Below are 142,646 nucleotides of genomic sequence, written 5' to 3' on the forward strand. Positions count from 1 at the left end.
TCAGCAGCTGTAAGGACAAAGATAGAGTTTCCTCACTGACTGTGTGACTATTATGACATCATTTCTCTGTTCTTACTAACGTTTATGATTGACTGCAGTTTCATTTGTTGGGCTTCCATTGACTTTATGAGGTGTTAATATATATTGCTAGTTACTCCATGGATGTTACGCCATATGCTAAATAGATAAACGTTGACTTTACTATGAAATGGAAAATTTGGACACTTTTATGAGCCTACTGAGCTGCACCTGAGGGCAAGTTCCTGAATCATGGATGGAAGCTTAAAGAGACATCGTAAGGAGAAATTTCCTGACAGGGAGAGCAATTAATCAGTGGAACATCTTGCCTTTATAATTTGTGGGTGGAGGCTTTTAAGAAGAGACTGGACAACTATTTCTCTGAAATTACATATTAGAGGACCTCCAAGGTCCCTTCCAACTCTGTTATTCTATTATCCTGGATTCTGAAGCTGATTTCACATCCTGCACTGAGCTATGGTACATTTCAGTAATGGTTTGTAGACTAAACCTCAGCGGCCTGGTTCCAGAGGTGGTATTCAGCCGGTTCTGACCAGTTCTGGAGAACTGGTAACGGAAATTTTGAGTAGTTCGGAGAACCGGTAAATACCACCAGTGAGTGGTCCTGCTCCCATCTATTTTCTGCCTCCCGAGTCCCAGCTGATCGGGAGGAAATGGGGATTTTGCAGTATCCTTCCCCAGAAGTGGGGTGGGAATAAGATTTCACAGTATCCTTTTCCTCGCCACACCCACCAAGCCACGCCCACAGAACCAGTGGTAAAAAAAAATGAATCCTACCACTGCCTGGTTGATACAATAGGCTAAACCATAAACCCAAGTTGGAAGATTTCAGTAGCTGGGTTCACACCGCACATTATCCCAAAGGTAAACTACATTATGGATTAATTTTCAAGGGTGAGACTCGAGGAGATTGTCCAGGGATCATGCTACATCAGATCTGTCTTAACTACTAAGAATTACTGACTCACCTACAAGTGGTTGATGAGAAATTACAAGTTTAGGTTGCCATAATATGTAAAGACCAAGACAAAGAAACCCCAAGGTCACTTAGGGAATTGTGTGAATATGTGTTTGCATTTGTGTTGACATATTGTCCATTTTTTGCATGGTTGAAAAAATGGGAAGACCTTCCCTTTGATTAGTCACTATATTTCTTCTTTTCTTCCTCCATTCTAACCACCCTTCTTTTTCCTACTCGCAGTCATTTTACTTTATTACTTAATGTCAAAGACTGGCTGATAATTTTTTGCTCTAATTGATGGTTTCTTGTTTAGTTACATGTTTTTTAGCTTCCAAGCATGATGAACCTTTGACATGCATTCCTCATTCTTCAATGTCTTCATACCCTTGGTATCATGTCCAAGAATTTTATAAGGTACATAAACAAATTGCAGCTTCCTACAATAACACCAGCAGAACTGCAAAAAACTGCACTGCTCGAAACATCGTATATTTTAAGAAGGTACTTGGTTGATACCAAGGACATTGGCAGCAACCCGTATCAACCATTAGCACCAATCAATGGTATTTGTGATGCATTTTTGAATGTTCAGTTGACTGAGTTTCATGTTTAATGAATAAGGAATAATAATAACAGCTTACATCTCTGCAATCATAATTTTAACACCATCAATAACAACATCTGCCATTGGAAGTAAGGAGAGAAATCTTGACAGAAGGACCTGTGGTAACCAAAGACAAGTTGATGGAAGAGCAGATGGAGGGTTTCGAGTTCTCCTAAGATACGAAATGAGCAACAAGTTGTGAAGAGAAACCCATACAAGACTTACCAAGAAAGTAATCAGAATACTAATGCTACAAATGGCAAGGGACATAAGACTGCATTATTACTGGAAAGATACAGGTTGATGTAATGAAAGCTTATAATAAAAATTAAGTTAAACTTAGTTAAACTTGGAGTATTATGTATAAAATGAAGTGATAATAGTTATAGTCAAATAAATGATTAATAGTGATAATGCATATACATATATTAGTTTGATAATATGAAATTTTATATAAACTGCAAATGGAGACTATGAGAGGAGGTTTAAAAGCTTTGTTATTAAATACAACCAATTCTTATTTAGAACATGTTATAAAGATGCAATGTCATTGGGTGATTTTAGGAGGACCTAATGGAATGCCATTATATATAGTTTTATTTTAAATTTAGAATATTTCATATAAAAGGATGTGAAAACAATTATAGTCAAATGAAGGTTGAGATAATAGTAATGTATATAAATATATTTGATTTAAAAATATGTGATTTGATATGAATTGTAAGTGATGACTATGGAAGGGATGCACAGAAATCTTGTAACCAACTGACACACTTTCTATAATTTGTAATGGAAGATGGTTTTATGTTTGTGTTTGTTTAAAAATTAAAAAAATTAAAAAAATAACAGCAACTGCCAGAATCTACCCCTTCTAGTTATCAAATCCATAAATCACCATTTATTTTCCTTTATTCAGTCAAAAGTTTCAAAAACGTGAAACCAGGACTGCATTTCTGAAAACCATTCTGGATTACTTATTAGAGTTGTGCAAAAAAAAAAAAAGTAATCTAGGTTTTCTTCTTCCCCCCCCCCCCCCTGTTCTATGCCACCCTTCTAGGTACCCCGTGGCTGGCAGCTGTGCGGGATTCCCTGTTTTTGGGGCCTAAAATACCCAGGATCACATTTTCTCACTGCGACCCATCATGTCAAGTCAGCAAAAAGCACTGCTTCAATATCTATTGAACTTTTTTTTTTTTTACTTTGCCCAAGTTCTGGATCTGGTCTCGGTTTCTAGGCATCGTGGTCTTGACCCATGTGACTCTTGAGTCTTGACACTTCACCCCGTCCCAATTCTGACTCACCATAAAAAATTATCCACCCCATTTTAGAGCTGTAGTTTGGTTCATTGTTTTGCTGCAGCCACTTCAGCTGACTGCTAAGCTGCAGTTTGGCGGTTCAAATCTTACCGGCTCAAGGTTGACTCAGCCTTCCATCCTTCCGAGGTGGGTAAAATGAGGGCCCAGACTGTGGGGGCGATATGCTGGCTCTGTAAACCGCTTAGAGAGGGCTGAAAGCCCTATGAAGCGGTATATAAGTCTAACTGCTATTGCTATTGCTATTTTAATGTTCTCTGGCAGATGATGACATCTATTCCACAGTAATTGCCAGCAAGATAGGGCTTTCCACACAATCCATGGAATTCCCTCCGTAAGGAGGCTCATGCAAATATTACTGTTTTAGAAGCTAGGCAAATGGCTTGGTTTTTTTTTTCTGGATTTTTAACAAGTTTGCTTTTCTTTTTTTTTATTTTAAGTTTTATATCTTACTTGTTTGGAATGAGAAGTATCTCTGTAGGTTCTGCTATCTTCTGTAGCTTTAGTCCTGCAGCAATATTATAACTACAGCCACCTGTGTTACCCTCCCTGAGAGTGTAAAGCAAAGCTGCTTTGGTAGCAACAGGCTGCCTTCTCCCTGCTCTTCAATCATGATAACTTTCTACAAACCTTCCCTCCAGGTCTGGTTAGTTGCAAAGATAAGTTCTGGAGGCTCAGCCATCTCCACCAGTTGTTGGGTCATCAGTTACAGCCCCCGATTTGAATCGGTCACTAACATGCTACGAGTTAACGGAGCCATCCTTTCACTGAATTCTTACTTTTCTGTACTGCCTGGAAATTGTTTGGCAGTTTAATAACTATAGTGCTAGGACTCAGGAAAGAGGTGTGTCTCCTGACACAATCTCTTCATTTGCCTGGGGCTATGGCATGCAAATCGTGGATAAAGAGAGTTTGATGACCTTTTGTGCCATGTTGGTTAAGTGAATCATTGTGGTTGTTAAGTGAATCATATGGTCATTAAGGGAATTAAGCTTCCCTCATTGATTCTGCTTGTCAGAAGACAGTTGAAAAGGTGACCCTGTAACTGTAGGGGGTTGCGACCATCGTCAATACCTGCCAGTTGTACAAAAGTCCAAATTTTGATCATGTGATTGTGCTGTGACAGTCATTAAGTATGTGTGAGGACCATTGTAAGTCACTTTTCCCAGTGCCCTTGTAACTTTGAATTGTCGCTAAACAGGTGGTTGTAAGTTGAGGACTACCTGAGGCAAAGGAGAACAAATGACTGTAATTCATACAATTCTATACTACACTATATGTTATTATTTATAGACTTCATTCTTATGGCTTTCAAAGTTTTTTTATTTTTTATTCTCTTACAAACCATTGTAAGTATACATTCACAGAATTGTCATTCTTCTTTATATTTGTCATTCTTATACATTTGTTATTCCATTTAATAGGTTATAATAGCTTTATTTACCATCCCTTCTGCCTGTTGTAACACCACCTTATTTTCCCTTTCTTTTCTCCCTCCCTCCTTTCTCTACTTTCTTCCTTCTTCCTCTCCTTACCCTTCCTTCTTCCCTTACCTCTTCCCTATACCTACTCTTCCTCTTCCCCTTCCTACCCTCTCTCCTTCTCTTTCTCTCCATTCCATCCTCCTATCTCTTTCTTCCTTCCCTCCTCTTCCTCTCATTCTCTCCTCCTCTCTCCCTTTCTTTTTCTGTTGTTATAGGTGTGTCTCTTTCAAATCTCAGTTTATGTTTTCTTGGGATGGTATTTCCGCAAACCCAAATATAATTTAGCATCATTTTTATTCCCTTACCTTTGCTAATCTATCCTAACTATGTTTTTGCCCCCTTTATGTCTCGCTCTTGAATATATACTTGTATATTTGGTACTTTCTTTTCTATACTACACTATGTGTGATTATTTATAGAACTTCATTCTTATGGATGTGTATGCCTTTTTACTCCATGTTAGAAAGCTAGAGCAAGCCATAACTAGGATTAAGCTAAATGTAGGACATATACATATCCTTATAGGAAAACGGCTGCAGGATTTGGGCATAGCTAGTCTAGAGAAAAGGACTCGGGGTTAGGGTTAGGGTTAGGGTTAGGGTTAGGGTTAAGCACCAGAAGGCAAGAAGCACTGGATGGGAACTAATCAAGGAGAGAAGCCAACTGGCATTAAGGAGAAACATCCTAACAGTGAAAACAATCAACCAGTGGAAGAGCTTGCCTTCAGAAGTTGTGCCTTCTCCATCAGTGGAAGGTTTTTAAGATGAGACTGGACTGCCACTTGTCTGAAGAAGTATAGGGTCTCCTACCTGAGCAGGGGGTTGGTCTAGTTAGCAGATCTCCAACGTCCCTTCCAGCTCTACTCTCAATTATTTGTATAGACAATATTTTTTTATCACTTCTCGTGGCTTAGACTATGTAGTGAAAGCAGATTAGAAAATCCCTGCAGTGTCACAAACTTTAAGATTGGCTTTGCTATTCTTTATCTAATCAGACTTATCTTCCAGGTATCTTACCTGAAGCCAATGGAAGAGTCCCAAAGAGATTGTCCTGGACAATTTAAGATAAGGAAGAGCAAGACTTCTTCTTTTTGTTGTAATCTATGAACCCTCACAGGAGATTTGGAAGCATCACATCGCTCTTCCCATCTCCTCCTTTCTCTGGCACCATCTCTGTTCTCTACTACTTCATCTAAAATTACACCTTTCCTACCCAAGGAAAAACCATCTTAGCAGCTGTAAGGACAACGATATATATTTCCCCACTGACTGTGTGACTATTGTGACCTCATGTCTCTTTTCCTACAGTTATGACTGACTGCAGTTTCATTCACTGAGCCTCTGTTGACTTTATGAAATGTTAATATACAGTATATTGCTAGTCCGTGGATTATGTGCCATACACTCAGTGGTGGGTTTCAAAAAAAATTTGAACCTATTCTGTGGGTGTGGCCTCCTTTGTGGGAGTGGCTTGCTGGCCATGTGACCTGGTGGGAGTGGCTTGCCAGCCATGTGTTCTCTCTCTCTCTCTCTCTCTCTCTCTCTCTCTCTCTCTCTCTCTCTCTTTCCCTCTTTCCTTTAGTCTCTCTGTCCCTTTTTCCTTTTTTTCTTTCATCTCTCTCTCACTTTTTCTTTCTTTTTTCTTTTTTTCTTTATTTCTTTCTTCCTTTCTCTTTCTCTGTGTGTGTGTGTGTGTGTGTGTGTCAGTGGTGGGTTTCAAAAAAATTTGGAACCTCTTCTGCAGTTGTGGCCTGCTTTCTGGTGGAACCTCTTCTAACTAGTTCAGTAGATTTGACGAACCGGTTCTACCGAACTGGTGCGAACTGGTAGGAACCCACCTCTGTATGATACACTAAACAAATAGCAATAGCACTTAGACTTATCGTGTTTCCCCCCAAATAAGACAGGGTCTTATTTTCTTTTGACCCCCCCCCCCGAAATAAGCACTTGGCCTTATTTTCGGGGAGGTCTTATTACTTTTGAGGTGCAGGAGGCAGCGAGCGGGGTCACCTCATGGCTGCTGCTGTGTTGCAATATTTTCAGGGAGGGCTTATTTTTTGGGGAAGGCGCATGCGCTCAAAAGCCCGATTGGGCTTATTATCCGGGGAGGTCTTATTTTCAGGGAAACAGGGTATATACCGCTTCACGGTTCTTTACAGCCCTAAGCGGTTTATAGAGTCAGCCTCTTGCCCCCAACACTCTGGGTCCTCATTTGACCCACCTCGGAAGGATGGGAGGCTGAGTCAACCTTGAGCCTGGTGAGTTTGAACTGCCAAATTGCAGGCAGCCGGCAGTCAGCAGAATTAGCCTGTAGTACTGCACTCTAACCACTGGGCGGTGTTGACTTTTATTATCAAATGGAAAATTTGTACACCTTTATGATGTTTACTGAACTGCACCTGAGGGCAAAAGCAGAAATCATGGATGGAAGCTTCCTGAAGAGAGATCCTAAGGTGAAGTTTCCTGACAGTGAGAGGGAGCTGAGGTGGCGCAGTGGTTAAATGCAGCACTGCAGGCTACTTCAGCTGACTGCAGTTCTGCAGTTCGGCTATTCAAATCTCACCGGTTCAGGGTTGACTCACCTTCCATCCTTCCGAGGTGGGTAAAATGAGGACCCGGATTGTTGTTGGGGCCAATATGCTGACTCTGTAAACCGCTTAGAGAGGGCTGAAAGCCCTATGAAGCGGTATATAAGTCTAACTGCTATTGCTATTGCTAATTAATCAGTGGAATGTTGTGCCTTCAGAAATTGTGGGTGCTGCAACACTGGAGCTGGCTGGGGAATTCTGCATGTTGATGTCCATTCATCTTAAAGGGGTTAAGGTTGGGGGAAAAAACATCCTAGGGAAATACGGGAGTTACAATCAGGATTGTAGGGTGTGATTAAAAAAACCTCCATATAGGACCATATAAATTGAAGCTCCATCCATTTTTTTAAAATGAATTACACTTAAAAAAAGGTTGAGCTTTGATCCCACCCTATAAATCATTGTCTTGGCTTTTTTTAACCACACAATTGAGCATCCTTGCTTACATAATTCTGGCATAATTGTTAGCTGATTATCTGGGCTCCCACGTTCTGGATTTGGGATCCTTGATCTTTTTGTGTACAACATGCTACTTCACAACAGTTTTAGTTAAATATACATTCAATGTTTATGTGATCTTCAGTGCTGATTATTGTCATTCAGAATTTCTATTGTAGTTTTTATTTTACACAATGGGATGTTGTTTGCGCAATGCTTCAAGGGGCCTCAAAACAGACACACACACACAAAACACAAACTAATAAATCCACATTCACATTCCACGGAGCAGAATGTTCCAGGAAACATTTTATCTTATTTTTACTGACGTTGCAGAAAATGTTTTAAAACTCGCGCAGATAGATGCACGATTCCTTTTTTTGGTCATTTTTTTTTGAGAGATGGATTCTGCAAAATATTCAAAAGACTTATGTTCACATTAAAAAATTTTTTAAAAAATAGTGCATTTTAACGACGTGGTCCCTCCCCCAGCCTATATTATCCTACCCAACCAATCCCGCATTATTAACCACTCTCTGTAATTAGATCTTCCCATCCCCGCCTCCCGGGCCAGTCCCTTCTCTTAATGGCGGCCGCCATGCCGCCTTCATGCCCTTCCCCGGGAGGCCACGTGACCTCAGTTTCGCAGCCATTGCATCAGCCGGCCCAAATCCTCAATCTCAGCGTGCTGCAAATGCTGGCCTGTCGGCGTGACTCGGCCCCTTTGGAGTTGACGGACAAGACTTTGGACCAATCGTCACTCGCATTTTAAGCCTTTAGGCCAATAGGACGCGCGAGCTAAAGAAAGGCCCGCCCCCCCCGTCAGCTGCGTAGCGAAAGCGCCGTCGCAGCTGCGCGAAGCGACATCGCCGGTTGAAGGTAGGCTATTGGAGGGGGTCGTCTGAACGGAAAGAAATAAAATAAAGGCGTGTTTGTTCCACTCCGGCATCCTTTGTCTTGTTTTCCAGGCGCAAAAGGCGGCGGCGGCGGCGTCCTCCTCGGTGGTTTCCCCCCCCACCTTCCAGTCATTCAGGCACAACAAGGTAGGCTGGGCGGAGAAAAATGGGCTGAGTCCTTCAAGCGCACAATAAACGTGGTGGTGAGGCGGTTGTTTGCATGCATGTTGCACGATGAACCCTCTGTGCCTTTCTGTCCCTTTGCTCGAGCTCCCCACCTGTAAAAAGGAGCTGGGCTTAGGTTGCTGGTTTGGGGTGTCAGTGGCTTCAATGCCCCATGCTGGGTGTGTATATGTGTGTGTGTGTGTGTGTGTGTCTCAGTGGCTAAGACACTCAGCTTGTCGATCAGAAAGGTTAGCAGTTGGGTGGTTCGAATCCCTAGTACAGGTCTCCTGCATGAGCAGGGGGTTGATTTGATTGATTGATTGATTGATTACATTTATATGCCGCCCTTTCCCCCCCCCCCCAAGGGGACTCAGGGTGGCTCACAATTCAATCAGGGAAGGGGGTACAGACAGGGGGATAAAAAAGACAAGACATAACAATACAAAATTTAAAAACACACAACAACCTTACCATTCGAGAAGGGGGGCAAAAACTCTTTAGCCCCAGGCCTGTCGGAACAGCCAGGTTTTAAGGGCTTTGCGGAAGGCCTGGAGGGTGGTGAGGGTTCGAATCTCCACGGGGAGCTCGTTCCAGAGGGTCGGAGCAGCCACAGAGAAGGCTCTCCTCCGGGTGGTCGCCAGTCGGCATTGGCCGGTGGATGGAATTCGGAGGAGGCCTAATCTGTGGGATCTGATCGGTCTATTGGAGGTAATTGGCAGCAGGCGGTCTCTCAAGTACCCAGGTCCAATACCATGAAGGGCTTTATAAGTGACGACTAGCTGACCTCCAAGGTCCCTTCCAATTCTGTTACTGTTAGCGTTACCCTGTGTGTCTACAGAGCTTCTCAATCATCCAAGTCAGGGTTGTCCCAAAAGTGTGCTTTTTCCAAAAGAAAAATTGGACTTACTTGGGTTTTTTCCTTTTGAAAACGTTTCACTTCTCATCCAAGAAGCTTCTTCCGTTCTAACTGATGGAAATGGAAAGACTGCATGTCAACAAACAGACGACTGCAAAGAATATAAATCTTTCCATTAATTGGCGGTCAGTTAGAATGGAAGAAGGTGCAGCTTAATGAAAAGAAGGATAGCAACTGAGGGCAGGACAAGCAGCAACGGATGGAAACTAATCAAGGAGAGAAGCAACTTAAAACTAAGAAGAAATTTCCTAACAGTGAGAACAATTCATCAGTGGAACAAGTTCCCTCCATAAGTTGTGAATGATCCAACACTGGGTGTTTTTAAGAAGAGATTGGATAGCCATTTGTCTGAAATGGTCTAGAGTTTCTTGCCTGAGCAGGGGGTTGGACTAGAAGACCTCCAAGGTCCCTTCCAGCTCTGTTATTCTGCATTCCATTCTGTAAGCTCCTTGGATGGGAAGAGAAACGTCATCAAAGGAAAAACAAACAAACAAGAAAGACCAGTTTTTTGAGGGGGAAAAAACAAAAAAAGTACCTTGAGGCTCAGGGTGTCCAAGATAAATTTGATTTATGGCTAGCAGCACTGCAGCCATGGGTCAAAGTGACGTACTGTGTCTTAAAGCCCATTGTGCACCCCTTGTCCTAAAGTCGTAACATGGCTTCTTCTTAGCCTGTCCCTGGGACTTAGCCATTGTGGCTTGCCAATAGCAGTTTAAGGGGTGGCATCTCTTGTGAAGGGGTAGCATTTGGTATGTTACAGCAGTGGTCTCCAACCTTGGCAACTTTAAGACCTGTGGACTTCAACTCCCAGAGTTCCTCAGCCAACTGGCTGAGGAACTCTGGGAGTTGAAGTCCACAGGTCTTAAAGTTGCCAAGGTTGGAGACCACTGTGTTACAGGGAAACAAATCCACAGTTGTTGACTGACAGTTATTTGGCTTTTGTTCTAGGATTTATTAGATAAATTGAGTGTAATGTTTATTTAGAAATTGGTTTGGATGGTGAGTTAAATTGTGAATCTGGGTGGCCTTATACATCTCTTGCATAAATAAACACATAACGGTAAGTCTTCAAAGCTCGCTGGGTGATGGACCAATGGTGGAAGAGACGTTGATTGGTGAACCACTCGGAGGCACCTGGTTGGCATTGTACAAAACGAAAAGCCGGAATAAGGTGCACCTTTGCCTGGAGCAGAAGGACGGATTTGAAATCCAGAGGATTACAATATTCCTAAAGAACACTAGATTGCGGGAAATGTTGGCCACAAATCCACTTTGGCCAGTTGGACATTTCTCTTCTGCCAGTTATTTTGGGGAAACTGCATTTGTTTAAGCTGTTCGGCAAACCGGTCCTCTGCTGTGTAGGGAAGAGAATGTCTTATGTTTTTAACTTTTTCTCTGAAATTCAGAGGTTGCATTCATACAACGCCTTTAACTTGGGGACTGGAAGGATCCATTTCTGGTTTGAATCAAAGGCGAATCAAAACATTTCCCATCGCGCTGTATGTTAAATTAGCAATAGCAACAGCAGTTAGACTTATATACCGCTTCATAAGGCTTTCAGCCCTCTCTAAGCGGGTTACAGAGTCAGCATATTGCCCCCAACAACAATCCGGGTCCTCAATTTTACCCACCTCGGAAGGATGGAAGGCTGAGTCAACCCTGAGCCGGTGAGATTTGAACAGCCGAACTGCAGAACTGCAGTCAGCTGAAGTAGCCTGCAGTGCTGCATTTAACCCCTGCGCCACCTCCCCTCTCAAGCCCTCCGCACAATATCCTATAACTTCTTAGCCTCACCATTGGTAGGAGAGGGATTGGATCCCTTCTCCTCCTTGGTAGACACACTCACAATCGGGGTGACATTGTGCACAATGAACTTGAGTCGGCAACGGCCAAGTCTTTAATTCATCTATTAATAACTTTGTGCAACCCTAAGCAGTTGGTTGATAAAGATTTTGTTTTCTGCTCAACCTGTTCATATCAACTACCTTAGGAGTTTAACTTCTGATGTCAGTCAATGCCGGCGTAAATTTGATTACAAGGCCAGCAGCCATTGACAACTCAAAGTGGCCAATGCAGGTCGTCCTCGACTTACAACTTCATTTAGTGCCCGTTCAAAGTTAACCATGGCACTGAAAAATGGGACTTACGACCATTTTTCACAGTTATGACCTTTTCAGCATCCCCCATGGTCATATATGATCATAATTCCCAGGCTTGGCAACGACTCATATGTATGACTCTTGCGCTGTCCCGGGGTCACATGATCCCCTTTTACGACTTCCTGACAAGCAAAGACAGCGGGGAAGGCAGATTCACTTAGCAACCAGGCTACTAATTTTATCAACTGCAGCGATTCACAACTGCGGCAAGGAAGGTTGTAAAAAGGGGGCAAAATCCACTTAACGTACGTATGCCTCACTTAACAACATAAATTTGGGGGGGTCAGTTGTGATCGCAAGTCAAGGACTAGCTGTGTATCTAATGCTCCCTCCTCATCCTATTTTCTCCACCAAAACAGCCCTGGGAGGTAGGATGAGCTGAGAGAGAGTAGCCGACCCCAGATCACCAAGCCAGCTTTCATGCCTTAAGATGGGACTGACTTTTTATAACTTTTCCTTGCTTTCTTCAAATATGGTGTTTCTTTTTCCCACCTCTCTGTCTCTCTCTCTCCCCAGGGCTGAGCAGAGATCTCACAATGGAGACCCTGACGGCCAGTGAGATCCGTCAACGCTTCATCAATTTCTTTGTGGACCACCAACATACTTACGTACACTCGTCCGCTACCATCCCTCTGGATGACCCTACCCTGCTCTTCGCCAATGCTGGCATGAACCAGGTCAGTGATAATCAGGGGTGGGATTCTACCAGATCAGACCAGTATGTTCAATTTGTGCTTGGCTAGAGCCCTTTTACTTTTAATTTGCTCTTCCCCGGGCTTCTTTTGTAGTTGAGCTTCCACTTAAATCACACATGAAAGTCCTCCCCATCGAGTAGAAAATTCCCCGAGGAATTTATCTTTCCCACTTCGTAAACCAGAGAGGTGCTTCATTTAACACAGATACCTTGAATCACCCTTACTCCGTGTTGCAAAAGGATGGGGAATTGTGTGAAAGAAAAAATCTCTTTCTGACCTGTGGTTTTTTCCTTGGGAACAATGGAGTCTCCAGGCTTGAGATGTCCCAAATCTCCTCCTGTAGTGTATTGTAATCTTTCTCCTTATTTTTCTTAGCAGTATAGGCTATTCTCTCCTCTTCATTGTGTCCCATAGGTTTTGTAATGAGTTGTTTCTTACTGACCTGAAAGAATCGTTCTAATTCTTTATAGTATAGTATAGTCTTTATTGTCATTGTACAAAATAAATACAATGATTTTTTAAAATCCATTTAATATATTCCTTTTGTTTTAAAGCTTGAGGGTTCAATGTCCATCTTCCTCTCTTCTTTTTTTGCCCTTTCCATATTATTACAAGGGGATTATGATCTGCCCAGATATTTCGTATTCAGATCAATTTGGGTGAATCAGTAGCTCCGACGATCAATTGGGAACGAACTGGTCCGCTCCACCGATCAAGTAGACCAGCCCACTGCGCCCCCTTTGCGATTTACTTAACCTATATCTTCTCAGCTGAGTCGCGCCTCAGCTGTTTTCCTTTCCAGCACTAATGTGGAAGATAAATTTTCTCCACACTGCAAAGCACGTGATCACCTGACCGGTTGTTAAACTGGTAGGATCCCACCAGTGGTGATAATAGATGCCTATAAAGCAGAGGGAACCATACTCTCTTTTTCATAATTCAGGAATTTGGGGCCGACAAAAAAAATAGCAATATCACTTAGACTTATATACTGCTTTACAGTGCTTTTGCAGCCCTCTCTCTAAGTGGTTTACAGAGTAAGCCTCTTGCCCCCAACAATCTGGGTCCTCATTTTACCACCCTTGGAAAGATGGAAGGCTGAGTCAACCTTGAGTTGCTCAGAATCAAACTGCTGGCAGTGGGCAGAGTTAGCCTGCAATAGCACTTAGACTTATATACCGCTTCACAGTGCTTTTACAGCCCTCTCTAAGCAGTTTACAGAGTCAGCCTCTTTCCCCCAACAGTCTGGGTCCTCATTTTACTCACCTCAGAAGGATGGAAGGCTGAATCAACCTTGAGTCTGGTGAGGATTTGAACTGCCAAATTGCAGGCAGTCAGCAGAAGTAGCCTGCAGTACCGCACTCTAACCACTGCGCCACCGTGGCTCATGTTTAAAAAAAAATTTTTTTTTTTTAAGTTCTCAGCCTACTTTGCACGGAACTCCAGAGCTGAGTGTTAGGAATATAATTCTAACGGTTGGGTTGGCAATATATAAATCATGTAACAATGCTATACCTGTTTATTTAAAGCATACTGTAAAATGTGATTGGTTGCTGTTTTCCTCAATCGGCCAGAAGAGGGAGCCAGAATGTCTATTAGCTCTCTGTTTTGTTAGATGCTGGGCTGATCTGATCTGAGTGCCGTGAGCTATTGTAAGTTTTGCAACTGCTAGCAAACTTTGAATGCTGAACTGATTATATGATACTGGACTATGTTATTTGGATTATCCCTTCACTGAAAGACATTGATGACTGACTGTCTTATCGGTGTATGACTTGGACTGTTTGATGGACTCTGATACCTCTATTTCCACGAAAGTAAAAGCCTATTTAAACTGCAGTGTCTCTGTATGCTGGTTTGTGCGTTCTCCAACACAACTCTCACAACGCTTCTCTGAACATTCTCGTTCTCACAACGGGGAGCGTATATAACACTGAGAATTGTTTTCTTCTCCTTTGTTATCCCAGTTCAAGCCTATCTTCCTCAACACACTTGACCCTTCCCATCCCATGGCCAAGCTGACACGCGCCGTCAACACCCAGAAGTGCATTCGAGCTGGCGGCAAACACAACGACTTGGACGACGTGGGCAAGGATGTGTATCATCACACTTTCTTTGAGATGCTGGGCTCCTGGTCCTTTGGCGATTACTTCAAGGTACAGCGGGAGCCCAGCAGGAAGCTCTCGACCCGGGGATACGACGTAGGGTGGGTTGGGGCTTACCTTGGCTTGTTGCACAAAGAGTCCTTGTGCCTTTGGACCTCTTCAAATAAGGTTGGGAATTCTCTTGTGTAAATCTAGGAGAGCTCTTTGAAACTATAGTCACTTTTCAGTGCTGTTGTAACTTGGAGAGGTCTCTAAAAGAACTATGCTGTAAGTGAAAGACTACCTGTGTTTCATTGCTGTATATTAGTTTTCATTTGCTTTTAAAATACACGCTTTAAAATTGGAGTTTCTAGTTCGCATGAAGTTGGGATGAAAGGGAAGGACTGGATTTCTGCTTGTGTTTCCTAATCCCAATGATTATTATATGTATATTTTTATTAGACTAGAAATAGAATAGAATAGAGCATGGAGTGGAATAGAATAGAGCATGGAATGGAATAGAATAATGGAATGGAATAGAAATAGAATAGAATAGAGCATGGAATAGAATAGAATAATGGAATGGAATAGAAATAGAATAAAATAATAGAATGGAATGGAATAGAAATAGAATAAAATAGAGAATGGAATAGAATAGAGCATGGAATGGAATAGAATAGAATAATGGAATGGAATAGAAATAGAATAGAATAGAGAATGGAATAGAATAGAATAATGGAATGGAATAGAAATAGAATAAAATAATAGAATGGAATGGAATAGAAATAGAATAAAATAGAGAATGGAATGGAATAGAATAGAGCATGGAATGGAATAGAATAGAATAATGGAATGGAATGGAATAGAGAATGGAATGGAATAGAATAATGGAATGGAATAGAAATAGAATAAAATAGAGAATGGAATGGAATAGAATAGAGCATAGAATAGAATAATGGAATGGAATAGAGAATGAAATGGAATGGAATAGAGGAAATCTAGGAGAGCTCTTTGAAATTATAGTCACTTTTCAGTGCTGTTGTAACTTCGAGAGGTCTCTAAAAGAACTATGCTGTAAGTGAAAGACTACCTGTGTTTCATTGCTGTATATTAGTTTTCATTTGCTTTTAAAATACACGCTTTAAAATTGGAGTTTCTAGTTCGCATGAAGTTGGGATGAAAGGGAAGGACTGGATTTCTGCTCATGTTTCCTAATCCCAATGATTATTATATGTATATTTTTATTAGAATAGAAATAGAATAGAATAGAGCATGGAATGGAATAGAATAATAGAATAGAATAATGGAATGGAATAGAGAGCTCTTTGAAATTATAGTCAGCACTAGCAAAAATGGAACAGTGATCTGATATTGCATGCTTGGGATGTTGGTTACTCTACTGCTCAATCCTCCAAAAGAACAGAGGCAGCCTGATCATATTTCCAGACCCATCAAGTACAAGTAGTCGTTGACTTTGTGACCTGACAAATGCGCACATGACAAAAGCGTGCCGACAAACCACGGCGCTAAAATCGCGACGTCATCAACGCGCCGACAACAGCGCACTGACAGAAGCGGGATTTAAGGTTAGGGTTAGGTTTAGAGCACGCTTCTGTCGGCGCACTGTTGTCAGCGCACTTCAGCGCTCATTCGTCGGCGCGATTTGGAACTCGCGGTTTTGTCACCGCGGTTTCGTCGGGCGCGCTTTTGTCGGTGAACTGTTGACTTAACCACCACAATTAAACCCAAGTGTTTTGCTTAACAGCCATGGCTACAAAGGTCGTAAAATCGGGTGTGACTCACTTAACAGCTGCCTTGCTTAGCATTGGATATTCTGGCCCCGATTGTGGGCATAAGTGGAGGCTACCTGTCTCTACGATGGCTCGGTGTTGTTATTGCCGCATTTAGAAAAAAGGTGAAATGTGGAAAGAAAGGTGGCAGATAATCCTTCTGCCTGGCGAGACTTTCACAGTGTCAGCCTCTACATTGCTTGCTTGCTGTCGGCTGCTATAGTAACAGGGAGGGAGGGGGCTCATGGTATTTGGGGGGGGGGAATTAGTATTACTTAGGAGTTATCATGAAGGGAGTTTTGTTCTCACCATCTTCTGCGCATGCTGATGGCTCGAATTTGGGCTTAGTCAAGGTCATCCGTCTCTGCATACCAGCTGAATGCAGCCACTTGAAGATGCGCCCCACACAACACCTTTGGGAGTTGCAGATTCAGTGGTGGGATTCAGCCAGTTCGCATCTATTCGGGAGAACCGGTTGGTAACTTTCTAAGTAGTTCAGAGAACCGGTTGTTGGAAGAAATCTCCTTTTGTTTTTTCCCACTTTACAGGGCTAATCCTGTAAGGAAGGCAGGAAGGAAACATTCTGGTGTTGTTTCTAGCCTAATCTTTATTGCCCTGCTTACAGAAACTGCCTCTCCGATTAACCCTTATGACATTGGAACAGCTAAGGCGAAGCGTCCATCGACCTGAGTGACCTTGAGTTGGCCACGCCCACCCAGTCACATGACCACCAAGCCTCACCTACCCAGATAGTCATTAGGGCAGAGAACCGGTTGTTAGATTATTTGAATCCCACCACTGTGCAGATTGGACATTGGGTTGGGGTAACTGGGGGGTGGGAGGGTCTTGGGTAAACGTGTGATATGTCCACCCTCACGCTTTTTTTGCTTCAGATCCTGCTTCACTTTAGCTGTTGTCATTCCACGTCCAGTAAAAGTCCCTTTATCTCTATTCAAACGGGAGTTGGGGGTTTTCTTTCTTGGGTACTGAATGAGGCAACGCCTGACGCCCAGCCCTGTTTTTCACTACCCACTCAGGAACTGGCTTGCAAGCTTGCCCTGGACCTGCTCACCAAAGAATTTGGCATCCCCATCGAAAGGCTCTACGTGACTTATTTCGGTGGCAACGAGGCAGCCGGCTTGGAACCCGACTTAGATTGCAGACAAATTTGGCTAGATCTCGGGTGAGTTGGGGGTTTACCCAGGAAATTCTTCCTTCACTGTCAGAAAGCAGCCTAAAATCCCTCCCAACAGAAACAAAGGGGGTTAAAGGCCAGGCAAGGAGGTGTAAGAGAGATCACATCTCTAAGTCTTTCCAAACTCTAGTCCCGTGATGGCGAACCTATGGCACGCGTGCCAGAGGTGGCACACAGAGCCCTCTCCGCTGGCACGCGCACCGTTCCTCCAGGTCAGATCTGCCTGGCGTTTCTTTTGTGAGCTTCTGTTTCCCTGCAAACGACAAAACAGAAGCTCGCGGAAGAAAAAGATCTTGCCTCTTGCCACGCTGCCAGTGTTAGGATGCCCCGCCTCTCACCGGCCAGCTGGTACTTCAGGTGTCTGCTGTGCATGCATGCATGTCCGTGCAAGCGTGCATTTGCACATGCGCACACCTTTCACTTTGGGTGTGCGCGCCGTTTGGGCACTCGGTTTCTAAAAGGTTCACCATCCCTCCTCTAGTCTGTGCCTTAAGTTTCCCCTTTCTTTACATCATGCCAAAACTCTTGTGCTCTAAGAAAAATAAATAAACCGGGAATAAATTTAACAAGTTTCAGGTTTGTTGTTACTTTTGAATTAAGAGTTGTGATTTAGAAGCAAGTTTACTTTGGTGCAGCGCTTCTTAAGGTGTATTCCCAAGACCTCTGTGAAATCGAGATTATTTGCCGTGTTTAAAAATAATAGTGCCTTAAAATCCCATCACTCTTTTTAGAGTCATCCATGCTTTTTAAAAGTGGGAAGGGATCCTAAAGGGAAAAAAAATTAAGAAATGTGGCCTTCCAGCTTCAGCGTACCTTGGAGGAAGCTAACTATCTTGACCCCTTCCAGTCAGGCTTCAGGCCCGGTTACAGCACAGAAACCGCTTTGGTCGCATTGACCGATGATCTCTGGAGAGCCAGAGATGGAGGCCACGCATCCATCCTGGTTCTCCTTGACCTCTCAGCGGCTTTTGATACCATCGACCATGGTATCCTTCTGCGACGACTGCGGGAGGTGGGGGTGGGCGGCACTGTTCTGCAGTGGTTCTCCTCCTACCTCTCGGACAGGTCGCAGTCGGTGTCGGTGGGGGGGCAGAGATCGCCCCTGAGGCCCCTAACTTATGGGGTGCCACAGGGGTCGGTCTTATCCCCCCTGCTGTTTAACATATACATGAAACCGCTGGGCGAGATCATTCGGAGGCACGGGATAAAATACCATCAATACGCGGACGATACACAGTTGTATCTGTCCGCCCCGTGCCAACTCAATGAAGCGGTGGACGTGATGAACCGGGGTCTTGAGGCTGTTAAAGACTGGATGAGAGCTAACAAACTGGTACTCAACCCGGACAAGACCGAGTGGCTGTTGTGTTTTCCTCCCAACAATTTGGCTGACATTCCATCGCTCAGGCTGGGGGGTCAAAATTTATAGCCCTCAGACAGGGTCCGCAACTTGGGAGTCCTCCTGGACCCACAGCTGAGTTTTGACCACCACTTATCAGCTGTGACCAGGGGGGCATTTGCCCAGGTTCGCCTGGTGCGCCAGTTGCGGCCCTACCTGAACCGGGAGGCCCTCACAACAGTCACTCGAGCCCTTGTGATCTCTAGGCTGGAATACTGCAATGTGCTCTACATGGGGCTGCCCTTGAAGAGCATCCGGTGACTTCAGCTAGTCCAAAACGCAGCCGCGCGAGTGATTGTGGGCGCACCACGGTTCGCCCACATAACACCGATCCTCCGTGAGCTGCGCTGGCTACCTGTTGGTCTCCGGGTGCACTTCAAGGTCCTTCTTACCACCTATAAAGCGCTCCATGGTAGTGGATCTGGATATTTGAGAGACCGCCTTCTGCCAATTACCTCCCTGCGTCCCATCAGATCGCACAGGGTAGGCCTCCTCCGAATTCCATCCGCCAGTCAGTGCCGACTGGCGACTACGCGGAGGAGAGCCTTCTCAGTTGCAGCCCTGACGCTATGGAACAATCTCCCCGTGGAGATCCGTACCCTCACCACCGTCCAGGCCTTCCGCACAGCCCTCAAGATCTGGCTATCCCGTCAGGCCTGGGGATAAGACTTTACTCTCGCCCCTCCCGAATGTTGAATGAATGTTGGGTTTTTATTGCTAATTATTTTTATTCACATTTTCTTTTTGTGTTTTGTCCTGCACTCCCTTCCCCTATCATTGTAAGCCGCCCTGAGTCCCATCAGGGAAAAGGGCGGCCTATAAATGATAATAAAATGAAGAAAAAAAAATGAAAGAAACGTTGGTTTAGTGGAAAGCAAGCCATTCAGAAACCACAGCTTGATCATCTGGCTTGCTTCTCATATTGGATGTTTTAAACCACCATTTTTACCAAGAATCTCCCAAAATGGTTTATTATTCGGCTGCACAAAATAAAAAGAAGGGAGCGTTATCCCAGCTGATGGGGTGTTCCTTGTCAGTATTTATAGTTTTCAAATAGCCCTTAGTTTTGATGGTGTGATGACAATATTACTTTAAAAAAAAACTTGCTAAGTGAACTTCAAATACCAACTTTCCTAACCTCGTGCATCCCATCTGTGATGGGACTACAGTCCTTGGAATTTCGTGTTCCCAGGGTCACATCTGGAGGGGACAAAAGTGGAGGGGAATAGCACTAGCACTTAGACTGATATACCGCTTTACAGCCCTCTCTAAGCGGCTTACAGTGTCAGCCTCTTTCCCCCAACAATCTGGGTCCTCGTTTTACTGACCTCGTAAGGCTGAGTCCACCTTTTTAGCTGGTCAGAATCAAACTCCTGGCAGTGAGCAGTGAGTTAGCTTGCAATACTACCTTCTAACCATTGTGCCACCATGGCGCTGGCTATTCAAGATTTTCAAAGCTGTTTGAAAATGCTCTGGGCTCCTAATTAATCCAGAGCACCGAAGTTATGACTTGTGGGCTCTTTCTTCACTCTTGTTATTCATGGAGCTTTTTTTCTCTTTTAGTCTGGCAGAGAGTAAGATCCTTCCAGGCAGCATGAAGGACAACTTCTGGGAAATGGGTGACACCGGGCCCTGTGGCCCTTGCAGCGAGATGCATTACGACCGGATCGGGGACCGAGACGCTTCCCACCTTGTCAATCAAGATGATCCCAATGTGCTCGAGATCTGGAATTTGGTGTTCATACAGTTCAACAGGTGATGCTGGAATTGGATTTCCTTTTGCTTGAGATTTCCCAGCTGTGGGTTTTCCAGTCAGAGGAAGAGCGCTGAAGAATTCCACCCCCGCATTTATATTTATACATATACATGCGTGATATATTTGTTTTACCTACGAACAGGTAGTCCTCGACTTCCGACCACAGTTGAGCCCACAATTTATGTTGCTAAGTGAAACATTGGCCCCATTTTGCGACCTTTCTTGCCACAGTTGTTAAGGGGTGTTAACAATTGGTGTATTTTTTAAACTTTTTTTTTTGTTACATATTTTAACTTTTTTTATAAACACAGTATTGTCCGGTTTCCCCCCCCCCCGCCTTTACATTTTCTTTTATGCGCAGTTCGTTTTACATCATATTTTCATTTTACATTTCAGTCATCTTGTTTTCATCCCATATTCTCCCGCTTAGTTTTAGTTTCTTCTTAATAGATAAACAACATCATTACTTGCCTCTCTGAATTAATCAAATTTAACATATCATTTCCATCTGTTATTCTGTTTTACTCTTAATAACATATATCCTCAAATTTAATTTGGTACAGTGAACATTTCATTTTATTAATTATTCACAAGTAATTCTATTAATCTATTTCCCTCCCATCATATTGAATATATACCGTGGGCTGTATTTACCAAATTTCATTCTATTCTACTAGTAAATCCTTTTCTTTCTTTCCTCCTAACAACCATTTTGTCTTAGTCTCTCAGGAACTTCACTTCTCTCATATTCTCTTCTCTCCACCCATTTACCTAGTTTTTTCTTTTTCTTAAATCAGTTTTTTTATTTTTTATTTTTTTTAAAACATACAAGATACACACAAACAAAACTTAGACATAAACTACATTTACACAATACATTGGAACTTCACCTTCCTTCTTATAGCAGTTCCAAATCGGTACAATTCTCCTGATTTTATTTCCCCTTCTAATATATTTGAGTTTCACCATTTTTAACCCTCTTATTTTACTCATCTATCTAATATATTGGGTGATTACCTCTAATAGGTTTCAACACTCTTGAATGCATATATACATGGTAATCCTACTTAAACTTCTATTTTTGGGTTTTATTGTCTTCTTTCATTGACTCGTGTTTCTTTCCTCCATTCACCTATACCATTTTCTTTTCTTTTTCTTAATCTTAAATGTTTTTTCTTTCCAATCTTTTTTCTCCTTTTTAATTGTTGTTTTAGTATCTCTCCCAAATCCCCCCCCCCATCACCTTTCCCCATTCATCCCACCTTTGCTATTTAACTTTCCCTTTTGTGGGGGGGCGGGGATTAACAATTGTTATATTAGTAACACAATTATTAACATGGTATATTAAGACCTTATCTGGCTTCCCCATTGACCTTGCTTATCAAGAGTCACAAAAGGCGATCACATGACCCCCCAGGACACAGCGACCGTCATAAGTACATGCCAGTTGCCAAGTGTCTGAATTTTGATTACTTGAACCTAGGGATCTTGCAATAGTCGTAAGTGTGAAAAACGGTCCTAAGTCACTTTTCAGTGCTGTTGTAACTTCGAGAGGTCTCTAAAAGAACTATGCTGTAAGTGAAAGACTATCTGTGTTTCATTGCTGTATATTAGTTTTAATTTGCTTTTAAAATACACGCTTTAAAATTGGAGTTTCTAGTTCGCATGAAGTTGGGATGAAAGGGAAGGACTGGATTTCTGCTTGTGTTTCCTAATCCCAATGATTATTATATGTATATTTTTTATTAGAATAGAAATAGAATAGAATAGAGCATGGAATGGAATAGAATAATAGAATAGAATATTGGAATGGAATAGAAATAGAATAGAGAATGGAATAGAATAGAATAATGGAATGGAATAGGATAGAAATAGAATAGAATAGAGAATGGAATGGAATAGAATAGAGCATGGAATGGAATAGAATAGAATATTGGAATGGAATAGAAATAGAATAGAATAGAGCATGGAGTGGAATAGAATAGAATAGGATAATGGAATGGAATAGAAATAGAAATAAAATAGAATAGAGCATGGAATGGAATAGAATACTGGAATGGAATAGAAATAGAATAGAATAGAGCATGGAATAGAATAGAATAAAGGAATGGAATTGAAATAGAATAGAATAGAGAATGGAATAGAATAGAATAATGGAATAGAAATAGAATAGAATAGAGAATGGAATAGAATAGAATAATGGAATAGAATAGAATAGAGAATGGAATAGAATAGAATAATGGAATGGAATAGAATAGAAATAGAATAGAATGGAATAGAATAGAATAGAATAATGGAATAGAAACAGAATAGAATAGAGAATGGAATAGAATAGAGCATGGAATAGAATAGAATAATGGAATGGAATAGAAATAGAATAGAGAATGGAATGGAATAAAATTGAATTCAATTCAATTCTTTGTTGGCCAAGTGTGATTGGACACATAAGGAATTGCTCTCAGTGTACATAAAAAGACAAGATACATTCATCATGAATCCTAAGGTACAACACTTAATGATAGTCATAGGGTACAAATAAGCAATCAGGAAACAATCGATATCAATATAAATCATAAGGATACAAGCAACAAAGTTACAGTCATACAGTCATAAGTGGGAGGAGATGGATGATAGGAACGATGAGAAGACTAATGGTAATAGTAATGCAGCCTTAAGTGAATAGTTTGACAGTGCTGAGGGAATTATTTGTTTAGCAGAGTGATGGCGTTCGGGGGGGGGGGGAACTGTCCTTGTGTTTAGTTGTCTTGGTGTGCAACGCTCTACAGCCTCGTTTTGAGGGTGGGAGTTGAAACCATTTTTCTTCTTCTGGGGCCAGAGAGGCTGATGGGACCTTGAAGCCACTGCCGAAGAAGAGCATCGACACCGGGATGGGGTTGGAACGGCTGGTGTCCGTGTTGCAGAACAAAATGTCCAACTATGACACAGATCTTTTCGTGCCTTATTTTGAGGCTATTCAGAAGGTACATCCCAAGTTCGGGGCAGGTCGGTTTGTCTATACATGGTTCAGCCTGTGGCTAGCATAGCTCAGGCCTTTTGGAACAATGCAGTGTCACAGTGGAGTTGCCATGGTAACGGCTTCACAGTACTTCACAAGGGGGCTCCCTATGGTAAGGGGGGACATTAGAAATTATGTTTTAGCAATAGCAGTTAGACTTATATACTGCTTCATAGGGCTTTCAGCCCTCTCTAAGTGGTTTACAGAGTCAGCATATCGCCCCCACAGTCTGGGTCCTCATTTCACCCACCTCGGAAGGATGGAAGGCTGAGTCAACCTTGAGCTGGTGAGATTAGAACCGCCGAACTGCAGATAACAGTCAGGTGAAGTGGCTGCAGTACAGCACTCTAACCACTGTGCCACCTCAGCTCTAATGTTTTGTCGGGACATTTTTCCCCTATAAATAAATACCCGGGCAATGCCAGGTTATCGGCTAGTAGTACATACTGTATTTTTGGAGTATGAGACGCACCGGAGTATAAGACTCACCAAGATTTTGAAGAGGCAATGTTTTAAAAAAAGATTTTGCACTCTGCAGACCTCCCCAAAACGGCCCATTTTTCACAAAACCGGGCCTGATTTTTGTCAAAAAAAAAGAGGTCATGCATAGCCCTTAGAAGGCTTATAGAGTGCTCATGGCGGCCGGGTGGGGCATAATTTAGCAAAAAACTGTCCGCTTTTCGCTCGTTTTTGCCCTTTCCAATCCCCAGGAGCACTCTTGACAGCCTCCTAAAGGCTATGCATGGCCATTTTGGTGGAGGGGGCAGGATTTCGGGAGGCAAAAAATGCTGTATTCAGTGTATAAGACGCACCCAGATTTTCAGCCTCTTTTCTGAGAGAAAAAGGTATGTCTTATACTCCGAAAAATACGGTAATAAGTAAATACTGGCACTGGCTCACATTCATGGAAATTTCTGCTTCCACTCCTTTTTTTTTTCATAGGGCACTGGCTGCCGACCTTACTCCGGGCAGGTTGGCGAGGAAGATGTTGATGGCATAGATATGGCTTACCGAGTCCTGGCTGACCACGCCCGAACCATCACCATAGCCCTTTCAGATGGGGGGAGACCTGATAACACCGGCAGAGGGTGAGGCTGCCTATAATTCCCTGGGGCGAAGCCTGGATAAAACCAAAGGGGATTCCTTGAAATGGAACTGAGTTGCAGGGACCCCCTTGGAAGCTTTCCCCCCCAATGCAGTTGTCCCCAACCTTTCCGGCTTGGCAACCCAGCGGAGGAGGGGGGAGAAGGGATGCTTCCATGCGAGTGGCAGGTATGGGCACTAGAGGTGGTATTCAGCAGGTTCTGACCAGTTGTGGAGAACCGGTAGCGGAAATTTTGAGTACTTTGGAGAACCAGTAAATACCACCTCTGGCTGGCCCCACCCGATTTATTCTCTGTCTTCCAAATCCCAACTGATCAGGAGGGAATGGGGATTTTGCAGTGTCCTTCACCTGGAGTGGGGAGGGAATGGCGATTTTAAGGTATCCTTCCCCTGTCATGCCCAACAAATTATGCCATGCCCACCAAGCCATGCTCACAGAACTGGTAGTAAAAAAATTTGGATCCCGACAGAGGGTGGGGCTGACGTCACTTCGATACGACATGCAATCTTGGCGCTCCAGGATTGCTGTCGATATCTCTGTTGCTGGATGGTCCTTTTTAGATCTAAACTGTTCTGTAGGAACGGTGACAGAGAAGGGCACGTCCTGCTGATCTCAGGGGCATCACAAAGCCCCTGATCGATCCAGGAGAAGCTCTTTTTTCCAGCTACAAGAGAAGCAGCCATTGAGGCTGCAGAAGGTTGGGACAGACCCCTGAAACGGAAGCAAAACAGGAGAGAGTGTGTGTCGAAATGGTGAGAATTTTTTTTACTATTAAAGAACAGAAAACCCCAAAAGACTTAAAGTTAAAATAAAATTGAAGACAGAAGAAAGAAAATTAACCCTGGGTTAAAACTATTGTGTTATCTTTTCCCCTTTAATTTTGTTTGTTTTCTATGGATGGACTTTTTACAAATGCCTCTTACTTTTAAACTGGACTGGTCTTCTTTTTATACTTTCCCCATTTTTTGTATTCGTGGATTAAAAGTCTCTTTCATACATATTTAGAATACCTTGTGTAAAATTGAGAAACAATAGTGATAATCAAACAAATGAAGCATAATAATAATGTATACAAAGATATTTGATTGACAATATGTGATTTTTGATAAAGTTCAAGTGATGACTGTGGAAAGGACGCAGAAAGACCTTGTTACCAACCGACACACTGTACGTAGTTGGAGAGGTTTTTATGTTACATGTTTTGTTTGTTTGTGTTTTTTTGAAAATAAAAATTTTATTTTTTAAAAAAAAATTTGAATCTCACCACATGGGCACGGGTGCATGCGTGCTGCTCACCCAAACAGCTGCTCATGTAAGCACAAGCACCTGCTGCTTGGGCAAATGGGGCTACAAACACACACTTACTTTGCCTTTTGCGGCCCGGTTCCTGGCTGTGGCCCCGGGGATTGGGGACCTCTTTCCTAATGTACTCGTAGTCAGTTCTCTCTGTGTCTCAAGTGTTTTCAGAAATATGACTAGTCGGAATGTAAAACAGATTTTCCCCTCCTGTTCCTTAACTGCAGGTATGTTCTGAGGCGCATCCTCCGACGTGCTGTGCGCTATGCTCACGAGAAGCTCAATGCTCCCAAGGGATTTTTCGCCACACTGGTCGATGTGGTGGTTCAGTCCCTGGTAATCCTACTCTCGTATTTTGCTCTTGAGCAGTTGTCCTCCTGCCCTCTAGTTAGAAGAGAATAGAGCCACTGGAATTCTGGGAGTTGTAGCCTCCACACTACCTGGAAAGCATCAGTTGTGGCCAACCAGTGGCCAGCGGAGTGGGTAGCAGATTCAGACAGTGAGAAAGTTGGGGAGGAACATGAGCCAGTCCTGGAGTCTGGGGGAGGCTCTGATGAGGGCTCTGTGTCGGAGGCAGAGAGGGGGCCAGAGCTGTATGCCAGTTATCAGCTGCCTTCAGAGTCAAACATCAGTAAGGCAGACTAACAGCTGGAGCCTGTTCCCAGTATGCACCTGCACAGGGCTGCCAGTAGAAGGGGACAGCTAAAGAGCAGGGGTCGACTTGGGAGTAAGGCCACAGGTGGACAATGAATCGCCCCTCCCAGAGGAAATAAAAGAGGAGTGAAAGGGGAGTGGAATTTGCAGGAGACAATTAGTTCAATTAATTGGCTCGTGACTCTCCGAGACTCCTTGCCAAGTTTTGCAGATATTGGCCTGGCAGCTCTCCAAGCCAGATAAGGTCTGTGACTGTAAATCCTCCCTTGAAAGACTTTGCTGGATGTGAATGAGCAGAATTCACAGCAAATTAATAAAAGGGTTTTTTGTTGGGACAAGGAGTTTGCTTCATGCTCTCGGGAAGCCTGGGTCAGAACAGCATCAGGGAAGGCTGCTCCTCACCCTTCTCTAAGAGGCATGCATGGCTGAGCAGAGGAGATGACCTCCCTTCACTGAATCCTCTTCCTCTCAGGGTGGAGCCTTTCCCGAACTGACAAAAGATCCAGACATGGTGAAAGATATTATCAATGAAGAGGAGGTGCAGTTCTTGAAGACACTCAACCGAGGACGCCGCATTCTTGACAGGAAGATTCAGAGCTTGGGAGACAATAAAATAATCCCTGGTATGTAACATGTTACCCTTCCCATTAAGAGTCCCCATTAATTCTAAAGTCACACATCTCAGGGTAGTTTTTCGTCTCTTAAAAGGTCTCTTGTTATTATAACATACGGTAGGGCTGGATAGGAACCTGTCAGATCTGCCTCAATCTGATCCCTTAGGAAAGAAAAACCCTCGACTCCCGTTTGATTGAAATGAAAGGTACCATATTTTTCAGAGCATAAGACACACCTTTTTCCCTCAAAAAAGAGGGTGAAAATCTGGGTGCATCTTATACACTGAATACAGCATTTTTTGCCTCCCGAAACCCCGCCATCTTCACCAAAATGGCCATGCATAGCTTTTAGAAGGCTTTCAGAGAGCTCCTGGGGGCTGGGGAGGGCAGATTTTGCTCCCCAACCCCCAGGAACAGTATAAGCCTCCTAAAGGCTATCCATGCCCCTTTTTTGACAAAAAACCGGGCCCGTTTTTGCAAAAAGTGGGCTGTTTTTTGCTCGTCCCCCCTGAGCACTCTACAAGCCTCCTAAAGGCTATTCATGCCCTTTTTGCGGGTGGGGGGAGGGAGGGACCGGGCCGTTTTGGGAAGTTTGCAGAGTGCAAAAACTTTTAAATTTGTCTCTTCAAAACCTTGGTGCATCTTATACTCCGAAAAATAGGGTACTTTTACTAAAAGATGCTAGTTGCAGTGAAGTCAGGGGGAATCTAAGTTTCTCATACATCAATACAGAACTGTCCCCATCCATCCCTTCATGGCTAGTCCAAATCCAAGCAATGCAATGCCACCAAGCTGCTTTGGGAACGCTGAGGGTTTGGGGCTGGTAACTTTCCATACTCAGGGTAAACGGCCTTGAAGAATTTCCACACTCAGGGTAAATGCCCTTGAAGAGAAAGGGAAGCTCAGCTGTTAGACAGGATGACCCACAAAGAATATTCCTTTTACAGATGGAGATCTTTTCATGACAATTTCTTCCTTTCAGGTGACACAGCCTGGCTCCTATATGACACGTATGGTTTCCCAGTGGATCTCACCGGGCTAATTGCGGAAGAGAAGGGATTAAGAGTCGACATGGAGGCCTTCGAGGAGGAAAGGAAGACCGCTCAGGTAGGGCTTTGGCTGCTGCTGACCCTTATCTCAAACTTAACAGGGCATCTGTATAGGCGGCTCTTGACTTACAATTATTCATTCAGTGACCAAAGTTAGAGGTGACTTTGAGACAGATGACTTTTTATTAGTTTATAATATAAAATACAAAAGAAAATAGTAGGAAAATAAGGGAAGGGAGGGACGCGGTGGCTCAGTGGCTGAGACACTGAGCTTGTCGACCAGAAAGGTCAGCAGTTCAGCGGTTTGAATCCCTAGCGCCGCATAACGGAGTGAGCTTCCGTGACTTGTCTCAGCTTCTGCCAACCTAGCAGTTCGAAAATACGTAAAAAATGCAAGTAGAAAAATAGGAACCATTTTTGGTGGGAAGGTAACAGTATTCCGTGTGCCTTTGGCATTTAGTCATCCTGGCCACATAATCACAGAGACGTCTTTGGACAGTGCTGGCTCTTCGGCTTTGAAACGGAGATGAGCACCGCCCCCTAGAGCCAGGAACGACTAGCACATATATGCAAGGGGAACCTATACCTTTAAGGGAAGGGAATAGTGTAGGTCAAAGGGGAAAAAAGAAAGAAAAGGCATTGACTTCCAACTTCCTTTGGTGCAGTAGAATATGATAATAGTATCGAACCTCAACTTCATCCCTTAAGCCAACCTTCATGTTTGGGTTTGTTTCATTTCCAGCTGAAGTCCCAGGGCAAGGGTGGTGGTGATGAAGACCTCATCATGTTGGACATCTATGCTATTGAAGATCTCCGTGCCAGAGCTCTGGAACCCACCGACGACTCCCCAAAATACAACTATCGGTCGGATTCAGACGGTTTCTATGGTGAGCTCCAGGCCATTTTTTTTAGTGCAGCATCTTCTGCCCATCCAGAGCCAACATATTTTCATAGATATCTAAAACACCTTCAGATGAGTAGGGACTTGCAGACAATACATTCTGGGAATTGTACCCCAACACATCCAGTTGAAGGCTGGCCATTGAATGGTCTCTTCTGCCAATGTTGATGCCGTCCTTGCCCATCTTTCACATGGTCCTTGTGTCAGATTTCCTAAAGATGCCCTAATTGATTCATAAGCATCGAGTCAAGTTTTAAATACAAAACCGGTGATTTATTAGGAGCTCCATTAGGCAAGATCTGTTCGCAGTCAAGCCTGTGCTTTGCTTGATTTCCTTCTGAACTTTACCCCTGTTCCTTCCCTCCCCTCAGTCTGTGTCATAAATCACATTACCCTATAGATGCACCCCTCCCAAACCGGCTGCAGTAATCTGAGATCCGACTCCAGCCGAACAGTATGCATGGAATGCACTCCCCCCTCATTCTGTCCCCATGACAACACTGAAGAGTTGTTGGAACCTTGTTGGTTCCTGATGGGATACGAAGCTCACCTGACCTTTTTTTTCCCCCCACCTCTATTGGGGTGTTTCGTTTTGACCTACAGAATTTGGTACCCCGGGAGCCACAGTGAAAGCTATCCGACGGGACAAGACCTTTGTGGATGAAGTTCACACAGGCCAAGAATGTGGGATTGTACTGGACCAGACCTGTTTCTACGCTGAGCAGGGTGGACAGATCTATGACGAAGGCTACTTAGTTAAAGAAGACGGCGCAGAAGATGTAGGTCGGCCAATTAGATTTGGTGGGAGGGCTTGGTGGACAAATACGCCATCCTCCTCCCCCTTAATGCCTGCTGACTAGCAAGTTGGAGGATCATGTTGTGGCCCACCAATGGCCAGTGGAGGAAGTTGGGGAGGAACATGGACCAGTCCTGGAGTTTGGGGAAGGCTCTGATGAAGGCTCTGTGTCAGAGGCAGAGAGAGGGCCAGAGTCCTCCAACATTTATCAGCTGCCTTCGGAGTCAGAGATTAGTGGGGCAGACGAACAGCTGGAGCCTGTTCCCAGTGTGCGCATGTGCAGAGTTGCCAGAGGAAGGGAACAGCTAAAGAACAGGGCTCTCCTTGAGAGTAAGGATACAGATGGACGATGAATGGCCCCTTCCAGAGAAAATAAAAGAGGAGCGAAGGGGGAGTGGAGTTTGCAGGAGACAATTAGTTTGCCTAATTGGTTCATGACTCTGAGACTCCTTGCCAAGTTCTGCAGATATCAGCCTGGCAGCTCTCCAAGCTAGATAAGGTCTGTGACTGTAAATCCTCCCTTGAAAGACTTTGCTGACTGTGAATGAGCAGAATTCACAGGAAATTAATAAAAGGCTTTTTTGTTGGGACCAGAAGTTTGCTTCATGCTCTTGGGAAGCCTCGGTCACAACAGATCACAGTCGGATTTTCAATCTAGTAAGAGGTGACCGGAACAGGTTCTAGATCTAGCATGCTTTTGGCTCGTTGGGATCGGTCTTGTTATCAATTTCCTGGGTTGATTTGATGGACCACGTCCGCTGACTCTCTTCTTTGCTTTGCAGAGGACGGAATTTACGGTGAAAAACGTACAAGTCCGAGGAGGTTACGTGCTCCACGTGGGCACAGTCTACGGGAGCCTGAAGGTGGGAGATTTTGTCGGCTTGTTTATTGATGAGGTGAGTGACTCAAGAAGGGAAGAAGGTTAAAGAAATTTGGATTGGATTCTTCCATCTAATCCTTTTCTTATGGTCAAACCAGGATTAAAATTGGATGCACTAGCCCAGAGTACCCCAAGCTTTCCGGCTTTGTGGGGAAAGGAGAGGGTATGTGTTAGGAAAGCTCCCCATTGGGAGAGAGAGTGTGTTCAGAGAAGCGTTGTGAGAGTTGGGTTGGAGAACACACAAACCAGCATACAGAGACACTGCCGTTTAAATAGACTTTTATTTTCGTGGAAATAGAGGTATCAGTCCATCAAACAGTCCAAGTCATACACGGATAAGACAGTCAGTCATCAATGTCTTTCAGTGAAGGGATAATCCAAATAACATAGTCCAGTATCATATAATCAGTTCAGTACTCATAGCAGTTGCAAAAACTTACAATAGCTCACGGCACTTTCTAACAGCCAGCTTCCAAAACACTCAGATCAGGTCAGCCAGCATCTAATAAACAGAGAGCTAATAGTCATTCTGGCTCCCTCTTATGGCCGATTGAGGAAAACAGCAACCAATCCCATTTTACAGTATGATTTAAAGAAACAGGTACAGCATTGTTACATGATTTACATATTGCCAACCCAACCGTTAGATTATATTCCTAACAGTATGGTTCCATGTGAGCGACTGGCAAGCCTGCATGTGTAGTTCCATTTGCACGAGTAGCAGGCATACATGCCCATTGTGCAAATTTCTTCTGACCCAGCTCCCCAAACATGACAAGCCCTCTGAAGTGAACTCAAAGATTCCTTCATTAGGAGCGCCAGTAGCCCTGGCACAAAGTTTCTCTCTCATCACAGGCTAACAAGTCCATCCGGCTGGAAGATGAATAGTTGTCTGCCACATCTATTCATCTCCGCCCCCTGCCTTTTATCCCCAGAACTAGGGTGGGGCTTCGGTAGCACCGTTGGCTCTTCCATCCCAAGGATCGGCCCATAGATTTCCACTCCTCTCCTCTCCTCTGCCTTCTGCGTATCTGTGTGTCAGGCACTGGACGGAGATGTTCCTCCTTTTCCTTATCAGCCACCTCCAGACCTGGGGGCTGTTGACTCTCCATCTGAGAACTGACGGATGGCCCAGGCTCCGCCTCTTCCTCTATCTCTGACAGCTCCATTCCCTCTTCCCCCTCGGAGCTCCCGGGTTTCCCTGATGCTGACCCTGACTCCCATGCCGCCTCCTCTGATTCCCCTCCAGCAGCTGACAGGCCACAACAAAATCGAGTGTGCATGCACGCACTCGCCTGCTGCTCATATAAAGTGAGGGTGCTCGCCCACCACAGCCCAGTAGTGGGGTACAGCCCAGGGGTTGGAGACCCCTGTGTCGACACTCAGTGTTGTCATGGGGACAGAATGAGGGGCAGTGCATTCCACGCATACTGTCGGCTAGAGTCGGATCTCAGATTACTGCAGCCGGTTTGGGAGGGGTGCATCTATAGGGTAATGTGATTTATGACACAGATGAGTGGAGGGAAGGAACACGGGGAAAGTTCAGAAGTAAATCAAACAAAGCACAGGCTTGACTGCGAACAGATCTTGCCTAATGGCGCTCCTAATAAATTACTGGTTTTGTATTGAAAACTTGACTTGACAGTTATGAATCAATTAGGGCACCTTTAGGAAATCTGACACCCTGCACTCGCCTATTGCCCAGATCGCTTATGGTTCAAAAGTTTTATTTTCTTTTAAAACAAACATTTCATCATTCCTCAATCAGTAAAACATCGGAGTACAATTTTGTTTGTGTGTCAAAATACTTCTAATTTACCACCAAATTCTTGTCTAGCCTAATGTATACCCCTCCCTCCCTCCACCCTCCCCCCCAACCCCCTCCTCCTCCCCCCCAACTTCCCAGAACCCGTACACGGTATGGATTTTTAACAAACACAGTCTAAAATCTATTGAGAAAAAAGAAATAAAGAAGTTAATGACATCTCTACATTGATCTTAGCTTCTTCTTGCTGAGCTAACTTTAAACAATTTAAATCATTCCTGATCTTAAGCATAGGCTAACTGGAGTTTCTTGGTCCCGTATTTATTTTGTATATAGTCAATCCATTTTTTCCAGTCTCGTTTATATCTCTCATTTGAGTGATCTTTAAGATATGCCGATATTTTAGCCATCTCGGCTAAGTTTGTAACTTTCAATGTCCATTCTTGAATTGTAGGCAAATCTTCCTTCTTCCAGTATTGCGCCACCAACAGTCTTGCTGCCGTTATTAGGTGCAGAGTCAAGTTAGTCTCTACCACTGTAAAGTCAGTACATATACCTAGTAAGAATAACTGAGGAGTAAACTTTATCCTTCTTTTAAAGATATTTTGCATAATCCACCATATTTTTATCCAAAATGCCAGATCGCTTATGGACCCCAGCTGGCTGACTAGAATTGATCCTGACTTTTTGGGATCCTTGATGAGAAGGATCCTTCCTTCCCTTGCAGATCCTCTCATATCCGGTAACCTCTCTCTTTACCTTTCAGCCAAGGCGAAGGCCCATTATGAGCAACCATACTGCCACCCACATCCTCAACTTCGCTTTGCGTTCTGTGCTGGGGGAAGCCGATCAGCGAGGATCCTTGGTGGCTCCGGACCGATTGCGGTTTGACTTCACCGCCAAGGGAGCCATGTCGACCCAGGAAATCAAGAAGACAGAAGAGATTGTTAATGGGATGATTCAAGACGCCAAGGTACAGTGAGATGGAGTGCCAGTGTCCTTGTGTTGAATCCCTTTGGAATATAATTACTTCCCTGGGTTTCTGGATAACCAGTGGAAACTGGATTTCTCTATCCAGATGCGTATCAGGGTATACAAAGATAGGTCAGTCTCTACTTTCTCTACCAATTGCTTATAGCAATAGACTTGTATACTGATTCACAGTGCTTTTACAGCCCTCTCTAAGCGGCTTACAGAGTCAGCCTCTTGCCCCCAACAATTTGGGTCTTCATTTTACTCACCTCGGAAGGGATGGAATGCTGAGTCAACCTTGAACCGGTCAGGATCGAACTCCTGGCACTGAGCAGAGTTAGCCTGCAATGCTGCATTCTAACCACTACAGCCCCACAGCTCTTAACGCCCAGAATTTTATCCCATTCTTTTACGTATTAAAACCAACCAAGTCCATTTATTGCATGGACACGGCTGCTAGGTTTCTGGCCCGATTCTAACTTTTCTTGGGGTCATTCTATAGAGTTGAGATTAAGAAGCTGCTCACCTGCGTAAAGGAAATTAAACTGAGGCCCACTGTTGTGGCCCGCCAGCGGCCAGCAGAGCTAGCAGCAGATTCAGACAGTGAGGAGGTTGGGGAGGAACATGGGCCAGTCCTGGAGTCTGGGGAAGGCTCTGATGAGGGCTCTGTGTTGGAGGCAGAGAGGGGGCCAGAGCTGTATGCCAGTTATCATCTGCCTTCGGAGTCAGACATCAGTGAGGCAGACAAACAGCTGGAGCCTGTTCCCAGTGTGTGCATGTGCAGAGTTGCCAGACAAAGGGAACAGCTAAAGAACAAGGGTAGACTTGGGAGTAAGGGCACAGGTGGACAATGAATGACCCCTCCCAGAGAAAATAAAAGAGGGAAAGGGGAGTGGAGTTTCCTGGATACAATTAGTTTGCTTAATTGGTTCATGACTCTCTGAGACTCCTTGCCAGGTTTTGCAGATATAGGCCTGGCAGCTCCCCAAGCCAGATAAGATCTGTGACTGTAAATTCTCCCTTGAAAGACTTTGCTGGATGTGAATGAGCAGAATTCACAGTAAATGAATAAAAAGGGTTTTTATAGGGACAAGGAGTTTGCTTCATGCTCTCAGGAAGCCTGGGTCAGAACAGCATCAGGGAAGGCTGCTTTTCACCACAGGTGAATGGCCCCTCCCAGAGGAAATAAAAGAGGAGCGAAAGGGGAGGGGAGTTTGCAGGAGACAATTAGTTCATTCCTGCATTCTTGTATTCCATCGTCTGAAAGATATCGGCCTGGCCACTCTCCAAGCCTGATAAAGGTCGATAATTGTGAACTCCCTTGAAAGACTGTGGCAAAGACTTTGCTGGAGAGGAATTCACCATAAATTAAATAAAAGGGGTTTATCGGGACGAAGACTCAGCTTCGTGCTGCTGGGGAAGGAACTAGGTAGGCATTGGCTTCTCCTGGTATGGCTAGTGGGCCACGTTTTGCTCGCCTATAATGGGTCTTTATGTCTTGGCAGAAAAACAGAATGATCTTGAGACAGTTGCAGTAAGAAACACTAGGTACAGCCACTGGATCTCCTCCCCTGGGATCTGCTAATCTTCGGTGTCCCTGTGATCAATCCCCCAGGTTGTGTACGCCAAGGAGTGTCCGCTGGCAGCTGCCAAGGCCATCCAAGGCCTCCGAGCGGTATTTGACGAGACCTACCCAGATCCTGTACGTGTTGTCTCCATTGGCATCCCAGTTGACGACATGCTGAATGATCCCTCCAGCGCAGCAGGTGCCGTCACATCGGTCGAGTTCTGCGGGGGCACGTGAGTACATCGGGGTCGCAGGGAAAAACAAACCCTTTGCATTGGGAAACCCAAAACAAATCATGCATTATCTAGCACCGGGATGGCAAACCTACAGCACACGTGCCACAGGTGGCACGCGTAGCCATTGTCAGCCATTTGTCAGGGCACGCGAGGCGTTGACTGACTTCAGACTTTTTTTGAGGCCATTTTTTACCCTCCCCAGGCTCCAGAGGCTTTATAGGAGCCTGGGGAGGGTGAAAATAACCTCCACCGCCCCTCTGGAGGCTTCAGGGGCTTCCATGAAGCCTCTGAAGCGCAAAAAATCCGGCCCTACGGACAAATCGGAAGTTCAGAAACGGACTTCCGGTTTGCTCGTAGCATCTGTTTTAGCCCTCCGGGGCCTTCTGGAGGCTTCCCTGAAGGCCGTTTTTCATCCTCCGGAGCCTTCAGGGACCTTCAGGCGGCTTCCCTGAAGGCTCCGGAGGATGAAAAACGGCCTTCAGGGAAGCCTCCGGAAGCCTCCTGAAGGTCCCTGAAGACTCCGGAGGACTAAAAACAGCCCTACGGACAAACTGGAAGTGACTTCCGGTTTGCTAGTAGGGTTGTTTTTTGCCCTCTAGAGCCTTCAGGGAAGCCTCCGGAAGGCCCCGGAAGGCTCCAGAGGGCTAAAACCGGACCTACGAGCAAACCAGAAGTCTGTTCCCGAACTTCCTGTTTAGGGCCAGTTTTTTGCGCTCCGGAGGCTTTAGGGAAGCGCCTGAAGCCTCCTGAGGGCCTCCGGGGGGGGGGGAGGTTGTTTTCGCCCTCCCCAGGCTCCTATAAAGCTTCTGGAGCCTGGGAAGGGTGAAAAAAGCATGCAAAAAATGGGGGGGGGGTGAACGCTGGCTATGCAGCATGCGCGCTGGGGTCGTGCATTGAATTATGGGCATGACACACTCGCGCACGACCCCCCTGCGCTCTCCCCGCTTTTGGCACGCAAGCCAAAAAAGGTTCGCCATCACTGACCTAGCAGATTAGGTCTTCCAATCCAGACATGCATTCAGTTGCTGAGATGAGAGATACTAAAAACTCTTAACTTGCCTTCTGTAGGGATTCTCAGTCATCCAGGTCATGGTTGTCCCAAAGGTGCTTTTCCAGGAGGCAACCTGAGTAGGAATGGATTTCCATAGAGAGAGAAATTGCAGAGTCCAGGAACCAATAGCATTACTCAGGTGACCCTGGGGACACAGCTAAACCCCCAAGTGCTTCAACAAGCCTCTAAATCAGGGGTGTTAAACTGAAGGCCAAGGGGCCGGATCCAGCCTGCTGGGTGCTTAGATCTGGCCCATGGGGCTACCCTGGAAATATCAAAGGACTGGCCCACGGTGTCTCTCTGCTAGTGAAAAGGAGGCCATTGCAGCCGAAAACACAGCTTGGGAGCCATTTTTTGCTGGCAGAGTGCTCGGGCCACCACAGGCGTCCCCAACACAAGTGACATTGAGCTGGCCATGTCCCCCATAGGTCAAACACAACTCAGATGCAGCCCTCAATGAAATGGAGTTTGACACCTGCTCTGAAAGGATGCCCATGACCACCTCTCTGCAAGGGATATAAATCCTTCCTTTCCCCACCGTCCTGTCAGAGCTGAAGAAGCTTCTTGGAGAAGAAGCGAAAACGTCTTCAAGGAAAAAAAAAATCAAGAAAATCCAGTTGCCTCCTGAGAAAGCACCTTTGGGATTGAACTTGCTGTGTGTTTTTACAGGCATTTGCAGAACTCGAGTCACGCCGGGCACTTCGTCATTGTGTCGGAAGAAGCCATAGCGAAGGGCATCCGGAGGATAGTGGCCATCACTGGCGCCGAAGCGCAAAAGGTCAGTGGAGAAGGAAGAAAGACAGATGCTCTGGGGAAGCTGAGCCAGTTGAGAACCTGACCTGTTTAGATACATCAGGACTGATCCATTGGATCCAGAGGTGGAATTCTGCTGGTTCGGGGGAAGCGGTAGTGGCGGCAGCACGAGGGTCCGCCCGCCCACCCTGACGTCATCACGGACCTCCTGCACATGCCGACACACACACTCCCACTACCAAACCAGTAGTGAAGATAAGAGGTTACCCTTACTGATTGGATCCCTGTTTAATTTTAAGCTAAGAGACTTGTCCTTGCTGTCAGGTTTCCAAATAGCATCCAAAAGTAAATCAGAATCCAAGGCAAAGTTCCAATTTATTAAGAGAGCCATGTTGGCACATCTGAGAAAACCCAGATCTGAAAGCTTCCTGGTTTTCTCCACCCAGTTGAAAGTTCAAGATCTTGCCCCCCACACCTACAAGTCCACACCCCATGGTCCAATCACCCACAGCCATGCTGGCAGTTCCACCCATCCAGTTCCGGTCAGGTGCAGAGGTGCAAAGACAAAAGGATGACCTTAGATTTCTAGAAAGAATGTTGTTATGGCTACATGTCATCTAACTCCGTACAATCCCTCCTCCCATTTTCCCGCAGTAGAAAATGCATAGCAGAATAATAGAGTGTGTGGCAATAGCAATAGCAGTAGACTTATATACCGCTTCATAGGCCTTTCAGGCCTCTCTAAGCGGTTTACAGAGAGTCAGCATATTGCCCCCAACAATCTGGGTCCTCATTTTACCCACCTCGGAAGGATGGAAGGCTGAGTCAACCCTGAGCCGGTGAGATTTGAACCGCTGACCTGCTGATCTAGCAGTAGCCTGCAGTGCTGCATTTAACCACTGCGCCACCTTGGCAGGCCAAAGACCCAAAAGAAAAGATGGCTGCAGGCCTGACACTTACTCCTAGTCAACGTGATCGTTTTCCCTTTAGGAAAAATGCTGACCTCTCAAGTCGTCTCTCTTCTGTAACCTTAACTTACATCCCTTTTCTCTTCAAGGCCTTGAGGAAATCAGAAGGTCTCATCAAGCAGCTTGCTGACCTAGAAACCAAAGTAAAGATCCAAACGACACCCAACAAAGACGTCCAACGTGAGATAGCGGATCTTGGCGAGGTAAGAAAAGAGAAAAAAAGGGAAAGAAAAGGCCTTTGTAACCTCTCTCTCTCCTAGGACCCTCTAGTAAGGCTGGTCATCATCTCCAAGTTACTAGCTAAAGAGTTGCAGTTTACAACTTGCTGGCTGGGTTTATAGACAGGACTTTACATGTCGCTACCAAAGAGGATCTCTGCCTAGCCAGTGCAAATTCAGTAGCTGTCATATTCAGGAGCCGTGATGGTGCCGTGGTTAGAATGCAGAATTGCAGGCCGACTCTGCCCGCTGCCAGGAGTTCAATCCTGACCAGATCAAGGGTGACTCAGCCTTGCGTCCTTCTGAGGTTGGTGAAATGAGGACCCAGATTGTTGGGGGCAATAGGCTGATTATGCTTAGGGCTATAAACCACAGAAGAGGTATACAAATCTAAGTGCTATTGCAAACTATCATCTATCACAGTGGTCCCCAACCCCCGGTCCGCGGACCGGTGCCGGGCCGTGGAGTACCTGGCACCGGGCCCCGCAGCGGCCGGGGGCCATGATCGCTGCAGCGGCCGGGGGACATGATCGCTGCAGCGGCCGGGGGACATGATCGCTGCAGCGCAAAGGCTCCTGGGCCATGCGCAAAAGCTCCTGGGCCGTGCGCAAAGGCTCCAGGGAAGAGAGCCCCGCGCAGGTACGCACGTGTGGCCCAAAGCTGACGTGTACCTGCGACCCTGCAGACATCTCCCCAGTCTCCCTGCGGCTCTCAGCGGGCCACGGTAAAATTATCAAAGGCTGACTGGTCCGCGGCGATAAAAAGGTTGGGGACCACTAGTCTAGTATCTCCCTATCTATTATCTATCTTCTGTCTCTACAATATCTATTATCACTGTCTGTCTATCTGCCTGTCTATCTGTCTGTCTGTTTATCTATTTATCTCTACCTTTGTCTATCACATCTAGCTATCTATCTATCTATCTATCTATCCCTCTGTCTATCTATCCCTCTGTCTATCACATCTAGCTATCTATCCCTCTATCACATCTATCTATCTATATCTATCTATCTATCTATCTATCCCTCTGTCTATCACATCTATCTATCTATTTATCCCTCTGTCTATCACATCTATCTATCTATCTACCTCTGTCTGTCTGTCTGTCTATCTATCTATCTATATCTATCATCTATATCATCTGTCTGTCTGTCTGTCTATCTAACTCAAGAGCTCTGGTGCAGTGGTTAGAATGCAGTATTGCCAGGAGTTCAGTCCTGACCGGCTCAAGGTTGACTCAGCCTTCCATCCTTTCGAGGTTGGTAAAACGAGGACCCAGATTATTGTGAGCAAGATGCTGACTCTATAAACCACTTAGAGAGAGCTATAAAGCACGATGAAGTAGTATATAAATCTAAGTGTTACTGCCATAAGCTGGGATGGTCTGTGCTTGGCTAGTAGTAGAGAAATTTATTTCTTGAATGTTCCAGTCCCAGTTTAAGGAACTTTGATTTTAGTGATGGGAGCCCACCAGATCTGCAGCTGCTACATTGGGATGTTACTCCTTTTGCAGGCCCTGGCTACAGCCATCATTCCCCAGTGGCAAAAGGATGAACTCCGAGAAGCCCTAAAAGCACTGAAGAAGATTATGGATGATTTGGATCGGGCCAGCAAAGCCGACATCCAGAAACGAGTGAGCCTGTCTCCTGATTTTCTTTCCCGTGCTGTTACTCATGGAGAGCTTAGAAATTGTTCTAAGGCAGCCCTTGATTTATGACTAGTTCGAAGTTAATGACAGATCTCCCTGGAGGTACTTAACAACTTGCTTCTGAAGTTCCAACATCCCCACTCACCCCATCTTCATGTGCAGCGATTTTGAGTGTGCAAAGACTAAAACTTCCAGAATTCCTAACTATCTAGCCACACTAGATAGAAATTCTGGGAATGTGTAACTCTTAAAACATCTGGGAGAAACTCACGTTGGCAAAGGTTAGTCATAACTTGCCCCACCATCTGTCTTGACTCTTCATTTTAGCAAGCCAGACTTGGCTGAGAAGTTGGCGTATTTATTTTTCTCGTGTGCGTCTCCCTTGGTACCTGGCACATTACATTGTTGTTGTTAGTTACAAAGTTGTGCCCGACCCATCATGACCCCAGGGACAACGTTCCTCCAGGCCTTCCTGTCCTCTACCATCCTCTGGAGTCCAATTAAGCTCATGCCTTCTGCTTCAGTGACTCCATCCAGCCCCCTCATTCTCTGTCGTCCCCTTCTTATTTTGCTCTTAATCGTTCCCAGCATGAGGCTCTTCTCTAGGGAGTCCTTCCTTCTCATTAGGTGGCCAAAGGATTTGAGTTTCCTCTTCAGGATCTGGCCTTCTAAAGAGCAGACAGGGTTGATCTCCTCTAGGACTGACTGGTTTGATCATCTTGCAGTCCAAGGGACTCGCAGGAGTCTTCTCCAGCACCAGAGTTCAAAGGCCTCCATTCTTTGGTCCTCAGCCTTCCTTATGGTCCAACTTTCACAGCCATTCATTGCGACTAGGAAAACCATAGCCTTGACTATACACACTTTTGTTGACAGGGTGACGTCTCTGCACACACACACACACCTGCTACTGCTAGTACTACTACATAGACCCCAGATCAAGATCAGATCTTGGAGCCCAGATCAAGTTTAGTGTCAGGGTTCCAAATAGCATCCAAAATTAAATCAAGAGTCCGAGGCAAAACATTCCTCAAAGTTCCTATTTATTAAGAGAGCTGGCACATCTGGGAAAACCTGAATCTGAAGGCTTCCCGGTTTTCTCCACCCAGTTGAAAGTTCAAGATCTTGCCCCACACCCAGAAGTCCATCACATGGTCCAATCTTCCACTGCCATGCTGTCAGTTCCACCCATCCAGTTCCGGTTAGGTGCAGAGGTGCAAAGACAAAGGATGACCTTGGCTTTCTAGAAAGAATGTTGTTATGGCTACATATCATCTAACTCCGTACAATCCCTCCTCCCATTTCCCCACAATAGAAAATGCATAGTAGAATAATAGAAAGTGTGGCAGGCCAAAGACCCAAAGGGAAAGATGGCTGCAGGCCTGACAATGAGTAAGAATTCTCTCTGCCTGTGCAAGGAGCATCGTTTTTTCCATCTCTGTCGTTTGCGACCTGAATTAGGCAACCTCACTTTTGTCTCATGCTTGTTTTTTTCTTCTCCAAGGTGCTGGACAAGATGAAGCAGCTCATTGAGGCTTATCCCAACCAGCCTCTGGTCATTCTGGAAATGGAGAATGGTGCTTCTGCTAAGGTACTTTTTTTCCCCCCAGTGCAACGTCCTTTGTGAGGCTGTGGTGCCGCAGGGGTTAGAATGCAGCATTGCAGGCTAATTCTGCTGACTGTCAGCAGTTTGATCCTGACAGGCTGAAAGTTGACTTAACGTTCCATTCTACCGAGGACGGTCAAATGTGAGCCCAGATTGTTGGGGGGGAATAGGCTGACTCTGTAAACTGCTTAGATGAGGCTGTAAAGCACTATGAAGCAGTATATAAGTCTTAGGGGCTATTGTGAAAGGGGCAGAGAGAGATCGCGTGTTTCCCTCAAAATAAGACAGGGTCTTATTTTCTTTTGATCTCCTGAAATAAGCACTTTTTGGGCTTATTTTAGGAGAGGTCTTATTATTTTTGAGGTGTAGGAGGCGGTGAGCTGCTGCTGTGTTGCAATATTTTCAGAGGGGGTGGTGGTTATTTTTAGCTCATTCGCTCAAAAGTCCGATAGGGCTTATTATCTGGGGAGATCTTATTTTCGGGGAAATAGGGGTTTCAAAACGTTGGACCTGAGTTACCAGCTGAACAACAACAAAACACCGAGAAGATTGACATTTGGTTCCCAACGACAAGAAGTGGCTGCACACACACCCCTTCTCGGCATGAAATGATTTGGGATTACCGTATTTTTGGAGTATAAGACGCACTAAGGTTTTGAAGAGGCAATTTAAAAAAAAAAAAAGTTTTTGCATTCTGCAGACCTCCCAAAAACGGGTCCGTTTTGTTTGTTTTTTTACAAAAAGGGGGCATGAATAGCCTTTAGGAGGCTTGTAGAGTGTTCCTGGGGGGTGGGGGTGGGGCCAAAAATAAGCAACAAATGGCCCATTTTTCGTCAAAAAAAGGGCATGCATAGGCTTATAGGGTGCTCCTGGGGACTGGGGGGGAGCAAAATTGAGCAACAAATGGCCTGTTTTTTGCTCATTTCTGCCCCCCCCCCCCCCCCATCCCCCAGGAGCACTCTAGAAGCCTCCTAAAGGCTCTGCACGGCCATTTTGGTGAAGGGTGGGGTTTCGGGAGGCCAAAAATCCTGTATTCAGTGTATAAGACACAGCCAGACTTTCAGCCTCTTTTTTGAGGGGAAAAAGGTGTGTCTGAAAAATACGGTATTTCAGTTTTACAGTTCTTTCCTGGTCCAGCTTCAAGTGCCAGTTCTTGGCATGTTCTTTTCCCTACAGGCCTTGAATGAGTCCCTGAAGCTCTTGAAGACACATTCTCCTGAGACAGCCGCGATGCTCTTCAGCGTGGATAACGAAGCAGGCAAAATTACTTGCTTATGCCAAGTTCCTCAGGTAAGTAAGATTGGGAGCACCTCCGAGTCTGGGTAGTATACGGATAATTCAAGAAACAGAAGTTCCATTCTTTTTTAATGTTATAGAACTAGAGCAGGGTATCAAACTCAAGACCTGCGGGCTGGATCCGGCCCGCAATGTGGTCGGATCACAGTAGGATTCAGTTATTGATGTCATATATTGAAACTGAGAGGAGGACATTTGTGTGTTATGTGATCACTATCAAGTTGGTTGGGGTTTTTTTGTGTGTGTGTTCTTTCATTTAGTGAGCTTGTAAAACGTAATAAAATTAAAATAACGGTGCAAAGAATTGACTGGTCCCCCAGAAAGCGATATAAAATAGTATTATTAAGTGAACAAGGCTACAGTTATAAAGACATTAGAAGAAAAATTGGTGGAAACTTAACCAAAGGTGACATTTCTAAGTTTTTGAAGAGGTATATGGTCGGATCTGGCCATCTTGGTCAACCCACATCGCTTCAACCCGGTCTACCCATTGCGAAGAGGAAACAGCAGTTTGGGGAGTGGGGTCAAAACTGGCCACACCCAACCAGCCGCTCACCCCACCCCTCACGAGGTCAGCCACAGCCCTGATGTAGCCCTCAATGAAATTGAGTTTGACACCCCTGATCTAGAGCAACAATAACAAGCCTATCAGATTTCCCCACATACGACATAAGCCGTAACTCCCAAGAACCTCAGGATTGATGGAGGATGCTGGGAATTGCATCCAACCTTATCATGGTTTGTTTAACTGCAGATTTGCAAGTGTCTTTCGGGAAGCTGTGGCGTTCTTGGGGCTCTCTGAGCTTGGTTGTTTTCTTGCAGGCATTTCATTTCCAAACTAGGTAACATCGGGTGGGATTCAGTGGGTTTAGACCAGTTCGGGCAAACCGGATGTTAATTTTACATCTTGTTTGCCAAACTGGTAGTTGTAAGAACTGGCTGGCCCCTCCCCTTCCAGAAATCTCCACGCGGCCTGTTTTGGATGCCAGGTAACTGCAGGGCCCCCATGGAGGCTCTGGAAGGTGCAAAAAACGGTTCTACCACAAAACCGCGGACGACAAAATCGCGGTAGACGAAAGCACGTATGTGATGTCATCACAGCGCGACGAAAAAGATCGAAAAATGTAAAAATAAAGCTAAAACCTTCCCCTAACCCTCCCAAACCTAACCCTAAACCTAACCCTTAACCTAACCCTTAACGTAACGAAAAACCTAACGCTAACCCTTAACCTAACGCTAAATGTAACGCTAACACTCTAACCCTAACCCTTAACCTAACCCTAACCCTTAACCTAACCCTTACCTTTATGTGAATCGGCTTGCTGTAATTTAATTTTTATTTCAATTTTTCGATCTTTTTCATCGCGTTGTGATGACGTCACATACGCGATTTCGTCGACTGCGCTTTTGTGGAACGCGCTTTTGACGGGTCACGGCAAAAAACAGGCCTCCTGGAAATCCAGAAACACACACATTTCCAGTCTCCGAAGCCCGGGTGAGGCTGTTTTCGCTCTCCTGGAGGCTTGAGGAGGCAAAGAACCAGTTGCTAAAATTTTTGAATCCCACCCCTGCGTAGTATATTTCATAATGAAACATCTGCAAGAAAACCACCAGGCTCAGAGGGCACCAAGGGACCTCACGGTTCAATCCCAAGCTACAAATCTCCCCTTCTATCGGTTTCAGGAAGTTGCCGGCAAAGGGCTGAAGGCCAGCGAGTGGGTGCAGCAAGTCTCGGTGCTGATGGACGGCAAGGGAGGAGGCAAAGACCTCTCGGCCCAGGCAACAGGCAAAAACACCGATTGCCTGGAGGAAGCCCTGCAGGTGGCCACCGAATTTGCCAACCTGAAGCTCAGTGAGTTGAAGAACTGATCAAACCTGGGAAGGATGTTCCTTGCCTGCAGGCCAATAGCTTAGATGTTCCTTTTAGCGCCATCGGGGGAGGAGTAGACCATACGTGGTTGTCCTTCATTCGTCTGGCACAAACTCCAGGGATATGGTTGGAAAAGTCGATTATTCAGATACTTGACGATGAAACCAGATCTGTGGCCCTTTGAGCTCCATCTCCTGAGAATAGCCATGCCATCTCAGGACACCTGCTGCTAAAGGAACTGACCTTCCAGTTGTCACATAAGTGCGTCCTTCATTACAATGCCACTGTGCAGTTTACAGGGAATTGTGCAGTTTCCTTCTCATCTCTAAGCACTAAGTTTCGGGGTATTGTAACGTGAATATATGCAGGGACAAACCTGACCTGCTGTCCTCGCATTTCTTCTTTCTAACCGTAGAAACCTCTCCCCCCTCATTGTTTAACCTCCGTTAGAACAAGCCTGCCCTACCTCTGGAAAACTAGGAGGTCAGAGAGGGGCCATATAAATAAAACAAGCAAGAATCTGTGTATCGCACAGTGGAAATAACAAGTGTGTTGTTTTATTGGATCGGCGCGTATCATGCCTGCAGGGGGCAAGCTTCGGATTTACACAATTCGTTCTCCTTTGCAGAAAACATTGGGGAAATTAAGCCTTTCCCTATTGCGTAACGAGAGGTGGTTAAGGATGATAGCAATATCACTTAGACCTTCCCTGTTTCCCCGAAAATAAGACCACCTGGATAATAAGCCCTCCCCGAAAATATTGCAACACAGCAGCAGCCATGAGGTGACCACGCTCTGCACCACAAAAATAATAAAACCTCCCTAAAAATAAGGCCAAGTACTTACTTTGGGGGTCAAAAGAAAATAAGAGCCTGTCTTATTTTCGGAAAAACACAGTATATACCGCTTCACAGCTCTCTCTAAGCGGTTTACCGAGTCAGCCTCTTGCCCCCAACAATCTGGGTCCTCATTTGACCCACCTCGGAAGGATGGAAGACAGGGTCAACCTTGAGCCTGGTGAGATTCGAACCACCAAATTGCAGGCAGCAGAAGTAGCCTGCAGTACTGCACTCTTACCACTGTGCCACCGAGGCTCAATGATGGGCTTGTTGAAATCATAACAAGCAGATATGAAGCTTGTTTAAATTAATCTTGATTACCTTAATTATACCCAGCGAGGTGTCACCGTCCAGTGGATCTTGGGTGATCTTAAAAAAATGAAGCAGGGTAAAGCCAGGCCCCTGTTTGGGTGGGGGGCTATTATGATTGTTGACTAGACTGGGATGTTGGGAAAGCTTCGCGGTGGTGGTAGTGGTGAGGGTGTAGTGTTAAACCACTTTCATGTAGTTGCCACGGGGATTCACCTGAATGTGGCCACAAAGTCATATCTGAAATCTTGACTCAAAAGAAACTTTATTAACTGGAACAACTGTCCTCTTTGAAGCCATGAAAGAAAGGGAGACCCCATGGAGCTGGAGAAGACTCCTCCATTGGACTGCAAGGTGATCTGAGTTTTCTTTGAAGGCTCCACATCATGGTTGCCCCAAAGGTGTTTTTTTAAGAGGCAAACTGGATTTTGTTTTTCTTTGAAGATGTTTTACTTCTCGTCCAAGAATTTCTTCAGCTCTGACAGGATGGTGGGGAATGGAAGGACTTACATTCCTTACAGAATACCTTATACCAGGTGTGTGTGTATACACATACGTACATACATACACACACAGAGACACCTGATATGTCTGGAACCTGCACTGCATATCAGACATTAATACAATTGAGAGATATTTCACGAGAAGAATCCTCTACTACTCTGCTCGCAACAGAATCCCTTATTCCATCACGCTTGAAATTTTGGCCTTAATTTAGAACTACACCGCCTACCACCTTCGGTCGGACCTAAGCGTAGTACACAAAATTAACTGCTACAACGTCCTACTTCTCAATGACTACTTCAGCTTCAACCACAACAACACACCAGCTCACAATAGATACGAATGTAATGTAAATTGCTCCAAACTCCAGTGGAGAAAATACAACTCTTGTTACATCCTCAAACCCCCAAGACTTTAACCTTAAACTGTCTATTTTGGACCTCACCTCATTCCTAAGAGGTTTGTGAGGAGCGTGCATAACAGTGGTGGGATTCAGCCAGCATGCATCTATTTGGGAGAACCGGTTGTTAACTTTCTAAGCAGTTTGGAGAACCGGTTGTTGAAGAAATCTCATTTTGTTTTCTTCCACTTTACAGGGCTAATCCTGTAAGGAAGGCAGGAAGGAAACATTCTGATGTTGTTTCTAGCCTAATCTTTATTGTCCTGCTTACAGAAACTGCCTCTCCCGCTAACCCTTATTACATTGTAACAGCTAAGGCCAAGCGCCCATCAATGTAAGTGACATTGAGTTGGCCATGCCCACCCAGTCACATGACCACCGAGCCACACCTACCCAGCTGGTCATTAGGTCAGAGAACCTGTTGTTAAAATTATTTGAATCCCACCACTGGTGCATAAGTGCACCAACTATCCCTGTCCTCCTGTCCCCACTTATTCGTATCCATTTTCCTATATTCATAATCAAGTTAATACTTACATCTGTTATCTTATACATGCTTGACAAAATAAATAAAATTTTAAAAAAATTATAAAATTTATATTTATTTATTTATAATATTTATAAATTTTAAATTTGCATCCTTTTAAGAGTGAATGCAAAGAACCAGCTGTTCTTTGCAAGGAATATAAATCCTTCCATTCCCCGCCATCCAGTCAGAGCTGAAGAAGCTTCTTTGGATGAGAAGGGAAACGTCTTCAGAGAAAAACCAGACAGTCCAGCTGCCCCTTTGAGGGGAGGAGAAGCACCTTTGGGCCAACCACGCCCTGGATGGCTGAGCATCTCCACCGACGGTCCCTGCGAACGGAGCAGCCGCCGCACTCCAAGCCTTGCGCAAAAACGCTCCAGGAAACCCCAACCTTGGAGAAGCGGAGAGCCGAAGCCGGCAGGGGGAGCTGCCGGAGGAAAAAGCCTCGCCGCCTTCCTCCACCCTTCCCCTTCCGGAGCCGTGCGCGCCAAAGCCGTGCGCCATGCCGCTGGATCACCGGCGAGTGCCGGGCCCGGAGGAGTCGCAGTCGCCGTTGCTGTACGTACCCGGCGGCCAGAAGGCGAGCGGCGAGGTGGCCCAAGCCAACCGGGACCCCTCGGCCCTGCAGCCGCTCTTCGCCCGCGTGGGGCTGCTGAGCCAAGCCAAAGGCTCGGCCTACGTGGAGCTAGACGGGGGCACCAAGGTCCTCTGCTCCGTGGCCGGGCCGCGCGAAGTGGGCGGCGGCGGCGGCGCGTCCGGCGCTCCGTCCGAACAGCGGGTCCGGCTGGTGTGCGACTTTCGCCGGGCGCCTTTCTCGGGCCGCGGCGCTCGCAGCCGCCCCGGCGAGAAGGAACCCGAGCTGGCCCTGGCGATGCAGGAGGCGCTGGAGCCGGCCGTGCGCGTGGCGCGCTACCCGCGGGCGCAGCTGGAGGTGAGCGCGCTGCTCCTGCAGGACGGCGGCTCTTCCTTGGCCGCCGCCCTTTGCGCCGCCGGGCTGGCTCTGGCCGACGCCGGCATCGAGCTCTACGACCTGGTGGCGGCTTGCGCGCTCAGCCGGCAGGCCGGGCCGTCGGGGCCCGAGTGGCGGCTTCAGCCCACCGAGCCCGAGGAGCGCGCCGCCTCCGCCCGCCTCACCGTGGCGCTCCTGCCTTCCCTCAACCAGGTCTCCGGCCTGCTGGGCAGCGGCGACGGCGGGCAGGCCGACAGCTGGGCTCAAGCCCTCCGCCTGGGCCTCGACGGCTGCCAGCGCCTTTACCCGCTGCTGCGCCAGAGCCTCCTGCGCGCCGCCAAGCGCCGGGCGCCAGAGCCGCAGGAGCCCGCGGAGATGGACACGGAGGAGACCCCCGCGGGGACGGCCTGACATTCGCCCTCGGGGCTTTTCCACGCAGGATCGTGCACGTCGGACTTCGATGATGGAGAGGGATGCGGAGCCAGAGACCTGCCTGATCCCTGTCGGACTTAATTTGGAAACTTTGTGCCCACCCTCCGCTTTGGAAGACGGGGGTGATGCTGCCCTCGAACCTCAAAAACTGTGGCTGTTTTGACTCTAATTTTGCACCCTTGACTCTTTGCTTTTCTAAGTTGGGTAACCTGAGGCGTCTCCTGAACCCACAACTGATGCCCTGTTTTTATGCTGAAATATGACTGTGGGTGAGATGAGAGATTGTTGGTCCTGCGGAGGTGGCCTCTTGAACCCTGTTTGTTGATGTGATCCTTTGGGAGACTTGGGGAGTTTCTTGCAAGTTTAGGTTCGGTTGAAGTGATGGCCAAGTTTTCACCAGAAACCACAAGTTAACCACGATAGAGCTGAAAGAAAACCAGTGGGGTGATGTCTTAAGGGGCGCCATGGGGATTCAGGTTATGACATTAAGCCAGAGGTCTTTAAACTTGGCAACTTTAAGACTTGTGGACTTCAATTCTGGGAGTTGAAGTCCACAAGTCTTAAAGTTGCCAAGTTTGGAGACCCCCTGCATTAAGCAATAACATGGCTTGTTTCATTCATTATGAACCCAGTGTAATCCAGTGTGGTTAACCATAATTTATTTCGTGCTTTGGACAGATACAGCCAGTAGCTTGTGTAAATGCAGATTTTTAAAAGCCAAATGAATGTTGATACCATTTTTTTTCCATTTTCATACAAAAATGATTTTAAAAAAAATACCCAGTCTGTTTATTTTGCATTGCTTTGTTTTTCCTGGCTCCTCCTGTCTAGGAAGTAAGCCACATTGTTATCTTTTATTTCTTGTTTTTGATCCTCGGTTGACTAAATCCTTGTTAGTACAATTTTTTTTTTAATCTTCTCGACTCTCCTTTGGCATTCTCCTGACTTTCATTCCACGTAGTTTCATTTTCCTCTCAATAATAATTCACTGGGACTTGATTTTCTGGCTGTCATTCGAACATAGACCGGTTGTCTTGTTTATAATTAAAACACCTCTTTGTGTTTTCTATAGGTTGCTTTATATATTGAAACATTTTACTACCTCCCGTTGTAGAGAATAAAGGACACTATTTTAATGAAAATGAGCAAAAACTGGACTTAGGCAAAGGGGCGTGTCTGAAACTTTTAAGTCCAGAGAGAGATGAGATAACATTCAGAAGAGAATCGTGTAGAGAGACCTCCCCCCCACAATTCAAAGAAGTATAAGGAGGAGGAGGAGGAGGAGGAAGGGGGCTTGCCTAATCAGACTTGAAAAGAATGTTGTTATAGTTTCAATCAAAGTAGTTTTAGCCTTGCATGGAGTTGATTTCTTAATCTGGCCTACCTAGTTGCTGATACCCATTCTAAGAATAAAGCTACTCTCTAAAACCAACGGGCAGAGAAACTAAAGGAAACATATTCATAGGGCAAATGACTAAGAGCTGGCATTTTGAGTGCCAAGGTGAAAGGATGGCGTTGGCTTTGATTTTTTTTAAGAGATAAGAGGGAGGTCTTAATGCTCTCTCGTTATTATGGTTATATCGTGCGGTCCAGTTCTAATACCATTTGGTGGGGAACTTTGTGGGTTTTGCAGAGACATCTGATTGGCCATCTTTGGCATGATCTGGCAGGATTGATTCTTATGATAAAATTTATAAAGTGCATTAAGTCAGAATCCAGATTCATTCTGCATGTTGTGTAAATCCAGGTCGATGATCTGGAGCAGCCTATATAGTCTATTCCTATTCCCTTTCCATTCCCTTCCAATCTATACTTAGTCTAGTCTAGTCACGTGATGGCGAACTTTTCTCTGTCACGTATGCACGAGACACATGCACGGAGGCGGGGGGGGTTACGTATGCATGCATGGGACGCAGGGGGATTGTGTGTACATGCGCGGGGGGGAGATTGCGGCCTGCCAGGCCCAAAACGGGTTGCAAGGGGCTGTGGCGTGCTCCCCCCCCTTCCCGCAGCCCATTTTTGGACCCAGGAGGCTCCAGGGAGGCCTGCTTACCCCCAAAATAGGACACTGGGTTTTTTTGTGCATGCATGGGGGGCAAGCGCATTGCATTATGGGTGTGGACACTTACACGTGTCCACATAATTTTGGCACGCAAGTTGAAAAAGGTTAGCTTTCACTGGTCTAATGTATTCTTTCCCATGTCTATTCATATTCTAATTCTATTCCTGTTCTCTGGAGGTGGCGCAGTGGTTAAATGCAGCACTGCAGGCTACTTCAGCTGACTGCAGTTCGGCTGTTCAAATCTCACCGGCTCAAGGTTGACTCAGCCTTCCATCCTTCCGAGGTGGGTAAAATGAGAACCCGGATTGTTGTTGGGGGCAATATGCTGACTCTGTAAACCGCTTAGAGAGGGCTGAAAGCCCTATGAAGTGGTATATAAGTCTAACTGCTATTGCTATTGCTTTTGCTATATTCCTCAAAGGCATTCTCAAACCTCAGCAAATTTCAAGATGTGTGGGCTTCAACTCCCAGAATTCTCCACCCAGTTTGGCTGACTGGGAAATTCTGGGAGTACGCCTTGAAATTGTCACGTTTGATAAACACTGATTTAATATGTCCAATAGCTCCAGCCACTGTAATTCAGTAAACTATGGTTAAAATAAGCTATGGTGAGTACAAGAGCAGACGAGCATTATGTAGCCATTCATGGCATGTTGTTTTCAAAGCACTCCCGGAGTAAGCAGAGCAAAAAAATGTGTTCAGCATGTGCAGTTTTGATGGAGATTCTTAGACATCTTTTACCCCTTAAACCACGCGGATCCAGTCTTTCTTATGAGGGACCAAAGCCACCCAGGACACCCATCATTAATCACCCAAGAGCTCCCCTTTGAGGGAGGTGGGTGGTTTAGAGATATGAAATATAAATAAAATATTCACGGCATAAAATCTTTGTCCTGCCTTGCCTAGAATAATGTGTGCAACACAAATCCCAGAACGACATCCTTTGATGGCTGCAGACAAGATGAACCTGGACTTGAACCATCTTGAATCTGATGTGCAATTGCTCTTTATTGTTGTTGTTAGTTGCGAAGTCGTGTCCGACCCATCTTGACCCCATGGACAACATTTCTCCAGGCCTTTCTGTCCTCTGCCATCCTCTGGAGTCTGTTTAAGTTCACGCCTTTTGCTTCAATTCCATCCAGCCACCTCATTCTCTGTCGTCCCCTTCTTCTTTTGCCCTCCATCGTTCCCAGCATGAGGCTCTTCTCCAGGGAGTCCTTCCTTCTCATTAGGTGGCCAAAGTACTTGAGTTTCCTCTTCAGGATCTGCCTTCTAAAGAGCAGTCAGGGTTGATCTCCTCTAGGACTGACCGGTTTGATCGCCTTGCCATCCAAGGGACTCTCAGGAGTCTTCTCCAGCACTAGAGTTCAAAGGCCTCAATTCTTTGGCACTCAGCCTTTCTTATTGTCCAACCTTCACAGCCATATATTGCAACTGGGGAAACCATCGCCTTGACTATACACACTTTTGTTGGCAGGGTGATGTCTCTGCTTTTTAATATGCTGTCTAGATTTGCAGCCAGGGTTGATTTCCTCTAGGACTGACCAGTTGGATGGCCTTGCAGACTCGCAGGAGTCTTCTCCAGCACCAGAGTTCAAATGGCCTCCATTCTTTGGCGCTCAGCCTTTCTTAATTGCTCTTTGGGCACCCATAAAAGAAAAAAAAAACACGTTTGATCTGTAGCACATTGCTATTGTTTATTTCGAAGTCACAACAATTGGTTCAAATGTGCAGTCACAGTGCCTGCTTTTCCTCTCCTCTCCCCCCCTTTCTCCCATCCTGGACCTATGTTTAAGGTGGTTATCTAACAACAGCACCCAAGGTCCTCCCTCAAGTTGACACAGGAGGCTCTCCACCAGCACAGATTGGAAGGAAGCGACGTCAAAGGCTGCACAAGCTGTAAGTCGTGGGAAGAAAACGCAATACATGGGAAAGGAAGCGCTTGGCGAGGGATTCCCAGCAAGGTAGCCCTCCCTACTTGCTTTCTTCGGGATCCGGTGTGTGATTTCTCGCCTGCAAGGGAAGAAAATACTCATATGGCAACTCTGAGCTTGTCCAATTGCAGCTTCTCTGTTTTTTAAGCAGATTGGAGGGCAAACATGGCTTCCTACTGCAGGGATCACCAACCCCAGGGACCACTAAATTCAGAATTTTAAATCCCGCAGACCACTAATAAGATCTGCCTAATGGCCAGCTGGATGGGCATGGCAAGGTGGTCATGTGACTGGGTGGGCGTGGCCAACTTGATGTCGAAGGCCGCTTTGCCAGCCTCTACTCGCCACTCCTTGCCTGCCCGCACGGGCTACTTAGGGCCCCAACAGGAAGCAGTTGCTGGAGCTAAGCAGCCCCCATGAGAAAGAGTTGGCAAAACAGTTCAAATTGGATCTGATCAAGAAGGAGGCTCAGCAGAAGCACCTCACTGAGGACTACGAGTATAGGCTTTCCAAGCAGAGGGAAGAGCTGCGGGAGTGCAAGGCCAGGTACTGGCACCTGGAGATGGGCTGATATGTGGGCTTAGTGGGCTGAGATGGTCCGTGGCACGACAAAACCGTGCTCGACTAAGCCGCGCCCGATTAAACCGCGTTGCTGACATCAACGGCAACAACAGTGAGCACAGAGAAAGAAGGGCGCTTTAAATAGCGCTTTGAAAGCAAGCCGATTCAACTTAAGGTAAGGGTTAGGTTTAGGGTTAGCTTTACGGTTAGCTTTACGGTTAGCTTTAGGGTTAGGTTAAGGGTTAGGGTTAGGGTTAGGTTAAGGGTTAGGGTTAGGTTAAGGGTTAGGTTTAGGGTTAGGTTTAGGGTTAGGTTAAGGGTTAGGTTTAGGGTTAGGTTAAGAGTTAGGGTTAGGTTAAGGGTTAGGTTTAGGGTTAGGTTAAGGGTTAGGGTTAGGTTAAGGGTTAGGGTTAGGATTAGGTTTAGGGGGGTTAGGTTTAGGTTTAGGGGTTAATTTTAGGTTTAGCGTTTACAGCGTGCTTCTGTCTCCGCGGTGTTGTCGCCCTGTTGATGACGTCAGCTACGCGGTTTTGTCGAGCGCGCTTTAGTCGAACGCGGTTTTGTGGTGGAACCAAGATGGTCAGCCAGTTCCAGGCCATGATGCAGTCTCACTGTAGCAAGGCCCTCCTGCTCTTTGCCATCAGCGGCGCTTCCCTCCAGCCTTCACCCAAAGCCCCCCACCAGGAGGCTGAAGCAGACCCTAAGTCAGAATTTCTTCCCTCCTCCGACCTGCACAAAAAGACCCCGAAGGGGGAGACTCTCTGCAGCAACACAAACATTCATTGTACGTATCCGGCCCAGGGGCCGTAGTTTGAGGACCCCTGATTTAGTGCAATATTAAAAAATGCAAATATTTTTCTGCAGACCTCCAAAATTTTCTTGTGGACCACCAGCGGTGCACAGACCACCAGTTGGTGACCGCTGTCCTATGGCATCGGAACCAGGTCACCATATCTAGAGCTGCAGAAACATATTTCGTAGTTCCCAAAATGTCAGATGCCATGGAAAGATGGGGAAAACCAAAACAAAACCGCCTGCATTATGGCTTAATGTTAAGGATGAGCCCGATCACTAGCTGGCAGCAACTCAGCAGGTTTTAGCTATTTCCTGCCTTGCCCTTGGAAGCCTGCGTTGGTTCCAGAATCTTCCAAACGCTACTGCCAAATTGTAATTTTTAATGTCACGGAAAGAGCCGGTGATTCGATGCAGAAGAAGCAACGTTAATTGTCTAATTAAGTTGCATTTCATTGCCGTTAAACCGGGGACACTGTTTTCTTGCTTCTGCTTCTCTCTTTGTGGTCTTGCCCTTGGGAAGCACCACCTCCACACTTGTGTGGTCCTTAGTCTACACAAAATTGGGACCCCCTGCCCTACAGGGCCCCCTGATGTCCCCCGTTTCATTTCATCAATCTCTTGGCAAATATCCCAAAGGTGCTTTTCCAAAAGGCAACTGGACTTTCGTTTTTCCATGAAGACGTTTCGCTTCTCATCCAAGAAGCATCTTCAGAACCAGAGAAGGCCACCCATCTTCAGAAATAACTCACCATCCAAACCAATTTCTAAATAAACATAAAACTCAATTCTCCTAAGAAGTCTTAGAACAAAAACCAAAGCCCTTTGACACAAGAGCCGAGGTGGGCGCAGTGGTTAGGGTGCAGTACTGCAGGCCACTTCAGCTGACTGTGATCTGCAGTTCAGCGGTTCTAATCTCACAGGCTCAAGGTTGACTCAGCCTTCCATCCTCCCAAGGTGGGTGAAATGAGGACCCAGACTGTGGGGGCAAGTTGCTGACTCAATTTGCTAAAAAAATTGTAAACCGCTTAGAGAGGGCTGAAAGCCCTATGAAGCGGTATAGAAGTCAAATAATAAATAACTGTCAGTCAACAACTGAGAATTTGTTCCCCGTTACATATCAAATACTACCCCTTCAGAAGAGATGCTTAAATTGCTATTTGCAAACCACAATGGGGACAGGCTAATTATGATTTAGGACAAGGAGTGCACAATGGGCCTTAAGACGCAGTCTAACACTTTGACCCATGGCTGCAGTGCCACTAGCCATAAATCAAATTTATCTTGGAGCCTCGAAGTTGGAATCCCAAAGGTGCTTTTTTTTTTTCCAAAAGGCAAGTGGACTTGTTTGTTTGTTTTCCTTTGACAACGTTTCTCTTCTCATCCAAGGAGCTTCTTCTGTTCTAACTGACAGCTGAGGAATGGAAAGATTTACCGTATTTTTCAGAGTATAAGACGCACCAAGATTTTGAAGAGGCAATTTTTTAAAAAAAAGTTTTTATACTCTCAAAAACGACCCGTTTTTTTGCAAAAACAGGTCCTCTTTTTTCAAAAAGGCATGAATAGCCTTTAGGAGGCTTGTAGAGTGGTCCTGGAGGGTGGGGGCCCAAAATTGAGCAAATAAACAGCCCGTTTTTCGCTCATTTCTGCCCTCCCCACCACCCAGGAGCACTCTATAAGCCTCCTTAAAGGCTCTGCATGGCCATTTTGGTGAAGGGGATGGGGTTTCATGAGGCAAAAAAAATGCTATATTCAGTGTATAAGACGCACTCAGATTTTCAGCCTCTTTTTTGAGGGAAAAAGGTGCGACTTATACTCCGAAAAATACGGTATATTCTTTGCAGTCATCTGTTTGTTTCTATTCCCCGCTGGTCAGTTAGAACTGAAGAAGACAGAAGAAGACAGGAAGGGGAAGAGAGACGGTAGGAATAGGGGAGAGGTAAGGGAAGAAGGAAGGGGAAGGAGAGGAGGAAGGAAGGATGTAGAGAAGGAAGGGAGGGAGAAAAGAAAGGGAAAATAAGGTGGTGTTACAACAGGCAGAAGGGATAGTAAACAAAGCAACTCAAACTGTACATTATAACTTTTTAAATGGAATAACAAAAGTGTAAGAATGGCAAAGAAAAAGAATATGTGAATGTATACTTATAATTGTATGTAAGAGAATAAATGATAGTAAGAATATAAAGCACAATATAGGTAAACAATATTTTATTATAAATAGCTAAGTATAAATAAATATAGAATTGTACATAAAAATGGATAACGAATAAGGAGACCATGAATGAAAAATGCAAATGTATAGAAGGGAAAACACTAACTGTAAAGAAACTGATACGGAACTGCTGTATGATATACGATGGAACTTATTGTTCCTATGTTGTTTTAAGTCATGTGTTTGTTCTTGTTTATGTGTTTATGTGTTTAAAATTTAAAAAAAAAGAACGGAAATAGACGTTTCACTTCTTGGACGAGAAGTGAAACACCTTCAAGGAAAAACAAAAATCCAGATGCCTTTTGAAAAAGCACCTTTGAGACAAAAAAGGTCCTGGATGACTGAGAATCTTCCACAGACACTCTTGACATAAATAACCTGAGCAGATTGCACCCAGGTGTTAATTAGGCAACCAAATCTTTGCAGCTCGGTGTTTTCCAGGTGTTTTCCAGCTAAGCTACCTTCCACAGCCAAGACCTCTAGAATGGTATCGTCCACTTCCACCCTGAGCTTCTGCCCTCCTCTCTCCTCTCCCTCTCCCTCCCCTCAATGCTTCTGAGCCATCTGATAACAGGAGGAGGAGAAACAGCGGGCGTAAACATGCCGTCGAGGCAAATGAGGATGGATGCTCTGATGTGTGAAGGAAATGCAGTAAAACCCCATCTGGTGGAATAAGGCTGCTCCCTTGGGGGAAATCGCAGAGCCCCACTTACCGCGGTGGCTTCTTCGGTGTCTGTGCTCTCCTCTGCACTGTCAATCTCTTGCTGAGGGGCGTGACCCTCGTTTTTGGCGCTTTCCTTCATCCTGATCAGTTCTCCCGCCGGGGAGGAAGCCTCCACACTGGTGAACAATTTTCTCTTGCTGTCCTTGGTACCTGTGAGGTCAGAGATGCTCGAGGTGGGGTTTCTCCTATTATGGCAAGCAGGAGCAGGGGGCTTTGGGGGTTCGCCCATCTTCGATACGCGTTTTAAAAACAGGTGGTCCTCGACTTACAACCATATGACGGTTGATTCAGCCTTCCATCCTTCCAAGGTGGGTAAAATGAGGACCCAAATTGTTGGGGGCAAATAGTCTGACTCTCTAAACTGCTTAGAGCAGCTTTAAGCCTTGGCGGACTTCAACTCCCAGAATTCCCCAGCCAGCAGGTCTTCCGGTTACTGCTGCGCATGCCCATGCGCTGATCAATTGGCCAGCCCGCATGCTCACACCGGAAAATGGAAGACCAGCTCTTCCGGTTTCCAGCACTGCCGTGTGTGTGAAGGCCAGCTGATCAGCACATGCGCATCGGAAAGCCGGAAGATAAATGGGCACCGCCGCGCATGCCAAGCGACATGGCTCTGAGTGCCATAGGTTCGCCATCACAGTGCTAGGGTAACAATGAGGATTCAGAATGGCATGAGTTGTCTTTCAGTACTTGAGCGCAGAGGTGAAATTCATTTTTTCTTTTACTACCAGTTCTGGGGGCATGGGTTGGTGGGCATGGCAGGGGAAGGATACTGTAAAATCTCCATTACCACCCCACTCCAGGGGGAGGATATTACAAAAAACCCATTACCACCCACTCCAGGGGGAGGATACTGTAAAATCCGCATTACCACTCCACTCCAGGGGAAGGATACTGTAAAATCTCCATTGCCACCCCACTCCAGGGGAAGGATACTGTAAAATCCCCATTACCACCCCACTCCAGGGGGAGGATACTGTAAAATCCCCATTACCACCCCACTCCAGGGGGAGGATACTGCAAAATCTCCATTACCACCCCATTCCAGGGGGAGGATACTGCAAAATCTCCATTACCACCCCACTCCAGGGGGAGGATACTGCAAAATCTCCATTACCACCCCACTCCAGGGGGAGGATACTGCAAAATCTCTATTACCACCCCACTCCAGGGGAAGATACTGCAAAATCTCCATTACCATCCCACTCCAGGGGGAGGATACTGCAAAATCTACATTACTACCCCACTCCAGGGGAAGGATACTGCAAAATCTCCATTACCACCCCACTCCAGGGGAAGGATACTGCAAAATCTCCATTACCACCCCACTCCAGGGGGAGGATACTGCAAAATCTCCATTACCATCCCACTCCAGGGGGAGGATACTGCAAAATCTCCATTACCACCCCACTCCAGGGGAAGGATACTGCAAAATCTCCATTACCACCCCACTCCAGGGGGAGGATACTGCAAAATCTCCATTACCACCCCACTCCAGGGGAAGGATGCTGCAAAATCTCCATTACCTCCCCACTCCAGGGGGAGGATACTATAAAATCCCCATAACCCCCCACTCCAGGGGGAGATACTGTAAAATCCCCATTACCATCCCACTCCTGGGGGAAGGATACTGCAAAATCTCCATTCCCTCCCCACTCCAGGGGGAGGATGCTGTAAAATCCCCATAACCCCCCACTCCAGGGGGAGATACTGTAAAATCCCCATTACCATCCCACTCCTGGGGGAAGGATACTGCAAAATCTCCATTCCCTCCCCACTCCAGGGGGAGGATGCTGTAAAATCCGCATTACCACTCCACTCCAGGGGAAGGATACTGTAAAATCTCCATTGCCACCCCACTCCAGGGGAAGGATACTGTAAAATCCCCATTACCACCCCACTCCAGGGGGAGGATACTGTAAAATCCCCATTACCACCCCACTCCAGGGGGAGGATACTGCAAAATCTCCATTACCACCCCATTCCAGGGGGAGGATGCTGTAAAATCCGCATTACCACTCCACTCCAGGGGAAGGATACTGTAAAATCTCCATTGCCACCCCACTCCAGGGGAAGGATACTGTAAAATCCCCATTACCACCCCACTCCAGGGGGAGGATACTGTAAAATCCCCATTACCACCCCACTCCAGGGGGAGGATACTGCAAAATCTCCATTACCACCCCATTCCAGGGGGAGGATACTGCAAAATCTCCATTACCACCCCACTCCAGGGGGAGGATACTGCAAAATCTCCATTACCACCCCACTCCAGGGGGAGGATACTGCAAAATCTCCATTACCACCCCACTCCAGGGGGAAGATACTGCAAAATCTCCATTACCATCCCACTCCAGGGGGAGGATACTGCAAAATCTCCATTACTACCCCACTCCAGGGGAAGGATACTGCAAAATCTCCATTACCACCCCACTCCAGGGGAAGGATACTGCAAAATCTCCATTACCACCCCACTCCAGGGGGAGGATACTGCAAAATCTCCATTACCATCCCACTCCAGGGGGAGGATACTGCAAAATCTCCATTACCACCCCACTCCAGGGGAAGGATACTGCAAAATCTCCATTACCACCCCACTCCAGGGGGAGGATACTGCAAAATCTCCATTACCACCCCACTCCAGGGGAAGGATGCTGCAAAATCTCCATTCCCTCCCCACTCCAGGGGAGGATACTATAAAATCCCCATAACCCCCCACTCCAGGGGGAGATACTATAAAATCCCCATTACCATCCCACTCCTGGGGGAAGGATACTGCAAAATCTCCATTCCCTCCCCACTCCAGGGGGAGGATGCTGTAAAATCCCCATAACCCCCCACTCCAGGGGGAGATACTGTAAAATCTGCATTACCACTCCACTCCAGGGGAAGGATACTGTAAAATCTCCATTACCACCCCACTCCAGGGGGAGGATACTGCAAAATCCCCATTACCACCCCACTCCAGGGGGAGGATACTGTAAAATCCCCATTACCACTCCACTCCAGGGGGAGATACTGTAAAATCTGCATTACCACTCCACTCCAGGGGAAGGATACTGTAAAATCTCCATTACCACCCCACTCCAGGGGGAGGATACTGCAAAATCCCCATTACCACCCCACTCCAGGGGGAGGATACTGTAAAATCCCCATTACCACTCCACTCCAGGGGGAGATACTGTAAAATCCCCATTACCACTCCACTCCAGGGGGAGGATACTGCAAAATCCCCATAACCCCCCACTCCAGGGGGAGATACTGTAAAATCCCCATTACCACCCCACTCCAGGGGGAGGATACTGCAAAATCCCCATAACCCCCCACTCCAGGGGGAGATACTGTAAAATCCCCATTACCACTCCACTCCAGGGAGAGGATACTGCAAAATCTCCATTACCACCCCACTCCAGGGGGAGGATACTGCAAAATCTCCATTACCACTCCAGTCTGGTGGCATTTGCAGGTTCTCCAAACTACTCAAAAGTTTCTGCTACTGGTACTCCAGAACCTGTCAGGACCTACTGGATTTCACCCCTGCTTGAGGGGCTATGACAGGGAGAAGCGGGTCAACTTATTCTCCAAAGCACCATTCCAAGAAGCAGTGGATGGAAGTTTGTTAAAAAGAGATCCAACCTAAGAACTGAAGAGAAAATTCCCGACAGTGGGAACAGAGATGGAACAGCTTATCTCCCAGAGTTCTTGGTGCTCCATTGGAGGCTTCCAAGGAAAGATTGGGCAACCATTTATCCAGGATTGTATACGGTCTCCTGCTTTAGGCCGGGGTTTGGACTAGAAGATCTCCAAGGTCCCTTCTAGCCCTTAAGACTCTTCTCTCCCTCACCTGTGGGGTGTTCCCGCTGTTGATCCATCCGATTGAGGCTTTCCAGTAAGTTGTCCACCTGTGCTTTGATCTGGCTTAATTCCCCTTTGATGGAGTGCAATTCTTCGGCTCGTACTGCAAGGAGGAGGGGGAGAGAGAGACGGGAGAATGAGCAGTGCTCCTTTTCAAAACCCTCTGCAGAAAATGAACTGGGAAATGTGGGCTGGTGGGTGGGAGAGGTATTCGTTCTAGCTTTTATGCCAGCAGCCATTTGCATCCTTGCTAATGAACAGGATAATTTCCCAGCTTTTGCAAACAACGGCATCTAAAAAAAATAAAAAATGCTGCTGCAAAGGACACCACAATAAAGATCAGGAGAATTGTTTCCCTGTGCACATCTGCATACCCAGCCACCCACAAATTGGCGCATACAGAGTGTTGTTGTTGTTGTTTTTCAACCCAGAAATCCTTTCCTTCGAAAGAAGCAGATTTGTAATAGGAACGGTTTGTAGATTATATCCCGCTTCTTCCTGGGCCTTCGATTGAATCGGCTGGCTGGTTCAGATCAATACAAAATCCTGCTTTCATTTCTAAATTCCCACCATCGTTTCTCCAGCCTACGTTTCCTGTTCTGCCTTTTCCCTTAAGACAAACGGAATTCTGCTTTCTCTATCTTCATTGGTTCTGCCCTATTTGAAGACCTGAATGCTTGGGTGGAGGGGGGCGGGTTGGACTAGATGACCTACAAGGTCCCTTCCAATTCTGTTAAATCTAGTACAATCTAGTGCAATAAAACAGATTAGATGGAAAAGATGCTACCAAGCTCCTGTTTTTTGTCTGTTCTGACCCAGGATTACTTAACAAGCAAGAAACGGAGTCTTGGTTCTGGCAAAACCCCTTTTATTTACACGACTGTGAATTCCTTCCATTGACAGTCAGCAAGGCTTAGCAAACAGTCTTTCAGAGGAATGTTTATCAAATACGAACCTTATCTCATTTGGAGAGCTGCCAAATGACTAGTTCCAAATGCAGGAAAAGGCAAAACTTGGCACTGAGTCTCTTATAGTTACAGACAGACTTTTTCTCTTTTGACACGACCAAATCAACTTATTGTTTCCTGCAAAAGCCCCCTCCCCATTCGCTCTCCTTTTGTTTCCTCTGGGAGGGGCCAATCACCTCCAAGGTGTGGCTTTACTCCTAAGTCAACCCTCCTTTCTTAGTTGTTCTTGTCTTCTGGCAGCTCTGCGCATGCGCACACTGGGAACAGGCTTCAGCTGTTCCTTTGCCTTGCTGCTGTCTAGTTCCCTGTCTAGTTCTCTCTGTGTCTGATGCAGGCTTGGAGAGCTGCCAGGCCGATATCTTCCAAACGCAACTGTTGTACAAGAAAATACTTGGCAAGGAGTCTCTGAGAATCAGGAACAAATCTTCACACTAATTAAGTGAACTAATTGTCTCCTGCAAACTCCACTCCCCTGACGCTTCTCCTTATTCCCTATGGGAGGGGCCATTCACCTTCCACCTGTGCCTTTATTCCTGAGTCGACCCCTGTTCCTTAGCTGTTCCCTTCTCCTGGCATGCACACATCGGGAACAGGCTCCAGCTGTTCTTCTGCCCCACTGATTTCTGACTTTGAAGACAGCTGATAATTGTCAGACGGCTCTGGCCCCCTCTCTGTTTCCAACAGAGAGCCCTCGTCAGAGCCTTCCTCATCCCCCAGGACTGGCCCATGTTCCTCCCCAACCTCCTCACTGTCCGACTCTGCTGCCAGCTCCGCACCCCAAACCATTGTTCCTCAATCTTGACAACTTGAAGATGTGTGGACTTCAACTCCCAGAATTTCTGGCTTGAGAATTCTGGGAGTTGAAGTCCACAGACCTTCAAGGTGCCAAGGTTGAGAAACACTGCCCCTAAACTAACCTGGCTCTTGTACTACAAGATGACTCTTGTAGTAGATGACTCCAAGTCTCTGTACAACATTGGGGTCCCCAGACACTCACATTTTGTACGTCCTGTTGTGGGATTGCTGTTGCTTCTTAAATCCGTGTGTGGGCTCAGTCTGGTTTTACTTTCTGCCCCGAGATGGCTTCTTCTGGTTTTGATAGGAATGTGTCCAATAAGAGACGGGATCTTCTGGTATTCGTAGATCCTGCAGGAAAGGTGGGCAGGAGAAGTTGATTTACTAGTCTCTTTTTAGAGTATATTTCAAGAAAGAGTAGTGTAGACATTTGGGGGGGGGGGAATAAAAGCTAAGGAAGTTGCCATCTGTATGGTTGAATCGCAAAGTTAAAGAGACGAGATGAAAGCGCTAAAGTCACCTGTATGGCAAATCATCTTTGTAAAGTTCATACTCCAGGTCACAGTTGTTCCTGCAAAGGAGAAGAAAAGTTTTAGAAATGCATACTTTCAAGAGCGAATAACTCACCATTTCCGCAGCACATTTGAACCAGCATCTCCATAACTTTGATCTCATTCTCCATCTTATTTTTTAAAGCTAAAAGTTCCCCTATCTGCTAGTCAATCCGGACTCTAGGGGGCGGTGCTCATCTCCGTTTCAAAGCCGAAAAGCCAGCACTGTCCGAAGACGTCTCCGTGGTCATGTGGCCGGCATGACTAAACACCGAAGGTGCACAGAACATTGTTATCTTCCCACCAAAGGTGGTCCCTATTTTTCTACTTGCATTTTTACATGCTTTCGAACTGCTAGGTTGGCAGAAGCTGGGACAAGTAACGGGAGCTCACTCCGTTACGTGGCGCTAGGGATTCGAACCACCAAACTGCCAACCTTTCTGATCAGCAAGCTCAGCGTCTTATCCACTGAGCCACCGTGTCCCTTCTCTCTTATTTTTTAAGTCAGTCTAATTATCCCCCCAAAATCAAAGAAGGTCTTTGTAAAATCGTTCAACCTCCATGCACGTCTGAACGAAAGAAAACTGGTACGCGTTAAAAAATAAATCTTCTCTTTTAAACAACGGATACTGTAAAATGCCAGGCGTGATAAGCTTTTTAATATGGTTCAGTCTGAAATTTAAGCCGTTCTATCTTCCTTTGCTTTCAAGGTGGGGACAAATGTGTAAAACATCTTTTAAAGAGAAGAGAAAAAAAAAGGATTCATTTCTTCAAAATTGGTTTTGAAGGTTTTTATAGAGTAGAGTAGAATAGAGTAGAATAGAGTAGAGTAGAATAGAATAGAGTAGAATAGAATAGAGTAGAATAGAATAGAGTAGAATAGAGTAAAATAGAATAGAGTAGAATAGAGAAAAGAGTAGAATAGAATAGAGTAGAATAGAATAGAGTAGAAAAAAGTAGATTAGAGTAGAGTAGTAGAGTAGAATAGAATAGAATAGAATAGAATAGAATAGAATAGAATAGAATTTTTTATTGGCCGTGTGATTGGACACACAAGGAATTTGTCTTTGGAGCATATGCTCTCAGTGTACATAAAGAAAAATAAAATAGAATACATTCATCAAGAATCATACGATTGATATTCATAGGTTACTAATAAGCAATCATTATACTAGGAAACAAATAAAACAATATAACATGGTTATTGTCATAAGTGGGAAGAGATAGGTATTAGGAAGGAAGAGAAGGAGAATAGTAATACAGTCTTAGTAGATAATTTGACAGTGTTGTGGGAATTAGTTGTTAAGCAAAGTGATGGCATTCGGGGGAAAACTGTCCTGGTGTCTAATTGTTCTGGTGTGCAATGCTCTATAGCAAGGATGGCGAACCTTTGGCACATGTGCCACAGGTGGCACGCGGAGCCATTTGTCAGGGCACACGAGGCGCTGCCCTATCAGCTGGCCAGCACACATGTGCACGCTGGCCAGCTGAGTTCATCCTTTTTTAAAGCCATTTTTCGCTCTCCCCAGGCTCCAGAGGCTTTATAGGAGATTGGAGAGGGCAAAAAGATCCTCCTGCGCCCCTCCAGAGGCCCTCCAGAGGCTTCATGAGCTTCCCTGAAGCCTCCGGAGCGCAAAAAACCGTCCCTACAGGCAAACCAGAAGTTCGGAAACGGACTTCCGGTTTGCTTGGAGGGTTGTTTTGACTGCTCCGAAGGCTTCAGTGAAGCCTCCTAAAGGTCTCTGAAGCCTCCAGAGGGTGTCCGGGGGGGGGGGGGAGGCTGGTTTCACCCTCCCCAGGCTCCTATAAAGCCCCTGGAGCCTGGCGAGGGCGAAAAAAGCATGGAAAAAATGGGGGGAGCGCCTGTGGTGCGCGCATGCGCACTGGGTGCATCGTGCATAGCATTATGGGTGCAGCACGCCCGCACACGACCCCCCCCCCCTGCGCTCTCCCCACTTATGGCATGTGAGCCAAAAAAGGTTCGCCATCTCTGATCTATAGTGTCGTTTTGAGGGTAGTAGTTGAAACAATTTATGTCCAGGATGTGAGGAGTTTGTAAATATTTTCACAGCCCTCTTTTTGACTCGTGCAATATGCAGGTCCTCAATGGAAGGCAGGTTGGCGGCCATGGTTTTTTTCTGCAGTTCTGATTCTCCCTTGAAGTCTGTGTGTCTGTCTTGTTGGGTTGCAGAGCCAAACCAGACAGTTTTGGAGGTGCAAATGACAGACTCAATTAATTCCTCTGTAGAACAGAATCAACAGCTCTTTGGGCAGTTTGAGCTTTCTGAGTTGACGCAGAAAGAACATTCTTTGTTGTGCTTTTTTGACATCAAAAACATTCTTTGTTATGCTTTTTTGACATCAAAAACATTTTCCCCCTTTCTTCTCCATGGCTCACAACATCTGCCAACATTCCTCCTGTACGCAACTATTAAAAGGCCCATGAGCTCCTTGTAAGGTTATCGCTTGTGGTTTCTTGGGCAACAGCTTAAGCCGTGTTCTTTCCATGACTAAACTAGAATGTTCCATTAGTGCTGGTACTTCTGACACAGCTTCTATGCAACGAATCTCACAACCATCTCCTTGAGGGAACCAGGAAACTGCTCAAAATAACGACAAGCATTTACACAAGGCATCCTCCTTGACTTTTCCATACAGGTAGTTCTCAGCTTATGACAACTGGGACTGGAATGCCTGTGGCTAAGCAAAAGAGTCGTTAAGTGAGTATTACCCGATTATGCAAAAAAAAAAATGGCGTAATCATTAAGTTCATCACCATGGTTGTTAAACAAAGCTCCAGGTCATTAGGCAAATCCAATTTCTCCTTGACTTTGGAAACTTTGGAAGGTCGCAAATAGCAATAGCGCTAGGGCTTAGACTTATATACCGCTTTACAGTGCTTTACAGCCCTTTCTAAGCAGTTTACAGAGTCAGCCTATTGTCCCCAGCAATCTGGGTCCTCAATTGACCCACCTCGAAAGGATGGAAGGCTGAGTGTCTACGCTTGCCAGTGGCTCAGGACCACAGAGGCTTTCCACCCCATGCCCCCCCCCCCCGCTCACCCCTTCTGGAACCCATTTTGCCCAATGGCGTGAAAGGCGCAGCTCAGACGACGATTGGAGTTACTCCAACTCTACCGATGCTGCAGGAAATGTTTGGGGCAGTGGGCTTCCGAGATAATGGACGTGGCAGTGGTTGGAGAGATATTGAGGCAGGGTCCCTGGAACATGGCCCCCAACAGACAGGGGGAGTAATTGGACAGTCCAGGATAACCAATCCAGAACGGTAAGGTATCAACCTTGAACCTGGTGAGACTCAAACTGGCAAATTGCAGGCAGCCGGCAGGCAGCAGAAGTAGACTCTAACCACTGTGCCACCGCAGCTCCAGCAGTGAAATCCTCTGAAGTCTGCTGCCAATTCAGTGATTCTGCTACCTTTGCACGTGTATGGGAACTTTCCACCCTTAGGTGCTTTGGAGACGAGCTTGACTCCCTCTTCTTTGTGGCAGCCCCTGAGATATCAGAAGACTGCTATCATGTCTCCCCTCGTCCTTCTTTTCATTAAACAATGAAAAGTTCCTGCAACCGTTCTTCTTATGTTTTAGCCTCCAGTCCCCTAATCATCTTTGTTGCTCTTCTCTGCACTCTTTCTAGACTCTCCACATCTTTTCTACATCATAACAATGCAAGCCATAGGCCTGCCCCTTGGAGATGCAGCTGATCATACAAAATGGCGTTCAATGATCCGAAAAGCGGACCCTGCACTAGGAAGAAGAAGATGAATGAGGAACGCTTCTAAACCTCTTCAAAATACAAGAGGAAAAGAAACTAGCTTGGGTCCTCTTCCATATCGTGAGTCGGAAGCCTCAACTCTTAGCCACAATTGTGGAATTTACTTTTCCAGTTTTCCACTTGTTCCTTTGGTTTTTGTTTTTTTTCTCTTCCTAGAAGCAGGAGAGAAAATGGCCTTGCAGTTCTGGGAAGGAACCCTACCTATCATGAATATGCATGTTTCGGCTTTGATATGCCATTTCCCCTTGTTTCCCCTGCTCTTTTGCTTGTTTTCTGCATGGCCCAGGGAGCAACAGCAATTGAAGAGTACTTTAGAGATCGTATTTGAACAGAAGAAACCTCCGTGATTATGCAGATGTGGCAGACTTTTGCAAACAGTGGTTTTTAGAGCCATCCACTTGGGCACTCTGCTAGAAACTAAGAGGGAGCGCGCTGAGCGAGTGGAACTAATAGTCTACTTCAGGATGTATTATTGCCAGCGCTATACGCTGTGATTGCACCAGGGAATGGATGCAGAATGTGAATATTGCTATAATAATAATGTACTAAATGTACATGCTACCTGACGCCCGATAACGTGGCCGTTGGCTACACATTTCAGTGAAACAGTACAAAAATAGGTTTTTAGCCTGAAAATTGAAAGTTGAAATGGAAAGTACTTGGTGAAAGCACAAAAGCTTGATTTGCAACTCTTCTACTAATAGGCAACACTTCTCAATAACTCACAGAGGGGTTTGACTCAATCAGGATAGAGCTGGAAGGAACCTTGGAGGTCTTCTAGTCCAGCCCCCTGCTCAAGCAGGAGACCTTATACCATCTCAAACAAGTGACTGTCCAGTCTCTTCTTAAAAACCTCCAGCGATGGAGCACCCACAACTTCTGAAGGCAAGCTCTTCCACTGGTTAATTGTCCTCACTGTTAGGAAGTTTCTCTTTAATTCCTGGGAAGGTGATTTTTTTTTCCACAGCTGCAGTTTTCTGGCTCAGACAGAGCAGAGAGCTCCATGCCATTCCTGGAAGAACAGCTGCATCAGGTTTTCAGTGTTGCAAACAAGCAGAGAAGTCATCATTTGGAGCATTTGAAGTTGATCAACAGGGCCTCCAAACTGGAAGAGGACATCTGCTGGGCCAGGCCAGGCTTTCATTTGGAGATGCTGGTGCCATATAAATTATGAAATAATAAATTAAGACATGATAGCAGGCTTCTAATAGAGTGGTACCGTGGACTCATTGTTAATTGGTTCTGGAAGGCGTGATGAGTACCAAACAAATTCTTCCTATAAAGAATAATGTAGTAAGTCATAAAGCAGCCAACACCGACAAGTTTTACCTTGTGCCGTGAGTACTAAACAAACGACGAGTACCGGGACAAACTTTTCGCGACAAAATACATGGAGTAGCAAATCTGATGAGTTTCAAAGCAGCTGAGTACCAAGGTACTACTGTATTTGAGAGGCTGTCAGAAAGAAGAGGTATTTTTCAAAGCATCCGAGGGCAGGACAAGGAGTGGCAGGTGGAAACTTATCAAGGAAAGAAGCAACCTAGAACTAAGGAGAAATTTCCTGACGGTGAGAACAATTGACCAGCCGAATGACTTGCCTCCAGAAGTTGTGAGGGCTTAATCACGGGAGGTTTTCAAGAAGAGATTGGACAGCCATTGGTCCATAATGGTGTAATGTGAAGGACTATGGTATATGGTCTCCTGCTTGAGCAAGGAGTTGGACTAGAAGACCTCCAAAGTCCCTTATAGAGCCGAGGTCGTACAGTGGTTAGGGTGCGGAACTGCAGGCCACTTCAGCTGACTGTTACCTGCAATTCAGCGGTTCTAATCTCACCGGCTCAAGGTTGACTCAGCCTTCCATCCTTCCGAGGTGGGTGAAATGAGGACCCAGACTGTGGGGGCAATATGCTGACTCTGTCAACCGCTTAGAGAGGGCTGAAGGCCCTATGAAGCGGTATATAAGTCTAACTGCTATTGCTATTATAACTCTGTTTTTCTGTAATTCTATAAATTCTAGAGAGAGTATTTCTGGATATGCTTTGAGGCTTTCTTCCCCCTCTCTGTGTGTTCTTCACCTCTTTCAATCCTCAGAGTGGCACACCGCTCCTCCAGACCAAATGGTGCCAACTCATGCCATACCCAGAGACCCGAAAGCAGGGGGGGGTGCCAATTCCCAGGATATCTAACCCTGAAATGGAGCAGAAAGCGAGTCTGGCATCCAGGAGAGATTTACAAACCACTCAGGATGGCTAATAAAAACAACCCTCCTCCTTTTAAAGGCACAGAGAGGCAGCCTGCTGGCAGCTATGAGGATGGACCAAGCCAGGAATTCCAGAAAGGCTGTGCAGAGAAGCTATTGTTTTCCCCGGGAAGTTATTTTTGGGTTCTTTGTTAAGTCCTTTTGTTTTCCAAGCTTCCATCTGTTGGCTGCTGCACTGGTCCAGAGGGACCAATTTGTAACTGAAATGAGACCTGCTTGACATGTTCTCCCAAAGGCATCTAGGTTTCAGCTTTGTGTATATCTTTTTTTTATTTTATTTTATTTTATCAATTTCATATATACATTCACAATTATATAATCTCATAACTGTTATTAATAATATGTATTTATAACAATTTTCCCTACTGTTAACAATATACTTGAAGATTGCTTTTTTAACATCCCATAGATCCACCTTATCTTACAACGGTCCTACTTCTTCTTCCCTCCCTCCCTCTTTCCTTCCCTCGTTTCTTCTCTCCTACTCCCCTTCCTTCCCTCCCTCCTTCCCCTTCCCTCCTTCTCTCCTTCCCTCCTTCCTTCCCTCCTTCCTTCCTTCCCTCCTTTCTTTTCTCCTTCTCTCCTTCCTTTCCCCCTTCCTTTCCTCCTTCCTTCCCCCCTTCCTTCTCTCCTACATTCCCTCCTTCCTTCCCTCCTTTCTTCTCTACTTCTCTCCTTCCTTCCCTCCTTCCTTCCCTCCTTGCTTCCCTCCCTCCTTCCCTTTGTGTATATCTTAAAGGTAAAGGTTTCCTTGCACATATGTGCTAGTCAGAGGTGGATTCCTCCTGGTTTGGAGCAGTTCAGCCAAATAGGTAGTAACTCGGCACTGCACACGCCCAAACTGGTTCTTTCGGCAGCGCCGTAGGCGCCACAATCTTGGTTTTTGCTTCTGCGCATGCACTTGTAGTGTGCATCAAGTGCGCATGTGCACCTGAAGCACATCCATGGGCGAACTGACAGTAAAAGAATCCGGAACCCACCCCCTGGTGCTAGTCGTTTCCAACTCTCAAGTGCCCATCTCCGTTTCAAAGCCGAAGAGCCAGCGCTGTCCGAAGACGTCTCCGTGGTCATGTGGCCGGCATGACTAAATGCCGAAGGCGCACAAAACACTGTTAACTTCCCACCAAAGGTGGTTCCTATTTTTTCTACTTGCATTTTTATATGATTTCCAATTGCTAGGTTGGCGGAAGCTGGGAGAAGTAACGGGAGCCTACTCCATTATGCGGCGCTAGGGATTCGAACCCCCGAACTGTCGACTTTTCTGATCGACAAGTCCAGCATCTTAGCCACTGAACCACCGCATCCCCATGTGTATATCTTACAATCAAGGAATGGGGGGGGTTCTTTCTACATTCCCCCAGATTTTGGGGATCCCGAGCAACCACTTCCCTGCAGCCTCGTTTAAATTCATGTTAGTGTGCAATTTCTAAGAGGCTCTGACTGTATTCACACAACCTATTTAGTCAGGTAGACAAAACTAGGGGTCAGAAACTGGGCCACGCAAAGAAGCGGAGCCCCACCCGCGGGATGCAGGCAGCAATAGTGAAACCGTGTCGCCCTCCGGTCCACGCAAAAACTTCTCTCCACGGAATCGGCCTCTGGTACCCAAATGGTAGGGGACCACTGGACTAAACTCACCTCTGTGAGTTAATTCAGATCACACTCTAAGTTTGGCTAGTTTCACGCTTGCTTAAGCTGAACGCAGGGCAACAATCCATTTGTTCTTTTGTGATCTAAAGTGTCACGAAAATCTGGTCATCTGAATTGTCTCCAAAGTCTAACCTGGAAGGGCCCCCAGCTGCCCATGATGCTGTTGGTCCAGTGTTTCTTCACCTTAGCACAGGGGGTGAAATGCTACCGGTTGGGGCCAGTTTGCCCAAACCAGTAGCAAATAATAATAATAATAATAATAATGCTACCAGTTCAAGAGAACTGGTATTTCCGAAGATCAACTGTGATGTGCAATTTATACTGTGTTTCCCCGAAAAAAAGACGAGATCTTATTTTCTTTTGACCCCCGAAATAAGCACTTGCCTTATATTCAGGGAGGTCTTATCATTTTTGAGGTGCAGGAGGCGGTGAGCGTGGTCACCTCATGGCTGCTGCTGTGTTGCAATATTTTCAAGGAGGGCTTATTTCCAGGGGAGGGCTTATTTTAGCGCATGCGCTCAAAAGTCCAATTGGGCTTATTATTCGGGGAGGTCTTGTTTTCAGGGAAACAGAGTAATAGCAATAGCAATAGCAGTAGACTTATATACCGCTTCATAGGCCTTTCAGCCCTCTCTAAGCGGTTTACAGAGTCAGCATATTGCCCCCAACAATTTGGGTCCTCATTTTACCCACCTCGGAAGGATGGAAGGCTGAGTCAACCCTGAGCCGGTGAGATTTGAACCGCTGACCTGCTGATCTAGCAGTAGCCTGCAGTGCTGCATTTAACCACTGCGCCACCTTGGCTCTTATTAGCTAGAGTATTAGCTAGAATCATCGGATTTCCCGCTTTCTTGATAATCTAAATCATCTGACACAGCGGATTTCCCCCCCTTGCTGTTCTACTTACTTTTGGAAGCGCACTTGGTAGCAGGTTTGTCCTGTTTTGATGCTCTGCGCATGCACGGAAGGTCCTGCACATGCTCACATTGCTACCAATCCAGTAACAAAGAGAAGTTGATTTCATCCCTGCCTTAGCAGTTTTAAGATGTGTAGACTTCAACTCCCAGAATTCCCCAGCCAGCTGGGAGTTGAAATCCAGATATTTTAAAGGTGCTGAGGTTGGGAATCGTTGTACCTTGTTTCCATTCTGCTTTGACCAGGTCTCTTCTTTAGAAACAGATTCAATGCACCAGCTGCGTCCCTTGGCGTTGAGAGATCAGCCCATGGTTTCTCCTAGCAAATGATTCCCAGATTCCACTAGAACCACGATGGCCAACCTATGGCATGTGTGCCACAGGTGGCCCATAGAACCTTCTCTGCAGGCACTCCATCCGTCGCCCAGCCCAACTCCCCCATGCAAGCACATGCGCCTCCCACCGGCCAGCTGGTCTTCGGGTATCTGCCACGCATGCACAGGCGGTGGGGCACAGCGGGGGACACACGCATGCATGCAGGGGTGGGGTGCATGCACGGGGGGGAGGAGCTTGAAGTGCATTTGGGGGGGCTCGCGCAGCATCCCCTGGGGCCCTGTTTTGGTTTCCAGGTTGGTGCAGGAGGCCTCCTAGGCCCAAAATAGGGCATGGGGGGGATCCGTGGGCCCCTGAGTCCCATTTTGGCTTCCAGGTTGGTGCAAGAGGCCTTCCAGGGCCAAAACAGGGGAACAGGGGAACGCAGGCACATGCGCAATGCGGCAGAGCACGGGGAGGGTGTTGCAAGCACATTGCAACGTATTGCAAGCACATTGCATTATTCGACATGTGACAACCAAAAGATTAGCCATCGCTGCACTAAAATCCAGCAACTGCATTCTCTTCCCCATCCCACACACACTTTTTTTTAAACATGCATTGACTTCCCACTGAAATACCGTTTGCAACCGAGTCATTTACCTCCCCAGCCCTAAATAAATAAACATAAACAGATAAGCCTCATCCAAGCCCCCAATCTCTTCCGTCAGCTCCCTCCTAATCTCTTTTATTGGCAGCGAAAAGGAGTCCCTTAAGTGGATCAAACCGGAGGAGGAAATCTACGTGTGATAAAAGATCACAGAGCTTGCTCTTTTGATCTGCGGCCATTTCGGAAAGCAAAACCGGCTGCCAGAGAAAATTGTCTTCTTGCTGACGGGCCAATATTTTATTTAGCATGAAAGTGGAGTTTTTTTTTATCCAGGGTTGACAAGTTTTATACGATTGAAGCTGAAACAGGAATGGAGGCTTCCTTAATGCAATCTATATCAGTGTTTCTCAACCATGGCAACTTGAAGATGTCCGGACTTCAACTCCCAGAATTCCCCAGCCAGCGAATGCTGGCTGGGGAATTCTGGGAGTTGAAGTCCGGACATCTTCAAGTTGCCAAGGTTGAGAAACACTGATCTATACCATGTCAATGAGAATAGGAAGGGGCCTTGGAGGTCTTCTAGTCCAATCCCCTACTCAAACAGGAGACCCTACCATTTCAGACCAGTGGCTGTCCAATTTCATCTTAAAAACCTCCAGTGATGAAGCAGCCACAACTTTTGGTTAATTGGTTAATTTGGTTAATTGTTCTCACTGTTAGAAAGTTTCTCCTTAATTCCAGGTTGCCTCTCTCCTTCCATCAATGGTTAGTTTCCACCCATTGCTTCTTGTCTTGCCCTCCCTCTTCTTTGTGGCAGCCCCTCAAATACTGGAAGACTGCTATCATGTCACCCCTAGTCCTTCTTTTCATTAGACTAGCCATACCCAGTTCCTGCAACCGTTCTTCATACGTTTCATCTCCAGGCCTTTAATCATCCTAGTTGCTCTTCTCAGCTCTTTCCCCAAAGTCTCAACATCTTTTTTGTAATGCGATGACCAAAACTGGATGCAGTATTCCAGGTGTGCTCTTATTCAGGTTTTATAAAGAGCAGTACAGTGGTAGGTTTCAAAAATTGTTCAAACCTACTCTATGGGTGTGGCCTCCTTTGTGGGAGTGGCTTGCCACCCATGTGACCGGATGGGAGTGGCTTGCCGCCCATGTGACCGGATATGAAGATGCTGACGATACTTGTCAGAACCACCTTAAATTACCCCACACACAGCACTGGCATGCATAAGAATATGATGTAAACTTGTTTTTTGAAAGGCATCTTTGGTTTGCGTTAAAACAACTTCAACACACGCAATGTTCTGATTGCACCACAAACGCAGTAGTCATCCTTACCTTTCACGGAGGCACCGAGTTTTATAAATATGAGCATGATAGTGTAGAATAATCATATCCAAGGACCAGTGGTGGGTTTCAAAAAATTTTGGAACCTCTTCTGTAGGTGTGGCCTGCTTTCCGGGTCCACTGGTGGGACCTCTTCTAACCGGTTCGGTAGATTTGACGAACCGGTTCTTCCGAATAGGTGCGAACTGGTAGGAACCCACCTCTGGAGCAGTACTAATACTTCAAGGGATGCGATGGCTCAGTGGCTAAGACGCTGAGCTTTTCGATCAAAATGGTTGACAGTTCAGTGGTTCGAATCCCTAGCGCCGCGTAACGGAGTGAGCTCCCGTTACTTGTCCCAGCTTCTGCCAACCTAGCAGTTCGAAAGCACGTAAAAATGCGAGTAGAAAAATAGGGACCACCTTTGGTGGGAAGGTAACAGCGTTCCATGCTCCTTCGGCATTTAGTCATGCCAGCCACATGACTACAGAAACATCTTCGGGCAAGGCTGGCTCTTCGGCTTTGAAATAGAGTTGAGCACCGCCCCCTAGAGTTGGGAACGAATAGCACATATGTGCAAGGGGAACTTTTATCTTTACCTTTTTACTAATACTTCACGTGAGTTTTACTAGCTCAGCTCTTCTGCTGGTCCTGTCCTTTGATATGAATTATTTATTCATTGCATTTCTCCCCTGCTTTTTTCTCTGAGGGCTTCAAAATCCATTAATTTGGAACACTGCAACAGCCCTGAACACAGATTAGTCTGAAAGACAATCAATGACTCAAATTCAGCCACCCAAATTCCATTCCTAGCCAACCCTTTAGCACCATGCTCTAATATCACTCAACTTAAAAGCTTAATATTATTATAATTCTCAATGCCTGCCATGCCCATTTTTGCACCTTCCTACCACACTAGCACCTTGTCTGCTATAGTTAATTATTACAAAATGCTGTGCACCCTTGATAGCATTTGATGAGCTCCAAAAGTTCATGACTTGTGTTTCTTGTCCCAGTGGAATACCCAAGACAAAAATTTCAATGATTGGGAAATGCCAGAGATAGAGAGAAAGTATCCTATTAGACCGAAGGTGTCCAGCGTTGGCAATTTTAAAACTGGTGGACTTCAACTCCCAGAATCCCCCGCTCAGCATGTGCTAGAGCATGCTGGGAGTTTGAAGTCCACAGGTCTTCTGGTTGTCAAGATTGGACATCCCTGTATTAGACTAAAAAGCATCAAAATGTACAATGAACCTTGAAGAGTGTTCGAAGACTTCAGTTAGTCCAGAACGCAGCCGCGCGAGCGATTGTGGGTGTACCTAGGTACACCCACGTTACACCTATCCTCCGCGAGCTGCACTGGCTGCCCATTGGTCTCCGGACACGCTTCAAGGTGCTAGTCGTTACTTTTAAAGCCCTACATGGCATCGGAGCTGGCTACCTGAGAGACCGCCTCCTGCCAATTACCTCCCATAGACCGATTAGATCGCACAGATTAGGCCTTCTCCGGATTCCATCTGCCAGCCAATGTCGGCTGGTGACCCCCCGGGGGAGGGCCTTCTTTGTTGCAGTTCCGGCCCTCTGGAACGATCTCCACGTTGAGATCCGGACCCTCACTACCCTTCCGGCCTTTAAAGCTATTAAGACCTGGCTGTTCCGGCAGGCCTGGGGCTGTTGAAGTATCCAGCCCCACTTTAAGTTATGAATGTTGCTGTAATTTTAAATTGTTGTGTTGTCTTATATATTCCCCCTCCCTTTTTTATTGTAAGCCGCCCGGAGTCTTCCGAGAGTGGGCGGCATACAAAACTAATAAATACAAATACAAAGCTAAAATGGAGCCCTTTAAGCCTTTCAAGAGCCCAGAATCCCAACAGATGGAATTCAAGGTTGAACCACCACCGGGTGATTCTTTGTGGCTCTGACACTTTCACATTCTCCATTAGTCAGTGAATATTCTTGGGTGATGGAGGACTCCGTTGGCCATCAACTGCGTTGGTTGCAGAAGTGACCTAAAAGATGCAAAGCCAAGCTGGACCGACGTTGGGGAACTTGTTCAAATTATGTGCAACACTCTTAATGGTGTTAGTTTCCAAAAAAAAGAGGTCACAGCTCAGTAGGCGCAAGACAAAGAGCACAACACGAGGTCTGCTGTGTTTAGGACACAAGCTAGACACACCACTCATAAGTGTGGGAGGTGAAGGTTTCAGTCTCGCTGCTTTCGATCCAGTTGTTGTGTCATTTTCTTTTCTATTTTCAGTTGAGCTTTTGAAACATCCCATCCTTATTTCCTGCCTTTGTGATGTAGCTTTAAAAAAAAAAAAAGACTGCTATTTTTCTGGCCTTCATTCTTCCATTTTCTGGCCTTCATTCTTCCATTGTTCCCTTTGATGCTTTGTCTATTTTCCAGTCAACTTCACAAGCTAACCTCTCTGAAATCTTGATCTAGTCCATTTCAGCATTGCTTCTGGTCAATTTCATGGGGAAATTGTCCTGATATAAATCTATCTATCTATGTGGTCGCGAGGAATAATGTGTGTGTGTATGAAAGAGAGGGGAGGGGGAGGGATATAATAGATAGATAGATAGATAGATAGATAGATAGATAGATGGATGGATGGATGGATGGATGGATGGATGGATGGATGGATGGATGGATGGATTGATTAGGTAGGTAGGTAGGTAGGTAGGTAGGTAGGTAGGTAGGTAGGTAGGTAGGTAGGTAGGTAGATAGGTAGGTAGGTAGCAGAGGTGGGTTCCTACCAGTTTGTACCTATTCGGTAGAACCGGTTCATCAAATCTACTGAACCGGTTAGAAGAGGTTCCACCAGTGGACTCGAAAAGCAGGCCACACCTACAGAAGTGGTTCCAAAAATTTTTGAAACCCACCACTGCCCCACCCCCACACACAGAGACAGACAGACTGACACAGAGAGAGAAAGAGAAAGAAGAAAGAAAAAAGAAAGAAAAAGAGTGAGAAAGATGAAAGAAAAAAAGAAAAAAGGAACAGAGAGACAGAGAAAAAAGGAAAGAGAGAGAGAGAAAAAGAGAAAGAAAGAAAGAAAGAAAGAGAAAGAAAGAAAGAAAGAAAGAAAGAAAGAAAGAAAGAAAGAAAGAAAGAAAGAAAACACATGGCAGGCAAGCCACTCCCACAAAGGAGGCCACACCCACAGAGTAGGTTCCAAAAAATTTTGAAACCCACCACTGGTAGGTAGGTAGGTAGGTAGGTAGGTAGGTAGGTAGGTAGGTAGGTAGGTAGGTAGGTAGGTAGGTAGGTAAGGGCTAGGGCTATGATACATAATCATCAATATACACATAATCAATCTAGTCAATATCACAGTACAACACACAACTTCCTACTTTGATCTTCTCTACTCAAAAACAGCTCGCATGCTTTCCCTAGCATCGCTCAAAAGCAAAAAGAAAATAGGATTAGGACATACAGTAGAACCGCTGGTCACAAACGCTTCTGACCATGGCCAAATCAGGTTCTGACCCAAAAATTCACATTCCTCCCCCCCCCCCCTGGGGTAGCCAATTTCCCCTTCCGCGCCATTTTATTTTGTACGCACCAAATTTCCAAAATTAGGTTTGGGTCATGACTCATGACCAAATCGGTTTGCAACCAAAGTTATGGAATGAAGTATGGTCGTAACAGGGGTTCTACTGTACAACCACAATCAGAACTAGAATTGTGATTGCTAAGCAAGGCGGTTTCTAAGAGGTGCATAGGACACAGTCTCCTGGTTTCTAGGACAGCTAGCTTCTTCACCATTACTGTGGATTTCACCTCCTTTTTACTTATTTCTTTCCCTATGAAAAGTAGGACATTCACATGTTCTTAATTAAGCACAAGCATCATATATCATCCATGAGAATGTCTCCAAGGTATCTATTCTCCTTTGAAATTCTCTCTTGCCGACGTGAATAGAATATAATAGAATAGAGTAGAGTAGAATAGAGTAGAGTAGAGTAGAGTAGAGTAGAGTAGAGTAGAGTAGAGTAGAGTAGAATAGAATAGAATAGAATAGAATAGAATAACAGAGTTGGGAAGGGACCTTGGAGGTCTTCTAGTCCAACCCCCTGCTTAGGCAGGAAACCTTACACCACTTCAGACAAATGGATACCCAACATCATCTTTAAAACTTCCAGTGTTGGAGAATTCACAACATCTGGAGGCAAGTTGTTCCACTGATTAATGGTTCTAACTGTCAGGAAATTTCTCCTTAGTTTTAAGTTGCTCCTCTCCTTGATTAGTTTCTCTCCATTATTTCTTGTCCCGCCTTCAGGCGCTGTGGAAAATAGCTTGCCTCCCTGTTCTTTGTGGCAATCCCTGAGATACCGGAACACTGCTATCATGTCCCCACTAGTCCTTCTTTTCATCAAACTAGACATATCCAATTCCAGCAACCAGTCTTCATATGTTTTAGCCTCCAGTCCCCTAATCATCTTTGTTGCTCTTCTCTGCACTCTTTCTAGAGTCGCCACATCTTTTCTACATCGTGGTGACCAAAACTGAATGCTGTATTTCAAGGGTGGCCTTACCAAGGCATTGTAAAATGGTATTAACGCTTCACGTAATCTTGATTCTATTCCTCTGTTTATGCATCCTAGAATTGTGTTGGCTTTTTGGGCAGCTGCTGTACACTGTTGGCTCCTATTTAAATAGTTGTCCACTAGGATTCCAAGATCCCTCTCACAGTTACTACTATTGAGCAAGGTACCGCCTATACTGTACCTGTGCATTTTGTTTTTCTTGCCTAAATGTAGAAGTTTACTTTTTTCACCATTGAATGAGAATGACCAGAGGGGAAAAATGGAGGATTTCTCTGCCCTACAAGCATTTGATCCCCGCTAAGTAAATCTGTTTTATGTTACTAAGCCCCAAAAGTAATCATGGATCCAAACTAGCTCTGAACACTAGTTTGCCAACCCAGATGCCTTTCTCTTCTCTCTAGAGCTGCCAATTTTTGAACTGGTCCCTGTAGGAAATTGTTATCCATCATGAATTTAATCCATCCTTATCCAATCCAGCCTTTGAATTGTATGGAGACGACATCTCCCAAAACTCACAGCAAGAAAGGCCAAGAACTCCAGGAATTGTAATCCCAATATATATTGAAGGACACCAAATTGAGGAAGACCATATTAATCTAAGTTAGCTCAGGTTAGAGATGTAACTTTAATGTCCTGGTGTGGGACATCAATGTTGGATGTAATGAAGTAGATTTTCCCTCTCCGAGGATGCTTTTGTGCAGCTGCCACTTTCACTTCCCAAATCCTCACATCATTTGCCGAATTCCCTGCGATTATCCTTGAAAAGTTGAGACTTCTACAATAACCAATCAGGCTCCCAAAGAGGAACACATAGATGAGCATTGGGATAGCCGTGACCCGACAAAAGCGCGCACGACAAAAGCGCGCCGACAAAACCGCGTCGCTAAAACCGCAACGTCATCAATGCGCCGACAACAGCGTGTCGACAGAAGGGCGATTTACAACAGCGCGTCAACAGAAGGGCGATTTAAGTTAAGGTAAGGGTTAGGTTTAGGGTTAGGTTTAGGGTTAGCGTTAGGGTTAGCGTTAGGGTTAGCGTTAGGGTTAGCGTTAGGGTTAGTGTTAGGGTTAGCGTTAGCGTTACGTTTAGGGTTAGCGTTAGGGTTAGCGTTAGGGTTAGCGTTAGGTTTAGCGTTAGGGTTAGAGTTAGGGTTAGGGTTAGCGTTACATTTAGGGTTAGCGTTAGGGTTAGCGTTAGGGTTAGGGTTAGGTTTACAGCACCCTTCTGTCGGTGCGCTGTTGTCGGTGCGATTCAGCGCTCATTCATTGGCGTGGTTCAGAACTCACGGTTTTGTCACCGCGGTTTAGTGGGGGGCGCTTTTGTCGGTCACCCTTTTGTCGGTGAACCTGGGATAGCACCTCATCCTTTCCTTTCTTTGGGCTTCATTTATTTCTCCAGCGACATGACATGTCCCTGTTATAAAACTACATTCATAGCAAATCTTTCTGTACCACTTCTGAGTAAGAAAGAATCTGTTCAGGTGCCTTGGTAACAACGGTTGCAATATTGATTCAGGAGTGGTGGAAAACGTCTGTGGGGAAGTGTCCACAGAGGTATACTTGCCCATTATTGTGTAGGTTGTTACATTGAATTATGAGAGCTGTAAACAGCTAGATTTCTGTCTGTTTAAGGAATTCTTAGTCACATTCCAATTTGTGCCACATCAAGAACTTCAGAAGCCATATAACACTGGCTTTGGTGAAACTAATCCCCAGAATATATGCTGGTTGGTTGAGTGATTGGTTGGTTTATTTGTTGATTGGTTAGTTGGTTGGTTGATTGGTTGGTAGTTTGGTTGGTTGTTTGGTTGTTTGGTTGGTTGGTTGGTTGGTTGGTTGGTTGGTTGGTTGGTTGGTTGGTTAATTGGTTGGTTGGTTGGTTGGTTGATTGGCTGGGAAGAAGTCCAAATCTTCATTTAGCCCTAAAACTCACTGGGGGATTTAGAGGTCACTAACCATCCTGTTCAATCTCATAATGTAGTTGTGAGGAGACAAGGAGAAATCACCCATGTTCTTAAGGTTCTTAGATGGAAGATTGAACAGAAGGAAATATATCTGGCCCTGAACTCCCATTTCTCTGCTTCCAAATTTGCTGCTATCTTTCTACCAAGGATCATTTGGGAAAGCTACATCTTCTTCCTTCACCATCCAGCCTCAGTTGCGGACATGAATGCACAACGGGCAAGAGATACAGAAAGGAGTGATTCCACAGTTAGAAGGGACAATGAAGTTAAGAACTGGATGTTCTGTGCCTCAAGCAATTCTCACCTCCTAAAATCTTAACTTATTTGCATGCTCATCTCTGAAATATATATATACATGTAATTTGGTTCTCTTAATTCAGTCTCCAGGGAGATTCGATTTTGATTACAGCCCTATCTGGCTTTGGGCCAATCTGGAGATTAACAGAATCATTCCAAGCAATTTAATGTAGAAATAAAAGGTTAGGTTTGGGGAGAACAGTAATGGGAGGTAGGGGAACGACAGTGATGGGATGGACTCACGGATACAGGCTTGCGGTGTGCTGCCTCTTCTGACCAGGCCTGGTATGGCTCAATTTAGGCTCTTGGGCCATGTTTATATCTAGAGAAAAAGAAAAAATTGGCTTCTAAGGAGAAACAGCGGAGCCAAACAAGAGCACAAGCAGGAGAGGACCAATCTAGCAAAATAAATAGCACTTAGACTTATATACCGCTTTATAGCCCTCTCTAAGCAGTTTACAGAGTCAGCCTCTTGCCCCCAACAATCTGGGTCCTCCATTCTACCCATCTCCGAGGGATGGAAGGCTGAATCAACAGATTGAACTGCAGACTGTGGGCAGAGTCAGCCTGCAATACTACATTCTAAATTGTACCACCATGGAAGGAAGGAAAGAAGGAAGGAAGGAAGGAAGGAAGGAAGGAAGGAAGGAAGGAAGGAAGGAAGGAAGGAAGGAAGGAATAGCAATAGCACTTAGACTCATATACCACTTCATAGTGCTTTTACAGCCCTCTCTAAAAGCAGTTTACAGAGTCAGCCTCTTGCCCCCAACAATCTGGGTCCTCATTCTACCCACCTCCGAGGGGTGGAAGGCTGAATCAACCTTGAGCCGGTCAGGATCGAACTGCTGGCAGTCAGCAGAATTAACCTGCAATACTGCATTCTAGCCAGTGTGTCAGCAAGGCTCATGACCCTTTTGTCACCCACATGAAGAAGAGAAAGTTGAAGCTAAAATTTAGAAGGAAACAAGGCATGGACATCTTTTCAACCTATCTGTGCTATTTATCAGCTTTGGAATTGTCTGAAGACAGAATTAGACTCTTCACTCAGGGGGCTGGCAGCATAGATGCAATTTTAAGCATCATTTAACCCCCTGGGGAGGGCAAAGATGCTCCTTTTGGGGGGGATAAAAAAAGACCAGCGTGCTTCTTGCCAATCTAGTTTGCAAAGGATGTGTTAAGATTAAAAAAAAATTTCTGATACAGAATTATTTTTTTGTTTCATGGAGAAAAGAAAGCGTTTCTTTAGCTGCACTAAAAATCCAAAATGCATTTCAAAGTTGAAGTGCTTCCTTAACTAGGAACTGTAATTGGGGCTGTTTCCTATAATTACTCATATATATATAATTATTAATGCCTGCTAGTCATTCCTGACTCTAGGAGGTAGTGCTCATCTCCGTTTCAAAGCCAAAGAGCCAGCGCTGTCTGAAGATGTCTCCATGGTCATGTGGCCACCGTGTCTAAACACTGAAGGCGCACAGAACGCTGTTACCTTCCCACCAAAAGTGACTCCTGTTGGTTATTACCTTTAAAGCCCTGCATGGCTTAGGACCAGCATACCTGCGAGACCGCCTACTGCCACACTCCTCCTAACGGCCGGTAAGATCCCACAGGGTGCCATCAGCCAGACAATGTCGGCTGGCGGGTCCCCGGAGGAGAGCCTTCTCTGTGGCGGCTCCCCGGAGGAGAGCCTTCTCTGTGGCTGCTCCGACCCTTTGGAACGAACTACCCCCAGAAATCCGGACCTCGTCCACTCTCATGGCCTTCAGAAAAGCTGTCAAGACCTGGCTATTCCGGCAGGCCTGGGGCTGTTGACCCCACTGCTGAGGTCTAGCCCCGACTGAAACGAATGTATCTGTGTTGTTTTTAACTTGTCTATTTTTATTTTTTATTTTCTTTTATTGTTTTCCTCCCCTCGCTGTAAGCCGCCCGGAGTCCTCCGGGATTGGGCGGCCTATAAATAAAATTAAACTTGAAACTTGACTTCCTATTTTTCTACTTGCATTTTTACATGCTTTCAAACTTGTATATTTGGCCGAAGCTGGGACAAGTAACGGGAGCTCACTCCATTATAGATTTGAACCACTGAACCGCTGACCTTTCTGATCGACAAGCTCAGCATCTTAGCCACCTCCTATATTTATATATTACATGTATGTATGTATGTATGTATGTATGTATGTATGTATGTATGTATGTATATTTATATACCTACCTAGAGCGATAAGAACCTAGATCAGTGTTTCTCAACCTTGGCAACTTGAAGATGTCCGGACTTCAACTCCCAGAATTCCCCTGGCTGGGGAAGTCTGGGAGTTGAAGTCCGGACATCTTCAAGTTGCCAAGGTTGAGAAACACTGATCTAGAACAATCAGTAGGACTCAGCTTTCAAGTCTGAGCATTCATGGGAATGCGAGAAGACCGAATACGCGAGACAAAGTTTGTCCTTCCAAAATCTACTTCTATCTTTTCTTCTTGTCCATTCCAGATGGATTCCCACCCACCTCCAGCCAATAACGGCACCCCCAGAATCTATTTCTGCTGGGAACATTCTCCAGATATACCCATCGACTGCTGCTTGGGGTGCTACCCAACTCTGGCTCACTGTTCTGAAATGAGTTCTCTGCCTGTTTCTTTTTTGAAGATGTCACAGTCGACAATTACAGATCATGCTCAGAGTCCTTTTATATCGAAGGAATTGCTCTAACGCAGTGTTTCTCAACCTTGGCAACTTGAAGATGTCTGGACTTCAACTCCCAGAATTCCCCAGCCAGCGAATGCTGGCTGGGGAATTCTGGGAGTTGAAGTCCAGACATCTTCAAGTTGCCAAGGTTGAGAAACACTGCTCTAACGGCAGATCAGAATCTTGATCTGTTAAGCCATTTGTGCTACCAGGCCAGAGAGAGAGAGAGGGGTTTCTTGTCTTTGTCCCTTGTTTTGGGCAAAGGCTACTGTGCTCACCAGATGCACTTGCCCGTGGCTTACTGATCCAGCCCAATCTTCCATTGGAATAACAGTCACACATGAACTAGATCACCAACAGCCTCTTAGCTAAAATATACTTGATTAGTACGCCACAAGAACCGAGCCACTGAGAAAGGCAGAACTTCAGCAGATAACGGAATGCTAGACTGAAGCTTAAGAGGAAGAGGGCTTATTATTTTTTTCCCCCAAACCACACACTCACTCACTCACATCCATCCTCGTGCCCATCCATGCCACGGTTGCAAAAGATGCTGATTGCCTTCTGACCGCGATTCTTAAGCGCTTAGGTTAACAACCTTCCTTGGCTAGATCTATTGATCATCTACCGTGTCCATTTTTCCTTGCCTCTCTGATCTAACTTTCATCCCAACCCAAGAGCTGGTTAGAGAGAGAAGAAAAACAGAAGAGAGGGTGAGCAAATGCCATGCTTTGTTTCCAAGCAAGAAACAACAACACCCCCCCCAAACACACACACACACACAAACACACAAACACACAGGTTATTCTGTATAACAAAAGTGTAATACATCGATTTGTGTTGCCTTTCTTCAAATGTGTCCGGCTGCGTATCGTATCCAGAAGAAGGATAAGGCTGGTTAAATTTGGAAGCAGCCTTCCTTCCTTCCCTCCCTCCCTCGCCAAGGCTTAATTCTCTCCCTCCCTCCCCCCTTCTTCCCTGCCTGTTTTTCCCCTGATTGCCTCTGCCTTGGCAGCCAGATTTGTGCCACCTTGTCTTGGGGGGGTGGAGGGGAAGCCCTACGTCCAACCCAATGAGCAAAATAGGGTTACTCACATCTCCAGCAGCCTTCTCTGCGGCCAAAAAGTGTCATGCCAGAGGGAGGGGGGGGAGGAAAGGAAGACCCAATGCCAAGTACCCGAGTCTGTCAGTCTCTCTCTCTCTCCAAGCCCCCAGCAAGGTTGGTGAGCAGCAGTTTTCTCCTTCCCCACCCCCACCCCCTTCTTCATGGAACAAATGGATCTCCAGCCTGAATACTGTACCAGAGGAATGTACCAACTGGCATGGTGAGGGGGGGGGGATGCTAGACAGGAGGGGGAGGGGTCAGGCCAAGCAAACCATCTCCACATGATGGGCAGGGGAATTTTTGCAGCCTACAGTTTCCATCATGACGAGCCGCTCCTTATTATTGTGGGCATAGGATGATTTAGGCAAGGGGGGGGAGGTCTTACAAGTAGCTGATGAGGGGTATCTGGGGAGGGAGGAGATCCAGAGGAGAGGATAAAGAGGGGTTGCTATTCTCTAGCTCGCTATTTTTCTGCCTTTGGGGTGAGGTGGAGAGCAGATGCTCAGGAGAAATCCTGATTTTTCTGCACTCTGGGGCCCTCCAAAGAAATGCTTGCTCCAAGTGGTTGCTTCCCAATTTCCCCCCCCCCCCCGCATCTGTGTCCCTCTGGTGTGCTAAATTGGGGTTGTCCAACCTTGACAAGGGACTCAGGGGCTCAGGGGCTAAGATGCTGGTCTTGTCGATCAGAAAGGTCGGCAATTTGGCGGTTCGAATCCCTGGCGCCCCTTAATGGAATGAGCTCCCATTACTTGTCCCAGCTTCTGCCAACCTAGCAGTTCAAAAGCATGTAAAAATGCAAGTAGAAAAAATAGGAACTACCTTTGGTGGGAAGGTAACAGCATTCTGTGCATCTTCGGCATTTAGTCATGCCGGCCACATGACCACGGAGACGGCTTCGGACAGCGCTGGCTCTTCGGCTTTGAAATGGAGATGAGCACCGCCCCCTAGAGTTGGGTATGTGCAAGGGAAACCTTTACCTTTAACCTTGACAACTTGAAGGCTTGTGGACTTCAACTCCACAATTGAAGTCCATAAGTCTTCAACCCTATCCTAGACCTACGATTTGCAAAGTACCAGAGACCAGTATCACAAATCCAGAGGAACTTAAGCCATGTTTAGAGATCCAGGTGAGCAAAATTGGCGTAATGTTCCAGGCAGAAGGACAGGTTTGATAGGGTTAGCCTAGCTAGCTAATCTGCAGAATGCCAGACCACCAGAAGGTGGCAGTAGGTACCAGTAAATATGGAAACATGTCCCTCTCTTCTGCCATCTCATGGCCAGTTAGATTTTGGCAGCCTAGGGATTGACCACACCTACCGTAGCTAACATTCCTCTACATTGATAACATTCTTCTCAAGGCTTCTCCACAGAAGAATTCTGCTCGGGTTTCTTGGTGTACATGTTCTCCCGTAGAAGATCTACCTTCTCAGGAGAAATGCTGGCTCTGAAATCTTTATTTTTAAGGTGGACAAGCTTGAAGCCTTTTTAGCTCTTGTGACTCTAATTCTCCATCTTCTGGCTCTTCATCTTCTCAGCAGGCTGGGCAGTCCTTCAGAAATGGTGAAGAAGAGGTCCCAACATCCCTCTTTGAGACAGAGGGACCTGTCATTCAGAGAAGGAGACCGCTGTAGGAAGTTAGCACTGACTCCTCTCCTAGAAAAATGAAATATTTTAGGCAATATTAAAAGAGAAGAATATTTCCCCTAAAAGGGAGACAGAAATTCAGCCCACCACCACCTTTGTCAATGGGCCATTGTGGGAAGTAAATGTTCTCAGGTTATAACAGTGGTGAGGATCCTTTTGAGCTGTGGGAGTATCAAATATGCATAGTAACCTGTTGTGGCCCGGCAGGAGCCATTGCAGCTGCCACCAGACTCCGACAGCGAGGGGCCCTATGAGTTAGCCCTGGAGGATGTGGAGGACCCTGGACAGGGTTCCGACTCCGAGCAGGGCGCAGAGAGACTGGTTGGCCACCAGGTGGTGCCTGAGCCTTGGATCAGTGGGGAGGAGACAAGAGAGAGTGATCCAGAGACCAACAGCGAGTTGTTCCAGGATGCACGCCATCGAAGGGCTACTCGGCGTCAAGAACAATTACAATTACAGGAGGTAATTACGCTCAGCTGATGATCATTAAGCTTCTCTCCAGACTATAAAAGAGACTGCTTGTGCCACACCCTTCTTGCAGAAGTCAACGCTTGGACTAAAGAGGAACTAATTTGGCAGGCTGGATTGCTGCCAGAGTTAGTCTGAATTTCTGCCAAGGTGTCGGACTTGCTGCCAAGGTCCTTACCTGTTTGTTTATTTGGCTTTCAGCCACCGAGATTCTGGTCTTGTTATTAAAGGACATTCCATTTTACGCTTGTCTCGGCTTTCATTACTGGAAGGAGGAGGGGGTCAGAACAGTAACCATAATATACATAACCAGTGAGAAAAGTCCCATTTTACCAGAAGATAAATAGATAAGATTGCTATGCTCTGTCACTCAAGTAGGAGCTTTGGAGGGAATTCCAAGAAATATGGTGCCAGAAACTGATGTTTTGCTCTGTATCACATAAGCTTTCTTTATTGATTTTACTAAAATTTATGTTTTTAAATGCATTAGATGCAGAGGTGGGTTCCTACCAATTCACACCTGTTCGGTAGAACCGGTTCGTCAAATCTACCGATCCGGTTAGAAGAGGTTCCACCAGTGGACCCGGAAAGCAGGCCACACCTACAGAAGAGGTTCCAAATTTTTTTGAAACCCACCACTGGTCCTTGGATATGATTATTCTACACTATCATGCTCATATTTATAAAACTCAGTGCCTCTGTGAAAGGTAAGGATGACTACTGCGTTTGTGGTGCAATCAGAACATTGCGTGTGTTGAAGTTGTTTTAACGCAAACCAAAGATGCCTTTTAAAAAACAAGTTTACATCATATTCTTATGCATGCCAGTGCTGTGTGTGAGGTAATTTAAGGTGGTTCTGACAAGTGTCGTCGGCATCTTCATATCCGGTCCCATGGGCGGCAAGCTGCTCCCATCCGGTCACATGGGTGGCAAGCCACTCCCACAAAGGAGGCCACACCCACAGAGTAGGTTCGAACAATTTTTGAAACCCACCACTGGATTAGATGGCAATGGGAGCTTGGTGGGAACCAAAAAATAGGTGTGTTGGAGCTTACAGGATCCACATTTTGCTATAGTTTTATGGTGGTTAATTCCTAAATATTGTCCCTCCCACAGTTTCCATTCCTCTCCCTAATATTTTCATATTAGTCATTTCCTTGTGGGTGTAATGAGCAGGAAAATGCTCAAAATTATTGAATCGCCTATTTGTTTTTTGTTATTTTAAAGACCAAAATAAAGACTTAAGCCTATAGCACAATATATAAAAAGGCTAGGGACGCGGTGGCTCAGTGGCTAAGATGCTGAGCTTGTCTATCAGAAAGGTCTGCAGGTCAGCGGTTTGAATTCCTAGCGCCGCATAACAGAGTGAGCTCCAGTTACTTGTCCCAGCTTCTGTCAACCTAGCAGTTCAAAAGCAAGTAAAAATGCAAGTAGAAAAATAGGAACCACCTTTGGTGGGAAGGTAACAGCATTCCGTGTGCCTTCGGAGTTTAGTCATGCCAGCCGCAGGACCACGGACAGCACTGGCTCTTCGGCTTTGAAACGGAGGTGAGCGCTGCCCCCTAGAGTCAGGAACAACTAGCACATAGGTACAAGGGGAACCTTTACTTTTACCTATAAAAGGACTAAAGTCTTAGGTTTACCTAACTGGTAAATTAATATAATCCTATGCTGCTATACTGTAGCCTATTAAGATAGTAAAGCAATGTAATAATTATTTAAATGTTAGATTGTTTTCAAAGGTATCCTAGATGGACCTAATTAAAAACAGATTATTGTACACACAAGATCTAATAAACATCAGGTTACTAACATCAGTAATATACTATATACAATATACTATATTACTATATATAAACATCAGGTTCCTATGGCTAAGACGCTGCCTAGAATAGTGTTTCTCAACCTTTGCAACTTTAAGATATGTAATCTTTGATTACTCTTCTGATTGCTTCAATGTGTTCCTGATTTCAAGGAAACAAACTACAATAATATTTTAAAACCTGAGCAATTTTTAAGAAAGGTTTTGCACCATAACATTTCCCTCTATTACCAGGAGATGGTGATGTGAGGCCAGGGATTAATTTTCTTTTCTTCTGTGGCTAATGCAAAGGAATCCAATTGCAGACAAAAGTCTTTGAATATGTGTAGGAATTAGTTCCAACTGAAATATATTTTGTACCTATTTCATTCCCCTGAGACGTTTCTTGAGATTAAAACCAAGCAAAGACAAGAAGACTATGCAGATTTACATATGGAAAACGTAGCATCTCATGGTACTTTATATTGAATAAAACCCTGCCAGGAGAGCTGACTGTCCACACACTTTTTTCCCCCTGCTATAAATGAAAAAGAAAGGAAAGGTCACCACCCAAAATCTCAAGAAGTTTAGAATAACAGCCAGATAAAAGTTTCATAAATATTTAAGCTGGCTGAGAACAAGCAGGATTTTATTTTTCTACATTGAAAAGAAAGCAACCCTTCTGACTTGTCTTATATATTAGATAGATAGATAGATAGATAGATAGATAGATAGATAGATAGATGATAGATAGATAGATAGATAGATAGATAGATAGATAGATAGATAGATAGATGATAGATAGATAGATAGATAGATAGATAGATAGATAGATAGATAGATAGATGATAGATAGATAGATAGATAGATAGATAGATAGATAGATGGATAGATAGATAGATAGATGGTAGGTAGGTAGGTAGGTAGGTAGGTAGGTAGGTAGGTAGGTAGATAGATAGATAGATAGATAGATAGATAGATAGATGATAGATAGATAGATAGATAGATAGATAGATAGATAGATAGATAGATAGATAGATGATAGATAGATGGATAGATGGATAGATAGATGATAGATAGATAGATAGATAGATAGATAGATGATAGATAGATAGATAGATAGATAGATAGATGATAGATAGATAGATGATAGATAGATAGATAGATAGATAGATAGATAGATAGATAGATAGATAGATAGATAGATAGATGATAGATAGATGGATAGATAGATAGATGATAGATAGATGGATAGATAGATAGATAGATAGATAGATAGATAGATAGATAGATGATAGATAGATGGATAGATAGATGATAGATAGATAGATAGATAGATAGATAGATAGATAGATAGATAGATAGATAGATAGATAGATAGATAGATAATGATAGATGATAGATAGATGATAGATAGATGATAGATAAATAGATAGATAGATAGATAGATAGATAGATAGATAGATAGATAGATAGATGATAGATGGATGGATGGATGGATGGATGGATGGATGGATGGATAGATAGATGATAGATAGATAGATAGATAGATAGATAGATAGATGATAGATAGATAGATAGATAGATAGATAGATGATAGATAGATAGATAGATAGATGATAGATAGATAGATAGATAGATAGATAGATAGATAGATAGATAGATAGATAGATAGATAGATAGATAGATAGATGATAGATAGATGATAGACAGACAGACAGATAATGGAGAGAGAGAGGAGAGGAAAGGAGATAAGAGGAGAGAATATTCTTTATTGGCAAAGTATGTTGGACAGAAGGAATATATACTCTATTCTATTCTATTCTATTCTATTCTATTCTATTCTATTCTATTCTATTCTATTCTATTAATTCTGTTTTCTGTTCTGTTCTGTTATCATGGTCCCAGCCTACTCCTGTTCTATTCTACTACTCTACTATTTTACTCTACTACCCTACCCTATCCTACTCAACCCTACCCTACCCTTCTCTCTGTCTCTGTCTCTGTCTCTCTCTCTCTCTCTCTCTCTCACACACACACACACACACACACAGGGAGGGAGAATGAGAGCATAAACACAGACAAATATATGTCTGTGTGTATGTATTTGTATGTGTGTATTTAGTCACATTTCTTTAAAAAAAAACATTTCAAAGGCAGGGAGGGAAAAAAACAGGCCAAAGATTGCAAGGAGCCCCCTTTTTTTTTTTTAAAGAAGGCACCTGGCTACTCCGTCTGGCCTTCATTCCCCCCCCCCTTGCTCAGTTGCTACGAGGCGGCTGCTCTGCTGGGAAGAACTTCCCTTCCCTTCCTTTTGCCCCTCTTTGGCTTCCCAACATTCCGTCATTCAAGGGAACACAGCATGTTCGGAGCTGACTGCCCAGAGGAAGTCATTACTTCTGCGAGTTGACTTTGGGGAGACGCTCGCTGGCAGGTGGGTGTCCCTTGAAGGCCTCGTGTCCCCTCCTCCCCCAGGAGGAGATAATTATGTACGGTGGCAGGCGGAGGATGCAACTTTGCTAAGGCAAAGCACAAAGGCCTGCTTCATCTTAATGCACACCGCAATGTCGGCAGGCACCAAGTCCTGGAGATTTTTTTGTTGTGGGGTTTTTTTAACTTTAAAAAAAACGAAGAAGAAGAGAAAGGGAAAGAGAGAGAGAGAGAGAGAATTGCCATTTCTTTGGCCTTCAGGATGGCTCATCCTTTTTGTAACCACTGCCTTTTTTACAATGGTTTTTTTTACAATTAATGGGGGAGCGAGTGAAGGGGGCAGGGAGCGCAGCGCACTCTGGTGCTTTGCTGCAAATTTGGGTGCATGCAAAAAACCAAAGTCACAAGTTTGTTCTGAGTAAATTTGGACTATGGTGGTGGCAGTTAGAGTGATTATCATAATAGCTTGCCAAGGGAGGCCTTTTTTAGTAAAGGTATTCCAAGTAGTTTGATTCTATTCCATTCCGTTCTGTTCTGTTCTGTTCTACTCTACTCTTCTGCTCTACTTTACTCTTATTCTACTCAACTCTTCTCTCTTCTCTTCCTTTCTGTCTTCACTCTGCCCTACCCTACCCTACCTTACTCTACTCTACTCTATGCTACTCTTATTCTCTTCTACTCTACTTTACTCTTATTCTACTCTACTCTGCTCTCTTTTTTTCCTTTCTTTCTACTCCACTCTACTCTAATTCTACCTTACCCTACCCAACCCTACCCTACCTACCTTACTATATTCTATTCTATTCTATTCTATTCTGTTCTGTTCTGTTCTACTCTGTTCTGTTCTATTCTATTCTATTCTACTCTACTATTATTCTACTCAACTCTTCTTTCTTCTCTTGGTTTCTGTCTTCTATTCCACTCTACTTCTACCTTACCCTACCCTATTCTATTCTACTCTACTCTGTTCTACTCTTATTCTCTTCTACTCTGCTCTACTCTTATTCTACTATACTCTTCTCTTTTCTCTTCCTTTCTGTCTTCACTCCACTCTACTTTACTCTAATTCTACCTTACCCTACCCTACCCTACCTTACTATATTCTATTCTATTCTATTCTATTCTATTCTACTCTACTCTACTATTATTCTACTCAACTCTTCTTTCTTCTCTTGGTTTCTGTCTTCTATTCCACTCTACTTCTACCTTACCCTACCCTATTCTATTCTACTCTACTCTGTTCTACTCTTATTCTCTTCTACTCTGCTCTACTCTTATTCTACTCTTCTCTTTTCTCTTCCTTTCTGTCTTCTACTCCACTCCACTCTACTTTACTCTAATTCTACCTTACCCTACCCTACCCTACCCCCACCCTATCATATCATATCCCACTCTACTCTACTATATTATACTCTATAAATAAAATATTACAAATAAACAAAATATTCCTTCTCCCCATAACCTTTTCCTGGGTTGATCAAACCACCATCTTTCAATTGTTCCTCATAGAATTTGGTCAAATAGAATAGAATAAAATAGAATGGAATGGAATGGAATAGAATAACAGAGTTGGAAGGGACCTTGGAGGTCTTCTAGTCCAACCCCCTGCTCAGGAAGGAAACCCTACACCACTTCAAACAAATGGTTGTCTATGACAATCTTATCATCCAGTTCAACTTTCTTTTTATTATTCTCCAGTTTTTACATATCCTTCTCAAAACCGAATGTCCTAGTCAGCATCAAGAAAGAGTATTTTATTTCATTATTTTAAAAGGGACTTTTTATAGCTCGATGGCACGCTTTGCTCTGCTGTTCAGAAGGGAAAATAAATAACCGTGTCTATTTTTATACTTCTAACAAGGTTTCACTGATTTCAACGGGACACCCTTCAGCACCCGAGTGTACAAGGCACAGCAAAACTATTTTAACAGGAAATGAAAAAGAAATGCATTTTTAGAAACTCCACAATCATAAAAAGCTATCCAAAGACTGCTTAAAAAAGATTAAGGTAGCAGATTAAAATAAATCCAGGCAAGAGCAAGAACATTTAAATCCTGAATTCTGAAAAAGGGGCTGAATAAATTAAATCCCTTTATCACAACCTCTTGCTAGTTCACAAGGGAGTGCAGTTGCCTACCAACAATGCTTAATAATCAAGCTAAACTCCTTAAGAGCTTAATTTTTCTGCAAATAATGGAAGAATTGATTGCCATCCTGCGCATGTTTCTGTATTGGGCAAAACAGAACAAGAGGGTAAAGAGGTGAGACTTAACATTCCCGATCTCCTGGGCTGCAGGGGCCCCTGAGGGAAGATACAAATACTTGCCAACAGGAGTTGATAACTCACGGTTTAATGCAGGGGCGACCACTTGAAGATATGTGAAATTTCAACTCCCAGAATTCCTCGGCCAGTCAGAGTTGTAGTCCACAAGTCTTCAAATTGCCAAGGTTGGACATCCCTGTTCTGACCTGGGCTTCCCGAAATCACGTAGCAAACTCCTTGTCCCGACAAAATCCCTTTTTATTAAGCTAATGTGAATTCCACTGATTCACATTCAGCAAAGTCCCGGCAAACAGTCTTTCAAGGGTGAATTTACAACCACAGACCTTATCAGGCTTGGAGAGCTGCCAGGCTGATATCTTCCAAACGCAACTGCTGTACAAGAAAATACTTGGCAAGGAGTCTCTGAGAATCAGGAACAAATCTTCACACTAATTAAGCGAACGAATTGTCTCCTGCAAACTCCACTCCCCTGACGCTTCTCCTTATTCCCTATGGGAGGGGCCATTCACCTTCCACCTGTGCCTTTACTCCTGAGTCGACCCTTGTTCCTTAGCTGTTCCCTTCTTCTGGCAGCTCTGCGCATGCGCACATCGGGAACAGGCTCCAGCTGTTCTTCTGCCCCATGATGTCTGACTCCAAAGGCAGCTGATAACTGTCAAGATGGCCCTGGCCCCTTGTCTCCTTCCAACACAGAGCCCTCATCAGAGCCTTCCCCAGACTCCAGGACTGGCCCATGTTCCTCCCCAACCTCCTCACTGTCCGAATCTGCTGTCAGCTCTGCTGTCCGCTGGTGAGCCACAACACCTTCACAGACCTCCGTGAAGACTTGTCGGCCCCTCTCCAAGGGTCTGCGCATGCGCGCACTGGGAACAGGCTCCAGTTGTTTGTCTGCCCCACTGATCTCCGACTCCAAAGGCAGCTATTAACTGGCCCTGGACCCCTCTGTGCCTCCGATGCAGGGCCCTCATCCGAGCCTTCCCCAGACTCCAGGCCCATCTTCCTCCCCAACCTCCTCACTGTCTGAGTCTGCCACCAGCTCCGCTGGACACTGGCGAACCACAACAATCCATGGCTGAATGGTTGCATGTGGATTGGCCCCCGATTTCGTTCCTCCTTTTCAAGAAATCCGAACCGTGAGACAAACGCTCTGAACCTTCTCCGGAGAAAAAGAGAAACCTGAAACGGGTATCTCATCTATTTTGAACCCTGGCCCCACCCAGTGCTGCTTCAAGCCTCACCCAACCCAGAACCTCCGAAGAGCTAATTTAATTTAATTTAATTTAATTAGTTTAGTTTAGTTTAGTTTAGTTTAGTTTAGTTCAGTTCAGTTCAGTTCAGTTCAGTTCAGTTCAATTCAATTCAATTCATCAATTCAATTCAATTTAATTTAAATATTTAATTTAATTTAATTTAATTTATTAGATTTATAGGCCGTCCAATCCCGGAGGACTCCGGGCGGCTTACACAGAACAAGAAAGAAAGCAAACAAAATAAAAATAAAAAAAAATTAAAAATTCTCCAACACACATACGTTCTGATTGGGGCTGGACCCTATATAATAAGGTCAACAGCCCCAGGCCTGCCGGAACAGCCAGGTCTTAACAGCTTTTCTGAAGGCCATGAGGGTGGGTGAGGTCCGGACCTCTGGGGGTAGCTGATTCCACAGGGTCGGAGCAGCCACAGAGAAGGCTCTCCTCCGAGGCCCCGCCAGCTGAAACTGTCCGGCTGACGGCATCCTAAGGAGGCCCACCCTGTGGGATCTTATCGGCCGTTGGGAGGTATGTGGCAGTAGGCGGCCTCGCAAATACGCTGGTCCTGAGACATGTAGGGCTTTAAAGGTAATGACCAACACCGTGAATTGCGTTCGGAAACCAATTGGCAGCCAGTGCAGCTCGCGGAGGATAGGTGTAATATGGGTGTATCTCGGTACACCCAATATCGCTCGCACGGCTGCATTCTGGACTAGCTGTAGTCTCCGAACGCTTTTCAGGGGTAGCCCCATGTAGAGCGCATTGCAATAATCCAGCCTTAAGGTGACAAGGGCATGAGTGACTGTTTGAAGTGTGCCCCGATCCAAGTAGGGCCGCCATTGATGCACCAGGCGAACCTGGGCAAAGGCCCCCCTGGTCACAGCTGACAGCCTAAAAAATAAAGCTCAAATCTAATTGCCCATCCTGGCCTCCAGTCCTTCTTTGAGATGATTGTCCTGATAGCTGAAGAATTGGGAGCAAGAATTCAGCCTCATCAGATTCCCCCCACCCCACCCCCAGGTTCACATGCCAACAGGGGCTCATCGCCAAGCCCTGGCATTCATTCTCCCCTTGGCTGGTTCTGCTGCTTCCAGTTCATGTTGGCCTCCTAAGCACACAGAGGAGCGAGAAAGGGAGCAGCAGATCTCTCCTCCCTTTCCTCCATGCCTAAGGCTGCCTTCACCAGCCAGGTATTGCCCTACAAATCCCATCATCGCTTTGTAAGGTTCCAGCAGTTTCCCAGAGCCACTGAAATGGCAAAGAGCGTAGAGACTCGAGGCGAGGCTTGCAAAAAAAAAAAACCCAGCTTATATTTATGGCCGTAGCAAAAACTAGGTGACAAAACTGTATCCAAACCATACGTACAAATGCATGTAAGGCATAGCCACAGCCTGGAAAAGCGGCTCAGAGTATTATCTACATTTTAGGCAGATAGAAACAAAGTTTATCCAATCAGAGAGAAAGATTTGTTACCAATGGGATCTTTAAAGTGTTCTTTTGTTCAAGCTCCTGTCTCTGGTCTATCTTATCTATGGAGTATTCCTATAGCCTTGTGTAGGGGGTGGCAGCCTCCCTTTGCCAAGAATGCTTTAAGGATTTATGAGCCAGGAAAACTCCCTAGTTTGGTTCCTTTATCTATGGGGGCCTGATATTCCCATGTAACAATTTCTTCTATGTTTTCAAGAATGTCCCTAGCTTTGAAGCCAAGAATAGAAACGAGACGCAGCAGTGAAATAACATTGGCAGTACTGCCATCCAGTATTAAGGTTACAATTTGCTAGGCTAGAAAACAACTAATTTCTGACAGAATACAATTGTGGGAAGTTATCATCCAGCCCTGTTCCAGAAAAATGAAATATTCTAGGAAATATTGAAAAGGCAGAATATTTGTCTGGATGTGAAAAGAAAGAAACATGTTTTAAAAGACAGAATAGTTGCCTGTAGCTTCCTGCCCATCCCCACTTTGTTAGTGGGCCATTAAGAAGGCCAAGCTTGTCTACTTTACATAATAAAGACTTCTCCACTTCAGCTACAGGAAAGCATGATAATATTGGCCCCAACTGACCACATGGCATCTGAGAACTCAACCAAACCTGGATTCAAAACACAGCCCAGAGAGTTGCCCCTGCATGGCCCCATGGGAGTCTGACAACCAATCAGAATACATTTCTTACACAGGAACAGGAAACAGAGAGGTGGGACTGAACAGGTTATAAAAAGCCTAGCAAGCCCCTCCCTCGGCCCTTCTCTTCTTCTCCACCAACATTGAAGCATGTGATCACCTTTTCTGTTCAGGGCTCAAGCCATGTGGCCCTGTCCAACAATAAACGATCCATTCCTTGCAGCCTCCATGTCTCCAGTGTCTTTTTCCGCACTTGGAGCCGAACCGAGAAGGACATTTCTTTCATCACAATAATATAAGCAGAAGCCAATATTGATTCATATTGATTCATATATCCCTTCAGCTTGTTGGGCAACTATGGAGGCCTTGGGTTTGGAAAGGGGGGCTTGGGAGGCAGATGGGTCCCAAGTGGCTTGATTGAGGGAACACCCTGAACTGCCGTGCAGATCCCCAGACTTGGCCCTGGATTATTCGGGGGCTTGTCTGGAAGCTTCGACAGTTGCTTGTTTGTCAGCCCAACTAGGTATAGCAGACGGAGACCCCCGTACAGTGGGCAAATCTAAGGGTTTTTTGCCACCGGTTCTGTGGGCGTGGCTTGTAGGGGTGGTCATGTGACCGGGTGGGTGTGGCTAACTTCCCCCCACTTTTTAAAGCCTTTTTCTCTGCCGGTTCGCACAAATAGGTAGGGAAAAAATGCTTGTGCTAATGAAAGCAAGGAATTCAGCACCTGGAGTCTAAAATACACGAAAAAAGATTGCAGGAACTGGGTATAGCTAATCTAGAGAAAAGAAGGACTAGCGGTGACAGAATAGCAGTGTCCCAGTATTTGAGGGGCTGTCCCAAGGAAGAGGGGGTCAACTTATTTTCCAAAGCCCCAGAAGAAAAGGCAAGAAACATTGGATGGAAACTAATCAAGGGAATTAAGGAGAAACTTCCTAACAGTGAGGACAATTAACCAGTGGAACAGCTTTCCTCCAGAAGTTGTGGGTGCTTCATCACTGGAGGTTTTTAAGAAGAGACCGGATATTCATTTGTCTGAAATGTTACAGGATCTCCTGCTTGATCAGGGGGTTGGACTAGAAGACCTCCAAGGTCCCTTCCAGCTCTGTTCTGATTATTATCTCAAGAACAGTGACGTGCAGTCTGGGGAGGCAGGGCCTCACCACTGTCATCATGAAAAGAAAAGGAAAATTAAAAGGAAAAAGGCTGAGGTAGTTGCTGCCAGAGTCACAGTGGATGACTCTGCTTAGTGCTTAACTGTTTAAAAAAGCCTCTAAAAAAGTGCCCTCTGCAGGAGGAGGCGGGAGAACCACGTGCCTCCTTTAGTCCATCTTTATGATCACTCGAGCAGAGTTAAGCAAGGGTTAAAAGGCGAAAAGTTCCTTATGTAGATGAGGCACTTAGTTCTCTCACCTCCTCCTGTAGAGGGCGTTTTTTTTAGAGGCTTTTTTTAAACAGTTAAGCAGAGTCATCCATTGGGGACTCTGGCAGCAGCTAGCCCAGCCTGACCTCAGCAGCTCTTGCCTTTTTCCTTTTACCTTTTCATCATGGCAGACAAGAGCAGAGTCGAAATCCTCTGGGACACAGCTGGAAAAGGTATGTGGGTCGGAGGGAGGGGGAGGAATTCAAAATTAATGTAATTTGTAAGTAATTGTATTATTGTAAGTAATTTGTGTATGTGTGTGTTTTACCCACCTCTGCTGGCGCACGGGCTGGCACTTTATTTTTTATGTCGGATATAGAGGCCGGCAGGGCTTTTGGACATAGCATCAGGGCAGCTTTTGCCTCTAGTGCCGGGGTGGCAGGGCGGCTTTGGTTCCATCCAGCATTGATTCTTTGAAGCTTTCCATAGGTCCTCTCTGCTTTTAAAGTGTTCTGTTGGTCTAAGGAAGTTTTTCCTCTATGGCGGACATGCCGCCGGGGCATCCGAACGCCCTGCCACTGCGTCCGACAAAGCTTTTGCCCGCTTGCCTCACCAGCCATAAACCTCACCGCACGTCACTGCTCAAGAAGCCATTTTTCATAGGAGCCATGAAAGCAGAATCGAACACTTTTCTCAATTAGGACTTGTCTCTTTTTTAACTGTCCCTCCCACACAGCTTGATTATATTTGTTCAGTGGTGTAGCCCTGTACCACCCTCTTCGCAAATCAGATGTTTTTCTTTGGCTTCTTAAACTATGCGTAATTCCTTCAGTTTCCAAGCCCCTTTTCTCGAGCTTTTTCCTAGTTCCTCTCACCTTTTCCTAAAGTTCAAACCAGACAACCCAGGATTCAAGATTCATTGGACCGACCCAGAAGAGAAGGGAATAAAGACTCCCTAAATTTGGAGGACTCTATTTTCACAGTTGCAAACTAAAAATGCCCATTTTTTTTTTTTTTTTTTTTAGCAGCCAACTCATGCTGATCCATATTCAGCTTGGAATCCATTGCAATTTCAGGATTCATTTCTTTATTTGTTGCAAGTATTGTTATGAAGTCAGATATCCCAACTGGTCATTTGATTATTTCCCCTTCAGCGAAGAACTCTGCATCTGTCTCTGTTCAGTTTCTGGGACTTTCAGTCAATCAATCGAAACTGAGCTGGAAGGGACATTTTGCAGGGTCTTCTAAGTTCTAGTCCGACTCCCTGCTCAAGCAGGAGACCCCCATAGCACTTCAGACGAGTGACTGTCCAGTCTCTTCTTCCAAACCTCCAGTGATGGAGCATCCACACAACCTTCTGATTGCGAGCTGTTCCACTTTTCATTGTTCTCAGTGCTATAGAGTTTCTCTTTAATTCCAGGTTGCTCCTCTCCTTGATTGTTTCTTGTCCTGCCTTCAGGTGCTTTGGAAAATAAGTTGACCCCCTCTTCTTTGTGGCAGCCCCTCAAATATTGGAAGGCTGCTATCATATCTCCCCTGGTCCTTCTCTTCACTAGACCAGTGTTTCTCAACGTTGGCGACTTTAAGTCCTGTGGATTTCAACTCCCAGAATCCCCCAGCCAGCACAGCTGGCTGGGGGATTTTGGGAGTTGAAGTCCACAGGACTTAAAGTCGCCAAGGTTGAGAAACACTGCACTAGACTAGCCATGCCCAGTTCCTGCAACCGTTTTTTTTTTTTTTTGGTATGTTTTAGTCTCCAATCCCCTCATCATCCTGGTTGCTCTTCTCTGCAGTTTTTCTAGAGTCTCAACATCTTTTTTATAGTGTGGTGAGCAAAACTGGATGGAGTACTCTAGGTGTGGTCTTACTAAGGCTTTATAGAGTGGTATTAGTACCTCACTTGATGTTGATTTGATCCCTCTGTTAATGCAATTTAGGATTGCATTAGCTTCCTCCCCCACCTTTCATCAGCCAGGAAGCCCCAAAGGTGCTTTTCCCCTCCAACTGGACCTTCTTCTTGGTTTTTTTTTCTTGGAAAATGTTTCACTTCTCATCCAAGAAGCTCCTTCCGTTCTGAAGAACTGAACATGTTTTAGTTTCCAAAGGAAGGAAATAACCCCAAGGAAGTTGAGTTGCCTTTTGAAAAGAAGGAAGGAAGGAAGGAAGGAAGAAAGAAAGAAAGAAAGAAAGAAAGAAAGAAAGAAAGAAAGAAAGAAAGAAAGAAAGAAAGAAAGAAAGAAAGAAAGAAAGAAAAGAGAGAGAAGAAGAAAAGAAGGAAGGAAGGAAAGAAAGAAAGAAGAAAGAAAGAAAGAAGAGAGAGAGAGAGAGAGAGAAGAAAAGAAGGAAGGAAGGAAGGAAGGAAGGAAGGAAGGAAGGAAGGAAGGAAGGAAGGAAGGAAGGAAGGAAGGAAGGAAGGAAGGAAGGAAAAAACACGTTTGGGACAACCTGGATGATTGCAATCTCCATCAATCATCAGCCAGGAAATTACACCTCCCACCCCCAAGAAAAGACAAAAAAAGAAATTATGAATTTGGTAGGAATCCCTGGTTTAATGTAGGGCATTTCTGCTTCTGCTTCTTCTCTGCCTCTCCGCGCATGATGAAGAGTTTGCCCACTCTTTTGGGCTCGATCCTGAAGCAAGTCCTGCCCGACTCCCCTGCAAACACCGCCCCCCCCTCCCCGGTCGAAGTGAGAGGGACCGGAGCTCGTCTCCCCTTTTGGACCGGAACATCCCCAACGCCAGCGGGCCATCCCCCTTGGCAAGGGGGGCAGCAGGATGCTGCGACCGGCGGGGCGGCTTCCTGGGAGGGCAAGGGGAAAGGAGGGGTCTCGCCCGTCTTCCACGAGCCCCTCTCGTCCCCGAAGCTCCCCAGCCCCAGAGACGGAAACCCCCCTCCCTCAAGGCGCCCCCCTCCCAGGCACACCCGAAGTCCAGTAAAGTCTCTGGCCGGGACGATGGGGCCAGAGCCGCGCATGCGCCTCCGCTCCCCCAGCTCTCCAGCTGAACCCGGCGAAGCCCAAGCGCCAGATCCGCACCAGCGGCCGGGCAGGAGGCGATGGCTGGGGAGAACCAGCAGCGGACTCTCCGGAAGAGCATCGCGGCTCAGCAGCCGGCTCCTCAGTCGCCCCCGCCTGGCAACAGCCCCACCGCCCCGCAAGCGCCCAGCCCGGACAGCGGCGACACGGAGCGAGTGGCGCTCAAGAAGGAGATCGGCTTGGTCAGCGCCTGTGCCATCATCATAGGTGAGGAGGGGGTAGCCCCGTCGGTCCGGGGAGGGGGAGACCCCCCTAACATCACCCCCCCTAGGGAGGGGGGGTCTCCCCCGGCTTGGAAAGTTGCTCTTGGTGGTGCGCGGTCCTTTAAAAGAGGAGGGGGACAAGGGAGAGGCGAGGCTGCTTGGAGGAGGAAAAAAACCCCTCCTTCTTTTCTCTTCTTACACTTTAACAGAGTTGGAAGAATAGAATAGAATAGAACAGAACAGAACAGAACAGAATAGAATAGAATAGAATAGAATAGAATTCTTTATTGGAAAAATGTGATTGGACACACAAGGAATTTGTCCTTGGTGCAGATGCTCTCAAGTAAACATAAAAATACAAGATACATTTGTCAACAATTATAAGGGACTTTGTAGGTCATCTAGTCCAACCCCTCCCCCTGCCCAAGCAGGAAACCCTACAGCATTTCTGAGAAATGGCAGTCCAGTCTCTTCTTGAAAGTCCCAAGTGATGAAGCCCCCACAACTTCCAAAGGCAACTTCTGTTCCATGGGTTGATTGTTCTCACTGTCAGAAAGTTCCAGGTTGAATCTCTCCTTGTTCGGTTTCCATCCATTATTCCTTGTCTGGCCTTCAGGTGCTTTGGAGAATAGCTTGACCCCTTTCTCTCTGTGGCAGCCCCTCAAAGATTGGAAGACTGCTATCATGTCTCCCCTGGTCCTTCTCTTCACTGGACTAGCCATGCCCAGTTCCTGTAACCGTTCTTCGGGGGGACAAATTTGGAGGGGGGAATATTGGCTACCAAGCCAGGTCCCCACTCCTCCTCCCTTTACGTTTCTTTCCGTTTCTTGGCAGCTTGCATACTGGTAGTCCTCAACTTATGGCCACAATTGAGCCTAGAATAGAATAGAATAGAATAGAATAGAATAGAATAGAATTCAATTCTTTATTGGCCAAGTGTGATTGGACACACAAGGAATTTGTCTTTGGTGCAGATGCTCTCAGTGTACATAAAAATAAAAGATACATTTGTCAAGAATAATAAGGTACAACACTTAATGATAGTCATAGGGTACAAATAAGCAATCAGGAAAAAATATCAACATAAATCATAAGGATACAAGCAAAAAAGTTGCAGTCATACAGTCATAAGTGGGAGGAGATGGGTGATAGGAACGATGAGAAGATTAATAGTAATAGTAATGCAGACTTAGTGAATGGTTTGACAGTGATGAAGGAATTATTTGTTTAGCAGAGTGATGGCATTCGGGGGGAAAACTGTCCTTGTGTCTAGTTGTCTTGGTGTGCAGTGTCCTATATCATTGTTTTGAGGGTAGGAGTTGAAAGAGTTCCAATAAATTCCATCCAAACCATGGGCAGCCACATTGGTTCCTGGAGATAAGAGCCATTTCTCACATGGCTCAGTCCTCCAGTGGGTTTTGGGGGGCACTTAACAACTTCCTGCAGTCAATCCTACCTGCTTAAGTAGCTTTTGGAGATCCTCAAGTGCCTTTTTGCCCTGTTAATATTTCCTATTTATGAATGCAGATTTATTTATTTAGCAAACTCGCAATATACATTTTCCCCTGGATTAATAATGCTTCCATTTGTGAAGACAGATATTGGGATGGGGGGGGGGAGGCAAACAGAAGGTCTCAAAGCAGTAATGGTGTTCACACAACCCTCTGAACTGCAGTTTGTCCACCACGTTTTAGCCACTCCTGTTGTGCACACCAAGCCAGTGGATTTAGATGTGGAAAGCCAGAAAGTTTGGCGAAGTGAATGAGCCCCACTTCAGTTAATCCTCTTTAAATCTATCACACGAGCACCACTAATGAGTGAAAAGGTTGTGGCGGTCTCCGAGGGGGGGGGGGGCAAATTAACTAAGAATCTGAGACTTGTTTTGCCTTTTTTAAAAAAAAAAAATCTTGGGAGGCGTCTGGAAAACGGGCAGCTCTTTCAGAGGGACAGTTTTGGGAGAGAGCCCTGCTTTGATTGATCATTCCAATTATGTAAATGCCACCAACAATGTTTTTGCCAGCCTGTGTGTGTGTGTGTGTGTGTGTGTGTGTGTGTGTGTGTGAATTTTTGTGACAGCAGTTTAGGGCTTTTTCCAAGGCAGCTCACCAACACACGGTGTTTTCATTGTCTTTGGGTAAGCTCCTGTAGAAAACTAGGCTGTTATTTTAAGCCTCAGGGAAATAAATAGACATGTGTGCCTGTGAATTCATTGTGATGCAGTTGTTACTGAGTCAATCTGAAGCCTACTCTTTTCCCCCCCAAAAAACCTCCGCGTGCTGCTTCTCCTTCTTTATGCCTTGTCCACCTAACAACAAGAGCCAAGGTGGCGCAGTGGTTAGAGTGCAGTACTGCTGGCCACTTCAGCTGACTGCTATCTGCAGTTCGGCGGTTCAAATCTCACCGGCTCAAGGTTGACTCAGCCTTCCATCCTTCTGAGGTGGGTGAAATGAGGACCCAGACTGGGGGTGATATGCTGACTCTGTAAACTGCTTAGAGAGGGCTGAAAGCCCTATGAAGCGGTATATAAGTCTAACTGCTATTGCTAACCTCTCCAGTGGGTTAGGAGAAGAGGAAGAGACAGAGAGAAAGAGAGAGGACGGCAAGATCAGATTATGAAGTATGCTCCTTTGTGATTTGAACCTAGGTCTCTGGCTGTGTGTTCTGACCCAGCCTTCGCAGAACCAAGAAATGGACTCTTTGTCCCGAAAAAGCCCTCTTTATTTATCTACCGTGAATTACTGGCATTCACACACCAAAAAGTCCAGGCAATAATCCTTCAAAGGGTTAACTGCAGTAACAGACCTGATCCGTTCCTTGGGAAACTTGCCAGGCAGGGAGCTTCCACCTGAAAAGCTGTAAATTAAGTTCTGGCTAGCAGTCTCTGAACCACGATAAGCAAATCTGAAAGAAATACGAACTGTTGTCTCCTACAACCACCACTCTCCTTTCCTTCTATTTATTCCCCAGCCAAGGTGGGACCATTCAGCATCCACATGTGCCTTTCTTCTCAAGTTGATTCCTTGTCCTCAGTTGTTCTCCTCCCCTAACAGCTCCATGAAAATGTCCATCTGGAATGGGCCCCAGCTGTTCTTCCTCCCCACTTATCTCCGACTCCGAAGGTAGCTGGGAAATGTCGGATGGCTCTGGCTTCTGACGCAGAGCGTCCATCAGAGCCTTCCCCAGACTCCAGAACTGGCCCAAGTTCCTCCCCAACCGCCTCATCATCCGAGTCTGCCAGCAGCTCCACTGGCAGCTGGTGGACCACAACACTGTGCAGTGATCCTTTAAGCACATCCTGTCTCCCAAGGTACATTGAAGGGCAGGTCCTATCATCCAGAGTCATCTTCCACACCATGATATTTTATGCTGTTGGGAGTTTTAGTCCCGTTACTTGTCCCAGCTTCTGCAAACCTAGCAGTTAAAATGCAAGTAGAAAAATAGGAACCACCTTTGGTGGGAAGGTAACAGCGTTCCGTGCGCCTTTGCCATTGAGTCATGCCGGCCACATGACCACGGAGACGTCTTCGGACAGGGCCGGCTCTTCAGGTTTGAAACTGAGATGAGCACTGCCCCCTAGAGTCGGGAACAACTAGTACATATGTGTGAGGGGAACCTTTACTTTTACCTTACCTTTTGGGAAGGATGATGCTATCTCAGGCCTTGACTGGATGTCGGTTGCAAAGTATCACATCTTTCAAAAGATCTCCAGTCCTTTAAGGCAGTGGTCTCCAACCTTGGCAACTTTAAAACCTGTGGACTTCAACTCCCAGAGTTCCTCAGCCAGCTTTGCAAAGCTGGCTGAGGAACTCTGGGAGTTGAAGTCCACAGGTCTTAAAGTTGCCAAGGTTGGAGACCACTGCTCTAAGGTCTCTTCCCTAGCTCACCTGTGAGGTTCCAAAAGGTCAAAAATAAAATTGAAGTCCATGTGAAAAATAATAATGAGCTCCAATTAGAATTTTCTTGGCCAAAGGAAAGAGGAGAACGGAACAACACACACCACAGTGTTCCTAATTAAGCCCTTGAGGGTAAACAAAACAATTTTGTTAATCCACTCCTAGGTCTCCCTGCCATGGCTAATCTTCACCTACCATTCAAGAAAAATCTTGACCCTAAATGCCAAACAAGCAGTCACAGAGCCCCAATGACATATTTGGGAGTAAAAACATTGCCAGTCCTGAAGGAGAAGAAAAGTTTGCATTGAACCGTTCGTGGTTTTTTCCCCCCTTTGTTTTAAGTGGAGAAATGTAGGCTAGTGTTTAGTTTAGAGAATGTTAGTTACAACCTCTTTCAATCAATGGGGGGGGGGGGGGATAGCCTTTTTTTTTTTCCAGATCTGGAATGGGATGCTAGTCATATCCTACCGAATGGAAGCCCAAGGCTTTCCAAGTTGATTTGGTCTTTGTTGTTAGTTGCAAAGTCGTGTCCGACCCATCGCAACCCCATGGACAATGTTTCTCCAGGCCTTCCTGTCCTCTACCATCCTCTGGAGTCCATTTAAGCTCACTCCTAGTGCTTCGGTGGCTCCATCCAGCCACCTCATTCTCTGTTGTCCCCTTCTTCTTTTGCCTTCAGTATTTCCCAGCATGAGGCTCTTCTCCAGTGAGTCCTTCCTTCTCATTAGGTGGACAAAGGATTTGAGTTTCCTCTTCAGGATCTGCCCTTCGAAAGAGCAGTCAGGGTTGATCTCCTCTAGGACTGACCGGTTTGATCACCTTGCAGTCCAAGGGACTCACAGGAGTCTTCTCCCGTACCATAGTTCAAAGGCTATTATACAACTGTTATTAATCATTATTTTTTCTTTGACTCTCTATTTTGAAATGACTCTAGGCAGAGTACATCATAAAACATGGACAGAAAGCCATTTCAGAGGGCCTCTTTTGACAAGCAGGGTGAGGGGGCGGAAGTAGAAAAAGTTTCACAGAGCTCATGTGTGCAGACTAGAAGAGAATATTTGTCGCTCAGGGTCTTACTTTGGGCTCTTGGTGCCCTCTGAGCTTGGTGGCTTTCTTGCAGACGTTTCATTACCAAACTAGTTAACATCATCAGTGCACTGATACAGCACGGATGACATTCCTAATTTGCTAATGAAAAGTCTGCTAGAAAATCACCATGCTAGGAAAGCATCGAGGACCTCACAATTCCTACATTGTTAGCTATTGTTACTGGATTGCCATCTTGGGTGTGTCTTGAAATACACCCACGAAAGATTTAGGATACATACATTTGAGTTCAAAGAGAAAACCATCACCCCCTTAATAGCTAGGAAACGAGACATGAAAGAAAATCCAACGCACCCTGAAATTTCAGCCAGGTTCATGCTTCTTAGTATTGTTTTTTTTTTAAGGCACAGTTGTTACAAAAGCCACATCTGTTGAGTTGGATGGATGTTCCACTAAGAAACAGAACATAAGCTTTTTATTATTACTAATCTTGAGAGACACCGTGGCTCAATGGCTAAGACGCTGAGCTTGACGATCGAAAGGTCGGCAGTTCAGCGATTCGAATCCCTAGCGCCGCGTAACGGAGTGAGCTCCCGTGACTTGTCCCAGCTTCTGCCAACCTAGCAGTTCGAAAGCAGGTAAAAATGCAAGTAGAAAAATAGGAACCACCTTTGGTGGGAAGGTAACAGCGTTCCATGCGCCTTTGGTGTTGAGTCATGCCGGCCACATGACCACGGAGACGTCTTCGGACAGCGCTGGCTCTTCAGCTTTGAAACGGAGATGAGCACTGCCCCCTAGAGTCAGGAATGACTAGCACATATGTGCGAGGGAAATCATTACCTTTATTACTAATCTTAAGCCCTCTTTTCCACTCCTACCTTGTTGAAAATATTCACTGAGGGTTCTAAATTCTAAAAGCCTTCCTTTTTTTGTCACCAAATTGTCACAACAGGTGAATCATCATTTGTTGTGCAGGGGTGTTTTTAGAGATGAGAGCTTAGCCTTTCGGCTGACTTCCTTAAGCATGTCGAATTTGAGCCTTGTGGTTTTCTCAAGAACCTACCAGTTTGAAATCTGTGTTCATTTAAGATAAATCCAGATCCTATCATAAGATATGGAACTGGCCAAATTACAGAACAAGTCTGTGTTGTTGGTTTTTTTTATGTGTATGCCTGAGTAAAGATGCAAAATATATTGATGGCAAAAGAGAACTTTCTTAAAAGTGCAGTTGTCCCTCAACATCATCTTCGAATGCTTATTATTTCCTTAAATTACACTTAATGCTACCGGATCTGGTAGATTTAGAACAATAAATCGAACTGTGGCCCAGATTTCTCAATGTGACTGTGCAAAGTTTGGGGGCCCCAAACTTTCAGACCTCGGGGACCACTAAATTCATAATTTTAAATTACCAGGAATACTACCGTGTTTCCCCCAAAATACGACAGGGTCTTATTTTCTTTTTACGTACAAAATATGGCTTGGGCTTTATTATGGGGGGAGGGTTTATTGTTTTGGGGTTGCCGGGAGGCTGATCCCTTGCGAGTGGGCTCCCAAAGAGCCGGGCACAGCCTCATGGGCGAATGGCTGTGTTGCGCTGTCGCAGCAGCGCAACACAACAGCCATGAAACACCACGCTCACGAGCAGCCACCCGGCAAACCCCCTTTGCAGCTGGCCACAGTGCCATTCACTGACCTAGGGATATCGCCAAGCCGCATGAGCGCCTGTTCGCCGCCGCCTGGCTCCCGCGGCTTAGTGCCTTCCAAATGCCAGTGAATGGTGCTCTGCACGGCTGGAGAGGGGGGTTGCGTGAGCGGCTATTCTGTGGCTCACCCGCCTCCCAGCTCACGAGGCATGGCCTAGCTCTCAATACAGAGCCAGGGCATCTCCACTACCGCCGCCATCCCAGCCTGGCTTTTTCGGTGCCTTCTAAACCAAGTCTTTCAGCAGTGGCCGCTCTGGGCACAAGCTCTATGGTTGTGGGCCAGCTGCTGGCAGAGCGTACAACCATAGAGCGTGCGCCCAGAGTGGACACTGCCGAAAGACTCAGTTTGGAAGGCGCGGAAAAAGCCAGGCTGGGATGGCGGCGGCAGCAGAGGTACCCTGGCTCCGTAATGAGAGCTGGGCCATGCATCGTGAGCTGGGAGGCGGGTGAGCGAGAGCGGAAGAGCCGCTCGTGCAACCCCCCTCTCCAGCTGTGCAGAGCGCCATTCACTGGCATTTTGAAGGCGCCAAGCCGCGGGAACTAGGCAGCGGCGAACAGGCGCTGACGCAGCTTGGTACCTTCAGGATACTGCTAGGTTGGTGAGCAGCCTCTGCCTGGCCAGAGGTGGGGGGCTGTCCAGGGGGCTTATATGCAGGAGGGCTTATATTTTTGCCCACTAGAAAAATGGGACATGGCTGTATTATGAGGACATGTTGTATTTTCAGGGAAACACGGTAATACGATCTGCCTAATGACCAGCTGGGTGAGAATGGCTAGGTGGTCACGTGATTGGGTGGGCATGGCCAGCTTGATGTCACTCATGTCAAGGAGTGTCTCGCCGGTCTCTTCTCACCCTTCCCCTCCCAGCCACTCCTCCATTGCCTGCCCGGGCTCCTTAGGGCCCAAACAGGAAGCAGTTATTGGAGATAAGCAGCCACCATGAGAATGAGTTAGCAAAACAGCTGGCTCAGTTCAAATTGGATTTGACCGAGAAGAAGGCTCAGCAGAAGCACTTTACCAGGATAGGCTTTCCAAGCAGAGGGAAGACCTACAGGAGTGCAAGGCCAGGTGCCAGCGCCTGGAGGCTTACTAGGCTGAGATGGTAAGCCAGTTCCAGACCATGAGGCTGTCCCACTAAAACAAGGTCCTCCGGCTCTTCGCCACCAGTGGCACTTCCCTCCAGCCTTCACCCAAAGCCCCATACCCGGAGGCTGAAACAGACCCCAAGTTGGAATTCCCCCCCCCACCGCCTCCGATCCACACAAAAAGACCCCAAAGGGGGAGACTCTCTGCAGCAACACAAATGTTCATTGCACCTATCCAGCCCAGGGGCCGTAATTTGAGGACTCCTGAGTTAGTGCAATATAAAAATGCAAATAATTTTTCTGCGGACCACCAAAACTTTCTCGCAGACCACCAGTTGGTGACCACCGCCTTAGAGCTCTTAACTGTTCACATTTTCATGCTTTTAGCATTCCTATCTTTAAGCAAAGAGTCACAGCATCTATTGCTGACACAATCCAGCTCAAATTCCCCCCTTTAAAAAAAATTGGGGGGGAAATTTCACGGAGACGAACAAACTAGCTTTACGATGGTGTCCATCAACAGAATGAAAACAACAGGGAAGACAAGATCACCCAGAGAGGCTCCTGCCAGCTGTTTGTTGACATCTAGGAGTATCTACGGTGAATCTGTGACATTTAAATCTCTGTCTCAGATCTTCTGGCAAACAGCACAAAGGCCAGTTGTAGCCACGTTCTCAGTTTCACTCTGCTTCAGAAGCAGGTGAATGTCTGCATTAGATCTTTCAGTTCCAAGCCGATCCTTACAATCTGAGTCCTTTATCGCTTGGTAGAATCACATGCAGGTAGTCCTCGACTTATAACAGTTCGTTTAGTGATGATTCAAAGTTACAACGGCACTGAAAAAGGTGGCCTATGACCAGTTTTCACACTTATGACCGCTGTAGCGTCCCCATGGCCACGTGGCCAAAATTCAGATGCTTGGCAATTGGCTCATGTTTATGCAATTGACTCATGCTTATGCAATTGACTCATATTTAAGCAATTGACTCATATTTATGGCATTGACTCATATTTATGCAATTGACTCATATTTAAGCAATTGACTCATATTTATGATGGTTGCAGTGTCCCAAGGTCATGTGGTCCTCTTTTGCGAACTTCTGATGAGCAAAGTCAATGGGGAAGCCAGATCCCCTTAACAACAGTTTGACTAATTTAACAAACAGGGATTCACTTAACAACGGTGGCAAGAAAAGTCATAAAAGGTGCCAAAATTCACTTAAACAAATGCTTCACTTAGCGACATAACAATTGGGCTCAATTGTGGTCGTACGTCAAGGACTACCTATACTTCTAGCCATGCCCAGGGATTTATTGGCAATGCCGCCACCATCATCCCAAACCAGGGCTGTAAAAGAAGGTTGCATTCCAAATTCCTAGCCAACATGAAATCTATTCGTAAAGCTCGTATCGTACATTTCAAGGTCTGACTTTCTTATAGTTAGAAAAGTGTGACATGTCTTGTGTGAATCCATAGGGGTCATCTTGCTCATAACCTGGCAGGCTTAAGCACTTTGGCTTCTTGTAGAAACAGCTTGTTTGTCCTTTAGGTGAAAATATCTGGTACAAAAGTTCCGGGCACACTGTTAGAAAATATAATATCTACAGAAGAAGGAAAAGAATTAAAACTGGACTTTTTGAGAGCCCAAGAGAAAATGGTTAAAAGAGGAAGAAAGGGTAAAAGAGTTACATTAGTAGACTAAAGAGAATAGTAGTAAGGTTGTTATTGTTATGTAACTTGTTAAGAAATAAAGAAATGATAGTATATTGTTAATTGTAGAAAAAAAATGAAAGAAATGCTCTCTATGCTTAAATTGAATTAAGAGGATGTATGCTGTTTACAGCAAAATATACCAATGGATAAAATAAGAAATGAAAATGTGGTGTAACTTTGAAGGGGCAATTGAAGATATTGTTTATGTACCAAGAAAAAATTAACGGCAAAGATGAAAAATAAGGGAAGAGAATAATTTGGCTGAAAGTGAAAACGAAACTATGATGTAAAAAGGACTATGTAAATGAGAGGATGAAAAAGAAAAGACCTGGACAACTTTTTGTTCCTATAATATGTATAATTTGTATTAAAAAATAAAAAACCTTGGGGAAAATATACAATTTCCCCCTGCCTCATTACAGATCTTGGTTACTGGGTTAGGTATAGTGGTGGGATTCAGCCAGTTTGCACCACTTTGGGAGAACCACTTGTTAACTTTCTGAACAGTTTGGTGAACTGGTTGTTGTAAGAAATCACTAGGGCAGAGAACCGGTGGTTAAATTATTTGAATCCCGCCACTGGTTAGGTGCCCTATAAAAAAAAATTAAGAACACTTTTGAGTGCCCTCAAATGCCCCTGCAACCGGAAGGAATCAAAGCCAGCTGGCCCCAGGTGAAGCCTTGGAGGAAATTAATAAATTTGGACTTAAGACTAATTAATCTCATGTTGCCCATGTGATTGAAAAGCACAGCGGCAGCTGGCAGTATTTTGGCTCTCTAGCTCAGTGCTTGAAGGTTGAACTTGAATTTCAGAAATCAGACCATCAAGTACTGTACATCCTTGTATAAAGCCAAGGATTTTACAACTTCCTACCTGAGGTCTTCCTACCTAAGGGAAGAAATGGAGGTAGTGACAGATTTTATTTTCCTGGGCTCCAAGATCACTGCAGATGGGGACAGCAGCCAAGAAATTAAAAGACCCTTGCTCCTGGGGAGGAAAGCTATGGCAAATCTAGACAGCAGACTAAAAAGCAGAGACATCACCCTGCCAACAAAAGTGTGTATAGTCAAGGCGATGGTTTTCCCAGTTACAATGTATGGCTGTGAAAGTTGGACCATAAGGAAGGCTGAGCGCCAAAGAATGGAGGCCTTTGAACTCTGGTGCTGGAGAAGACTCCTGCGAGTCCCTTGGACTGCAAGGCCATCAAACCGGTCAGTCCTAGAGGAAATCAACCCTGACTGCTCTTTAGAAGGCCAGATCCTGAAGAGGAAACTCAAAGACTTTGGCCACATAATGAGAAGGAAGGACTCACTGGAGAAGAGCCTCATGCTGGGAATGATTGAGGGCAAAAGAAGAAGGGGATGACAGAGAATGAGGTGGCTTGATGGAGTCACCGAAGCAGTTGGCATGAGCTTTAATAGACTCCAGAGGATGGTAGAGGATAGGAAGGCCTGATGGGATGTTGTTGATGGGGTAGCAATGGGTTGGACACGACTTCACAACTAATAACAAAGACCTGAAGTCTTTGGAAGAAGGATGTTTCTTTGGGAGCCCATTTGAATTGAAGCAGGTACAGAGGAAAAGGCGCTGTAGACCAGAGGTGGGTTCCTACCAGTTCGCACCAGTTTGGTAGAACCGGTTCGTCAAATCTACCGAACCGGTTAGAAGAGGTTCCACCAGTGGACCCGAAAGCAGGCCACACCTACAGAAGAGGTTCCAAAAAATTTTGAAACCCACCACTGATACACAGACACACATACACACAGAAAGAGAAAGAGAGGAAGAAAGAAATAAAGAAAAAAAGAAAGAAAAAGTGAGAGATGAAAGAAAAAAAGGAAAAAGGGACAGAGACAAAAGGAAGGAAAGAAAGAGAGAAAGAAAAAGAAAGGAAGAAAAAAGTGAGAGATGAAAGAAAAAAAGAAAAAAGGGACAGAGAGACAAAAGGAAGGAAAGAGAGAGAGAGAGAGAGAGAAAGAAAGAAAGAAAACACATGGCCGGCAAGCCACTCCCACCAGGTCACATGGCCAGCAAGCCACTCCCATAAAGGAGGCCACACCCACAGAGGAGGTTCGAAAAATTTTTGAAACCCACCACTGCTGTAGACACACTTTGGGGGTGTATTTTTGAAGGTACTAATTTGTAGTGCTCTCTGAGTGTGATATTTTCTTGCAGACGTTTCATTACCAAACTAGGTAACATCATCAATGCATGGATTTTACCTAACTGGGTAATATAACGTCTGCAAGAAAACCACCAAGCTCAGAGACCATCAAGGAGATCAGTTTAATCCTGGGCTATAAAGATTCTCTTTTATTGGCACTAATTTTTCCCCCTATCTTTGCTCTTATAATGTTTGGGACTTCTTCGGCTAGAAACTGGGAGATTGTGAGTTCTAGTTCCACATTTTGCATCATTAGTTTCCTAAAAATGATTAATTACACTCTGCAGGTTTTGTTTTTACCCGTCTCTGCTGAACAAACCACATTACATTAGCCCACAAAACGTAGTTTTCAAGGTATGGTTGTGAGTGCATCCCTCACATGAAATAAAATAAAAACATCTGACCACAGGATGACAACAGATGGGGCCTGTTGTTGACTTTATGGGAAGGGTTCTTCTTTGACCATCTGTCCCATGCAAAGCACCTTGGCCTGCTTTCACTTTCACTTTTAGGGGAAGCTACTGCTGTCTTCCTTCTTCTCCCTTCCACAACTGCTTTCTCCTGCCCAAGTTCCCCATCACCATATTCTGCAATATTACACGAGGCTATTGATATCCAAAAGAGGCATCATATCAGTGGTGGGATTCAAAAATTTTTACTACCTGTTCTGTGGGCGTGGCTTGGTGGGCATGGTGTGTCTTGGTGGGTGTGGCTTGGTGGGGTGGCGAGGGAAGGTTACTGCAAAAGGTTCACCGACAAATGCGCGCCGACGAAACTGCGGTGAGAAAACGGCAAGTTTGAAATCGCGCCAACGAATGACCGCAGAAGCGTGCCAACAACAGCGCACTGACAAAAGTGTGCTCTAACCCTAACCCTAAACCTAAACCTAAACCTAAACCTAAACCTAAACCTAAACCTGAACCTAACCCTGAACCTAACCCTGAACCTAACCCTGAACCTAACCCTAACCTTAACCCTAATCGTGCTTCTGTCGGTGCTCTTTTGTCAGCGCGCCTTTGTGGGCGCGCTGTCAACGTCGCGGTTTTATCACCGCAGTTTTGTCGGCGCCCTGTTGTCAGGCGCGCATTTGTTGGGTCACGAATGCAAAATCCCCATTCCCTCCCGATCATCTGGGACTCGGGAGGCAGAGAATAGATGGGGGCGGAGCCAGTCAGAGGTGGTATTTACCAGTTCTCCAAACTACTCAATATTTCCGCTACTGGTTCTCCAGAACTGGTCTGAACCTGCTGAATGCCACCTCTGCAACACATCTTTAGCGTAAACCAGGAGTGGCAAACCTTTTAGATGTTACTGGCCTACAACTGTCAGCAGTCCCTAGTGAGGGATTCCCGCAGTTGTCATGCAACATTTTGAGAACTTTAAACTTGTCCTACCACTCCCCAGTTTCCACAGATCTTCTCTGCTCTAGTTCCTTCCAGCTCAAGTATGTAGCTAGAGATCCTCTAGTGTTGATTCTTTTAAAATATATATATGATGATGATTAGTTTACCAATTTAGCAAGCATAGAAGTCCTCTGAGTAATGTTTCAGTTCATGGTTGATAATTTTCCAGAAGCTAAACAAGAGTGTTCTATTTTTTTTTTTGTAAGATGACTTACAGCCTCCTCTTTTATACCTTGCTAAGTTTTAAATATTTTAAAAACACTCTGGAAGAAGGATTCTGTTTTGTGTAGTCGTGTTTCTTTTCCCAGTATTTACATCATGAGTCCTTTTTCATAAGAGCAGTGTTTTTAAAATAAATTGCAAAATAATTAAACCAGGGAAGGATAGATTCCAGGAGATTACCACTGATTTGACTTAAAAAAAAGTGGGGGGACATTGACAATAGATTTGTTCACTCTCATTTGTGACTAGCTGAAAGGTAATTCTATTTTAGTTTGCCAAACCTGACTGGGTGATTGCTTTTTCCAGTTGAACTCAAGAAACTCCCTTGCATAACTGTCCAGACTGAATCCCGCCTTGACTAGGCTGTGCAACTTTTTTTTTTAAAAACCTCCTAATAAAATGCAAGCCGCATCACCCAATGTTGGCAAGATGCGCGCAGCAGGATGTCAGAAACAGAAGAAAAGGCGGAGGATTCGGAAGAAGCTTCAAACACACATCCCAGAACATACGTGTTTCTAACAGAAGAATGAACGATGACCTATAGCAAAAGGAAGGTGTTATTTAAGAACTGTGTAGAATAGAAGAGAAGAGAAATGGAATGGAATGGAATAGAATAGAATAGAATAGAATAGAATAGAATAGAATAGAATAGAATAGAATAGAATAGAATAGAATAGAATAGAATAGAATTCGTTATTGGCCAAGTGTAATTGGACACACAAGGAATTTGTCTTTGGAGCATATGCTCTCAGTGTACATAAAGAAAAATAAAATAGAATACATTCATCAAGAATCATAAGATACAACACTTAGTGATAGTCATAGGTTACGAATAAGCAATCAAATTGTACTAGGAAACAAATAAAACAATTTAAATTGTAAAGATACAAGCAACATGGTTACAGTCATAAATGGGAAGAGATAGGTACTAGGAAGGATGAGAAGAATAATAGTAATACAGTCTTAGTAAAGACTATAGTAAATTATTTGACAGTGTTATGAGAATTAGCTCTTAAGCAGAGGGATGGCGTTCGGGGAAAACCTGTTCTTGTGTCTTGTTGATTTGGTGTGCAATGCTCTATAACATCATTTTGAAGGTACATAAAAGAAAAGATACAGCAATCCAGCTGTGATTGTTGGGGTTGATTTTTGTTTCGTCTGGGTTTTCAAGGGCACAGAAATTGGATATTAGCAGAACCAAAGTTCTGGTTGGATGGAGCTCAACCAGAACCGATTTTTCCAAAGCAGTTTATAGATGCAGAAATAGGAAAATTCAGTCTACCACATTTACTGCACTTCAATTTATCCCTTCCCTCACAATGGACCAGGCTGCAAGTTTGAATGTACTTATTAAATATTAGTTCAGTGTTTCTCAACCTTGGCAACTTGAAGATGTCCGGACTTCAACTCCCAGAATCCCCCAGCCAGCGAATGCTGGCTGGGGATTTCTGGGAGTTGAAGTCCGGACATCTTCAAGTTGCCAAGGTTGAGAAACACTGTGTTAGTTATTGTTGAATCTCCACAAAGAACACATTCTCGCCCTTCTCTGCCATCGTCCTGTGTCCTAAACTTTAGCATCTGAATAGGTTTGCTCAGTGAGTTTTTTTTTTTCCTGACAGAAGACACACACTATTTAGCTGTCTGATATGGTATAAGTTACATTTTAAATACTCTGGTGAAAATGCTTCAGAAATCACCAGGGCGAAGGCTATCATTCCAAGCTGTAGCTGAAGGATGTCTTAATTTTAAAAAAATATCCCATGCTTATTCAATGAAACTAAAGAACATGAACACCACTAAACTCAAGCTAAGTTATGTTCTCTTTTCCCCAACCAAGTATCACTCGCTGAAACATCTTATTAGAATTGGCCAAGTGTGATTGGACACACGAGGAATTTGGTGCAGATGCTCTCAGTGTCCATAAAAAGAAAAGATACATTCATCACAAATCATAAGGTACAACACTTAATGATAGTCACAGGGTACAAATAATCAGGAAACAAGCAATATCAATATAAATCATAAGGATACAAGCCACAAAGTTACAGGCATAAGTGGGAGGAAATGGGTGATAGGAACGATGAGAAGATTAATAGTAATCAGTGGTGGGTTTCAAAAACTTTTCGAATCTACTCTGTAGGTGTGGCCTCCTTTGTGAGAGTGGCTTGCCGGCCATGTGACCTGGTGGGAGTGGCTTGCCGGCCATGTGTTTTCTCTCTCTCTCTCTCTCTCTCTCTCTCTCTCTCTCTCTCTCTCTCTCTCTCTCTCTCCTTCCTTTTGTCTCGGTGTCCCTTTTTCCTTTTTTTCTTTCATCTCTCTCTCACTTTTCTTTCTTTTTTTCTTTTTTCTTTCTTTATTTCTTCCTTTCTTTCTCTTTCTCTTTCTCTCTGTGTGAGTCTGTCTATCTGTGTATGTGTGTGTGTGTGTGTGAGAGAGAGAGAGAGAGAGAGAGAGAAAGAGAGAGAGAGAGTGGTGGGTTTCAAAAAATTTTGGAACCTCTTCTGTAGATGTGGCCTGCTTTCCGGGTCCACTGGTAGAACCGCTTCTAACCGGTTCGGTAGATTTGACGAACCGGTTCTACCGAACTGGTGCAAAGTGGCAGGAACCCACCTCTGATAGTAATGTAGACTTAGTAAACAGTTTGACAGTGTTGTGGGATTTAGTTGTTAACTAGAGTGATGGCATTCAGGAAAAAACTGTCCTTGTGTCTAGTTGTCTTGGTGTGCAGTGCTCTATAGCCTCATTTTGAGGGTAGGAGTTGAAACCATTTATGCCCAGGATGGAGGGGGTCACAGTCCTCTTTTTGACTGGTGCAGTATACAGGTCCTCAATGGAAGGCAGGTTGGTAGCAATTGTTTTTTCTGAAGTTCTAATTATATTAAATGTAAGTGGCTATACTGTATAGGACAATCGGGCATGTGGGAGATCATCTAAGGTCTTCTTCACCTTGGCAGTGTTACAGAGGGTCATGCTGTCAGATGAATGACTGGGTCTGGGATGATTTACCATGGAATTTCTCAAAATCATTGGGAACAAAAAGGGCTTTCTTTAAGATCAAATATGTCCAACTGCTGTGTTTGCCAGTTCTACCCATACCCACCTATCTTGGCCATGGAGAAAATTAGCGAAGTATTTTTGAGGAAAGAAAAGATTTTTGCTTTATTTTTGGTTGGTCGGTCGGTTATAATCAACAACGGAGACTGTTGGGGATACAAAGCTAAATTCTGATTAAAACAAATGAACAAATGTGTCTAAAGCTATATAGGCTTTATAACAGTGTTTCTCGACCTTGGCTACTTGAAGATGTCTGGACTTCAACTCCCAGAATTCCCCAGCCAGCGAATGCTGGCTGGGGAATTCTGGGAGTTGAAGTCCAGACATCTTCAAGTGGCCAAGGTTGAGAGACACTGCTTTATAATGTCTGACACATTTCTTGCCTGCTCAAAATTCTTGAATATCTAAGGTGGAGCTATGGTTTGTCATGGCAAAGAGTGGCTTAGGACAAGCATAGTTTGCAAACTCCAATTATACTATGATTTTGGGTGCTAGCTTGGCAGCTTATGTCAACTAATTTTTTTATCAACATCAAGCCATAACAAACATTAGATTCCATTTTCCTAGGAATTATATTTAGGAATAGACAGGCTTATTTATAGTTGGTAATAGTTGACACCATTTTGATAATCAATCAATCTTATTTAGAAGATGGAAACTTAGCCTCAAATATCTCTGTTTCATGTGGAATATGGGCCACTTAATGAGCAGGAAGGACTCACTGGAGAAGGACCTAATGCTGGGAAAGATTGAGGGCAAAAGAAGAAAGGGATGGCAGAGAATGAGGTGGCTGGATGGAGTCACCGAAGGTGTCAGCGTGAGTTTAAATGGACTTCAGAGGATGGTAGAGGACATGGGGTCGCAATGGGTCGGACACAACTTTGCAATTAACAACAACAATTGGGTTTCCTTGCTGCTGTTCAAAAGCTTCATTGTTCAACTTGATGTTCCTCAGGAAAATACTAACCTTTTCATTGTACTATAGACATGCATCCTGCTAAGCCATAGCACAATTTCTTTGTAGTTACCCATCAGTGGTGGGTTTCAAAAAATTCTCGAACTTACTCTGTGGGTGTGGCCTCCTTTGTGGGAGTGGCTTGCCGGCCATGTGACCCCGGTGGGAATGGCTTGCCGGCCATGTGTTCTCTCTCTCTCTCTCTCTCTCTCTCTCTCTCTTTCCTTCTTTTTCGCTCTCTGTCCATTTTTCCTTTTTTTCTTTCATCTCTCTCTCACTTTTTCTTTCTTTTTTCTTTTTTTCTTTATTTATTTCTTCCTTTCTTTCTCTTTCTCTTTCTCTGTCTGCGTAAGTCTGTATGTCTATCTCTCTGTCTCTCTCTCTCTCTATGTGTGTGTGTGTCTGTCTGTCTGTCTGTCTGTCAGTGGTGGGTTTCAAAAAAATTTGGAACCTCTTCTGTAGATGTGGCCTGCTTTCCGGGTCCACTGGTGGAACCTCTTCTAACCGGTTCGGTAGATTTGACGAACCGATTCTACCGAACTGGTGCGAACTGGTAGGAACCCACCTCTGCTACCCATGATAAATGGCTTAGCAAGCATGTAGACCAAGTGTGGCTTCTTCAATAACCATAATTAATGAAACCATGTCAACCAGCCACTAGAAGATGGTCAAAGATGCTTCATTCTTTTGACCTAGCGTTCTCTCTTTAGCAATACATGAAAGATGGTGAACCTGCCAGCTTTTCATTGAGAAGGCTCAGAATCATGATAATTTTTCTGCTTATCTTCTTGCTGCCTTTGATGTTTGACTTTCTCCTGTTGAGTGACTCTTAACTGAATTTTTTCCCCTCCAATTAGGAGTTGCTGCCCTAGGGGCAACAAACAGGATACAAATAAAATTAGAAAAGGAGATTGCATATTTTTCACTTAGCTTCAACGATAATACGATTTTACTATAAGACCGTTGTTGGGCTAGCCAAGGGATTAATTAACCCATGGCTCTGGAGCCGCATGTGGCTCTTTCATCCCTCTGCTGCGGCTCCCTGTCGCTCTAAATATGTGTCACAACTTCCAATGTGCAACACCCGCCGTCAAACGATTTATTGAGTTTTTTGACACCCCCACACCCCCCGGTAGGCCAACCACAGAGAAATCCAAGAAAGGAAAAGTTTCAAAAGAAAACAGAACTTTTAATTTATTGGTACGATTTGGTACGATTTATAGGCCGCCCAGTCCCGGAGGATTCAAATACGTACGGTAGTTCTGTGGGCGCTCAGGAAATAGTCGGGCACGGGAAAGGTTTTGTGGCTCCCGGTGTTTTCTTTTCTGCGGGAAACGGGTCCAAATGGCTCTTTGAGCATTTAAGGATGCCGACCACTGGGTTAGCCAAGTCTTCTCATGCTTCCTTAGCATCTCCTTGCATAACCCATGACCTTGAAAAGAAACATCCGAACCTGTTGGTCCATCTCTTGTTTCTGTTTTCAGAATCCTACTTATTCCGCATTGCTGCCCTTGCCCTACGCTCTGGAAATGTCAGGTTTTCTCTGACTAGTTTAGCATTCTGACCAAGGTGACCGTCTTCCTTTGAGAAAGTTCTTCTGAATGTTAATTAGACTCTCCTTTGGCCGAGCCTAACGTCTTTGCCAAAGAAGTCATTTAGCTACAAGATTAAAATTCTCTTTAGAACCCTTTTTTATGGTCTCCTTGATGTAGTTCTGATTGTACATTGTTTTGTCCTTGGGGGAGAGCAGGAATAGTGGATTGTGTTGAGTATTTTCTTATTTATTGCTGACCTGGGATTTCCTTTCAAAAAGCATCAGTGGTTATCAGTCGTTTGCGATGGCCATCAATTGTACTTCACAGACAATGGTATAAAGAATATATACATTTAAGGGTCAGTTATATTTTTATGAGGGACGTGGTGGCTCAGTGGCTAGGGCGCTGAGCTTGTCGATCAGAAAGGATGGCAGTTCAGCGGTTCGAATCCCTACCGCCACCTTATGGAGTGAGCTCCCGTTACTTGTCCCAGCTTTTGCCAACCTAGCAGTTCGAAAGCAAGTTAAAAAATGCAAGTAGAAAAATAGAGACCACCTTTGATGGGAAGGTAACAGCATTCCATGTACCTTTGGCGTTTAGTCATGCCGGCCACATGACCACTGAGATGTCTTCAGACAGCGCTGGCTCCTCGGCTTAGAAATGGAGATGAGCATTGCCCCCTAGAGTCGGGAACGACTAGCACATATGTATGAGTGGAACCTTTATCTTATATTTTTTATCTTTATATTTTTATGAACTTGAGCTGTAACATCTGTTACCCAAATCTATTTATGGGAATTATTGACAGGGTCTTTTCCATGGTGGCTCCAAAGACGTTTCATTCCTTAACTCTGGCTTTTAAGCAAGACTTGGAAACTCAGTTTTTAAAAGGTTTTGATTGGAAGAATGAGCTAACCCTCAGCTTATTTCTAAATAGTGTTCTCACCAGGGCTTAAATTGTCTTTAAATAACTCTGCTCCTCAGGGGTGGTAATCACTTACCTTCTCTAACGGTTCACAAATGTGAGCGCATCCACCCATGCGCTCCGCCTTCTGTGTATCTGCTTTGCCTAAAAAAGGGCCTAAATGGGATGCCGTAGAGCTGGGGTGGTGGGCGTGGCCACGCGCAATTTCCACTACAGACCAGTTTGCCTGAACCAGTAGAATGAGCCGAGGTGGCACAGTGGTTAGGGTGCAGTACTGCAGGCCACTTCAGCTGACTGTTATCTGCAGTTCAGCGGTTCTAATCTCACCGGCTCAAGGTTGACTCAGCCTTCCATCCTTCCGAGATGGGTGAAATGAGGACCCAGACTGTGGGGGCGATATGCTGATTCTGTAAACCGCTTAGAGAGGGCTGAAAGCCCTATGAAGCGGTATATAAGTCTAACTGCTATTGCTAGTGCTAGAATGCCACCACCGGTGGTCTTGGGTTTTGAGTTTTTTTTTAATTATTACTTTAATAATTTGGATTTCTTACACATTTTAGTTTCATGGATCCAGGTTTTAGGAGGTGGTGGCTTAATGGTCCCATATGATATTTGTTTATTCTTCTTCAAATAGTTTAGAAAAGGTGGTTTTTGGAAACACAGGGTTTTTACTTGCACTAAGTAAAAGACGAATAGGGTGCCAACCAAATCCTATTTTCATCTCTAACACGCTGAAGGGGAAATAATTCAGTCTAACACTTGCATATAATTGAAGGTCTTACATGGAGCCTGCAAGCAAATGAGCAGAATCCTTTATTGGCTCAGGATAATGTCTAAGGCATATGAACTTGCCAAGTTTTAGAAGGGTGTTGTTGGCACAAATGATGACCAAGAACAGACGCAGCCGTGAAATGAGATAAACATAATAGGTTACACATTACACTAAGAGGCAGACAACCTTTTGATAGTTGTAGGCACATGGGTTTATTTCTTTTTGACACATGGGGGGGAGTGGAAGGATTTTTTCTCAACCCATCTGGCCTGCCGTTACATGTGAATTTGGCCCACAAAATCCTATAAAGAAGTGAAATTGGAAGTCAAGCCTTCCTTGGGTCAAACTCAAGTGCTAATCAGGATGCAACACAGGCTTAACAGAGTAGCAAGAATTGGAAGGGACCTTGGAGGTCTTCAAGTCCAATCCCCTGCTCAAACAGGAGACCTTATGCCATGCCAGAGAAGTGGCTGCCAAGCCTCTTTTTAAAAACCTCCATTGGTGGAGTAGTTACAACTTCTGAGGGCAAGTTGTAACTGGTTAATTATTCTCACTGTTGGGAAATTTCTCCTCAGTTCTAAGTTACTTCTCTCCTTGATTAGTTTCCATCCACGCTTTCTTGCCTTGCCTTCTGTTGCTTTGGAAAATAAGTTGACCTTCCCCCTCTTCTTTGTGGCAGCCTTTCAAATATTGGAACACTGCTATAATGTCACCTCTGCTCCTTCTTTAACTAGACGAGGGGCCAGCAACCCACAGCTCTGGAGCCGCATGTGGCTTTTTCATCCCTCTGCTGCAGCTCCCTGCAGCACTGGTCGGATCCGCAATTGATAAGGCTTTCAGTTAGGACAGGCAGTGACATGCGGTGAGGTTTATGGCTGATGAGGCAAGTGGGCAAAAGCTGTCCTATGTCTGCCAGCGGCGGGGCTTCGGGGGGGAGGGGCTTTCCAAAAGCCCCCCGAAGCCCCGGTGCAGCTTTCAAATTGAGAGAGTTTGTTTGAGTGAAGTAAAGAAATAAACAAACACACACACACACACAAATTACTTACAATAAAAAATTACTTACAAATTACAATAATTTTGAATTCCTTTCTCCGACCCACATACCTTTTCCAGCTGTGTCCCAGAGGATTTCAACTCTGCTCTTGTCTGCCATGATGAAAATGTAAAAATGTAAAAGGAAAAAGGCAAGAGCTGCTGAGGTCAGGCTGGGTTAGCTGCTGCCAGAATCCCCAATGGATGACTCTGCTTAACTGTTTTAAAAAAGCCTCTAAAAAAACACCCTCTACAGGAGGAGACAAGAGAACCAAGTGCCTCATCTACATAAGGAATTTTTCGGCTTTTAACCCTTGCTTAACTCTGCTCAAGTGATCATAAAGATAGACTAAAGGAGGCACGTGGTTCTCCCGCCTCCTCCTGCAAAGGGCACTTTTTTAAGAGGCTTTTTTCAACAGTTAAGCACCAAGCAGAGTCATCCACTGTGACTCTGGCAGCAACTAGCTCAGCCTTTTTCCTTTTAATTTTTATTTTCTTTTCATGATGACAGTGGTGAGGCCCTGCCTCCCCTGCCTCCCCTGACTGCACGTCCCTGAGGTAAAAGGATACCGTGTTAGGAGGAGACTCTATGGTGGGGGAACCGCACTTCCGGTCAGCTCCAGAATTGAAAGAGGGGCTTCCGGTTAGGACCTTTGTGGCTCTTTGAGTGTTTAAGGTTGTCAACCCCTGAATTAGACATACCCAATTCCTGCAACTCCTATTCTTCATCCGTTATTGTTTTCTCAGCTGCAATGGAGAGGTCATTGATATCTTCCAAGATGGTCTCCTGTCCAAGTAAATGATTCTTACTTGGTCAGACAAGGTCTGCTTTTTTGAGGTCAAACAAGGTCTACTTGGTGCAGACCGCGAATATTAACCATATCTTTTCACCTTTTGTCTCTTTTAGGTAATATTATTGGTTCTGGCATCTTTATTTCACCCAAAGGAGTTCTTGAGCATTCTGGATCAGTGGGACTCGCACTCATAATATGGATACTTGGAGGTGGGATCTCAGCACTTGGTTCCCTCTGTTACGCTGAATTAGGAGTTACCATCCCTAAATCAGGAGGCGACTATTCCTACGTCACTGAGATTTTCGGTGGATTAGCTGGGTAAGTGTGTCTTTGGGATCAGGGTGGAGAGCAATGTTGTCACCCAAGGGTTTAAAATCACAGCTGTGCATTGTATTTCCTTTGTTCTTCTCACTGAGCAAGTCTGAGCCACAACATGCCCGTGAAGCATAATATTTCTTATATAGAACTAGGAACTGATTTGGGATTGAGTCCTTATTTGACCTTGGAACCCACTGGTGGCTTCAAACATCTCCTCCAAAAGCCATCTCTTTCATGGGGTTGTTGACATAGGAACAAAACTAAGGAAAACCTTCCCCCCCACAATTCACAATTATTATGAAATAAATACATTGCAGTGTCTTATATTGTATCCTCTGTTGATTTTCTTAAAGGATTCCCATATGTAGGAGAGGTGGGGAGAGGTGGAGTTAAGTGAATCATCAGCCTGGAGTCGTTATGTTCCCACAAATGGTCCAACTCCAACTCCTCTTGAATTCCGTTCACCCTTATGGGGCAGCCCTTGAAGAGCATTCAGAGACTTCAGCTCGTCCAGAATGCAGCCGCGCAAGCGATTGTGTTACACCTATCCTCCACGAGCTGCACTGGTTACCGATTAGTCTCCGGATACGCTTCAAGGTGCTAGTCATCACTTATAAAGCCCTTCATGGTATTGGACCTGGGTACTTGAGAGACTGCCTGCTGCCAATTACCTCCCAAAGACCCATTAGATCACACAGAGCAGGCCTCCTCCAGGTCCCGTCTACCAGCCAATGTCATCTGGCTACTACCCGGGGGAGGGCCTTCTCTGTGGCGGCTCTGGCCCTTTGAAACGAACTCCCCGCAGAGATTCGGACCCTCACCTCTCTCCAGGCCTTCCGAAAAGCCGTTAAAACCTGGCTGTGTTGGCAGGCCTGGGGTCGATGAGTTCCCTTCCCCTCTCGAATCGTGTGGCTGTTGGTTGTTTTTAAATACCCTGTACTTTTGTAGTTTTTGTGTTTTTCCCTTCCCCTCCTTGGGTTTGTGCGCCGCCCTGAGTCCCGCCGAGAATAGGGCGGCATATAAATAAAATGAAACTCAAACTCAAACTTATCTGGCAAAAATTTACTATTGATCTTTAGTTGACTAGATTCTAGGGTATAGGCTTGAGCAATAAATTTTCTGAGCTGCAATTTAACGTGACAATATGGCAAAAAAAAACTGACTAACCTTTACTCTGAGTAGAGGCATCTATAAGGGGCATTTGAACCAGTGGTATATGAACTATTCCTCTCTTCTTTCAAACTTACATTCCAATTTCACCGCAACTTTTTGAGGGACCCCAGCATCAGGGTTCTCCAGTTGAGGACCCAAGCTTTCAACCAAACTTATTATGGCCCATGATTCAGTAGCATCCCCAGGCATCCATTTTTAAAACAAGAACATATATTGAATTGCTATCTGATGGACTGTGAAAGATGACTACAGCAGAATCGGAGCGCTGGTTTTGTGCAGACAAGCAGAAAACATCTGCATAAAGATTGGATTTGTAGAGGAAGGGAGGGCAGGCCTGTGCTGATAGATAAGCAGGACCTAACTTGTATTTATAGGGGCACAATAAGCCAAATTGCCTTTGGGGAAGATTGCTTGCGAGCTCCGGGATTAAATGACAAACGCAACCAAAAGGAAGGTTTTATTCCTGCAACATCTGATAAATTCCAAAGCTCAGACCTGTCTAGAAATCAATGTTTATTGCAGCAAAGGAAGGGACCGAATCAAGGGTATTAAACGGAGATATAAAACCTGAAATCTGCAGCATTTGAAAATTCAGCTTTATGGAGGAATTAACTCCATCCTTCAGCCAAACATAATTCAAATGGGAGATCCCTTAATCTTGCTTTTCTTTACAGGGCCGTGTTTTTCTTGCAGTGCGAGACTCAAATCTATTTTCGGCGAGAGCTGTAGTTGCTCTTGGGGTACGCGAGCATTTTCTCCCAGTTAAATGGGCTTTGCGGGTTTCTAAACGCTTCAGAAATATAAATCATCTTTTCAAACTTCGAAATAAGTGGTCCAGAGAAACATGGGCTCTAATAAAAAGGGGGGAAACTTTTCCATTTGATTTGTAATGGAGCTCAGAAAATGTGTAACTTGGGGGCAACTATGCTAATGTTAGGCGACTTGCTCCAGGAATAATAAATGGGAAAACCTGGTGGTTTATTTATTATTCATGGGTTACTGGATCTGAATAAGGAAGTTCCACTAATATTAACAGACTAGCTGGATCGGGCTATGTGATTGGACTATGCAGGAGGAATTTGGGACACAATCCCTTGGCTCAGTGGTGGCTGTTGATTGGAACACATAAGGGAATATCGCTCCCGCCGCCTTGAGCGCAGACGCAGTTCCATAGATGGAAGGCATAGACATTTTAGTGAGGTACCGATGTTTATTACTGTAAGGAGCCCCAAACCACTCCTGAATGAAGGAGTAGATTGTTCACCAGTTTGAACTGAGGTAATGGAATGTGAGGCAACTGGCAGTTGGAACAGAATTCTTTTCAGATGGGGAGGGGAAGTAGAATGTCTAACTCCTTAGCATCAGAGCATGTTAATATAAGGCAACTGGCAATTGGAACAGAATTCTTTTCGGGTAGGGAGGGGGAGTAGAACTCGTTAGCATCAGAGCGTGTTAATTACTGTATAAGAAATACTAATGATCTGATGGCCATTTCGAAAAATGTTTTTGTTGTTGTTGATAACAGCCTACTAAGTTACTGGCCTTCGCCATCACATCTTACAGAATAACACATGAATGAAGGTTAATATATGAGTCCCAGGATTGTTACAGGATCCAATCTGGGACCAGAGGTTTTGTCTTCCGAGCTTTCAGATTCATTCTGGAGCCCATACTCAGATAACTTCTTTTAGCCACTGGAGAGACGTTCTGTGAAGATGGGCTCCATCACAAGCCCGAAAGCTCAGAAGACAAAACCGCTGGTCCTGGTGACCGACCCAGATTGACTCCTGCAGAATAACAGAGTTAGAAGGGACCTTGGAGGTCTTCCAGTCTAACCCCCCCACCCAAGCAAGAAACCCTACACCATTTCAGACAACCTTGCAATAGCAAATTCCAAAAGCGAAATGCTGGTATATATTGTTTTCCTGTGATGGACAATGGAAGGAATAGTTTAACTGTGGTGCACCTTTTGGGTGACCATTAGAGCAATAGCAATAGCAATAGCAGTTAGACTTATATACCGCTTCATAGGGCTTTCAGCCCTCTCTAAGCGGGTTTACAGAGTCAGCATATTGCCCCCACAGTCAGGGTCCTCATTTCACCCACCTCGGAAGGATGGAAGGCTGAGTCAACCTTGAGCCGGTGAGATTAGAACCGCTGAACTGCAGATAACAGTCAGCTGAAGTGGCCTGCAGTACTGCACCCTAACCACTGCGCCACCTCGGCTCTCGTTGATTGAAACACATAAGGGAATATCACTTCCGCCGCCTTGAGTCCAGATGCAGTTCCAAAGGTGGAAGGCATAGACATTTTAGTGAGGTACCGATGTTTATTACTGCAAGGAGCAAATGTGGCAACAATTGGAAACGTAGGAATCTCTTATCAATAACCACAGGCATATGATCTATCTAGAGAAATGATCCAATTGCAACAGCGGGCAGAGGAAAAGGAGGTCAGGGGGTCACTGCAGAATCCACTGCAGTCGGATGACCAACTTATACAAATTAATAACAATAATAATAATTGAAGGTTCAAAGCCCTGCTCCTTTTTTGTGAGCATTGTGACATGTGCAAAAAGAAAGAAAAGGATGGGCTGTGGAGTGTACAATTACAACACTACATTACCTCTCCCATTGGCCTCCCAGTCCAGTGCTCTCCAGGGGTTAGCCCCTGTTACTCGGTCCTAGCAAATGATCTTTTCTGATGCCTTTTGAGAACATGTCCCTCACGGGTTGCTCTGCCGTGTTGTTTTTCAGTAGCCTTATAAAGTGTTCAAAATCCCCATTTAAACAGTGGAAAGCACAGTACCAGGTGTGAAGAATCGGGACAATATGATGCCAAGGTTGCAGTGAATTTATTGCTCAATTCTACACATAAAAATCTAGTTGACTACATTCAACACTGAATTGACGCTAGATAAGAATCAGTGGAATTCGAGAGGGGTTGAATGTTGACTGTGGGAGCATAAGGACTCTAGGCTGATGACCAGTGGTGGGTTTCAAAAATTGTTCGAACCTACTCTGTGGGTGTGGCCTCCTTTGTGGGAGTGGCTTGCTGCCTATGTGACCGGATGGGAGTGGCTTGCCGCCCATGTGACCGGATATGAAGATGCCGATGACACTTGTCAGAACCACCTTCAATTACCTCACACACAGCACTGGCATGCATAAGAATATGATGTAAACTTGTTTTTTAAAAGGCATCTTTGGTTTGCGTTAAAACAACTTCAACACACGCAATGTTCTGATTGCACCACAAACGCAGGAGTCATCCATACCTTTCACAGAGGCACTGAGTTTTATAAATAGGAGCATGATAGTCTAGAATAATCATATCCAAGGACCAGGGGTGGGTTTCAAATTTTTTTGGAACCTCTTCTGTAGGTGTGGCCTGCTTTCCGGGTCCACTGGTGGAACCTCTTCTAACCGGTTCGGTAGATTTGACGAACCGGTTCTACCGAATAGGTGCGAACTGGTAGGAACCCACCTCTGCTGATGACTCACTTAACTCCTGGTTTTGATTGCCCTTCTTCATACAGTGGGTTGAAATCAAATGAGAAACAGAATCCCCCTCTACTCCTTTCCTCTCAGTCTCTCTCTATAATACTTGGCCCCGTACATGATGTTCTGCCCAGCAATCTAGTCTCAACGAGATATCTTGAATTGTTTCTATTGGTTGCAGGTTTCTGCTGCTATGGAGTGCAGTCCTTATTATGTACCCAACCAGCCTGGCTGTTATTGCATTGACCTTTTCCAACTATGTGCTACAGCCAGTATTTCCCAATTGCATCCCACCCTACAAAGCTTCACGAGTCCTCTCCATGGTGTGTTTATGTAAGTATGGATTTCTCATTGGTTTTCTTTATCTTCTAAGGCTATCATTGGGCTCAGAGCTATCAAAGGAACTCACTTGCCTCAGAGTCGGTTTATTGTCAGTGTTCCAAGTAATGGTTCACCGACAAATGCGTGCTTAACAAAAGCGCGCCGAAGAAACCGCGGTGAGAAAACCGCGAGTTCAAAATAGCGCCAACGAATCAGCGCAGACGCGCACCGACAACAGCGCGCCGACAGAAGCACGCTCTAAACCTAATCCTAAACCTAAACCTAACCCTAACCCTAACCCTAAACCTAACCCTAACCCTAAACCTAAACCTAAACCTAAACCTAACCCTGAACCTAACCTTAAACCTAACCCTAAACCTAACCCTGAACCTAACCCTGAACCTAACCCTAACCCTAACCCTAACCCTAAACCTAAACCTAAACCTAAACCTAACCCTGAACCTAACCCTAAACCTAACCCTAAACCTAACCCTAAACCTAACCTTAACCCTAAACCTAACCCTAAACCTAACCCTAAACCTAACCCTAACCCTAACCCTAAACCTAACCCTGAACCTAACCCTGAACCTAACCCTAACCCTAAACCTAACCCTAACCCTAACCCTAACCCTAAACCTAACACTTACCCTTAGCCTTACCGTAATCCTTACCTTAAACCTAATCACGCTTCTGTCGGCGCTCTTTTGTCGGCGCGCCTTTGTGAGCGTGCTGTCTATGTCGCGGTTTTATCGCTGCGTTTTTGATGGCGGCTGTTGTCGGGCGCTCATTTGTCGGGTCACGCCAAGTAATACATCCATAATAAACAGAGTTCTGAGACAAGTAGGTTCCTCAAAGAATTGTTTCATTGGACATGTCATATTGGCATAAGCTGGTGAAAACTGGCTCTGAATATTCCCGCGGTTTTCACCTAATTAAAAGTAAAAATTTCCCCCTTTTCCAAGAAGTCAATCACATGGTCCAATCAAGGTGCCATCCGGTTGCCAGGCAACATCGCTCCTCCTCTCCCTGGCCACCTGTGAGAATGTTCTTGGTTCCTAGGAGAAAGCATTCTGTTTCTCTATTCCCTCCTCCCTATCCCTTTGAACTGCCACATTTCAGGCAGTCAGCAGAAGTAGCTTGCAGTACTGCATTCTAACTACTGTGCCACCCTGGTCATGTGACTTTTGCTGAAGTGTATTAAGATCATAATTAGAAGTACACAGGGATGCTCAAGCCTGCACATAGATGTGACTTTTGCTGGTGTGTTTGCAGGGAAGTAAAAAAAAAAAAATCAAGGTGGCAGCTGTGACTAAGGGGCCAAAACCACACTCCTTATTTATATGCATTTACCTAAAGGGCAGGCTTTCAACCGTGTAGTTGCAGCTGCCATCTTGACTTTTTTTTACTCCTCCCTACAGATCCCCCTGTTTTTGCTTTCCATTTTGAGGAACTGAACTCTGCTTTCTGATCTCTAGCACTGTTGACTTGGGTGAACAGCTCCAGCGTTCGGTGGGCCACACGAATCCAGGACATCTTCACCGCAGGAAAACTCTTGGCTTTGGGTCTTATCATAACTGTTGGCTTTGTGCAAATCTTCAAAGGTACCAAAAAAAAAAAACCCCGGTGTTTAAAGGGTCTTCTGCATGAAACCCAATACTTTTTAGAAAACTCTCAACACACACAATGTTCTGATTGCACCACAAACGCAGTAGTCATCCTTACCTTTCACAGAGGCACTGAATTTTATAAATATGAGCATGAAAGTGTAGAATAATGATATCCAAGGACCAGTGGTGGGTTTCAAAATTTTTTGGAACCTCTTCTGTAGATGTGGCCTGCTTTCCGGATCCATTGGTGGAACCTCTTCTAACCGGTTTGGTAGATTTGATGAACCGGTTCTACCGAATAGGTGAGAACTGGTAGGAACCCACCTCTGGTGAGAACAATTAATCAGTGGAACAACTTGTCTCCAAAAGTTGTGAATGCTCCAACACTGGAAGTTTTTAAGAGGATGTTGGATAACCATTTGTCTGAAGTAGTGTAAGGTTTTCTGCCTGAGCATGAGTTGGACTAGAAGACCTCCGAGGTCCCTTCCAACGCTGTTATTCTTTTCTAAAAAGGGATGGAATTTTAATCACTCAGGACCAGCTGCCATCTTGACTTTTTTTTGACCCTACAGTACATGATGTGTTTGTGTGAACTGATGATGCCCTCACTGAAGTCTGCTCTCCTTGTAGAAAACTATGAAGCATTGATACCAAGCAATGCCTTCAGCTTCTGGATGACCCCGTCTGTGGGACATTTGGCCCTAGCCTTTCTCCAAGGCTCCTTTGCATTCAGTGGGTGGAATTTCCTAAATTACGTGACAGAAGAACTGGTTGATCCACGCAGGTAAGTGTTCCTCTGCACTTTGGCCAAGGTTTGGAGAAAGATCAAGTTGCTGTCCATTGGATCCCAGTGATCGGTTTCCTTATTGTTTGAGGAAAGAAGATGAGGTGATACCAGTAGGAAAAAAGAGGAAAGCTAGATAAGGTGGGAAAGGCTTAGAACAGGGGTGTCCCGGGAGTTGAAGTCCATAGGTCTTAAAAGTTGGGAGTTGAACAATCCACCTTCCACATTAAAGTCTGGGAGTTGAAGTCCACTGTTCTTAAAGTTGCCAAGGTTGGACATCCCTAGCTTAGAAAACTAGTTGTGTAGGGAGTTACACTGCTCAGAACAACTCCCTGCTAACTCCTGCCAAGGCCAATGTTCAGCATCTGGGTTTTCAATCTTCATTATGCTTAACGAGAGTAGCATCTTAAAACTGCCCAATTTTCAAGCTTCTAGGCAATATGAACAACCATGGTAAACTGTTGACTGATTTGGCCTACTGTTAGCCATCTACTGACCTACAGCAGCATTAGAAAGAAGAGATAGAAATTGTTCTAGAAGAATGCCAACCTGTGCTCTGGCGATTCACCTTTTTCTGCATGTACATTTGTGGATGTGATTTGGCACAACTTACCGTTGGCTACGATGTGATCACATTCTACCTAATTTGCTTGTTGGTCATAGTCCATGTCCATCAGTGGTGGGTTTCAAAAATGGTTCGAACCTACTCTGTGGGTGTGGCCTCCTTTGTGGGAGTGGCTTGCCACCCATGTGACCGGATGGGAGCGGCTTGCCGCCCATGTGACCGGATATGAAGATGCCGACGACACTTGTCAGAACCACCTTAAATTACCTCACACACAGCACTGGCATGCATAAGAATATGATGTAAACTTGTTTTTTGAAAGGTATCTTTGCTTTACATTAAAACAACTTCAACACACGCAATGTTCTGATTGCACCACAAATGCAATAGTCATCCTTACCTTTCACGGAGGCACTGAGTTTTATAAATATGAGCATGATAGTGTAGAATAATCATATCCAAGGACCAGTGGTGGGTTTCAAAAAATTTTGGAGCCTCTTCTGTAGGTGTGGCCTGCTTTCTGGGTCCACTGGTGGAACCTCTTCTAACCGGTTCGGTAGATTTGACGAACCGGTTCTACCGAATAGGTGCGAACTGGTAGGAACCCACCTCTGATGTCCATATTGGGTATTGTTTCTTGGGCCTTGCTTATCAATGCTTATCCAATCCCCCTTTCCCTCATTTTTGTTTTGGAAATTAGGAATCTACCCCGCGCCATATTTATCTCCATTCCCCTGGTGACCTTTGTATACACCTTCACCAATGTTGCCTATTTCACGGCCATGTCACCCCAAGAACTCCTGTCTTCCAACGCTGTGGCGGTAGTAAGTAAAACGCACCCCGGAATTTGACTTGAGTTTGGGATTCATTGAAAAAAATGATTCATATTTTTATTTTATTTTTTGGCTTTCTGTTTGGTGCGTTGCAATTTATGTTTCGTTTCCATCCCTCCTCCTGACTTTCGTTGCTTTAGACATTTGGTGAGAAGTTACTGGGCTATTTTTCCTGGGTTATGCCAGTGTCTGTGGCCTTGTCTACATTTGGAGGAATAAATGGATACCTTTTTACCTCCTCAAGGTTAGATAAAGTACGATTTATTTCTTTGTTTGCTTATTTCTCCTGAGCATTTTTTAATTTGTTTCTTTATTTTGGGAAGAGGGAGGGGAAAACAGCTTTCCTAGTGGGAATGTTCTGGTGTGTTTCATGCTGAACAGAGTTTGGGGACATGGCAGCTGTTCTGCAATGAAGTTGCAAGGAATCTCTGTGGAGTTAATTCTGCAATTAAGATGTTATGGACAATATGAATGTAAGATTGGGCGTGCTGTCCCCGTAGGGAGTTTTGAGCCGTTTTAGAAAGAGATTTGACAAATTTATAGAGGATACGATTGTCATCCACAAGTAATCAGCACAGTGTAAGCCGGTTGAGAATAGCTATGTATTTCGTATCAGAGATCATATACACTACCAGTTGGCTGTAACTGGGTTAACCTGATCAGGGCAGTGATACTGTTTGTGTGAACTGTTCAGAGCAAAAACTTGGGGGCCACTGTTGGATCAGCACATTGGATTAGTCTCAAAGGTGCTTTTTCAAGAGGCAACTGGAGTTTCTGGTTTTTCTTTGAAGATGTTTCGCTTCTCATCCAAGAAGTTTCTTCAGCTCTGACTGGGTGGTGGACAGTGGTGGGTTTCAAAATTTTTTGGAACATACTCTGTGGGTGTGGCCTCCTTTGTGGGAGTGGCTTGCCGGCCATGTGTTTTCTTTCTTTCTCTCTCTCTCTCTCTCTCCTTCCTTCTATCTCTCTGTCCCTTTTTTTCTTTCATCTCTCTCTCACTCTTTTTCTTTCTTTCTTTCTTTCTTTCTTTTTTTCTTTCTTCCTTTCTTTCTCTTTCTCTCTCTCTCTCTCTCTCTGTCAGTCTGTCTGTCTGTGTGTTTGTGTGTGTGTGTGTCAGTGGTGGGTTTCAAAAATTTTTGGAACCTACTCTGTGGGTGGCCTCCTTTGTGGGAGTGGCTTGCCGGCCATGTGACCTGGTAGGAGTGGCTTGCTGGCCATGTGTTCGTTCTCTCTCCCTCCCTCTCTCTCTCTCTCTCTCTCTCTCTCTCTCCTTCCTTCCTTTTGTCTCTCTGTCCCTTTTTTCTTTTTTTTCTTTCATCTCTCTCTCACTCTTTTTTTCTTTCTTTCTTTCTTCCTTTCTTTCTTTCTCTCTCTCTCTCTCTCTCTCTCTCTCTCTCTCTCTCTGTCAGTCTGTGTGTGTGTGTGTGTGTGTGTGTGTGTGTGTCAGTGGTGGGTTTCAAAAAATTGTGGAACCTCTTCTGTAGGTGTGGCCTGCTTTCCGGATCCACTGGTGGAACCTCTTCTAACCGGTTCAGTAGATTTGATGAACCAGTTCTACCGAATAGGTGCGAACTGGTAGGAACCCACCTCTGGTGGGGGGGGAATGGAAGGGTTTGTTCTTTTAGAATGCAAATGGCCAGCTGTCTGCAAGGAGTCTAAATCCTCCTTCTTGGTTGAGAAGCGAAAGATCTTCCAAGAAAAGCACCGTTGGGACAACCAGGACCTGGATGACTGAGAGTCCCCATAGACATATTTAATTAGGTGTTAATTTTGTCTGGCTCCACTTCTTTTGAAAATACTTAGTGTAACAGAATATTAATCTTATGGAGCCAAGGTGACACAGTGGTTAGAGTGCAGCACTGCAGGCTACTTCAGCTGACTGCTAGCTGCAGTTCGGCAGTTCAAATCTCACCGGCTCAAGGTTGACTCAGCCTTCCATCCTTCCGAGGTGGGTAAAATGAGGACCCAGATTATTGGGGGCAATAAACTGACTCTGTAAACCGCTTAGAGAGGGTTGTAAAAGCACTATGAAGCGGTATATAAGTCTAAGTGCTATTGCTACTATGGGCTTCCAGATCAGGCCTGAGTGATGTCATGTACATCATATTATGTCACCAATTATGTGGGTTTTACCTCAATCGTATCCTATGACATCACAGTGGTTTTTAATAGATGCCCAGGATTGAACATTCAAATCCCATTCATTCTTGGGGAGCCTGGATTTTGGACTAACCATTCCCCGTTGTTATTTCATCAGAGAGTTTGTGCAGGACAGGGCAAGGGATCCAGAAATTCAACAACTTGGGAGAAATGTCACATCATTGAGAAGCATCTAAGAAATCGTTGATTTTTCTTCTCCTCCTAACTCACCCCAATAGCCAACATCTATGTTCTCCTCTTCCACTTTATCCATCAGTGGAGTGGTCATCCAAACCTGAAATCCATCACACCTGGAAAGTACCAGAATGTGGGAAGACAGTGTCCCTCTAAACACAACACTGGAGGTGTGAAATACCTATTTTTGTCACTTGCCACTCTTAAGTAACAAACTGAATCTTTTTATTTTTCTTCAAGTGTTAAATATTCCCCATTGGGTTTCTGTATCTTCTGCCATCAGAAGGAAGTTAAATTATGTGTTTGTTGAAAGGAGCTAAAATAAAATAGGCTCAGGAGTGTTTCCTTCTTCTCTTTTTTTTTTAGGCTGTGTTTCTCTGGTGCCCGAGAAGGCCACTTGCCAAGTTTCCTGGCCATGATCCATGTCAAACATTGCACCCCAATTCCAGCTCTCCTCGTCTGCGTAGGTGTTTCTGTTCCTGTAGAATCGATTGACATAGTTAATAGAAAGACTATTGGTTTAACTCAAGAGTCAGCTGGAGCCGCATGTGGCTCTTTCATCCCTCTGCTGCGGCTCGCTATTGCCAATCTGCTCCACAATTGATAGGGTTAGGGATTTTGGTTAGGACAGGTAGAGGAAAAAGGACACCATGCTAGGAGGAGACTATGGTGGGGGAACTGGACTTCCGGTTGGCAGAGAAAAAAGGATGCCGTGCTAGGAGGAGACTCTATGGTGGGGGGAACCAGACTTCTGGTTGGCTCCAGAATTGAATGGGGGACTTTCGATTAGGGCTTTTGTAGCTCTTCGAGTGTTTAAGGTTGCCGACCCCTGGTTTAACTGACTACCAATCAAATACATTTTGGAATATCAGCATGCTGAGCTCAGTGGTAGCCAAAGTGTATCTGTATTACTTTTAGCGCAGCAAAAATCACTAGATAAAGAGACAGGTTCAGGTTGCAGATGTTGGAAGCCGAGAGATCCCGAAGCAGATGTGAAAAGAAGGGAAGAGAGAGTTGACATAAACGATAGTTGAAATAGTGTATGACTCCGTTGGCAGCTAATCTTACAAACAGCAATTTGTTATAGTATGCCGGTCACATTTTGGTTTCTTTTATTAATTTCATTATCGAGATATAAAATACAAAAAAAAAGTGCAACTTGTTGGGGAAATGGGGAAGGGGAAGAGAAAGAAGTGTAGGTTAAGGGGGGGGGGGAAGAGAAATATTTGACTTCCAACTCCTCTGTGTGTGCGTGTGTGTGTGTGTGTGTGTGTGTGTGTACACACACATATATAGGTTATGTGGTCACCCAATGGCTAAAACACTGAGCTTGTCGATCAGAAAGGTTGGCAGTTCTGCGGTTCAAATCCCAAACGCCACGTAACGGATTGAGCTCCCGTTACTTGTCCCAACTTCTGCCAACCTAGCAGTTCAAAAGCATGTAAAAATGTACGCAGAAAAATAGGAACCACCTTGGATTAAAGTGTTCCGTGCACCTTCGGCATTTAGTCATGCCGGCCCCATGACCACAGAGACATCTTCGGACAGCGCTGGCTCTTCGGCTGCATATATCTGCAGATGGATGGGAAAGTACAAACTCTACATATACCGTTCTTCATTTGTAGTGTCTCCTTAGCCTGTTTAATCCTAGCTGTAGCTCTGTCATCTTTGCAACTGCTTAAGCCAGGGGTTTCCAGCCTTGGCAACTTTAAGACTTAGAGCCGAGGTGGCGCAGTGGTTAGAGTGCAGTACTGCAGGCCACTTCAGCTGACTGCTATCTGCAGTTCGGCGGTTCAAATCTCACCGGCTCAAGGTTGACTCAGCCTTCCATCCTTCCAAGGTAGGTGAAATGAGGACCCAGACTGTGGGGGCAATATGCTGACTCTGTAAACTGCTTAGAGAGGGCTGAAAGCCCTATGAAGCGGTATATAGGTCTAACTGCTATTGCTATTGCTAAGACTTGTGGACTTCAACTCCCAGAGTGGCTGGCTGGGGAACTCTGGGAGTGGAAGTCCACAAATCTCAAGATTGGAAATCCTGGCTTAAGCTATTTGAATGGATAAGCTTCTTCGTGTCCTCTACTCCTTGTATTGTGTGCCCACTCCTCCTTTGAAGTCTGCATTTTTAACTGGAGGAAGTTTTTGCCTTTGCTTCTTCCAGAAATTCTCAACTCAAAGAATACACTACGTCCTTTTTCTCTCCCCACTCCCAGTGCCTAACTACTGTGGTCATCATGCTGGTTGGAGACACCTACACGTTAATTAACTACGTCTCCTTCATCAACTACCTCTGCTACGGAGTGACAATAATAGGCCTGCTTGTGCTACGATGGAAGAAGCCTCAGATCTTCAGACCCATCAAGGTGACAAATAGTGGGGCAGTCTGATTTTAATGCTGCTCTTTGGTCTCTACTGGTTGTCCTCGGCTTACAAAGATTCGTTTAGCAACCGTTTGACATTAGGACGGCATTGAAACAAACGACTTGCGTTTATAACCCTCACTTGTTAAAACAGCTTGGAGGCTCTGATGTCAAATTACTCCACCTTCACTTACCAGATTGTTAGGTGTTGTGGCCCAGCAGGAGCCGTTGGAGCGGCCACCAGACTCTGACAGCGAGGGGCCCTATGAGTCGGCTTTGGAGGATGTGGACCCTGGACAGGGTTCCGACTCCGAGCAGGGCGCAGAGAGGCTGGTTGGCCATCAGGAGGTGCCTGAACCTTGGACCAGTGGGGAGGAGACAAGGGAGTGTGATCTGGACGTCAGCAGTGGGGACGAGCCAAGAGAGTTGTTCCTAAATGCCCGGCACCGGAGAGCTAATAGGCGTAAGGAACAATTACGCAGTTACAGGAGGTAATTGCACTCAGCTGGTGGTAATTAGGCTCCTCTCCAGACTATAAAAGGAATGCTTGTGTGCACTCCCCTTTTGCAGAAGTCAATGCATTAACTAATGTTGGAGAACAGTATTGTGAGCTTGGCAGGCTAGATTGCTGCCACGGCTTATCTGTGCTGGATTGCTGCCAAGACTTGTCTGTGCCGGTTTGCTGCCAAGGACCTGTCTGTCTATTAATAAATTCCGTAAAGTATCTTTGGCTTGGAGTGCTTTAGTGTGGAACGAGAGGGGGTCAGAACAGTTAGGTATGCCCATGAATTAAGAGACAATAGAGATGAGCTTACTGTTCTGATCTAGGATTCCCCAAAAAGCACGAGGCAGAGTCCTGATAAAACCCCTTTTATTAAATGAACGTGAATTCCGCTCATTCACATTCAGCAAAGGCCTGGCAAACAGTCATTCAAAGGAGTAATTATGATTACAGACCTTATCTATCTTGGAAAGCTGCCATGTAAATATTTTCCAAATGGGATGCTGTGCAAGGAAAGACGGGGCACAGAGTCTCTTGAGATTCACAGACAGATCTTCACACTCCTGAAATGAATCTAACGACCGAATGAAGGAATGGTTTCCTGCAAAAGCCCCCTCCCCTTTCGCTCCTCTTTTATTTCCTATGGGAGGGGCCAATCACCTTCCACCTGTGGCTTTACTCCCAAGTCAACCCTGATTTCCGAGTTGTTCTTTTCTTCTGGCAGCTCTGTGCATGCGCACACTGGGAAGAGGCTCTAGCTGTTCCTCTGCCTCACTGCTGTCTAGCTCCGTAGGCGCCTGATCACTGCCAGACAGCCTCGGTCCCCTCTCTGCCTCCGATGCAGAGCCTTCATCTGAGCCTTCCCCAGCCTCCAGGACTGGCCCTGCTCCCACCCAGCCTCCTCACTGTCTGACTCTGCTGCCAGCTCTGCTGGCCGCTGGCAGGCCACAACACTTATGTTCCTGATCCTGGTGAGCTTTAAACAATTAGGACTACAGTCTCCACCATCTACATGCCCATGGCCATCATGCAGTGACGTGCGGTCAGCTTTAGGGCTGGTGAGGCACTTTTTAGACTTGTGGACTTCAACTCCCAGAATTCCACAGCCAGGCATACTCAGTTCCGATTTAAAGCGACAGCATTTTTCCCCCTTGCAAAATAAGTTTTCCCATTCTTTTTCTTCTCCCTCCCCCTCCTTCTTCCCTCTCTCCCTCCCTCCCCCCTCTCTCAAACAGACACACACAGAGAACTTGGATCCCTCTCTCACTCACTCTCAAACAAACACAAACACAGAAGTTGGATTGGATATATTTTCCAAAGGCTTGAAAGCAGCTCCTCTGCCATACCCCCTCTTCCCCTGCTGCCTTCCGATCAAACTTTTTGAATTCCTCCCCCCTCCCCACACACGCACCTTTTCCAGCTGTTTCAGAGACGATTTTAACTCTGCTTCTCCCTGCCCTGCCCTGCCCTCCCCTCATGAAAGGCCAGAGCTCTGAGTCAGACTGAGCTAGTTGCTCCCAGAGAACTCTAAAAAGCCTCTAAAAATGCCCTCTACAGGAGGCGAGAGAATACGTGCCTCATTTGCATAAGGAATTTTTTGCTTGTTAACCCTTGCTTAACTCTTAAAAGGCAAAAAATTCCTTATGCACAGGAGGCCCCTATTTCTCTGGCCTCCTCCTATGGTTAACACAAAGCACTGTTCCAAGTCACTGTGAATCTGGTAGCAACTACCTTGGCTTTAATTATTTTTTTAAAATTCTTTAAAATTCTTTCCTTTTCCTCATGACTGGTGAGGCCACGCCTCCCCTGCCTCTAGTGACTGCACGTTCCAGCCATCATGGATACCAATGTGGGGTGGTGTTGTCCATAAGTGTGGAATTTGGATTAGCCAAGGCAGAAGCTCTTGGTAATCTAGCTGAGTAATGGTCCAATGTTGTCTATCACGGACTTAGAGCAAAAACGACAAGTGTCTCTGTACCGTTCCAATATTTTCTTTCCTCTTAGGTAAACCTCCTGGTTCCAATCACTTACCTGATCTTTTGGGCCTTTCTCTTAATCTTCAGTTTTTATTCTGAGCCAGTGGTCTGTGGCATTGGACTGATTATCATCTTAACTGGAGTGCCAGTGTTTTTTCTTGGCGTGTACTGGAAAAACAAACCAAAGTGTGTATATAGAGTAACAGGTAAGAAAAAAAAATAAAAACAACATTGGAGGCAGCATCCAGTATTATCCATGGATTACAAGATAATCCACTCATTAACTCAAGATTGGTTGCCCAGGTCCCGTGGTGGGTTTCAAAACATTTTCGAACCTACTCTGTGGGTGTGGCCTCCTTTGTGGGAGTGGCTTGCTGGCCATGTGACCTGTTGGGAGTGGCTTGCTGGCCATGTGTTTTCTCTCTCTCTCTCTCTCTTTCTTTCTCTCTCTATTTCCTTCCTTTTGTCTCTCTCTCCCTTTTTCCTTTTTTTCTTTCATCTTTCTCTCTTTTTCTTTCTTTTTTCTTTTTTTATTTGTTTCTTTCTTCCTTCCTTTCTCTTTCTCTCTCTGTGTGAGTCTGTCTGTCTGTGTGTGTGTGTGTGTGTCAGTGGTGGGTTTCAAAAATTTTTGGAACCTGCTTTCCGGGTCCACTGGTGGAACCTCTTCTAACCGGTTCGGTAAATTTGACGAACCAGTTCTACCGAACTGGTGCAAACTGGTAGGAACCCACCTCTGCCCAGGTCCTTCCTCGTGTGACTCACATTATTATAGACGTGCAGAAATCTGCCTTAGACGAGGTCAGAATGGAAAAATTCATCTCATTTTCTGGTTACCCTAATCAGAGAAGTTTCTAAATTGATGAACGATCTCCTTATCAAGACTTGGGGGGGCCTTCATAGTTCACATTTGTGGTGACATCTAGCCAAAAGCTAGTTTTGAGGAGAATGGTGGAAGAGAGAGGGAAGGATGTCCATTGTTTGCATAATCCAGAAGAATCTGGGGAAAAAACAAACCACTGGATTAAAATATGGGCCAGGCCCAAATGTCTAACGTTACATTCTAGGCACAGGACTGAACTCTTGGGTCTTCTGTATGCAAAGCAGATGTTGAAAAAGAAGGACTAAGGGGTGACATGATAGCAGTGTTCCAATATTTGAGGGGCTGCCACAAAGACGAGGGGGTCAACTTATTGTCCAAAGCACCAGAAGGCAGTACTAGAAGCATTGGATGGAAATTAATCAAGGAGAGATCTAACCTAAAACTAGGAATGAATTTCTCGACAGTAAGAACAATTAATCAGTGGATAACCTCCCCACAAATGTTGTGGATGCTCCATCGCTGGGAGCTTTTAAGAAGAGGTTGGACAACCATTTGTCTGAAATGGAATAGGGTTTCCTGCTTGAGCAGGGGGTTGGACTAGAAGACCTCCGGTTCCACCACAAATCCGCGAAGCCCTTATCCGCAGAGACATAAGCGCGAAGACTAATTCGCGCCATTCTAAGCGCTAAGGAAAAACGCGACCCTACCGCGATGACATAATCGCGGAGGGCAAAATCGCGCATTCCCAAGCACTCAGTACCCTAAACCTAACCCTAAACCTAACCCTAAACCTAACCCTAAACCTAACCCTAAACCTAACCCTAAACCTAAACTTAACGCTAAACCTAACGCTAAACCTAACCCTAACCCTAAAACAAACCCCTAAACCTAATCCTAACCCTTACCTTAATTGAAGTCGGCTTTCTGCCGCGGCGCCGTTTTAAAGCGTCCTTCTGTTGCCGTGCTGTTGTCGCAGCGGTGATGACGCGCGGTGATGACATCGCGGCTTTAGCGCCGCGATTTTATCACCGTGATTTTGACTAGCGCGGTTTTGTCGTGCCACAAAGACCTCCAAGGTCCCTCCCAACTGTCATGCTCTTATTCTTCCGTTAAGTTCAAATGCCTTCCCAGTTAATCATGCCCGGTCCAGTCTCAAGATGAGTATGATCACCTAGTTCTTTGATCTTTTTTTCCAGAATCTTTAACCTACTGGGGCCAGAAGATCTGTTTTGTTGTCTACCCTCAGAAGGGAGCTCCTGAAGACGATCTACCTTTCACCGATTATCCCTCTCAAGAAATCAAAAGACCTTAAAAAAAAAAAAAAACAATGATACTTTTTACAGAATAAGTAGATTTTGTTTACATTATGGCATATTTTTTTTTGACTCGGGAGAGGAAAGAATCTTGATTTGGGAGCCTTTTTTTTAAATTTCTTTTTTAAAGAAACGAGGACCCACTCTAGGAGACACCTAAGTGTTTAGCTCTTTGTCCTGAAAAGGAAGAAAATAAAAGTAAAATGAGCTCAGTGGGTTGGGTTTTTTTTTTTCCATGATGCCATTCCACATGCAAGTTGAAGTTACCAGCCGCCTGTTATAAAAGGCATAAAAGCTTTTGTAAAGTTTCTGCAAAATTCCCAAAGGAGGGCCTCTCCTCTTGCTCTGTATCTTCTCGGAAAATCGAACACATCTTTAAGGAAACACCATGGCTGGTTATTACTGTCCTTTCCACCAGCGGTCACCAACTGGTGGTCCGCGAGAAAATTTTGGTGGTCTGCAGAAAAATTATTTGCATTTTTTAAATTGCACTAAATCGGGGGGTCTTCAAACTACGGCCCCTGGTCCGGATACGTACAATGAATCTTTGTGTTGCTGCAGAGAGTCTCCCCCTTTGGGGTCTTTTTGTGGGGGTCAGAGGGGGGTCAGAAATTCCGACTTGGGGTCTGCTTAAGCCTCCTGGTGGGGGCTTTGGGCGAAGGCTGGAGGGAAATGTTGCTGGTGGCGAAGAGCCGGAGGGCCTCGTTCCAGTGGGACTGCA

At 45.2% G+C, this 142,646-nt stretch overlaps 5 protein-coding genes across 6 annotated transcripts in view; 3 read left to right on the plus strand and 2 right to left on the minus strand.

Moving 5' to 3' along the window:
* LOC148042804 (uncharacterized) overlaps positions 1 to 19 on the minus strand; it is an 11,432-nt gene extending 11,413 nt beyond the window's left edge. The window contains exon 1 of the mRNA XM_087729042.1: positions 1 to 19. This exon is cut by the window's left edge and continues 222 nt beyond it. The gene's annotated coding sequence lies outside the window, so the exon portion shown is untranslated.
* Positions 20 to 8,326: 8,307 nt separating this feature from the next.
* Positions 8,327 to 45,271, plus strand: AARS1 (alanyl-tRNA synthetase 1). Its single transcript, XM_087729253.1, has 21 exons — positions 8,327 to 8,469; positions 12,079 to 12,239; positions 14,225 to 14,413; positions 17,169 to 17,314; positions 20,289 to 20,480; positions 23,318 to 23,462; positions 24,440 to 24,585; positions 26,126 to 26,234; positions 27,025 to 27,175; positions 28,149 to 28,273; positions 28,958 to 29,102; positions 29,720 to 29,895; positions 30,695 to 30,808; positions 33,324 to 33,530; positions 35,145 to 35,329; positions 37,053 to 37,161; positions 38,194 to 38,307; positions 39,836 to 39,955; positions 41,472 to 41,558; positions 42,750 to 42,863; positions 44,553 to 45,271. The coding sequence occupies exons 2-21, from the start codon at positions 12,099 to 12,101 to the stop codon at positions 44,736 to 44,738; spliced, it is 2,901 nt and encodes a 966-aa protein (XP_087585379.1). The 5' UTR covers positions 8,327 to 8,469; positions 12,079 to 12,098; the 3' UTR covers positions 44,739 to 45,271.
* A 2,527-nt stretch (positions 45,272 to 47,798) lies between these two features.
* EXOSC6 (exosome component 6) lies at positions 47,799 to 49,626 on the plus strand. The gene has a single exon (XM_014071271.2). The coding sequence runs from the start codon at positions 47,820 to 47,822 to the stop codon at positions 48,675 to 48,677; it is 858 nt and encodes a 285-aa protein (XP_013926746.2). The 5' UTR covers positions 47,799 to 47,819; the 3' UTR covers positions 48,678 to 49,626.
* Positions 49,627 to 52,547: 2,921 nt separating this feature from the next.
* Positions 52,548 to 84,811, minus strand: LOC106552881 (RNA-binding Raly-like protein). Of its 2 annotated transcripts, XM_087728949.1 has the most exons (7): positions 84,612 to 84,792; positions 81,080 to 81,158; positions 63,122 to 63,172; positions 62,804 to 62,952; positions 60,828 to 60,941; positions 56,973 to 57,133; positions 52,548 to 52,773 (listed from the first exon to the last, which is right to left on the minus strand). In XM_087728949.1, exons 1-7 carry the CDS (start codon positions 84,646 to 84,648, stop codon positions 52,735 to 52,737), a joined length of 630 nt encoding a protein of 209 aa, XP_087585075.1. In that variant the 5' UTR covers positions 84,649 to 84,792; the 3' UTR covers positions 52,548 to 52,734. The 2 variants fall into 2 exon arrangements, with proteins under 2 accessions (XP_087585075.1, XP_087585074.1); XM_087728948.1 differs by lacking the exon at positions 81,080 to 81,158 and having other exon boundaries at positions 84,612 to 84,811.
* A 16,124-nt stretch (positions 84,812 to 100,935) lies between these two features.
* Positions 100,936 to 142,131, plus strand: SLC7A10 (solute carrier family 7 member 10). The gene is made up of 11 exons (XM_087728705.1): positions 100,936 to 101,226; positions 123,634 to 123,838; positions 128,693 to 128,844; positions 130,308 to 130,433; positions 131,070 to 131,223; positions 132,489 to 132,612; positions 132,762 to 132,865; positions 135,322 to 135,418; positions 137,168 to 137,317; positions 139,821 to 139,998; positions 141,809 to 142,131. Exons 1-11 carry the CDS (start codon positions 101,040 to 101,042, stop codon positions 141,922 to 141,924), a joined length of 1,593 nt encoding a protein of 530 aa, XP_087584831.1. The 5' UTR covers positions 100,936 to 101,039; the 3' UTR covers positions 141,925 to 142,131.
* The last annotated feature ends 515 nt before the right edge of the window (positions 142,132 to 142,646 follow it).

This window comes from Thamnophis sirtalis, unplaced genomic scaffold (assembly GCF_051295495.1).
Source record: "Thamnophis sirtalis isolate CommonGarterSnake01/CBP01778 unplaced genomic scaffold, rThaSir2_p1.2 scaffold_14, whole genome shotgun sequence".
Classification (NCBI taxonomy): domain Eukaryota; kingdom Metazoa; phylum Chordata; class Lepidosauria; order Squamata; family Natricidae; genus Thamnophis; species Thamnophis sirtalis.

Excerpts from the sequence above, each read along its gene's own strand:
- EXOSC6 (XM_014071271.2), top strand. The coding sequence starts at position 47,820 with ATGCCGCTGGATCACCGGCGAGTGCCGGGCCCGGAGGAGTCGCAGTCG.
- SLC7A10 (XM_087728705.1), top strand. The coding sequence starts at position 101,040 with ATGGCTGGGGAGAACCAGCAGCGGACTCTCCGGAAGAGCATCGCGGCT. Across the intron at positions 128,845-130,307 it reads CCTCTCCATGGTGTGTTTAT|CACTGTTGACTTGGGTGAAC; the intron begins GTAAGTATGGAT and ends TCTGATCTCTAG. Across the intron at positions 131,224-132,488 it reads GAACTGGTTGATCCACGCAG|GAATCTACCCCGCGCCATAT; the intron begins GTAAGTGTTCCT and ends TTTGGAAATTAG.
- AARS1 (XM_087729253.1), top strand. The coding sequence starts at position 12,099 with ATGGAGACCCTGACGGCCAGTGAGATCCGTCAACGCTTCATCAATTTC. Across the intron at positions 30,809-33,323 it reads TCGGCTTGTTTATTGATGAG|CCAAGGCGAAGGCCCATTAT; the intron begins GTGAGTGACTCA and ends TTTACCTTTCAG. Across the intron at positions 33,531-35,144 it reads GGATGATTCAAGACGCCAAG|GTTGTGTACGCCAAGGAGTG; the intron begins GTACAGTGAGAT and ends TCAATCCCCCAG.
- LOC106552881 (XM_087728948.1), bottom strand. The coding sequence starts at position 84,784 with ATGAAGAAGGGGGTGGGGGTGGGGAAGGAGAAAACTGCTGCTCACCAA. Across the intron at positions 63,173-84,611 it reads CAGAGAAGGCTGCTGGAGAT|GAACAACTGTGACCTGGAGT; the intron begins GTGAGTAACCCT and ends TCTCCTTTGCAG. Across the intron at positions 57,134-60,827 it reads ACAGCGGGAACACCCCACAG|GTACCAAGGACAGCAAGAGA; the intron begins GTGAGGGAGAGA and ends CTGACCTCACAG.